Raw genomic sequence first — 144,179 nt, forward strand, 5'->3', positions numbered from 1 at the left:
TCATTGGTCTCGCGATTTTAGAGAATCCCTCGATGAAGCGTCGGTAGTATCCCGCCAATCCCAAGAAACTGCGGATTTCACTCGGCGTTTTTGGTGATTTCTAATTTTGCACAGCCTCAACCTTTGCGGGGTCTACTTGAATCCCATTTGCCGTCACGATATGACCAAGAAAGTTCACTCGAGTCAACCAAAATTCACACTTACTAAACTTGGCATAAAGCTTCTCCCTTCGTAACGTTTCCAACACAGTTTGCAGATGCCCTCCATGTTCCTCCTCGTTCTTCGAGTATACTAAAACATCGTCGATGAAGACTAACACGAACTTGTCGAGATACTCTTGGAAAACTCGGTTCATCAAGTCCATGAAGACAGCCGGGGCGTTGGTCAGCCCAAATGGCATCACAATGAATTCATAATGGCCATAACGAGTGTGAAAAGCAGTCTTAGGTACATCCTCTCGTCGGACCTTTAGTTGATGATATCCCGACCTCAAGTCCATTTTCGAAAATATGCCCGCTCCTCGAAGTTGGTCACACAAATCATCAATCCTCGACAGTGGGTACTTATTCTTCAAGGTCATCTTGTTGAGCTCACAATAGTCGATGCACATCCTCATCGTGCCATCCTTTTTTTCTTTACGAACAATACTGGCGCTCCCCACGGTGACACACTAGGCCGAATAAATCCCAAATCTAGTAGTTCTTGCAACTGAATCTTCAACTCTGCCAACTCTTTAGGGGCCATTCGGTATGGGGCATTCGATACTGGTGCAGACCCTGGTTTCAATTCAATAGTGAACTCTAATTGTCTGTCGGGTGGCGGTCCAAGCAAAGCTTCAGGAAAACACATCGGGAAAAATCTCGTACTACTGCCACGTCTTCCACTCTCTAATCCTTCTTTTCCTCTCCGTTCAAGTACACAAGATACACCAGACGCCCTTTCCTTATCATCGTGGTTGCTTGCAATGCGGAGATTATGGAGGTTTGTCGATTTAAAGAAATTCCATACAAGATAGTCGGCTCGTCGTCAGGGGCTCGAAAAGAAATTTGCCTCTCCTTGAAAATGTTGCATCAAGAACTCGGAATATGTATCAAGAACTCAAAGTTTAATCAAACAGTCTTAACTTGGATATGAACCGATTTCGAATTGTAACAATCGGTTATGATCATCCCCACGGAGCTTGAAAGAACATAAGATAGGTCATGAATATGGGATGGAATCGAATTAATGTCAATTCTCATAGTAGGCTACCACACAAGATAATTCAGTTGTTCGACCAAATTTGAAAGGTCAGCACATCAATGGGTAATGACTTAAAGGGTTGAGGAAAAAAAGATCAGTTGCATGAGGATTGAGAAATGTAGGCAGTTGTTACAAAGCTGTACTGATCATGGTTCAACAAAAATCATAATATAGAATGATAGAATCACATCAATGAGTTCATAGGTTTGTGAAAGGCAACCAAAGTCAAATGGGCTTTTCAAAAAAATCAAGTGGATTAAGTTTGTTAAGGCAAGGTACAAAATGTAGGCCTTAACTTCGTTTTGTAAAAAGAAAGGTTCTATTATGGAAAGAATACATATAGTGGAACTGAACCAAAAAGAATTTCACTCTATAAGAAAGAATGACACAGACATGGTGACAAAAATGAAAAGCCGAACAAAAGTTCAAAGAAGAATATCCCATAGAAAACATGTCTGCGAAACATGCCTATATTGAAGGACATGACTGCAAGCAGCCTTAGAATGAAGTTCAATAGCAAAGGCTCACAAAGTCAAAACATTGTTCGTATAAATAATAAGTCAAAGAAGACTACAATCAATCCAATTGTCCAAAGTTATGAAGGCAACACCACTTTCCAAGAATTGAAAGTGAGTTATGACTCAATGGAGGAAAAGAAATAATATGCATCACTTGCAAAGCACGGGTCAACCAAGGGGTTTACTGTTATCCAATACGTATCAAAAAGAACTTAGAATCCAAGTAAGCTAGCTACGGAGGTCACACTCTCTCATTCATCTTTCTGAGGCCGAACATGGTAACATCGTTCTACGAAACTGCGGATTCCAAGTTGAGATTCCTCGTGTCGTTACAACTAATAACAGTAGTCGAAAGCCATATCTTCATATATTCCTTGCACGTGATAATCGTCATTTTCTTAAAAAGTTGTAGTTATACTCGCGCTCTCAACATGCTATAACGGTCGTTTTCGCCGCATCGCCACTTTTGACCGAAGATCGGATTTATCTATTAGATCGCAGGTATGATCTCTACATCCGTTGTAGAATTACATCATTTTGCATCTCTTCTTGGGTCGAACATTTTCTCGTTTGGAACATCTCTTCAATTTGCACTTCTTCTTTTCTTAAACTCTTTATCATATGCTACGTCTTTTCGCATTCTCCTTGTTCTCGTCATTCAGGGAAAAAAATTTCTGAATTTGTAATCATTCGATAAAGTTCGAGTTCACACCACATATTTCCATTTGTCCTATCACTCGGAAAAGTGATATTGCAGTTGTCAACAACTAAATTCGATATCACTCAATCTAACATACTTCTTAGGCACTCTAAGTTCATAACACATTTCATCATCTCAAAGGTCAACGACTCAGTATAGCTGAAACGAGGTATTTTTTTATATCGCGTGTGCACAGAAATAGATCACTGCAAGCGCTTGGTCAAGACACCACGCTCCTTAAATCCACTAGAGCACAAGGTCTAGGAACTTAAGAGAACATAAAGTGCTTGGTCGTTGGACACACATCGACTCCCCTTCAAAAAAAATATAAATCCCTCAACCCGAATACTATGAATTAGTATAGGGAAGTGGGGTCGATCCCACAGAGATGGACTCGCAAAGTAGTGCTCAGAGACTTTGGACAGACAAATGGCTGCTGCCACGCAACAAAGGGTTGAGAATTTTAAACTAACTCTAGACCTAGGCAGAAAATGTAAATGCTAGACCTAGGACATGTTAAACTTGTAAATTCAGACTTCGTCAACAAGAAACATAACCACTTCCTAGACAGTGTAAACAACTACCTAATCTAGCTAAACAGAATATGACTGAAAGTGGGGACCATAATTCCAAAAATGGCAAGTACGGAAAGAACTGCAGATTAACAAACTCTGACGCTAGCTCGCAGCAAAATGCATCCTCTCAACCAAATTAAACTTGCAGATGAACAAACAGAGCAAAAAGCGAGATTCGAACAGAATATAGAGATTTGGTCGTCGTTATCTTGCTGCAACTCGGAAACACATCAGATCTGCGTACACTAGACGGAATGAAAGAAAAACACGTAAACTAAGCATGAAAATCAGATCGAAACTACTCATATTCACGTCAGAATACTTGATCCACTCCGGATCCAAGACATCCGAACCCAACAACCAACAAATCCAGCAAATCCAACCAAAATTCCTCCACAATCCAACTCCAATCTCCCAGATCTGACCATTAACCTACAATAACTCAGTAAACAGCTGCGAAACGCATCCAACTCAGACAATTTAAAAACTCCAAAATCTCAATAAGCGAAACGATCAAACCAGAAATCAACACAATCGCCATAACGGAAAATCAAACTTGCATTTAAACCAGAAACTATTCGGTGAAAACAGCGGACCGAGCTTCGAACAACGAAGCTCGGCAGAGTAAGCAAAATGCGGAAAGCGGAAAATAAATTGTTTCTTCGCTCCTAACAAGAGCGGTGTTACACCATATCGGAAGCTAAGATGAAACCCGAACGTGCGAACTGAGATCTCCTCAAAACTAGTATCAAGTGTGTGTGTGGGAAAGTGAACTAAGCAACAGGCTGTGGTGAGGTCTCCCCCGGGAAGATCCCTCCAGCTTGCATGCTTCTGCCTTTTATAGATGCGGACATAGCCCTTGAGTCTTCGTAGAAATCCCTATTCTACCCTTCAACTCTGGAGCTTCCTCCGTCGAGCAATTCTCTTCATAATCGTTCACTAAATCGCCAGTTCCTCGACCTTGTGATTTTTTGGTCTTCTTTCCTGGACCTGGCGAATTCCTTCACACACCTGGCTTAAAACGTGCGTTAGTCCTAGTAAAATCACGAATTAAATCCCTAGACCCATGCATGAAATTAGCCTTATCAATAGCACACACAACCCTTTCACATCCCAAAGCAACACACTATCACACTTCACATTTACATTCAAAACTTTTGAAACGAAAATTTCCTTTACACTTTCACACTTTTCCAAAAATAAAATTCAAAACTTACTTTCAATTTTAGAGTAAAAGTTTTGACTCAAAATCCAAAACATACTTGAACCCCCACTTTGACGTCCATAAAGCATTACTTAAAACATGATTCACATACCAATTAATTCAACATGCATAAACGTATATCGCCATACAAAACTACGTCATATTTCTCATTCACCTCCAGATCTAAATTTTTCCCAAAAGAGAAGAACTAACATGCTTTCGATATATCACTTACACACACATAACACATACTTAGGTCATCATGCCAATTTTCCTCATGTCCCACATACTCATACCATAACAATATCACATTCACACATACAATACGTGTTTAGATTATCTTGACAATCATACTAATATTCCACATAGTCATATCATCACAATTCATCTTTACGCATAACATTCCTTCACATGCGTACACTTGCCCATAACATCATCATCATATCATCATCAATTTCATGCATCGATCTCACATGCTTTCAACAACATTAAAACATACCTCACTTTCTTTGGTTGAGCGTGATGCCTCGGATGTTGAGCCTTCGTGACACCTTTAGTTTAAGGTTTACTATTCTAGACTTAAGGTGAAAGAAGACTCTCGGACCAGAGCGAAAGAACGAAGCTCTGATACCACTCTGTCACGACCGCCCATACTAGGGGTGTTACAAACGAGGCGATCGTGACCAAGGGACAAACATTAAGAATAGCATTTAAGGATAACAGTTCATAAGAAAGACTCAATTAGCTTAAAAGAATAATATTTTAGTTCAAAAATATAGCAGCGGAAATAAGGTTTCAAAGACAGTCAAGGATGACGCCTATGTATGAAGACACAACGCATCCAAATTCCCTATGCCGACTCAACATCCACCGCAACATCCCGCTCAACCTGCACATAAGGAAAGCACATGCAGGGCTGAGTACTTGTTGTACTCAATGGGCTCATGCCGAAAACATTTTAATAAAAACAGTCATGTCATCCATACCAGTGATCTCGAGTTTTATGTGTAGTTAAGAAATATCACGAGAACACAAAAATATTTCAAAGTCTGGCCAGACAATCAATCTCCCCACTTTCTCATCAACCATTCAATCACATTCTCTTTCCATAGTGCGACGAAAGTGTGGCCACACTATTCGCCCACGAGACCGGCCGACTAGCAAGGACGGCTCTCGATCCCACTTGTGTACACAGCCTGATAGGGTTTGCGGCCCTACTCAGACCCGAATTCACTTCATTCATTCATTACATCCATATAGCCTAACGGAGCAAGCTCAGACGAACTAGGCATCAGGCAACAATCTCATAAACAAAACATCATGGCATGACATAACACTTTAAACCACCCTTATTTCTCCATAATCATACTTTTGAAAGCGTAAAAGAGTTTAGTAAAAGAAAGCCCACCTCGTTTACAGTCTTTGCACTCTGCACAATCTGACATGAAAATCGGGTACCACCATGTTGCCTTCGACAACACTTCAAGTGCACGCAGAGTCATTGAGTCATTTGAATGATCACATTCTAGAAATTTGATTTTGCAAGAATAAGTTTTTATCATTAAATGGTCTCTTTTTAGAAATTTGATTTTGCAAGAATCAATTTTTATCATCACAAAGTGCTTGAGACTTGGAAATACTAGCAAACAAGGAATAAAATAGAATGTTGTACTTCGATTGCGGGAGAAAGGGCAAGGTTGGATGCTGCAATTATTTTCGGTGGTATCATCCGAATTGTGTGGATTTTGAAGGCTGCAATTACTTGGTTGGGCACAGTCGGCGTGAAGGTGGGTTTGGAGGAGAGGAAGAAGTTGATTTGCTTCATTTGCTCAATTTTCATTGTTTGTATCATTTTTTGCCATTATAGTGAGGTTTGAGGAAGTGGGTTTGTTAAGTAGATTGCAGTGCGTGAGTTTTGGGGCAAATTTTGATTTGCTTGAATGTAATTTGATTAGGTGTTTCTAAGTGGTAAGTATGAATTTGATGAAGTGTGAAGTTTGTAATGTTGTAGGTTGAATGAAAAATTGAATTTGAAATTTTTTGTTGAATATGAAATAAAAAATAAAAAATGGATGTTTCCGGACATCTACTCTGTCACGTACTCTGGGTTGAAATATGAGTAGGCTCTGCCAGGTACTACATCTGATATTTCTTTTAATACCCGATATGATATTATTTTTTGAATTACATCTGATATTATTATTTGGTAGTCAATTTGATATTATTTGTGTAGTTGATTTAGCCGTATACTACATCTAAAATTATTTAGACAAGATTCATTTGAGTAAAATTTCCAACGAGATCCATTTAAGTACCCACCCAATATAGTACTCCTTACTAGGTACCATCCAGTTTTTTTCTCAATTTGAATATTGAATACCCATTTCATACCCATCGATGAATACCCGTTTCCGTCGTCGTTAATTTCATAGTCAAGTCAAATTTAAAAATCAATTTTTTATTCAAATCACAACATCTGAAACTTGAAACTTCAAAAAATTCATACTTAGAACCATAATCAAAAACAAATTACGTTGATTTGAACACTTCAAATTTTCCCCCAACTTCACGCACTACAATTCTTCACCAAATTTTTTTCCCACACTACAATCTACTTGTGAAAACCTACTTCATCAAACTCACCATAATGGCTACAAACGAAACTAACAACAAAAACCCAGCAAATAACACCAAAATACAATCTTTCACTTTACTTCCACCTTCACAACGATTTTGAGAATCGCTCTTTGCCGGCACATACATTTTTCGTACTCAAATCGGAGCCACCTACAACCATTCCTTCCTCCTCCTCCTCCATCAGCCGAGTTTTTAACGGACAACGAAGACATGAAGACAAGTCTACGTCGCTCGGCGTTGCAGAGGGAAGCAAGAAGAAGAAGAATTACGTCGAGATTTTGCGGAGGGAAGCAGAGGAAGAAGAAGGGAAGTGAGATAGGAAAGAGAATTGTGTTTACCTCATATTTAAAAGAGAGGCAAGAGAGAGAAATGTAAAGTAACAATTAATGACACAGCCTGCACAAATCAAATAATGAGCTAAAACACTCAAAAGTATAATTATTGAAATGACCAAAATGCCCAAACCCTCAAAAGGGTATTTTCAACTCAAAAAAGGGCAGAAGGACCGAATTTGAAATAAACCTTAGTCCAGGGTTGTATGAGGATATTTTTAAAGTCCAGGAACTATGGGCGAGATAAATCCATAGTTCAGGGACTGTTTTTGTAGTTCACTCTATATTTAAATTCAAGAAAGTGACATTGCTGTGGCAGAGGAAATAATATCAGATTCAATATTAAAAAATAATATCGCCTGCAGTGCAAGTAGTTTGAAATAATATCACATTGTAAAAGTGAAATTGTGAATGGACGGAAGTGCCCATCTCACTTCTGGGAGAATTTTCGGGAGAAAAGGATGCAAAAGGACCGCTGATAAAATACACCCTTAGTCCAGGGACTACTGGAGATATTTTTAAAATTCAGGGGCTATTGACGAGATAAACCCATAGTCCAAGGACTGTGTTTGTAGTTCACTCTAAATATAATGATGATACATCTAGAAGCCATCCCTCCAGGATTGAATTTATTGGATGGCTTCGACGATTGCTATGGAATAGATAGTGGTGGAGGATCTGTACATAGCGAAAACGATGATGGTAGCGACAGAGCCACCAAGGGCTAAGGAATAGTATGATGGCTAAGACAACTGAGCGAAGAAGAAGGCAGTGGCTGAATAATAATTTTTAGAGTGAACTACATAAATAGCACCTGATCTTTCACTTTCGCACAAAAATGGTGCCTATCTTTGTTTTATATCAATTTTGGTAACTAAAAATCACATTTTGAGTATATGATACTAATTCACCCCAAAATACCCCATAAAAATCACATTTTCACATTTTCGCCATGTGGGGCGTTTTTGGGTATACACGAAAAGAAAACTTAAAATAATATACTCCCTTCGTCCCATAAAAATATGGGCATGAGTATGTCACGGGAATTAAGATAAAATTGGTAAAGTAAGAGAGATGAGGAGAATGGTATGATAAAGTAAGAGAGATAAGGAGAATGATAGTTAAAGTAGTGTTAGTGAGACCTATATTTTTAAATTGATATCATTTTCCAAAATTGGAATGCACACTTTTTGTGGAACGGACGAAAATGAAAAGTGCACATATTTTTATGGGACGGATGGAGTATATAATTATTATATATATTATTATTATGATGTTATAAAATATTTAATTTATTTTTTTAATATATATTTCAAATTATGACTCATACTTAATTATAGTTATAGTTTTAATTATACTTATTATTATTATTATTATAATATTATTATAATACTAATAACTTATAATTAATAAATAATTATAATGTAATTACTTAAAATATGAATGATATAATATTAAATTATTATAATATTAATAGTAATTATTTTATCTTTTTAATAACTAATTAATATAGTCTTAATAAAATTTAAAATTGCTAATTATATTTATAACTATATAAAATGATTGAATATTTTTAATTATATGTTTTAGTCCTAAAATGATATAAAAAAATTTTAGTTAAAAATATTCAATTTATTTAATTAGGTATTTTGTCCTTAATTTATATTATTAATGTAAATTAGGTGTATACATAAAGTACTAAAAAGGGAAGAAAAGGAAGAAAAAAGAAAGAAAAGGAAATAGAAACTAAGAAGAAAATGGAAAACAAAAATGACAGAAAAAAGAAATCACATGTTTAGTATTATTTAATTGAAATTTCCAAAGATATCATTTATGACTCAAAAATCACATGTTTGATATTTGAGTTATTTTTGCCATGAGGCACCAAAAACAATATAAAACAAAGATCATGTACCATTTTTGTGCGAAAGTGAAAGACAAAAAATTCATTTTTTTAAAAAAAATTCTGAACCAAATTCATAAAATACTCATATATTTAAGACAAAAAATGAGCATTAGTCTTTAATTATGAATTAACATACAAATTTGGTAAAAAATTACTCACTCCGTCCGCCATTAGGAGTTTCATTTGAGTTCGGTACAAGTTTTAAGAAATACTACTATGAAGGAAAGTGGGTGAAAAAAGTAATGGAATGTGAGACCAATTTTTATATATTAATTTTATACTATAATATTAATGAAATAAGTTAGTGGAATGTGAGGTTTACCTACCATTTATAGTAAAAGTGACGGGGATTCCTAATGTCGAACGGAATAAAATGGTAAATTGAGACTTTTAATAACGGACGGAGGGAGTAATTAATTAGCATTGACCATTATTTTCGTTTGATCGAGAATCAAAAATAAAAAAATTAAATGTTTTTGACCAATTTCGTAAAATTACCATATGTTTAGGAACAAAAATTGACAATTATGAGATGCAGTACAATTATGAGATGCTACTACAACATGTGTCAAAGAAAATGGTCACATGTGATGTTAGAGTGAGTACTTAAATGATAACTGAATGTTAGTAATGTTCCAGAGACTACTTGAAGTTGAACTTCGGTTTCTATATATGACTCTTCACTTGCTTTTGGGTTTTCATATTTTGATATCTCTAATAACAGAAGTTTAAATTTTCTGTAATATCAATGTCTTCTCGCATTTCTTCTAATCCACTGTCTGAAACTTCTAATACAGTTTCAAAATTGTATCACTCCAGCAACCACTGAGGTACTTCACATTTCTACTTGTAATAAAACTTAAGAGTTCATCTACAGCTCCCGTTTCTATTGGGAAATCACGAGCAACGATGACAGCTGAAAAAGATAACAAAAATATGTGAAAATACAGAGTCGTCATGCATCATACAACAATGCTCACTCGGGATTTCGAACAAAATTGTGCAGCAATAATTCACAATGTGACAGGCATTGCCATTCATTCTTCCTCACTAAAGATTGACATGATTTCATACAAGGTATTTGATTAGGATTATAGAAATCTGGACAGTCTTGGAATCTAAAAGATTTGCCCTATTCTCAACACAGAGCATATCATGTTATAATGGATACTAATAAGAAGAGCAAGACATATCAGATGAATTCAAACAGTAATAAGTTATGTGCATAACAACAGGAGTTGGCTTCAGATGTGAAGTTTAATAGTAGTATGTACTTCAAAATCATGCGCACATTTAGATGTATGACATTTGAAAGAGGACGTATGTACCTTAGTTCCAGCAACAATGGTGCCATCCAAAGGATGGGCAGCACATGCAGTAACACTTTCAGACAATGGTAAATGTCTGTTTTGCTTAAGGCGGATGCTTGCTTTTTCACCACTTTGCATATCCTCCCTACCAGCAACAACTTCCAGCTTAGAAAAAGTTCATATTCTCTGCTCTTAACCCTTGATAATAGCTTATAAAATGTTTCGTTTTCACAATATAAATACTAGCCTATATTTGTACAGTATCATATTCAGTTTGCCATCAAAATTATGGAATCACCTAAGCTGTATAAGTAAAGAATCAGTGCTATTACAAGTTCTTCGAAATAAACATAGATTTGTTGTACTAAAATGATATTATAGAATTGAATAACAAAATGACACCATTTTTTTATGCAAAATAGAACAAATCAAATAGTTGCTACTTGAGAGGCCTAGAATTTCCGGGCTCATTTAGATCCAACCTAAGCCACCTAGGGCTAAAAGCAGGAAAGCAAAGCCCCCTAAACCCAGAAAACATATTAAGGAATGAGATTTAACAAAGGTTCTTACTTGTAATCCACGTGACAAGGGGACGTAGAATCTGGATAGAAATCCAGAAGATAAAGGCCATCACTGGATAGTGATCCAACTGCATAGATCTGCACATGTCCAAAAAACTATAGCTCAAATTAATGATTACAACTGCTTGAATGATTGATAAGTGATGTCTAAATCTAAATCTTCCATAGAACGATTACATAGTTCCAACATTCTAATACAAAAACTCAATCATATCCTTAAAAAACATTATTAACCAACTACTTAAGGATCCTAAATTAGAATCAAAACATATGTTAGGTCACATATCCTTCTACTTAAAAAGGGCAAGAGTCCAAGGCGTTTTTAACCAATTTTGCTCTGGAACTTTCAGAGATATTGCAGACTGTGTATCCTGAAGTAAAATAATCCAAATGTACTCGTTGCATGACTTACCGAGTTGAAAGGAAGCCAACATGGCTTTCTCAAGTACGAAAGATTGGCGAAATCATTTGGCTCATCCCTAGTCCCTCAAGTTAAGATACATAGACATTAGTGAGGATTTTACGAGTTTCTGTTCGAAGGAAGTCAAATCCAGAGGACTTAGTGTACTCACAGCCATGGAGGTGGAGGGCAATGAATGTGGGTCACTTGAAGCCTGTTGGTGTCCAGGACACCCGACCTAGAAAAGAATTAGTGATAATCATTCTTAGCAAATTGTCAAAGCTTTACATGAAGGATGAAGGATCCCAAAGCAAATGAAATTCTCACAAACACAAACTATTCAAGATTTTTTAGAGAATTTCCATACAATCTAAAACTAGAAATTGCAAGTCTTGTTTTTCCTTCGAAATTCAACATACTGTTTTCTAATTCAAGTAAGTATGTTTGACAAGTGAAAAACAGAAAAGTATCGCTGCGTATTGTAAAAGCAGAATCCACTTGTTTCCAGAATTACCATCCATCATCAAGATGAAATGCTAGTTGGTAAGGGCAAGATGGATTGATGTCAATTGAGTGTATTTCCTTTGGAACAATGCTTGATTGAGCCTGCAGTCACATTAGACATGCAATCAAATTGAGTCAACAATATGGGAAGAAGAATAACTTTATTAAACCTTGAGAATTGAACTCATAAGAAAAATCAACTCATTAATTTTTTTCTTTATTTGTATTGAAACATGGACTGATCTAAAACAACAAAGAGTATGCTGTCTAACATCACTCCTTACATTTACACGGAAATTAGTTATAACAGAGTTGGACAAGATCCATAGTGATGTCTTTAATGGTCAGAAATCACAAATGCAAACAGCCTTTTTTTACACTACCAGGCAAAAAAAGAATCAAGCCTTATCAGTATTTTGTTAAAAAAGTACAAGATGCCACTTCTACACATCCAAACATTATTTAATCAAACTTATCAATTTTTATTTTTGAGGTATTCGTGTTTAGCATAATTGCACGTACTTCAAAAATTTTATCTAGATAGCCTACAGATTAGAACAGGTAAATTTGTACATGTTATAGACTAGAGATTCATATTAACAATCTCCCCCTTCTATCATCAATATCATACCAAAAGAGGATTGGGTATTAACTATAAAGCTTGCTTGCAAAAAAATAACTCTGAATATAAAATTGCATGTTATCTTCGCATTGTTCTAGAGTGAAAAGAAATACTTAAATAATCTAATTTGGTATTAAACAAATTGAGAAAGGATCAGCAAACTTCAGTAGAACAAACTGAGCCTGAACTCAATAAATTCCATCAGTCTCATTACCTTAAGAGGTGATATTTTTGCCAACTCAGGCGCCAACTTCACAGTTATCAAAGGAGAATGATATTCCTGCAAAGTCAGACTCATAACTAAGCAGAGAGGGTAAACATTGGTACAAGAAGTTGTTTAGTTCAAGAAGTTGTTTAGTACAAGAATAGCAAGAAATGTCCCCCTCATCAACCAGTCTGCCATTTGTGTTAGCTAAGTTTGCATTTCTCTTGGTTATAATAAATTGAAATAAATAACTTCTTTGAGCACAATAATTTTGATTTTGGTAGGTCAAGCTGCAATCTAGGTCCTAAACTCAAAATTTCCACAACTCACCTAAATTTTATTCATTTAATACAAACAGTATCAGGCGGAGCTTTTCTATAACTTTTAATTTATATAAACAAGAATTACTAAACAGTTTGGTAAGATAGACAATAATTTCATGTTGACTTTTCTTGTTTTATAATGATAGTCAGGATATTAGTATGACAGGGCATAACATTAATCAACACATATAATTATGTGATTCTCACAAATGTAGATTTAATACTGCATTTAACCATTTCAAATTAGAAAGTCCTATAAGATATATCATATATCATTGGGGGAGAAGACCAAAAGCATTATTACCTCTTTATGGTTTTTGAAAGTGGATAATGACCTCCCTCCACGTAGATCCCAGATAAATATACTTCCCTGCTTGCTAGCTCCAAAAACAATCTACTGATTCAACAGAAAAATGTAAGGCAGATGGCATATCACCATTGAGATGATGAGTGATGAAGAATGTTTCTTATCCATGTTTCAAGCAACAAAACTCAGATAAAATCCACCTCATTATCCCTGCTCAATTTGATGCTATTAAGCAAGCCAGTTGAATTTGTGGTGAGTTCCAAACATGGACGATCACTAACTCTTCTATCCCATATATTAATTACACCACTAGTATCCGAAGCAAGCAACCTGTTAATGATGATTTGGGGACCAAAAGGTATTAAGAAAATGCAAAGCGTGAATAATTAAGAAACCAATTTATTCACAGATCTTACAATAATAACTGGATATTAATGATGTTTAACTTAGAACTCGTACATGAAACCAAAAAAAATTTGCTGGCCCCAAAAAGGTCCCCTAAAGGCTAAAAAATATGGCACACATAAGAATTTTTTTTGGTCCTATATGAGCCACAAAATTAACACTTAATTGGAGACTATACCCATTATATAACAGCCACAAAGCAATTATTATCTACTTAGCAACTAAGTCTGAGGTCATCTACGAGTTGCATACATTTTAATATTTTATAAACAGGGTGGTGTCTAGGAAATATGATCAGACTTAAAATCTCAACCGTTCTCAGATTCTTTTTTATCCCCTATCATTCTTGGTAGTTGGTACTGAAGTTAAATAATCAACAACTTAATTATCAATCATGTCCTCTATTAGACCTAAACTTTTATCATAGAGAGGTGTATGCTCTATAAAATACGTTTCTAAAAAACTTTGACATTTTCATGGTTTTAATTATTCCAATACATATTTACTATAGTGAGATTTCAGTGTTTCTTGCAAACTATACTAGATTGTAATGCATAGAGAAGCGCCTATGATTTTTAAAAACGTGAAATCAAAGTCCAAACAAGATCGACTCTTCATAGACCTCGAATTGTCATCAGATGAAAAGGCAATGTCAGAAAAGCCTTTGTGGACATTTAACCCATGGACAGTGATATTGGGTCTCTTCCTCAGTACCTGCATAAGGAAATACAAGGTAAAGACATTCACTTGCAGAGGCAGGTTATATATCAACATGCAAAAAATTTATATACTACTATTAAAGAATAAAACTTGAAGTATGAAAGAGTTCAAATCTACTCTCAAAACGAAGAAAGAAGAAGTTCAAATCTGTTTATGCTTCATACAGCTGAGGGATACCAAGGCTACACATGTGCTGCACTTCTGGTTTCTCAAGCATATTAGCATAGTATCCTTAAACCCTCGGCTCTATATTTAATATCTTACTATTTATCTTCACATATTATTTAAAACACGTTAGTTCTTTTTTGTAAAATCACTCCTTGTCATGGACAGATGAACTCAACAAGTAACAAATGTATTCATAAGTTTTTTTTTTTAATTTTCTTAATGTGATGGGAAAACTCACAGCTACCACCTGTGGACATGTTCAAGCTCACACCCAATGAAGTTTTATGTTGAACTATTTTTTACAGTAATTCAAATTTTCTGTTTATGCATTTAATGGCAACTTCTATCACGCCTTCCAGGGAGAATAAAATGATTATTTTCCATTCAAAAAATGCTACTATATGGATTTTCACATAATAATGCTGAAACTGATACTTACTTCAACAGGTTCAGATGAGATGTACCCAATATCAAAAATATGAATCTCACTGCTTCTCATTGATGTACACGCAATCTGGTATGGCCAAAATATGATAAAGTAAGAGGGTGAAGAAATAACATAAAAAATTCAGGGGACAATTGAATGAAAAGATAGAACTTGTGCTACTGTACTCATACCTCTCACTACACTAATATTTAGGTTTCTCAAAAAGTTTAAACAACAAAAAAAAGGACAACATGCTTCAAATTTATTGGATTTTCTCAAACAAAAAATTGCATTGCTTATTTGACCAATGGAGATATGATATATGAAATAGAGAGAAAATGAAAAACAGAGTCAAAGAAAAGGTGTCTTCTCGAGACAAAACTTCACAAGAGAATGGAATGAAGAATCATTCAATGATTCAACAACTGCTAACCACAAAATAACAAGAATGTGGATTTTGCATCACTTCAGTAAGGAGGTAGGTATCGGCAAGGGTTCATATAATATGATACGGGAAATTATCAAGGAAATAGGTTTAAACTTGAAAGTTCACAACTAACAAGAAGGACAAAAAGAATATTCAGAACTACCTTTCCCATTGCAGAATGAAGAATTTTTTTTTACCTCATCTTGATTAGCAAGGTTCCACTTAACAACATCAATTTGTTGAGATGTAGAAATGTGCAGCAACTGCTTATCTTCATCTTCTTTCGAATCTGAAGGATGTATAAGACAAAAAGAACAAACAAAACAGAACAGCTCAATAAGGGATGTCTGTAGTTTATGTGGTTCAAAAAGGTACAAAACCAAACCGTATACCAAAAAGCAAGAGCTTACTAAAAGGGAATTACAATAATAAATATGAGTACTCTACAACAAACAGTCAAGTTCTTCTACAACATTCTACACTCATAAATAAAAAGCATCGCACAATTGCATTCCTAGTTGCCAATTATAGGAAGTTGCAACTTAGAACAACTCAAGTTTTACCGGCCTTCATTTCATGGCTAACATGATCCTTTCTGCTTGGTGTAAAAAACTAAAAAAAAATGTGAATTTTCCTTGAAGCTAAAAAAATCTAACATTTTTGCAACATAGTGATTTTGTTTGAGATCAAAGATGGAAAATTCTCAATTATCATCCTGATTGTGATAGTTTGCTCGAGAATAGAGGCCAAGGTACATAAAGCCATTAAGTATTTTTGTCCCCGGATATGTGTTATTCTATTGGTAGTATTTTCTATGTGCTCAGGCTGGTGCAACTCATACCTCATAGTTATTTATTAGAACCTAGAAGATGTGAGAAGTTACGTAGATTCACCCGTGATCATAACTAATTAAAAGAAGAAGTCAAAACCATTGGGCACCAAGTGGTCAGCAAAACTTTGAATAAAGACATTCACATACATAAATCTGACTAATAGGACTTTTACCTGGACTACGAATATTGTCAAAGTCATGAACAGTTAAGCAACCTGATTTTGTTACTGATGCCAAGTACACACCCTGACATAACATGGAAGCATTATTGATTAGTCCAATAATGGTAATAGAAAAACAACAAAATCTTCCATATAAACATAAACATTGGCACACTGTGCAATTTTATGCTTCAAAGCATCCACTTGCTACTGTGAGACAAGAATCCATCATGCAGAATAGAAGAGTGAAGTTAGCTCTGGAATCAAGCCCTTCACTGCTTCTTAAGCTTAACTCTGGAACAATAGAGTTTCATTTACATGTTCCAATAGAAGGATATATCATTAGATAAAAGTGGCATTGTCATGTAAAGTTGCTGCTAAAACCTAAAAGAGCATGCCAGCCAACATCAATGGTCGTGGCATGAGCGAACAATACAACTAACTAATTTATCCAGCAATTTTGTTTGGCTCGAGACCACGAAACTTCGCTTATGGAAAAAATTGACACTGTTAGTTGACAAGTCATATTGCAGTCAATGGAATGTTTTCCCGTTATGAAGTAGTATGACATTATATTTCTCTATGTTTAGTTACAATAAATGTTAAAAGCCTGTGAAACTGAAGCTTATTATCTTCTAAGTCAATAACAGAGAGATCATAGTTTATATGAAAAATACTATTTCATCATTCAGTAAGTTATTAATCAACAAACAAGCATCCCAAGCTCACCTTTGAGTCAAATTCAACTGATGAAATACCTTGCCTGAAAATGAATAAATAAATAAATAAAGTATATAGATTAACTAAAAACATATTTTCAGATGTTACAGGTAAGGAGAAGTCTTTATTTTTGCACGTCGACCTTGAACTCGAGTAATCTCCCAATCTGGCGTTCATAAACCAACAAACCTGTCCATTACAGATATCCATGGTCAATGTAACTTCATTTTTTACAATCATATCGAAACAAGACATAAAAATTAGTAAATGAGTTGAGAGAAATTCATACGTGGGTCTGGCAAGGCTCCCCATAGACATGATAATAATGAGGAAATGCTCCTTTCTTTTTTGTAATTGCCCCATCAATTGTTCACCCCCAAAAAAACGAGTTAATTCGAGCAGGTGCAACTGTATTAAAATTTGGGGGAAAAATAAGAAGCAGCAATAACCTTAGAATACGAATCAATTATAAGAGTAGAGATATAATGGCGATAATTGGGATCCGCTCTTCCGTTTAATTCCACGAGACTTCTCTTCCATGGGCACCTGAATTCCACCCACGGCTTCACGAATTAAAATTAAAATACCAGTAACAGTAATAGAAGAGATATTAAATGAGGTTGATGATCAATTTTGTTTGAGAAGGATTTACCGTTTCACCGACTTGGTTTTGTCGAAAAGCGTAGTTGCTGCAGGGTCTAAGAATTTCTCCATGAAATTGAGCACACAAGGTTTGATCTCTATTCTCTACCGACTGCTGTGACTCAGAAATTACTTTTCCCATTTCCCGCCCAAATTTGCTGTGCAGATTAGTGTTGGCTAATTTTCTATTTAACCTGTCGTTATTTAATTCTTTATAATTAAATAGTGTCCATGTATTTATTATATTGGTGTCCCAATTTCAACAATAACAGGAACTCTATCCCATAATAAAAGTCCTATTTTGTCATTTTAATCCGTCATACAATAAGAATCATATTTCATTTAGACCATAATTGGTAAGTAAACCTCATATTTCACCAACTTATTTCACTCATATTTTATTATAAAACTAATATATATAATTATAACTCATATTCCACTAACTTATTTTATCTACTTTTCTTTAAATTTCTTAAGAATTTGTGCCATAACTAAATAGGACTTCTATTGGACGAAGATAGTATTTCACAACAGGGACGGACCTAGTGCAGGCCAAGCCGCCGCTCCAGCGGGGGCTTGGCCGGCGCTGGACCAGTACCCAGTCATCGCTGCCCCAGAAATATTAGTGTGTGTCTGTGTCTCACTGTATGTGACTGTGTATATGGACGAGGAAGAAGAAAAAGAAAAGAGGAGAGGCGAATGGAAACATGTAGAACTTGCAAAAGTTAAACTACTTGGCAAAGGAGATCTATAGGCTACTCCATCCTATAACTAGGAGTCAAACAATTTTTTCTAACTAGAGTAGGAGTACTATTTTTTTTATAAATCCATTTACATTGCTGCTTATTGTTTACTTCAAAAATTCAACTAACAACAAATATACAAATATTTATTATAGTATCATGATTATAATTTATAATTTATTAGTATAAAATTTTATTGGCGATTTAACATAATTTTAGTAGATAAATAAAAGTAATAATGCTAAAAAATGCATTCTAAAAATTTATTTTTGTTTACCATCCAAATTAAATTTAAATATAATTTCCAATTTCCAATTTTCAGTTAAATATATGTGTTAATTTTTCAATTATTACATTACGAATTATTTAGGTACAGCCTAATTAAGACTTGATTTTATCTGTGCGATTTAGAATTGCATATTAAGAATTTCATTAGTGATTTACTATGAAATAGAATTTGCTTTCTTTATCTTGGAATTAGATAGCTATAAATTTGACCAAACTTTTGTGACTTTTTTTTTTGCTATTTGTTCTATTATTTATATGAATTTGAGAATGGAAATTTATTGAATTTTTGTTATCATATGATGTTACGCAAAAACTTTATATATAAAATTAAATATGTAAATTACTATTTATTATTTTAATTTCAGCACCGGCTATTTTGAATTTCTGGTTCCGTCTTTGTTTCACAATATCACTTGGAAATAAAAAATTATTAATTTAACTATAAACTACAATTAATAACTAAAAAAACCATAATTTGAAAACTCAAATCTCATTTTTTTCTCGAACTCAACGATAGATTGATAAATAAAAAAATGGAAATGTGAAAGGAGAAAGTGAGTTGTGAAAAAATGAGAAGAAAATATGGGCATTTATAGAGAAATAATATACATTAAATAAAAAAAATTAAAACATAAAATTGCACAGCGGCCGGCGATTTAGCCGTGTAGGGGGGTTTGTTAGGTGGTCGTATAAGGGAGAGGAGGTGCAATGCAACCCCGCCTGTGAATGCCCTTATAGTTTTCAAGGGACTCACACGCCTAGATGTAAACTCGTTTTGCCTACATGGAAATCGTAAAACAATGTATTGCCAATGTGCTCAATGTTTGCGACACTTTGTATTCGTGTAACTCGTCTCCTTCACTTGTCTCCATAAACTTTCTATTAAGGTGGCGAAGTTCACCATCACAAGAGGTGTTTTTGGCACTATATCAAATGCTGTCGTTTCATAGGTTCTCGTTGTTTGAACATGCTTAGAATTGCATGGGATGAATGTTCAAATTATGTGTCTTGTTTATGCTCATGTTAGTTTGGTTGAAAGAAATAAATTGGATGGTAATTGTACTTCAGTTGCTGTGAAGATGATGAGTTTGATTATAGAGTATAGACTATGGGAGGAGCATAACCGAAAGATTATTCGCAGAGATCTAGTTTGCAATGAGATATGTTAAAGCTTAATGTTTTTTGTTGTTGTTGTTGTGTTACAGGCTTCCGTCGACACTGTTTCTCAATTTTTCAGTTCAGAATCGTGTGACATTCATCTAAACCATGCTGACATATTGGAGGCAATATGGTCTTGGACAGGAATCAAACCTCAAAATAGACAGAAAGTAGCTGAGGTTAGATCGATAATATTGATTAAGCCATGTTGACAACGTATTAATTAATAGTTTTATATGCTTCTCTCACTTTTGGGTTCCTTGCGTCCTCAGTCTTCTGAAAGGAAGTCAAAATGGGTAGTTATCAGGCGGCAACTTCGACAGGTCTGCGAGCTCTTTCTATATGAATTTTCGCACAATCATTCTGTTCGATTTAGTAAGAGATTTTGGCTATGGCCTTGAAGCTATGTTTAATTTGTCACGGCATGTAATCAACTACAAAGAGTGAGTATTCATAACATTCGTTTTCAACCTCTAGTTTTTATTTGTTAGAGCAAGGATAGTAAAAATGTTGAAGAGGTGGTTGAAGAAGATTCAATCACTCCACCGCTTAATATTCTGATGCCTAAACCGACTGGAGAGAACGACATGGGGTAGTATTCAACCTCTAATTTTTATTTGTTACTATTAGTGATTAAAACACGTGCTCCCACGTCTGACATGGGCATCTAATTATGCCATCCCTGTTATATAATTGGAATCAACTAATATAGGAAAAACAAAATAATTGCTATATTTTTACGAGTTGTGGTAATCTCATGAACTACTATTTAGTTATTTCAACATTTCAAATTGGACAATAATTTCCTTATCTTATTAGAGTGACTATTTTCAATTATTAGCTGTTTTGATGTTTATTTAATACTAAGATTTTCTCATCATCCAAATTTTGTTTTAGACATTTAAACATTATACTTGTCGCTTTTTTTTTTCTCCACGTTAATAAATTCGATTTATTTTAGTAACAATTAGCACATGCGACTAAATCAGTAGTAGTAATGATGAAACATATTTATCTATTAATAAATGTGAGTAATTTTAGTTAAGAAATCCGAAAATCAGTTGGTTACAACGGTCAATAGAATTTGGAGGAGGACCCCTTCGTAATTTTCAACCATCATAGTTTCATTTTCATGGCTGGTGAAATGGCGATCATGATTCATAATCATCTACGTAACTTCCTTTCTACTGCTTTTCTCTCTGCCTTTCATCCGGTAACTTTCTTCCTTCTCCGTATTTCTCATTTCCCCCTTTTTCTTTTGCATAATGAGTTGTTGATTTAAATGTAATTTTGTTTAATGTCGATGAAATGGATTAATTTCTTCAATTTCTGATTTCTTCTAATTTGATATTCACACGAATGTTTTCAAAATTGTTCTGATTAACTGTTTTATTTATTTATTTATTGGAGATTGATGCATTGCTGATTGATCTAGGGTTTTTTTTATATGGCATATATTATGTTCGGTTGAGATTGTTGTTTGATTTTTGAATTAGGATGCGAATGAGCCTCGTGGTGGTGAATTTGGAAATATTCTACAATTGTGTGATTGCAAATAGATGATTTCATGAATTGGTCTTTGTTCAGAATTGATGCCAGTCTGCTTTTTTTTTGTTTCCATTTATATTGACGTGTTCATTGCATAGATCGATTACAGGTAATGGTTGGGAGAAAAGCTTTCGTTGTGGGATTCGATTAGCTACGGATTCTTGGTGTTCCTGGAGGTCATATTGTTGCCATGGCTGCTGGAATTTCTTCTCCTAGGAAGATAGAGATAAACGGATTTATGGATGTCTTGTCATCCGCTTCATGTGAATGGTTCTTGATGTTCTTGCTGTATGTTGATGCAGCATTTTGGTATCTGCTCCTAAAATTTGCGCGCTATTGTGAACTGGAAACACCTTGTCTGTTATGCTCGAGGCTTGATCATGGTTTGGAAAAAAAGAAACATGCATTGTGTTGGAGCTTATTGTGCAGTGAGCACAGAGAAGAAATATCTTCACTGGTGTCTTGTTCTGTCCATTCTAGATTTGCTACTGTTCATAGAATGTGTGACGAGTGTCTCACATCGATCGCTATGCAGAAAAAATCGAGTTCCCCTGTGAACATGACCTGTTCCTGCTGCAGCATCATGGTGAAGTCTAAATCTAACACTGGAAGATTGCTACAACTTGACCCCCTTGGTTTTGGGGCTTCTAGGGAAAACATTAGGCTGCCTCAGCCTCATACACCAACTTCGATTAATTTCAGTCATAGTGATAGCCTAAAGAGGATTAGAGAAAAGTACGCAGGCACGGTGGTGACAGATCAACCAGCTCAGGGAAATAGTGTTGATGCTGACACAAGGTCTGCTACTGTAGCGTATACGAAGCTAAAATTGTCCTCTGATTCTGAGTCTGAATTTGCACATTCAGAAGATGATGATGATGTTAACACTGATATTGATAAAAGCCTGCACGAACCACCATCTGATTCCGATGCTCTAAAGGGCCCAACGGGTCAAGGTTTTGATGTGAAATATATAGCTCTTGATCCACCTAGTATGATTAAAACAAGCGAGCACAAGAATGAGGACACGTTGTCATCTAATGCCAATACAGAGCATTTTGCGGATCTTGATAAGGAAGAAGTGTCTTATTGTAAACGCAGTTCATCTTTGACACGAAAGCTAACTTCTTCATGTGACAGTTTCTCACCACGAGATGGTGGTGTTGGTTATTTTACAGAGACATCTGAATACAGCATTTCTCTCCCTCACTTGCCACCCATCTCTGTACCATCTGAGGTAATTTCTGTATGCAGTGTTGCTCCATTGTCCAATGACACAACACCAGAAAAAGGTTAGCTCTTCGTCTCCTCCAACACCCTCTCTTCCTTTTTCCATAGGTCTACCGTCTATACAAATCATTCACACTGTCTGCAAAAAACAGGGCTTTCTATGACTATATATGTAAGTTCAATAGTTTGGCTATCATATGCTGACTTGTTTGATGACTTTGCAGCAGAAGACACTGGGGAATTCAGTGAGAATGAAGAACCATCTGAGGCGTGTCACGCAGAAGCTACTGTAAGGACTAATTCAGATGATACTCGTCTGTCAAAGAATAACGATACACATCATATTGATGCTTCAATTCGTGGTTATGAAACTCCGCAACTATTATCTAGGAGTGCTTTTGAACCAACTGATACCCGTGATTATGCTAAAATTGAAGATGCGGCTGCAGTATCCACTTCTGATGTGGGGTTATTGCAAGAAGAACCCAGCCATAGAGTAGTTCATCATAAACATGATGAATTTAGAATAACAGAAGATCCTTATTCTAAGGCAGTTCTGTTTCCAGCTTCATCACAAACTGAGGACTCCTCATATATATCTGTGGATGAAATCACTGTGAACGACACTGAAGGTGAAAGTGTTGTTAATCAACTACAACGACAGATTGAGCATGATCACAATTGCCTGAATTCTTTGTATGAGGAACTGGAAGAAGAAAGAAATGCTGCTTCTATTGCAGCAGAGGAAGCAATGGCCATGATTACAAGATTACAGGAGGAGAAGGCATCATTACGTATGGAAGCACTAAATTACCTAAGGATGATGGAGGAGCAAGCAACATATGATGCGCAGGCATTGGAAATGGCTACTGATCTTCTTGCTCAAAGGGAGAAGGAATTGCAGGACTTGGAATATGAGTTAGAATCTTACAGAAATAATTTCCTTGATGACCCAGATGAAGATGATATAGAAAAGACCTCAGATCTGGATACTCAAACTGCAGCCAATACAGAAACAAGTCCTGGGGCTTCTAGTAATTCCTAATCTGACAAAATCTTGAGAGCCTGTGGCAACTGCAAACCTAGGAGTGACTCGGTATCAAGCTTTGAAGATGATATATATGTATACTCTGGAAATGTTTGAAAGAAGTTGGAGGAGCTCCATCAAGCTCATTTTAGTTGAAACTTGAATGAAATGCCTCATGGCCCAAGTTCTAGAAATGCCAATATCAAATTTTACTCACAACCAACAAGAACAATTTATATCATGAGAATGAAGAGAATACCTCTGTTGTGCAACAATTTATTCTGTATCTTCTGCTAAAAAATTGCACTCCCAACTCTCGACAGAAAATTCATGTCGATGGCAATGACCAACCAGCCAGATCTTCATCTGTCGATAACAATGTAAGTATTACCTTTCGATATACTATTTGCTAAATTTATGCACATCCCCACTCCAATATTATTACTACAAAGAAAATGGGCCTGGCTCGAAGGTTTAATTCGTTTCTCTAAAACATATATTATCAGTTTGATTATGTTTTCTGATTCTGATTAATGAAAATATGTAGGTCATAGAGTACACAGAAAGTTCCTTATAGGCTATAACTACCATATAACTATTGCACCCTTTCTTCTGCAAGCTGCTTGCATGATGTAGGCATGTAACTGCATTTGTTTTGAAGGGCTAAACTTGTGGTTTTGACATTATGCTCTTTTGCAGTTATGCCAGAAATGGCTCCTTTGGCACACAGAGAGCTATCCACAACATCTGTCATGATCAATCAGAGGGGCCAAAATGGAGATGATCAAGATGTTCTGATCGGTAAGTGTCGTCCTAATGATGGATGTGATTACAAGAAGATTCAACGGGATCTACTTGAACCTCCACTTAATCTTCCCCAGAAGATCGAATCACGCTCCAGGGGTGGAACATGTATAGTCAATGTCATCTTCGTTTTTTTCTTTTAGTTGGAGATTCGACTGCAGAGGTACTCGTTCTCCTTTTAATTTTTTACAGTTTCAGGTTGATTCTATACTTTTGACAAACTTGTAGCGCGTAGCTGATCATGTAAACTGTGGATACGAGCTTGCAAGTCCGTTCACGGCTTAGTGCAGAATGTAGATTGCTTACCTTAAGTAAGTTTGCATTTGCATTAAGCAGTTTGTTTGAGAAATTGATTTAGGGTCCGTTTGTTACACGAAATTCGAATCGAATTGGAGTTGGAAATCAATGAATTTGAATTGGAAGAAATCAAAACTCAATTCCAAATCCATTGATTGTAAAATGAAGTAATTTATATTATATTGAATTTGAAAAAATTGTGCACACAATACAAACTGCACACACATACTGCACGCACAACACACACACACATTGCGCACGCAAACTCTCACACACACTGCACACACTACCCACATTGCGCACGGAAACTTCCTGCTGTGTAAGAAAGCAAACTGGCTTTTCTTGATTAATTCAAAAGGGAATCTGAGGGTTCTTCTCCTTTCTTGTTTTTTGTTTCGGAGAAATGGATATGAGTTTTTCGCAAACTAGAAAGAAATTACATATGACCCGATGAATTAATGGCGAGTTTCATTTGCTATATATGTATATGCTTATGCGAGGTGTTTCCTATCTGCACATTTAAATGGAATCTAATAATATTCATATGAAATCGCATCCAATGCATGAGAATGAGATAGTTTAGATCTTATATCAAACATTAATATAACAAAAACAGCTAGCATTGATTAATTTTAATTTTTAAAGGAAGTCCCAACTCTATCTTGCTGCAATGCAAATAATCAGCTTATGCAGAAATTTTTCAAAAATAATTAACTATGTGTAACTCATTGTGTATTGTGTGTGTTGGGTTAGGGCTCCCAAGTCCTAACATGTGGAAAAAAGATACATATGTATTAGCTCATTTATTACTTAAATAGGTCAAGGAGAATTTATAAATACCTATCGTGAGTGTAGGAGCTCTCCATATTGAGAGACGAGAGAGAAAAATATGTAGAAGGAAAGAAGAGAGAAAAGAGTATGTTCTCCAAGTTTGTGCACTGTGCAATCTCGGTTTTTGTCATGGTCGGAGGTTTAAACTTTGTCTGATCGACTTGAAATTTTAACTGGAGGTAGAAGAGTCGTGAATCTTCATTCTGACTGGAGGAAATTGAATTTGAACGGTTTAGATCTTCAGCTATGAATTTTTGGAACATACTTGCAATTTCTTGAGATATTTATTTCATCTGTTTTGAAGTTATGTTGATTAACTAGTGTCTTCATTGCATTCTTAAGGATTAGATATCATTATAAACTTTTTGGTTGTATTATCTCTTAGGTGATAGTGGATTTGGTAGATCGGTGAGTCTCGTGATTTTTATCTCTTCACATTGAAGAGTGTTTTCCACGTAAAATATTAGTGTTGATATTTTATATTATTGCTTCTCATTATCATATTATTGATTTGTCCACATTAGGTGCAATTATATTGTGTTCCTATCATATTCTTGCAATAGGGGAGGTCTGTTTATCCGATGCGCCTTAGAATTAGATCACTCCTCCCAATATTGTGTGTGTCAGAGAAGTGTGTGTATGTCGTGTGTATTGTGTGTTTGTGCATGTGTGTGCATTGTGCGTGTACATTGTGCATTGCGTGTATGCTCTGTGTGTATGTCGTGTGCATTGTGCGAGCCAGTGCATGTTATGTATGTGTGCAATGTGTGTGGCGATGGGTGTGTGCAGTGTTTGAATATGCACCGCTAAGTGTGTGTAATGTATTTGCTCTGTGTTGAGTACAAATTCATCCCACTGATGGGGTTTGGTGCCCCTTGCACAGTGGAAGACTTGTATATAACAAATAAATCAGATAATGATCTATTTGACCGATTATGCAAGTAATCAATTCACATGTTAAACAGATAATTGCATGCTAGAACGAAAATAATTCATGCTTAAAGAAAGTAAATCCCAAACATGAATACTACGGTTTAGAGTTACCGATTTGATTCTCCAAAGAATCGTCGATTGCTTGCGCCTTCTCCACGATGATCTTTAATACTAGACCACGGATCTTCTGAATGGTTCCCGAACTGTATCTCAATATCAGGGTGGACTGATCTTGTCAAAATATTAGGACTCGAATAAAGAAGACATCTTATGGAGGAGAGCTGAAAATCTCATGGGGAAGAAAAATAAGAAGGAAAATCGTCTCCTTCTGTAGAGAGAAAGGAACGAAATTTCTGTAGAGAAATTAATGATCATTTTGTCTCCTTTATTCTCCTATTTATATTAAGTTACATATTTGGCCCAGTCAGGGATCTATGGAAGGTTTTGGATATGGCCTCCTCCAATTAGCTTTTTTACTATTTAAATTGAACCCACAATTTAATATAAGCTTATATTGGAATATTACGATCAGCCACTATAGAAGTAATATTGCACTGCCCATCCAAATCCAAAATTATAAGTAATCCGGGCTTCCGTTTTGTTTGTCGTTTATTTCCCGCGCTTAAGATAGAAATGTCCATTAATTAATTAATGTTTGCTATGGACTTAATTAATTAACATCTTATTAATTCCAAGAGTGAATTTAGCAAGAAACACTTATTTATTATTCATGGAATAATTAAATTTCAACTAGCCACTTTCCGAATAATAAAACCTTGTTCGAGCTCCTCTTGAGGACATTATCAAGTCAGACTCACCAGGCGCGCGATTCAGCATAATAGCAATCCTAGCACCGCTAGATATTAATCACCACTACCCAATATATCAGGATTATTGGGTTGTGAAAAACCCGCACCATTTGATAAGTCAAAGTAGTGCATAATCAATACCGTATGCTCAATGCTAACGTATGTTGATTAAGAAATAGTTGTTTATCAAGACCTAGTCTTCCAGTAGATATCATGAAGACATGTCTTGCAGTTAGATCCATTCAGTGCTATACCACACCAATGTCATCTTATTTCAGTAAGAATTAGAAATATGCGGGCTGACATTGCAACCTTTCACGATAGGTAGTCTAAGCCTATTTGGGTTGTGAAATTCTTGTTTTTCTTTGTTCAGAAATGACCGTGTTACCTTAAAGTGGACGATGCCCACAACCGGTCTACTAAAACAAAGACTTAGACTTTGTTTGTTTCTTATACATTTAAATGTTTGTAAAACATCTTATAAATGCACAAGCAAACACAATGTAATAATATTAGTGATTCTATTCGTGCGAAACTGCTCAAATAATACTGAATCGGGTTAAAAGTGGATTGTAGAGTTTTTCGTATATAAGCAAGATTCTATTCGTGCTCGAAACATGCTTTTCAGTATACCAAACCTAACACCCACATCGGGAGTCTGAGGGGAGTTGGAAGGTGCATATAATTCATGTCCAACCCTAATAAGTTTGAGGCCTTTTGGGAGTGACCCAAAAAAAAAATACGTGTGGGCTTGACCCAAAGCGGATAATATCAAAAGTCTGTTGTAGTCAACAATCCGAACAAGTGGTATCAGAGCCAGGTCGAGTGGGGCCAGGATGACTCAAGTTCGAGTCGGGCCCGCAATGTCTCGACGTGTCGACTGCGTCTGTCTGTTCCCTATGTGATCTGGTTTGAGGTGGAGGTTTGTTGAGTACAAACTCATCTCACATTGGAAGTCAGGAGTTATATACACTTTCCAACTTTCGTCAGACTTCCAATATGAGATGAGTTTGTACTTAACAAATCTCCCCCTCAAACCAGATCACATTGGGAAAAGACAAACGCAGTTGACATATCGAGACATTACGGGCCCGACTCGAACTTGAGGTATCCTGGGCCCAACTCGATCTGGCTCTGACACCATTTATTTGGATTTTCGACTGCAACAGACGTTTGATATTGTCCGCTTTAGGTCAAGCCCGCACGAATATGTTTATGGGTCACTCCCGAAAGGCCTCCAACAGATTGGGGTTGGATATGAATTATATACATCCCTCAGACTCCCGTTGTGGAATGAGTTGAGTACAAACCCATCCAACATCAGGAGTCTGAGACTCTAAGGGAAGTTGGAAGACGTATATGATTCTGTTCAACCTTAATCTGTTTGAGGCCTTTTGGGAGTAACTCAAAAACAAATCCGTTGGGTTTGACCCAAAGCGGACAATATCAAACGTCTGTTGCAGTCGACGATCCGAACAAGTGGTGTCAGAGCCAGATCGAGTTGGGCCTAGGATGACTCAAGTTCAAGTCAGGCCCATAATGTCTCGATGGTTTGAGGGGGGAGGTTTGTTGAGTACAAACCCATCCCACATCGGGAGTATGAGGGAAGTTGTAAGGTGTATGTAATTACTGTCCAACCCCAATCTGTTTGAGGCCTTTTAGGAGTGATGTAAAAATAAATATGTGCGAGCTTGACCTAAAACGGACAATATCAAACGTCTGTTGCAGTCGACAATCGGAACACTATGAGTATGGAATGTGTGAAAGTATCTAATTTTATAATTATTGAGAATTTAATTATTTGTTTTAGATATAGAATATTTGTTTTAGATATAGAATTTAAATCGTAGAATTTAGAAATTTGAAATATTTTAATTCTTAATTCAAAGATTTTTTATACTAAATTTGGAATAGAAGGATCTAATTTTCAATTCTATACCATCAATTTCATGACAGCGAATAGATCATTAGATAAAACTTGATAATTCAATGCCATATAGGTTAATCAATAGAAACTATAGATAAACTATCAATGCCATACATATATGTGAATGCAATATATAAGTCCCATATATGTTACTTATACGTATGTCATATATAAGACCCATAAAGGAGTTTTATATTGCTAACTCCCTACTAAATTGCTAACTACAACTAAATGATATGCATTGCATAATTAAATCAAAGAACAAGATCATTCATCCACGAATATCAATACGATGCATAAAATATCAATTAAAGATATTAATGTCAATTAACAAAAAAAAGTTATTTGTAACCAACTTTTAAAAAATATCTCAAAACTTTAAATGATTATAACTATCTCAATTTATATTATTTTCTTACATAAAATATATCAAATTAAAGATAATTTTATAAAGATTCTAACGAGATCTCACTTACATATATTATGATGTCAAAAATTGATTATTTTTTGGAATTTTTTTATATTTTTTACGTCAGTTTAATGGAAATGTATGTATCAAAATATGTCAATATAATATATACAATGTTAATGCAAAATTGTGTTGACATATTCAAGGAATATCATTGATATTTTTTATATACTATATTGACATTTTATCCAAAACCCTAAATTTGATTATTCTTCTAATCTATTTAAATTTAAATAATAATAAAAGAAAATTACACATGACAATTTATAGACTACTAGATCTTTGAAAATCCTATGAACTTAAATTAATTGTAGTTAGTAATTAAAAATGAGTTAAATTAATTGTAGTTAGCAATTAAAGAATGAGTTAGCAATTCATCGTAGCCTACCCATATATATTACTCTGAGATATGAGAATGGAAGTTGCTGACTCTTTTGTTTTGGGTTAGGAGAGAATAAAAAGTGGGCAATGGGATTTAAGTAGAATGTGGAGGAAATGATATTTTGGGCCAAGTGAATTTATTTGGAGTAAATATAAAGTTGGCCAACCCTTTTTCTTGTGCATTCCTTCCATTTCTATGGACATTCATTTTTTCGTTTTCATCTATGCATTTTGCATTTAGGCACAATTACTCTTATTTTTCTCATTTTTCCCTTCTCCTCAATTATCTCCAACTCTAGAAACATGTAGTAGTATATAATTGCGGATAAATCACACTATAAAATGATTTAAAGCTTAAATCTTACAAAATTCAAGACAACAAATAAGCAATTCGTTACTTATGCATATTTAAACTTTTCAAAGCATCAAGTCAAGTGAACTCTAAATATGAAAAACTTATCATCATAAACAATTCACTCCCTAAACATGTGAAATCTCTAAGTTTTCTAAGTTAAAGCTCTATCAAAATTCTTCCTCGAGTTTATTAAAATAATAAAAAAAAACATGACCTGAATATTATGAAAAGGGTTTGCTACCAACTTATTAAAAGACACTATTGTTCACTAAAATGCTAACAAAAATAACTTCTACAAACAATGCTATACTTAGTTAGCTAAGTCATCCACGACCCAGTCTCAAATTTTCAGTCATAAATCGAAAGTCTATTATTCCTTTGTCATGGAAATATTTCAAATTTCAGCCACAAGACCAGTAATCCAGCCTTAAAGTTCCTGTCACAACTCTACTATTTTAAATCATTACTCCTATTGTTTCCAGTTTCCCATGTTTAGTTATGTTGTGATATTTCTAAGAGAAAATGAATAATAAAACATTCAAAAATTATGTAGTTAATTTTTTTAAAAATGCATACACTACTAAAAAACTTAATTTTTATAAAATAACAACAATTTAGGACTCTAAAGAAAACGTTCTTAAATTAAAGATAAATTAACTTAATCTTTTGCTTTTTTAGGATGCTTCTATAACTATTTGCTTCCTCTAATTTTAGTTGAGGCACCAACAATAAAGACGCTTTTTGAAGCTTTGGTGGTGTCTACAGAAATACAAATTAGCATCCTTAACGTATTTTCTTTATGGTAGTGTATAAAATAAATAAATAAACTAGTACTCCCTTTGTCCCAGTTAAGATGACCTCTTTCTTTTTCACACTTTATTTTGAAAAAATTACAATAAATAGTAAAGTGGAGAGAAATTAAAGTAAGGGAGAGAATAATATAGAGAATAGTCTCTCTACATTATTCTCTCTCTTACTTTACTTTCTCTCCATTTTAACCATTTATTATCATTTTTCCGAAACACGTGCGAAAAAAGGGTCATCTTAACTGCGACGAAGGGAGTATTATACGATTATATTTTCTTGACGGAATAAAGACAGTTAATCCTAATATTTTTGTCTTTTCATGCAAAACTTGGCCATATGAAATAATATGAAGCATTGCATTTGTCTCACCGAAGATGACCCACTTTTCTTTTTAGTTTGTCCCACTCAAGATGACTCATTACTAAAAATAGAAATACATTTGTCTTTACTTTATTCTTTTTATTACACACAAAATTAAACTACATAAAATTCCGTGTCAATGAGTCATCTTCCTTGAGATATAGGGAGTACATAGCAATATAGTTAGTTGATAAATTTTAGTTTTGAAGTACTCGCGTGTTTCTTTGAAGTGTGCACTATTACCACATTAATTAGTCACATCAATATTCATCTGATTAATTATCAGGTGACACTATCATGAATTGTCCCCCATAAATCAAAACATTCATATATCTAATGCTGAAATATCACCCAATAAAGAGTTTGATCGCTGCGTATAAAAGTGCTTATGTTTCAAGATAGTTGATGCATTTCTCTTTGAACAGATTTAAAAAGTTGATACTTCCTTCGTCTTACAAGAATATGCACTCTTTCCTTTTTAGTCCATTCCATAAGAATATGCATTTTCCAATTTTTGGAAACTCTTTTCACTCTAATGAGGTGGGACCAACCCATTCTCCACTAACGATACTTTAATTACTTTTTTTTCTCTATCTCTCTCTTACTTTCCCAATTTTGCCAAACCCAAAGTGCATATTCTTTGGGGACGGAAGGAGTATGATAAAAGTTAAAATGAAAAGAGTAAAGTAAGAAAGATGATAAAGTAAGAGATACGAAAAGCGAATAAAGAATAAAGTATGAGAGAATATAGACTATTTACTAAAATAAAAAGAAAATGACTCAATTATCTTGGGACGATCCAAAAAAGAATACGAAGGTAAAGAGTATACATCTTCTGTATTTTAACCTGAAAAAGAGTATACATCTTCTGTATTTTAACCTGAAAATTTGGCTATTATTTCGTCCCTTGATTTCCCATTCTCAGTAACAGCATCCGCTCAAGGCTCATCAATCTTGAATAAAACAAGCTAAAAGAATATTTCACATTTTTTATTTAATTGCGTTCACATTATTACAATTCTGACTTCCAATATCAAGGGTATTTGATCTCTCTCCTATGGTATCAACATTTATTAAAATCATATACAGTAGTACAATTAAAAAAAAGAATGCAAGAAGAAAAATTACATTTTAGTTGATTCTTGAACCCAACTAAAAAAAATTAAAAAAATCAGTTATAATTTGTTTGATGATGTGTTAGGTATTCGGTTTATTCAGCGACGCCAAAGCGAGGCATTTGCTTAGGGTAGGGGTCCGTGGGATGAGATTGTCCGGCAAAGTTCCGGTTGCTGATGGAGGCGGTGCATGGCTTTCCTCCGCTGCCGCGGACCCACGTGCATCCGCTAGGCGCAGGCGGCCCGGTGGGGCTGCCCCGTTGGAAGGAAGGCAGAAGGAGGCTTTGGCCACTCTTCATGATCCATTGCTCTTCCTCTTCATCAAGAATTCGTGTTGCTTGATATGGTTGTACCATGAGCAGAAAAGCTAGTACCGTGATGGCTAAGAATGTGAGAAATCTTGTACACCTCATCTTGATAGGAGAGAATATAAATTGTGGGTTTTGGAGATGGGATTATGTGATCAGTTTTGATATGTAGATGATATTTTTTAGTGTGTGGGATGTTTGTATTTATAGTGCATATATCAATTGAAAGTTTCCATGCACATAAGTTTGACCGTTGACCCTATATGTCTTTTCACAAGGAATAATTAAGGACTTGAATTGGTCGTTAGAGGGAAAGAAACGGCTTCTTTTATCTTTCAATGGTAAATAGTAGTACTACCTCCATCCCTCAAAAATTTATCTCATTTTTCCATTTTCATCCGTCCCCTAAAATTTATCTCATTTAACTTTTTTACCATTTTTTATAATGGACCCCATATTTCTCTAACTCATTCATACTCACATTTTATTATAAAACTAATATATAAAAGTAGGACCCACGATCCACTAACTTTTTTAACTCACTTTCCATTACATTTCTTAAAACTCGTGCCCGGTCAAAGTGGGACAAATTTTTGGGGACGGATGTAGTAATACATTACTCTCGATTTCATACAATAGATGTCACACTTTCCTTATTAATTTGTCCGACAAAAGATGGCTTATTTATTTTATTGGGAAAAATTCTCTATCACATTAATATAAATATATCATTTTATCTCTTCATTTAACACACAAAATAACATATGTTAAAATTTCATGCTATTATCTAAGTGTGTCTTCTATTATGGAACGGAGGGAGTACTAATGTTTGCCACGAAGTTGACAATTATATTTATGCTCTTCTTTCATTACTCGGTTAAAAGTTATAACAAGTCAACCAAATACTCCGTTTATAACAAGTCATTGTAACTTATATAAATTGTTGTTTGGTAGGTGGGTGCCAAGGGCGTTGATTGGGGACTTGGTGGAAAACCTCCATTCTCTTTGAAATCAACTAAACAATATCGAAATATGATGTGAATTCAACTGAGTTTGGGAAAAGTTAATTTCTACGATCTTAATAACAGATATACATCACAAAATAATTAAAGAAGTTTTAGAAAAAATTTGCATTTTGAATACTAAATTTATATATATATATATATATATATAGGGTTGTGATCAATTGAGATTTTTTAGCCTAATTGAGAATTGAGATGCATTATTAGCCATTCATTTTTATTAAATGAGTGGTCCAGAATTTACCACATGGAAAATATTTTTACATTAATTAATTGTGAAAGGGCAGAATGGTAATTTCATCATACATTTTATTTAATAAATATTTTTTTATTTTTTAAAAAAAAATTAAATTTTTTTTTCGATTTTTTATTTTTTTTATTATTTTTATTTTTTTGTCAACTACATATACAATTCAAGTCAACTACACTCATATAATGTCAACTACATATACAATTCATGTCAACTGCACATATATAATGCCAACTACATATACGATTCATATCACCTATACACATATAATGTCAACTATAACCTGTTGACATTTGATGTGCAGGCTATTGACATTTGATGTGCAGGGCTATTGACATTTGATGTGCAGGCTACACATCGTAGTTGACATCGCGTGAAAATTAAAAAAATTTAAATTTTTTTTTTAAAAAATTTTAAAAAAATAAAAAAATAAATTTAAAAAAATAAAAAAATAAATTTTTTTTTAGTTGTTGACATTTTAATACGAGTTGTTGACATTTGATATTCTGGCTATTGAAATGAAATGACGATAATACCCTTAGTTGATATAATCTACTTGTAGTTGACATTTCAAAATGAGTGGCTGAAAATGCATCTCAATTCTCAATTAAGCTAAAAAATCTCAACCTAACAAGACCCTATATATATATATATATAGGGAGATGATCAAAATAAGTATGTGTTTAAATCCAGAAATGCAGACCAAATCTCAGCCCTAGGATTAGATGATCTAATGGTCAATAATTAACCAAAAACACGGAAGGTCATAATTAAGCAATTTTAGGTCATATTATAATATTTGGATTTAATGTCATACTAAGATCGTTTTAGGTCATGCTTTGTTAGCATGACCTACAAATTACCTAATTATGACCTAAAAGTGCCCTAATTATGATATTGTTCTGCGTTTCTGTATTTAAATCCAGTTTTGCATAGATCAAAACCCTATATATATATATATATATATATATATACTTTAAAAGCATGATGGATAGTCCTTGGACTAAGGTGTAATCACACTCGTGGTACTTTTTCACTATTCACCACAATTTTGCATAAAAAATGCCACCAAGGCATGAAGGGTCTTTTTGGACTTTTATAGGTAGTAGATATGATATTTTCTCTCTATCTCTCTCTAGTATAGGGTAAAATATTTCCTTATAGTTTGATTGCTTGAAACGATATTTTTCAGGTCACTTTTTTAATACAAAAATTCTATGAAAATGATTAATTATATTAATTATAAAAATTAAAATTATAAAATTAATTATAGTCAAACTTAATTTGTATTATGATTCGATAATTTTTAATAATAAAAAGTAAAATTTAAAAATAATCAAATGACAATCAAAATTATACTACATTTTTAATTTTAATTTTATGACTCAATTATTTTTAAATTAATATTAAAATATAATTGAGTCAAATTAAAATTAAATTTATCTACAAGTTATTTTGATAATGAAATTTATAATTTTAATTTTTATAACTAATATACGTAAGAATTTCATAGAATTTTTTATTTTAATTTTTAATTTTTGAATTTTTAATAGAAAGAGAGAAAAATAGAATTTAACATAAAGTGATTGAAAAAATAAAGTGAAAAATATCATTTTAGAGACTTATTATGCAACAGAACAAAATTATATTCATCAAAAATTTCAATTACATATACTAAAATGTTAAAGATGGAAGAAAAATTATTTTTTGAGGAATATTAATAAATTAATATTCCAAGAAAATTACTGTAGTCATAATAAATTAATATACTAAAATGACACTTCATTTTTTATTTTATAAAAAATCTATATAGTAGTGATAAAATGTGATCATTTGAACTTTTTAGTATATTAATTAATTAATCTTATTTTTTAATAACATATAAAAATTTAATGAAAATATTAAAGGTGGGAGAATACTTTAATTTTATTTTCACTAAAAAATAATTTAATATGCATCAAAATATTTAATTAATGAAATAAAAGCATAAAAATGCGAAAAGTATTTTAGATGCATTTAGTTTCAATATTATATATAATTACATTTGTTAGCATATTTATAAATTAATTCCAATATTTAATATTTCAATAGTATACTATGAAAAAATAAAAATAAGAAAATAAAATGCATGTGCATCAAAAATTTCAATAAAAGAAATAAAGGTCAATAAATTAAGGAATTGTTATATAAGGTGTATTTAGTTTCCATATTATACTTGGTTAGTTTCCATATAAGGTGTGATGAAATATGATTCATTATTGTGCTGAAAATTTCGATTCATTTGTTGTGTTGATATTGTTCATTGTTACGTTGATTTATGTTGATGCTGATGCATTTTTAAAAATAATATAGGTCCCCCATCTTCTGTTATACATCATACTTGATTTGACTGAAAAATAAATTGAAAAAGCTAATGAAATTTGAAATCTACTTTATATAATTACTATTATCTCTCCTCAGTGTAACTCTATGCATATCAAGAAATATTATGTCACGTATGTCCATGAATCCCAACATCTTTTAGCGTATAATGTATTATTTATTTTATTTTATATAGTATTTAATTTGTTAGTTTTATAAATAACATAAAAATGATTGTTTGATTTGTTCTTTCATATTAATGTCGTTAGTTTTATAAATATCATAAAAATGATTGTTTGATTTGTTCTTTCATTTATTTCTGAAGTTGTGAAAGGAATTGATGTACTATCAAATTTTGATTTACATAGTAGTATTATTTATAAATTAATGATACTGATAATGATTAAGGTATTAGAAGAAAATTAAATGGATAAAAAAAATCATATGGTATACTAATAAGAACCAAGCATTTTATATGAGAGAGAGAGCTTAGAAAATAGAAATTAAAATAAAAGAAAATGGAACGAAAATAACAGAAAGCTGAGCAAAGTTCTCTCGTCACTGAGTTTACCCGCCAAAATCGGACACGGTTGACAGATGTCGTCGGATGAAGCATTCAACCCCTCTCCGGCAACGTAGCTTTCTCCTCTCCCCTCCACAAATCCACTCTCCCTCCTTGATACCAATGTCTCACCCAATTCCAACAATACCTATCCCACCATTGATCAACACATACTCATCATTCCTCTCTCACTTCCAACATTCCGGCGCACCTCCTCCCCACTCTCAGAAACCGCTTTCATAAATTCGGATCAGGATTTCACTTGTTCCTAATTGCGAATCTTAGGGTTTCGTATTTGATCCTTACTCAATGTACTCAAATTTTCTTCGTCTCTTGAGTTAAGATGGTATGTCGCATTTCATTTTCACATCTTTTACGAGAATTTGGTACCTAAAAATAGGGAAGGGATTATTTTCCCTATTATCATTGAATGTGTATCAAATAAGCTGTTTGTGTAGTCGATTTTAGTGTATCGAGGATTGGAAGCTATTGATCAAGCCAAACATGAAAAGCAACTAAAGTTTGCATATAATTTGGAATTTTGATTTTCTGAAGATCTTGTTAATTTCATATGCAGGGTACCCCGGTTAATATTACTGTCGGTTCTCATGTCTGGGCTGAAGAACCGGAAGTTGTTTGGATTGATGGGGTCGTCTCAAAGATAAATGGAACTGAAGTTGAAGTGGATGCATCTAATGGGAAGAAGGTAACTTGTTGTTTATTAAACACTCAACAGCCAAATCCAAAAAGTTATGCACTTACATTGTGGTAAGAGCCTAAGCAGAAAAGATAATTGAAACATGTGCACCTAAATGGAGTATATCATTTGTATGGTACGAGTTCTCTTTCTGAATCGTCATTTGTTTGCACTTTCAAATGATATTGAATCATCATATGATGAATTCTTACAGTTGAGGGACATAGAGGTGAATCATTTCATGTATATTAATCTGTCATTGTCAAGTGTTCTTGTTTGACTAGATCTTGGCAGTGCTTATTATTCATTAAGCTATTTTTATATTCATATTATCAGATTGTTTTGAAATTAGCAAACATTTATCCTAAAGATGAGGATGCACCTCCTGGTGGGGTTGATGACATGACCAGACTATCGTATCTGCATGAGCCCGGAGTGCTGCAGAACTTGGCATCAAGATTCCAACTCAATGAAATATATGTAAGATAATTTGCATGCGCCTCGTCTGTTGTGGCTCCATTTTAATCTTACTTCACACTCTTGGACTACGACAGACTTACACCGGAAGTATTCTTATTGCCCTCAATCCATTTCAAAGGCTTCCTCACATTTATGATGGCCACATGATGGATCAATACAAGGGGGCACCATTTGGGGAACTGAGTCCTCACGTATTTGCTATTGCTGATATGTCTTACAGGTGTGATAGACATTTCCCTTTCTTCCTTCTTTCTTCCATTCCTCGCGCCCCTTCATTCTTTCTTTTGGTTTGGCTTTTAGATCAGATATAATCCAAATATATTCTGAGGTCATCTATATTGAGTTAGGGCAATGATAAACGAGAAAAAAAGCAACTCGATTTTGGTGAGTGGTGAAAGTGGTGCTGGTAAGACAGAAACAACTAAGATGCTTATGCGATACCTCGCCTATTTGGGAGGCCGTAAAGGAACTGAAGGACGCACAGTTGAGCAACAAGTTCTTGAGGTAAAATATGTTGTGTTGTTCTATTATATCTGTGATCTTAAGAAGCATTGGGATAATTTGAGATTGATGTTCCATCCTCTGATATCCCAATTATTTTAGATCTCCAATTAAAAACAACTTTTTCCATGAGTAATTACCTATGTCCAGAACAATCTGAAGTTATCTGAATGGTTTAATGCAGTCAAATCCGGTGCTTGAAGCATTTGGAAATGCAAAAACTGTCAGAAACAACAATTCGAGGTATGACATTTGACCAAGTTGTATAGGAAGATGTTTGTATAAAAATGTGAAAATAGTAATCTCTACCACCTTGTGTGCTAATTAATTTTGATGGTGCAGTCGCTTCGGTAAATTTGTTGAGATTCAGTTTGATAAGCAAGGAAGAATATCAGGGGCAGCCATTAGAACATATCTTCTGGAGAGATCGCGGGTCTGCCAAATTTCAGATCCTGAACGCAATTATCATTGTTTCTACCTTCTTTGTGCTGCACCGAAGGAGGTAATCTAATATTATACATCTTTCATCTTATTTTGCAGACCAGCAAAAGTATATTTATTTTATTTAGCTGAGTTGTTCTACATCTTATCAGGATGTTGATAAATATAAGCTGGAACATCCAAAAACATATCACTATCTTAATCAGTCTAGCTGTATTGAACTTGTCGGTGTAAGTGATGCTCAGGATTTCTTGGCTACAAGGAGGGCCATGGATGTTGTTGGAATAAGTCAAACAGAGCAGGTGAAATCTTATTACTCATATTTATGTCTTTCAAGGTGTTTTATTATCTTTCTGAAAGGGCTTAAAATTTATCTTTCATTTTTCAGGATGCAATTTTTAGGGTGGTGGCATCTATTCTTCATCTTGGTAACGTTGAATTCACCAAGGGGAAGGAAGTTGATTCATCACTTCTGAAAGATGATAAATCAAAATTCCATCTTCAGACTGTGGCAGAGCTTCTAATGTAAGTTCTATCTTAAATTAGTAGTATCTGTTAGCAGTTATAGTCTTCTAATTTTTGAATTTCTTACCCTTATTAGGTGTGATCTTGCTTCACTGCAAGATGCATTGCTGAAGCGTGTGATGGTAACTCCAGAAGAAGTTATTAAGAGAAGTCTGGATCCTGAAGGTGCAAAAATGAGCAGGGATGGCTTCGCGAAGACGATGTATTCCCGCTTGTTTGACTGGTAAGGTGCCTCCTTTGACTTTCCTTTTTTTCATGGTTTAGTAACACTCTGCTTCTTTAAATATGCAGGTTGGTCGAAAAAATTAATAATTCAATTGGGCAAGATCCAAATTCCAATGTTCTAATTGGTGTTCTTGATATCTATGGTTTTGAAAGTTTCAAAGCTAACAGGTAAGCATTGATTGAACACTGCTAACCTGATGTTATGTTGAATGTCCGAACTAACTCGTAATCTTGTACTACCAGCTTTGAACAGTTTTGCATCAATTTTACCAATGAAAAGCTACAGCAGCATTTTAATCAGGTAGTCAACCGACACATTATTAGCTAATATGACTTGATGATGTTATATAGATAATAGCCGTCACTAAACTTCTACAAATTCCTTTATTCAGCATGTTTTCAAGATGGAGCAGGAAGAGTACACCAAAGAAGCGATCGACTGGAGCTATATAGAATTTGTTGATAATCAAGACGTCCTTGATCTTATCGAAAAGGTTTCTTAAAAAATTCAAAGATGCCTGATTTTTGCTAGGTTTAGTTCTAGGTCATGGTACTTGGCTTGTACAAATTTTAATAAAATCAAGTATCCACCTGAGAATCTCATCTTTTGATATATACTCTCTAATTAAGCTCCTAATTCGAGCATTAGCATTTATATTATTGTGTTTTTGAAGTAATAATTTCACAAAACCAGCTTTGACTGCTTTTGCAGAAACCTGGAGGGATCATTGCTCTTCTTGATGAGGCCTGGTATGGTCTTACATTTCTTACATATCCTTGAAAGAATTATCTTATACTTTTGTACTTATATCACCTTGTTCTTTTTCTCTTTTTACCCTTTCAGTATGTTTCCAAAGTCGACATATGAAACTTTTTCACAAAAGCTTTTCCAGACATTTAAATCCCACAAACGTTTCATCAAACCAAAGCTGTCCCGTACAGATTTTACAATTGCTCATTATGCTGGAGAGGTAACTTGGATGTGATTCTTGTCATGACGACTTTTCTGTAACATTTTGATTTTCTACTCAGAGGAATATGCCATCCTAATGTATGCGTCCAGGTTCTGTACCAATCTGAACTGTTCTTGGATAAAAACAAAGATTACGTCGTCCCTGAACATCAAGAGTTGCTGTGTGCTTCCAAATGCTCGTTTGTAGCAGGGCTATTTCCTCCCGTTCCTGAAGAAACAACCAAGTCTTCAAAAAATTCATCTAAGTTTTCATCTATAGGGTCTCGCTTTAAGGTAAATGTGGTCTTACTTGCTCGCCATTTCCAGCACATGTTTCCTTTACGATACCAAGCTCGTGAGATCCTTCTTTAAATAATTCAAAAGCTGATGTTTTTCTTGATTGGTACAGCTGCAACTCCAACAATTGATGGAGACACTGAATACTACGGAACCTCACTACATTAGATGTGTGAAGCCTAATAATGCACTCAAGCCTGGTATTTTTGAGAATAACAATATCATGCAGCAACTGCGTTGTGGTGTAAGTGCAGACAGATTGTACTTTAGATTCTTGAATAGTTGTTAGTTGATATTTTATTAAATCGAAATCCAATCTGTTGCCTGCCCCTTTTTCATGACAGGGTGTTTTAGAGGCAATTAGAATTAGTTGTGCGGGCTACCCTACTCGTAAGACATTTTATGAATTTCTTCATCGTTTTGGAATTCTCGCACCGGAGGCCTTGGAAGGAAAGTAAGTAGAATTTCCGTTGGAGCTTACTATACTGTAAAAGCTAATAGGAGTAATATCCTGAAGTAAAAATCCGCTATAATGTTGAACAGTACTGATGAAAAAACAGCATGCAAAAAGATTTTGGAGAAGATGAAGATGACTGGAGCACAGGTAATTTAATAGCTTCTCAAAAACTTCTCATTCTTGATTATGAAGTGTTCAATTTTCCTGCATATGACAAATATAGTACTCCATTACGTATGAGATTAAGGAAGTTTATTGATATTCAATTATCTTTCCATTTTGTAAATTGTCCTCTCTCTCTCTCTCTCTCTCTCTCTGAGGTTTATAGTTTTACTGGTTTATAGTTTTACTTTTGTTTGCATATAGATAGGGTATGTACTATTATGTCTTGTGATTGCAGACAGGAAAAACAAAGGTCTTCCTCAGAGCTGGTCAGATGGCTGATCTAGATACTCGGAGAGCACTCATACTTGGTAATGCAGCAAGGACAATACAGAGAAGAATTCGAACTTATACTTCCCGGAAGTACTTCATTGCTTTGTTTAGGGCGTCAGTTTCCATGCAAGCTCTTTGTAGAGGTTTGCTTATCATCTCTCTCCTAGTTATCATACTGTATTCATCTCTCAGTTGAAATACTTTAGCTTCCTGTTGCTTAGATATCGCCAGGTTTATTAACTCCATCTCTCTCAGGAAGACTTGCCTGCAAACAGTTTAACAACTTGAAGAGGGATGCAGCTAGTCTTAGAATCCAGACAAACTTGAGAGGACGCTTGACAAGAAAGAACTACTCAAGACTCAAGGAGTCAGTTGTTGTAGTGCAAACAGGAGTGCGAGCAATGGCTGCCCACCGCCAATTTAGATACAAGAACCAGGCCAAAGCATCAACTATCATACAGGTGACAGAGCGTTTCACTAAAAAAAGGTTTAAGGCTTATTGATGTCACACCATGACATGAAATAACATGTTCAGGCCCGATGGCGTTGTCATAGAGACCATTTATACTATAAAAGACTCATAAGGTCATCAGTCGTGGCCCAGTGCAGATGGAGGGGAAGGTGTTCTAGGAAAGAGCTTCGAAAATTGAAAATGGTATGGCATCATGAGCATCATATTAATATGCATTATTTTATAGGAACAAATCTTGGGGTTGGAGTAATCTTATCATGATATGCCATTACGGTTTAAAGTTTAGTACAGCATAACCTATACTATGTGTAGTATTAATTAACCGCACATAATTATTTAGTCATATGAGATTATTATATACTAGTACTACCTTTTCTTCAGAGACTGAGGAATCCTGATTCCTTATGGAAGATTTACAAAGTGTTTTTTCATCCTTCATATTTGCAGGCTGCTAAAGAAACTGGCGCTCTTAAAGAAGCCAAGGATAAGCTTGAAAAGCATGTGGAAGACCTCACACTGCGTCTTCAACTGGAGAAACGTCGGAGGGTAAATATGCTTCTTGCTAACTAATTTCTCATGGGTAAATGTGGAACTGTGCACCTCCATTTCATAATAAAAAATAACCAACCTGATTAAAGATGAGATATTAGGTTACTTGCTCTTGGCATATGTTAAATTGAAAACCTTATTCCAGACTGACATAGAAGAGGAGAAAGTCCAAGAAATAGCGAAGATGCAGCAGGCCATGGATGCCTTGCAAAGCAAATTGGACGTAGCAAATGCACATGTTCTCGAAGAACGTGATGCAGCTCATAAAGCAATTGTAGAAGCCACCACTGTTGTCCAAGAAACTCAAGTTCCTGTTGAGGATACAGCAAAGATTGAGGCTCTTACCGCAGAAATGGAGAAATTGAAGGTAATGACCATCAGTTGTGATTTAACTCTCTTGCATACATAGTCTTGTTGGAGTCGGTTATTGATATAATATTATGGTTCACAGGAGGAGTTACAAGCTGAAAAGGAACGAGCTGATGCAGCTGAAAAGAAGCATGATGAAACCCAGAATGCAGTTGAGGGAAAGAGTCAGAAGCTTGATGAAACTGAGAAAAGGGTATCACAGCTTCAGGATTCTATGAGCAGGTAGAGTATTTCTAGTCATTCTCCCTGATTACTACTTAAATCAATTTTGGAATTATGTGTTTTATTTTACTTTCACAGATGATACACGATGCATTGGCTACCATTTTTTTGAGTTACCAATTATATAATTGCATCACCGACAACATCATGAATAACATCAGACCATATCCTTATTTTCGGTTTTATTCCTAAATACATTTACCCATTTCTCACAACCCAAATGGATTTGTTTTTTATGTTTCTTCATATGATTTATCTTTGCCTTACACAGTTTAGCATTTGAGTTATTATAATTGATCTTAATTTGCCATTGCTTTAGGCTTGAAGAGAAGTTGAGCAATGTAGAATCAGAAAATAAGGTTCTTCGCCAGCAAGCCCTGACTATGGCGCAGAATAATAAAATGCTTTCAAGAAATTCAAGGTCAATTATGCAGGTAAATATATATATTAATCTATTCTGTCAAAAAATCCCACCAAATGAAGTATTTATACTAATCTATCTCTTCTTATTTTGCTTTATGAAACATTCAGAGGGCTGAAAGCACAAAACAAGGGGTAGTAAGTCATTTATGTTTAAGTTATACTTTGTCAGTTAAGCACAGAAGTTTCTAATGTTAGTGTAATTTAATATTGTAAAAGGATTACCATAGTCCTTCAATGATCTTAAGGGAACAACAAGAGGACGACAGGCCTCAAAAGTCACTTAACGAGAAGCAACAAGAGTATCAAGATCTGCTTATCCGTTGTATAGCTCAGAATTTGGGTTTTTCCAAAGGCAGACCTATTGCTGCCTGCATCATCTATAAATGTCTGAGGCAGTGGCATTCATTTGAGGTTGAACGGACGAGCATTTTCGACAGGATAATACAAACCATTGGCAATGCTATTGAGGTAATGATCATAACATCCAATTGGCACGTTGTGTAATGTTAGTTTCGTTAGCACTTTACGACTTTAAAGTGCCTTTGAACTGAAGACCCAAGACAACAACAATATCTTGGCGTATTGGCTGTCCAATGCATCGACCTTATTGTTGCTGCTGCAACGCACGCTGAAAGCTGGAGGAGCAGCTGGAGCAGCTCCGCAACATAGGCGATCTCCTTCAGCCACACTGTTTGGACGAATGACACAGGTACAACTTAATGCCATCCTGATTCTCAGATTAAGTCTATGAGCCTCTCCTAACTGTAGAAATGTTTTCCCAGAGTTTCCGCAGCACCCCACCAGGCGTTAATCTGTCATTACTGGGTGATGATGCAACGGGTTCCGTACGCCAAGTGGATGCCAAATACCCTGCATTGCTGTTTAAACAGCAGTTGACTGCTTATGTTGAGAAGATATACGGAATGATTCGCGACAATCTGAAGAAAGAGATTTCTCCACAACTTGGACTATGCATTCAGGTATTTCCATGTAACTTAATAAGAATTTTTATAGGAATTCAGTGTAGCTTATGCATAACACCGTCTGGTGGAGAATTATATTCATCGTGTTCGTATCATGATTGGTACAGGCTCCAAGAATATCGAGAGCAAATTTGATTAAAGGAGGATCACGTAATCAGGCAAATGCTGCTGCTCAGGAAATCTTGATTGCCCATTGGCAAGGAATTGTGAACAGCCTTGGGAATTTCCTAAACATACTGAAAACAAATCACGTAAGGAGACACTTTTTCATTCTATAGATTAATGGAAATTCTATTTTGTGTTCCTCATCATGTTGATCGTCATTTTATGATTATTGGTTCAGCAAATTCCTTTAATTAGGAAGTTCATGATACCTTTGAGTCATTCATTTGATGTGTATACTGGTATCAATTTTCTTCACTCTTTTACCATGTCAATTGTCATTCTACAACTATAAATATTAATCTGTTCAACCTGTTAACATGTGTGACTTTTATGTGCTCATGCTCATTTGGCTAGTTCCTACATACAATACATGTTTCCGATGCAAGTTTCAAGAAGATGTATGTACATTCAGATTATTGGGCATTTGACTAAACATTATTGTAAAAAAATCTTCAGGCACCTCCATTTTTGGTTCGGAAAGTGTTCACCCAAATATTCTCTTTCATCAATGTGCAGTTATTCAACAGGTGCACCACATTGCCTTTGTCTACTTTAGTATACATACTGTTCAAAATAATACCCTTGAAGTAATGTTGTTTCTTGCAGCCTTTTGCTGAGACGAGAATGCTGTTCGTTTAGTAATGGTGAATACGTCAAGGCTGGATTGGCTGAATTGGAGCACTGGTGTTACAAAGCAACTGATGAGGTATACAATTCTAGCAGATGAAAATATAGGCCTTTCTTCTTATCGTTCTAAATTCGCTGTGTATTCCAGTATTCTGGTACAGCGTGGGATGAGCTCAAGCATATACGACAGGCTATAGGATTCCTGGTATTCTCTCTCATCTACCTTTCTATCTAACTATCTATCTATCTCTCTGAATATGTAGTTTACAACTTTTCCTGAACTCAGTAGATAATATTTATATAGTAAAGTTTATATCTCTTTCTGTATGCCGTTTTGCACGTCGATGGTTAAGGACCAAATCATGTAAGCAACTGGAAATGAGGGGTAAAAATAGGTACATTGAGTGGCAGATTTTCTTAAAAATATTATCTGATAGTTATAAGAAGGAGATAAGGAAGCTCATTAGTTTGTGTAGCATGTGTATTTGGATGTATCAGTTTTAATTGGTTGATACATATCTAGAAAAAACTGTATGCCTTTGCTTCAAGAAGTTCTTTATATTTCAAATCCTTATAGTATTTTGGTCCCAATTAAGATTTTATTCATCCGTGATCACAGAAACATAAGATTAGTATTGTACTTTTAAAGCCTGGGACCTTTTAATGACAAATAAGTGTCTGCATGATTTTAGTCAAGACCCCTTCCTGTTTGGTTACATCTGATGTCACTCTGGTGTTTTTATGCACAAATCGAATAGTCTGAAAGTTAGTTATAGACATCGAATAGAACTGAGTGTATTAGTTACGATATCACAACGCTTTAATTCATATTTGACCAATTTATTCCCTAACATATATCTAACTGTTTTTGTTCAGGTCATACACCAGAAGCCAAAGAAGACTCTCGATGAAATAAGTCACGATCTTTGTCCTGTACGTCTAATTGTGTTTTCTCTTTACACAACTTATTTTCTGAAGTCAGAATTTCGTCTTAACAATTTCTGCATCTTTAATAGGTCCTTAGTATACAACAGCTGTACAGGATCAGCACGATGTACTGGGATGACAAATATGGCACACATAGCTTATCACCAGATGTAAGTTATTATTTTCTTCTTACCTGTGCTGCAGCAATGGCTATTATGTTGAGAAACATATTGGTTGATTGAGTTGATTTCTGCCTTTACTTGCTTTTTGTTGAAAGGTGGTATCGAGCATGAGGATACTAATGACTGAGGATTCAAACAATGCTGTTAGTAGTTCTTTCCTGCTGGATGATGATTCAAGGTTGGATATGAAAACTGTCCAAATTTAGGTTACTTTTTCAATCTTCTTCTTCGGTTAAATCTTAATTCGAATTTCTTGTATTGCAGCATTCCATTCTCTGTGGATGACATGTCAAAATCAATGGATACATTCGATATTTCAGACATTGAACCACCACCACTTATTCGTGAAAACTCTGGCTTCAGCTTTCTACTGCCTCAAACTAACTGATAGTAGTTGATTTTGTCTTCATATCCGTGCTGAAACATCCTTGCTTGGCGACGTCTCCAGATGGAAGATAGTAAGTGAACCGTGATTCTCGAGTACAATTTCCAAGTTAATGTCTCTCAATGGCTAATGAAACATGCATGCTCATTTTCTAATCTGAAACTTGGGTTAATGAATGTCCTCTTATGGTGACAGGAATATCTATTTCATTGTGCAACTTTGCTTGCTTCAATACATTGAACATGTCTGATTTTGAAGGAGAATATCGTGCTTGGATAATACGAGAGTGAAACCATAATGTTCGCTAACTTAGATGCTGCTGGTTGATCAGCAGAAGTATCAAGAATTAAGCACATTGTCTCAACCTGGTTTAATATCTATGAGGAATGAGCTCAATTTTGAAATTATTGGCTATATATGCCACTCTTTTTTCCTTAAGACATTCGATGATTTTATATGTTGATTGATGTAATAAGACCAAGTGTTGTTTTGTAAGCACATCCAATGACTGATTTGGCGGGAAACATAAAGTTTAAGTTGCAAAAAGACACGTTCTCTTTACTGAATTTTTGTCTTTTTGGTATATTAATTTTTAGTGAAACATTGGAATTCATATCAATTCTCCTTGATTGTTTAAAGACATAATTATTGCTCCTTCGTCTCAAAGTATATATAACGATGGGATTGTATGAATGGTACTTGGAATTTATTTAAGTTATATACTACAGTATTTATATATGTTATTGGATCACTCCATTGTACAATATATAAAAAAGATCCTCATCGGTTATAATTAGTTACATCGAGATATTAATGTTTTACCAATAGCAAAGCATTGTCTCAGCTCCTTTTAGTATTATCACTATTGCTGCCTTATATACCCTACAAAGGAATTAAATTAAAATAAAACTAATTCCTGACACATAGCAAAATTGTTACTCCCTCCGTCCAGTCACTCTTATTGTAAGCACATATTTTAAGAAATTTAAAGAATGGTGGATTGGAAAAGTTAGTGGAATATAAGACTTGCTTTTTTATATTGATTTTATAGTAAAATGTGAGTGAAGTGAGTTAGTGAAATGTGGGGCCTAATTACCATTTACGGTAAAAATAAAGTGTGACTCTTATTGTGGAAATGAGGGAGTATTATTAAATAACATTAAGTTATTTTTAATTAATTATTTTTAAAAATCAGATTTTAAAAATACGAATGTGATTTTGAATTTTTTTTGGTCATATTTTTTAAATGAACTAAAAACTGGCTAAAAATGATCTTTGTAAACAATCTAAAAATGAATTCTGTATTTTGTAATCTGAATTTTCTAGAATAAACTAAATACTAACCAAAAATGAACTTCGTATTATCTAAAATTGACAGTTCTGCATTAGGAGCTAGTGTTGCATACTCTCTCTGTTTCCTAAAAACAGAACCTCTTTCCATTTTGGTCCATTTTCTAAAATTAAAAAACTTTCCACTTTTTTCAAAAAGTTCTATATGAAGTGAAACCCATTTTCCAATAACATCTTTTTTTTCTATCCATCTCTTACTTAAACCAATTTTGAATTAAAACTCATACCATTTCAAAAGTTTCTATTTTTAATCATCCAAAGGAGTATATCACAACCCTTATATGATCGAGAAATAACTAATTTAACTAGGATTAAATTTCAACTACTATAAAATAAATGCTCCCTCAGTCTCATAGTCCCATCCTAAGTGAAGCATTTCCTTTTTTACATGGAATTTTATGTAGTGTTGTTTTGAAAGTTAAGTGAAGAGAGGATAAAGTAAGAGTGTGAAAACTAGAGAGAATGATGTTTCTATTAAGAAATATATCATTTATGGTGGGACATCCAAAAAGAAAAATATATCACTTAGAGTGGACTGAGGATAAAATTGAATAGATCGGCTTTATTTTAAACTATATCATTTTATAGTCATTTAGGTTATTACAGGGGTATAATTAGGTATTCTATAACCATTTCAAATTAAATTTAATAATTTTCAAATGTCAGACAATGCAGATAATTTCAAAAAGGAAAACATTGCATTTCAATTTTAAAAAGACCATTTTATCCTTGGAATGAACTATAAGGGTGCGTTCTGTTTGTCCAATAGTTTCAGATGTAGATAAGGTGTGAGCTAGATAAAAAAAAAAGTCACAAATTGGATTCTGGGCTATTTGATGCAGTTGTTTGGTTTGCACACGATATGAAGCACAATGATATATATCATTTGTTTGGGTTGTTGTAAATCAAATCCCACAATTTATGTTTTTCCCTTACTACCCTCAATGAAAGTAAAGGGTATTTTAGACATTTCAAACTATATTAATGCTTAATATGGCCAAAAAACAGCGAGCCTAAGCCCATTTGGTTGTGCGTTAATGATATATGCTAAACAGAACAGCTGATATGCACACATAAATAACTTAAACTGCCTCTATATGACAAACAGAACGCACCCTTAATATGACCTCCATCCAGGGACGGACCTAGCAAGGGCCAAGCCGCCGCTCCAGCGGGGGCTTGGCCGGTGCTGGTCCTCGTACTTCAACCATGGCAGCCCCGCTGCACTACATATATTTTTTACGTTTCTTCTTCAGAAGGAAGGTTGGTTGGGAATGAGGAAGGGGAAAGAGAAGAGAATTAATTATGATCCTTTAATTTACAGCTGTATGGGGTACACTATTAATTTTTATTTTATTTTTTCTGTGTCTAAAGTTATATTGGGAATAGTATTTATCGAGAGATTTTGAAATACATTAACATTATTAATACTCCTAGTTATGATTGTAATAGAATTTGAACTCTTTTTATTTTTGGAATAATAATGTAGGCTTATCTTCTTGCATTTATAGTCTGTTACTGAATTTATTTTAAAAAGATTATTTTGCATATCTTCATAATATCATAATTTATGTAATCTATTTTATTATTAAAATGTTAGTAGTCCTTTAAAAATTAGTTAAAATCTAGTTAATTTATTTGAAAATAATATATAAAATTAATATGAATTTTAATTTTTTATTAGAATACATATTTTTTCTTTTTATTAGTATTTTTTTCTTGTTTTAACAAAACACTATTGTTTTAAACACCATCCAAAAACGACAAACTGTATCTGGATGTGAGTATAAATTATATAAAAATAATTCAAATTTATTATTTAATATTCTGATTTTAAATATTACTACTATAAGACTAACAAAAAGTTATAAACTTTATAATCTGAACGAATATACTTTGCATTTAATTGATTATGTATTTGTGTCTTCATCCGTTCATAAATATGAAAAATAAATAAAGGGGGCAAGAATAATAAAATGCTCCATAATTTTAAATATTATATACATAGTATTTTTTATAATTTTAGCACCGGCTTATTCAAGTTTCTGGTTCCGTCCCTACCTCCATCTACACAACATTAAGAAATTTTAAAAATCAATCTTATCCTTTCATTCTAATTATGCATTAAAGGGGTGGTAAATCTATAGTGTTAGTATGCTACCCTATAACAAATGCAACTATTAGAACATTTCACCCCGAAATTACAGAGCCCATAACATATTTAATGTATTATAATAGCATGAAGAACATATACATGCAATATATCAGTAAAATGTATATGTAAATCGGTACAAGAAAGACGTGCATTTAATCATAAAAATATGGAGTAATTTTATGATATACTATAACTTCTTAATTAGTTTCAATGGACTATTATAACATTTTCTATTTATATTAACTAATAAATGCTTGATACCCTTAGATTAATAAAATCCAATAGATATTAGTATTACTTGTGTTGAATTATTTTGTATAGACTGCTAAAAAAAGTAATCGTACAACATGTTTTGGCATCATTTGAATGTTAGTAAGTTTATGAGCTGTTATTTAGTACTGAAAAATTACATTATTCAACTAGAACACGGATCGTCCACTTTTTACTATGTTTCAATTTTTTTTCATACACGTGTGATATAATTGCATTTGCTAAAAATAATGAGCAAATTAAATTAAAGTTGAACTGCAAATTTAGTAGTACAATTATAATAATGTCATGCAAAAGGTACAATACGGAGTATCAATCTTTAAAGTGAATTAATTAGGTAAACACTATACCAAAATCATTTATAAAGACAATTCTATGGTGCATCAATAACAAAATCATTCTTTTGAATGTGTCATGTCCATGCACCTCTCTCTACACACACACACTCTATACATATATAGTATATAGTCAATTCCATTGAAAATCTAGATGAGTTTCATTATGAGAGTTTGTGCAGTGATCTGCCAGAAATGATAGGACTAAATATGATTATTCCTTGAGGTTCTAAAAATCTTCTAGCAATCACATATACATAGTCAATGTGAAGGGTGGTAAAACACCCACTAGATTTCACCTCCATTTGGCAAAAAATAACCCCTAAAGCTCATTTCACTCATTTTTTAAGCAATCCCCATTTTTGGCAATAGACAATTTGCAGATGAACTACAACTATAGATACTACAAAACTTAAACCCCAAATCTTTATTACTCCATCTTCTTTCTTTTTTCATTTCCCCCTCTCTCCCTCTCAATTTCTCTCTTTCTCCTTTGCAATTTTCTTCATCCATGGAGAGATATTCCAAGTGGGTTTATGATCAAAGGTTGAGAGATGGAACCAATCTGAGTTTCGAGAGAGACCGAGCCTACGGTTTCTCGTGGCCTCAGAGGAACTATAGCTGCAGCTTTTGCAGCAAGGAGTTCAAATCTGCTCAAGCCCTTGGAGGCCACATGAATGTGCATAGGAGAGATAGGGCAAGAATGAGGCTTTCTCCAAACCCTAACCCTAACCCTAATTTGTTTTCGTCGTCGTCTCCGCTCTCCTCCACGGCTAAGTTCTTGCCTTGTGATGTGGAATTTGTTTCTATAATCAACTCAGCCTTTCCACCTCCACAAGAAGATGAGTTTGCGGCCATTGGCCGTTCCTCGCCGCCGCCGACGACGACACTTTGTAGAGAGGATCTTGGGAAATACAAGAATGGTGATGAGGCGATGCTTGACTTTGGAAGAGAAAATGATGTTATTAGATTGGATTTGAGCTTGGGTTTGATGCAAGATGCAAAGGAGGATCTATATTCGGATTCCGAATTGGATTTAGAGCTTCGACTTGGTTATTCCTAGAGATGGAAACATCTTCAAAAATGTAATTTGGTATGTCCAAATATGATTTTTCATTAATTTGGACTTTTAATTTACTACCTCTTTTTTCCTTCCTCTTATAATTCCGATTATTTCCACGGAAAAACGGAAAAAAGAAGTATAGATGTATAATTTGGAACTATTTTCACTCTTTAACTGAGGGAGAAGAAGACCAAAAAAAAAAGGAATTGCATCATATTTCTTTTCTTCTTTCTTATGTATGTATTAATTTCATTTGTTTTATGTAAATGTAATGACATACTCCCTCCGTCCCATGTTACTTGCACTGTTGTTTTTCGGCTCGTCACAAACTCCTTACACTATTTATAGTTTAAGTTAGAATTAATGCATTTAATTAATATGTTAATTTAAGTTAAGAGCTCCTTTATTAAGTGATGTCTCATTACACTTAAAATTCTAATTTAATTACACTAAAAAAATCAATCCCAAATTTACGGCTTAAAAATGAAAAGTGCGAGTAAAATGGGACGGAAGGAGTACTATATTTCTTTCATTTATGTCTCTTCTAACTTTATTTTCCTTCCTAAATCAAGAATACTCTGATATTCAATGTTCTTGTTTGCTAAATGTTTTATTTTTGCCATTATAACTTAGGTATAAACTAATTAATTCTATTTTCTATTAACCACACTGTCCCATTCATTTGAATTTTATTTAGCAACTTCAGAAATTAAATAACCCCATCATTTTGTCTCCATATATATGTGAGGCATGTTGTGTTACCAGATTTATCCAAAATGGGCCTAACCCTCCAAATTCTGATCACAAATCAAAATACTGAATCCAGATAAATAAAAAAATAAAAAAAATAATGCATTAATTACAGTAGGTGGTCTTTCCCAATTCCAAACTAAATTCTTTATTCAACAAAAGAAATCCCAGAGTTACTACCTACATAAAATTAAATCCTTTCAACAATAAAGAAGGAAAGAAATAGGGAATGTAAATGCATGAATTGGATGAGTAATATGAAAAAGAGTAGAGTGATGGGAATGGCACTGTAGTTTGTACCAGGAATGGGGGAGAGAGTACAAGCAGAGCAGGGCAGGGTACAAACATAATAAAAGATGGAAGGGGATATTGCATTTTCCAACATCTGGTCTTGTGCATGTTCCCAACAAATGCTTGGGTGTCAGCAGCAGCATCATCACCTTTCTCTTTTAAGAAACCAAACATTTTCTCCCCTCTCTAACCAAATTAACACCAATTCCTACCTATCACTTTCCCATCCCTTCAACCACACATTCCTGCCTTATTCATCAATTTTTAATCAACATATATGTTTTCATTATCAAATTAAAACCACACTCATGCCCTCTGAAACATATATTACTACAAAGTAATCCCTAATTCTCAAGATAATTCTATCGTATTCTTTTTAAAATGTTCCAAAGAATAGAGTTCAGTCATTTTTTTCTAACTAAAAAAATTATTTTTTCTCTTATTTTATTTTATCTTTATCTCTCTTAGCTGATGATGCCGAAAACCGCATTTTTTAGTTTTTCCGGTCTTATTTTGAATTTCATAGTTTTCATTTTATTTCCTTTCAGTACCTTGGATTTTCTAGTTTCTTATAAATAGCGGTTGTCTTTATTTTAAAATGCGGTTTAGATTAATTAAAACTATTTACGTTTTCAAGAAACTAGAATTTCTCTCATTACTCACCAGTTCAGTCATTTTTTGCATTTCCTCTGTCTTAAAATAGATGTCACACTTTCTTTATTAGTTTGTACCACAAAATATGTCGTATTTTCTTTTTTTAAGTTCTCTCTCACTTCAATATATAAAAATATATTTTCTCTCTCCACTTAACACACAAAATAACATCTCCTAAAATTTCGTGTGTGTCATCACCCAAGTGTGACATCTATTATGGGACGAATGGAATATGTTTTTGCATCAATACATTTTTTTTATTATCTCTCATACTTTATTTTCTTTACACTTAAATCTATAAACATTAATTTCTTAAATCATGTGCTTAGAGAGAAACGGCTCAAAACATTAATTTTCCTATAAACATAGGTCCCTGGGCCAAAACATGTACATTTAAGTATATATACTTAAATCATGTGCTTAAAGAGAAAATAATGAATTAAAAAAAGTTAAAGAAGAAAAAACAACACTATATAGGAAAATTTAAATAGACCCTGAAAAGTATATATACTTAAATGTACATGTTTTGACCCAGGGACCTATGTATCGTGACAGGCCCCTCAGAATTTGAATTAACAAAAAAATATTGACATAGTTGTATATATAATGAGTGCAGGTGTTGAGAAATATCATCTGTCGTGTATGTAAGAATCCCAATAGTTATAAAAAGAAACAACATTCACGGCAATAATAAAGATTACAAAGATAAAAACACCATATTGTATATGTGAAAATGTATTACTAAGAGTTAAAAAGAGTGAAGGGTTCCACCACAGGTGAAAAATAATAGACAAAAGTGGTAGTACTTGAAGGGGAGATGTAAAAGGGAGAGAGGGGTCTGTTTTTAGTGATAGGAAATAAGGTATGGAATAAAGAAGAGAGGTAGAGTTAGTTCAGTGTTGAGCAGTGGGTAGATGTCTCCACCATTTACTCTTTCTATCTTTCTCCTTTTCCATTCACTCATTTTTTACTACACTATTTTTACTCTTACACAAATTCATCTTCCATAAAATAGCATCCTACTCCTCTACCTCCTCTTTGTCGTGGTAGGGTGAATTTTGAACACTTAACTTATTCATTTGTGAAAATGCTAGCTAGGAGTAACAATCACATGTTGAATAATGTTTTACAACTTATTAATTATAGTACTACAATTTGGATAATGTATTTATATAAAGTTAATGTACTCCCTCCGTCCAGAAAAAATAGACAAAGTTGTAAATGACACGGGTTTTAATTTAATGCATAATTGGTAAAGTAAGAGAGATGGGGGAAAATGTGGAGGAAGTAGTACTGTTAGTGGACTGTGAGGTCCACATTTAGAATGATGTGTAGGGTTAGCATTGGTTTAAAGACTTGTTTTAATTTTGGTGGATGACCCAAAATGGTAAAACTTGTCTACTTTTTTTGTAGACGGAGGAAGTATTAAAGGTCGTAGTCAGATTAAATGTAGTAGACCAATCCGGTGGATGGCTGGGTTGGCTCTTGCAAACTCAACGAATTGCTCACTTTTCAAAAATGGTGATTCCGACTCCAAACTCGATATTTTCTCTTCTTAACCTCTTTTAAGTCATTTTTACTATCAAAACTCAATAAATTCGTTAAACAACCAATTTATAAGAATGTAGACAAAATCATACATAAATTTGAAACAAGCAAAGTTAAATCACTAATTCCCGATATAAAAATCAGTTATTATCAGTTTTATAAACATGGGAAATTTAAAAATTATGGCCAATACTTAAAAGATGATTGGAAAAGTAGCCAATGGAAACATGGGAAATTTAAAAATTATCGTGCCATACTGTCATTGGAAGTATATTTGAGATCAAAAGATTCAAGTTTTAGTTATATAATTTTTGTAAGAAGGAAAAATTAGTAAGATAATAAGGTTCTCGTTTTGGAAAACAAATGAATTAATGTAACTTGAGCTTTTAATTTGACCATTTTGAGCAAATTACTTGCTCTAATCATAATGTTATTGACCCACTTTCCAATCAAATTGGGCCTACTGTGTGTAGCCCGTTAAAATCTCGAGGAGGTCTGGCCCACCACGATAATGTTTAACAAAATGCCTGTAAACTTAGCTAAATTTGGTACACATAAAATAATAATAATAATAATAATAAAATAAAAAAAATTCGAGACATATGTAGTAAAAAATTAAAATATTTAACATGCGTGAAAAATAGTCCTTACAAGTAGTAAATAAAGTATACTCCCTCTGACTCAAAAAGTTTGACACATATTTCTATTTTCAATTATCTCACAAAATTTATCACATTTCACTTTTATTATTTTAATTAGTGAACTTCAAATTTCACTCACTCACTCTCACTCACATTTTATTGTTAAATTAATATATAAATTATAAGACATACGTTCCACTAGTTTTTTTAATCCAATTTTTATTAAGTACATTTCTTTAATATTCGTGTCGAGTTCCATGTCGAGTCACAATACGGCAAACTTTGCGGGACATAGAGAATAGATCCTGATTGCAAATATCAATAGGATCGGGATGCATAGATCAAATTTAAGTGATAATAACAGCAAAATATGGCAAATTAATAACATTTGGAATTCCTTTTTTATATACATAGACGTAGATATCAATTAACATTAAATTTAATTGGAAAAATAAAACAACAAATATGTTTACATAACTATGGAGCAAAGAATGAAAACAGTAGAATATAATAAAACATTAAATAAATTTAAACCTTTTTAGAGTGTCCACAATGGTGGCCCTCAAGGGCCACCAAAGTTGGCCCGGCCACCAAATGTGGCTCTTCTGGGCTCTCCACAGTGGTAAATAACAAGGGCCACGAAATGTGGCCCGCTCCAAAATAAAAATTAATTTGTTTGCTTTTTTTAATGATATTTTTTAAATTAACTACAATAAATTTTATTAGACTATAATTTATGATATTTATAATTTTAATTAAAATAAAAAAATTGGATTGTAAACAAAAAAAATTGCACAGTGGTGTTTGAATTGAATTGAAATAGATTGGAAAGAGTGGTGTTTGAATTGGGGTAGAAAAATGGAGGAAAAATGGTGTGTATTTATAAAAAAAAGAAGCAAAAAAAAAATATATTTTTCTGTGGCTGGGCCGCGGCTCTCAGCCCACTGCAGTGGTGGGCCGCGGCGCACACGGCTGAGCCGCGTGAGGGCCGCGGCCGCGGCTCCCTCTCGGCTCTCAGCTCCCAGCCGCCCGTCGTGGCTCTCTGCAGTGGGGGCCGCGCACCCGAGCCACGGGCCGCGGCTCCCCACTGTGGACACTCTTAAATTATATTTACTATACTTCACAATAAATGTATACATTTCATTCCATATTATTAATAAAACGATATATATTAGTTCACTCTATCACAATATGTTCAAGATATAACTCACTCACCATAGGATTGGAACCAACTAAAAACAAGTAAGCATGGGACGAATTTTTTAGGAAAAATTAAGATCTGTCATGTTGTTTTCTATCAATTGCAATCTTTTCTTCGTCGTAGCTAAGTAACGAGCCAACTGTGTCCCAACAAAATCACAAATATAAATTATTAATAAGACCATGTCAACTTTATCATATATAACAAATTTATTTACATAAGAAAGCACTAAATCATGTCCCACGTATCGACGCATATATTTTACCAAATAAAGTGGATCTTGACATAGCATGCATCACTATTATATTTGCTAACTTCCTCAAACACAATTTTTCTTCCCTCAACCAAGGAATCCTTGTTCGAGTAATACATAATTCAACCAGAAGCTCACTTTGAGAGATATAATCAATTAATGAATTTTGTACTTGTTTTTGCTATCTCGTGTTGGAATCTAAGTCTGATTAACGTTGTTTGACTAGTTATATACTTATATATGTGACATAATATTTAAGTTTGTTAAATTAAATAATATAGAATTGATCAATGTTTTGAGTAGATAATTGTGATATATTATTTTTTTAAATCGATTATTGGTGAAATGAGAAAGAATAGAGTAAAGTTGATCACAATAATACGAAGTTATGATATTAATTAATATGCATGTTAATTAATCACACATTGAAAAATAGTCTTGATTAAATTTTTATTTAAGAAGCTAAATTATACTAACATGTACTCCCTCCATCTCGGCTAAGATGATACATTTCTTAGCCGACACGAGATTGTAGGAGTTGTTGGTTAATGTAGTTAATTGCAGAGAGAAATATGGGTGTAAGTATTAAATGAAGAGAGAAATAGAGTTGAATGTTTAATAGTAGGAGAAAAAAAGTGATTTGGTGTATTAATTGGGGAGAAAATGTTACTAAAAATAGAAATGTGTCATCTTAGTTTAGACGAACTAAAAAGAAAAGTGTGTTGTCTTAGTTGGGACGGAGGGAGTAATAGTTAAAGTGCACAAGAGATAGATTGTAAAGCAACAAACACCACCCGCATGCCTCACTGAGGCTGGAGCCACACGCCAAAGTTGTGGGCCTTGGATCGTGACAATTGATATTTGGACTGTTCTTTAGGCTTGGTCGTTGGGCTTGGAGGCTTGAGCTTTATCCGAGCTTAACTTAATCTTTTTGGACCATTGAAAAGGATCAAATTAAAATAGTTCAATCTTCTTGCATTGGATACGTAGCCCAACACAAAGCATATATGGCATGATACGTAGTTATCCATGCATGCACATTGAAAGGGTTGTCCAGGTAGGTTCCTCGAACGAACAACGATGTGAGATGTGTTTAGATACGTCCATCTAGGTTCATGTGAGATGTGTTTAGATACGTCCATCTAGGTTCATGCTTGAAATGCGTCCACGCTAGAAGACTATCAGGGTGTATCTCGTCTTGCAGATAGAGGACTCTGTTGGAATCGTGACCGGTCAAAGGGTTTTGACCGTGTTGTTTATATGAAGGATACATTTAATTTGTGAAATTAAATGATATAGGATCAATCTACGTTCAGAGTAGATGATCGTGGTGTATTCATTTTCTCTAAACCGATTTCTGGTGAATGAGAAATAATTGATTAAAGGTGGTCACTAAAACGAAGGGTGTGTGTTGTCTTGCGGAAAGAGACTCCTTGACTCGACTTATCTTTACTGTTTATAGTTTCGATTAATATATGGTTCTATCATTCAAATATATAAATTCAATCTTTGTATTTATCAATCGTAGACTATCCTTGAAAATAAACACTCCTTAAGAATTAGGTATAAAATCCTTAGTGAAGGTTAATTGGTCGGGCGAGGCCGCGAGGGTGTATGTTATGACATAAATTCATAGGTTCCATTTTGAAAATTAATTGGTGATAGGAGGAATGACATTAGACTTATATAGTGGTTTCAATTTTCTGATCTGTTGGACCACTGATCCAAATTTAAAGCCCAAATATACTGTTAGGATAATCATTTTTGGGTTCCGGTCCAATTATGCTGCTAGATTTGTTAATTTTGGCCCACAATCAGTGACTTACTCTGATAAAATGATAGTAATTCATGGGCTCTACCCTAAAATCAATTGGTTATAAGAGGAATGATCCATTAGCCTTATATAGTAGTTTCAATTTTTTTTACACCAACATGGGATATATTGTTTTTTTAGTTATTTTTATTTTTACTTTACCAACAGCTTAGAGTCAGAATTGATTAGATTCAAGTTTCATTAATTTTTTAATGTCAAACATCATTTTTAATGGGAGGCGAATACGAATTTATATAGTCGAGTTAATAATGCTAGAATTTTTTTTTGTATAAAAGTAGGAATTGTTAGATTTTAGGACTAAACTCATTGCTATTCCATTCAAACTACACCATAACCCAACACGAGCTTGAATTTACGCCTAACTATAAACGCAACTCCACGAGCTATGTAAACTCTAAAATATTTGAACTAATCAGATAAATATTTTATTGAAAAAATAAAGTCTTAAGTAAAAATTAATAAGTGTACATTTAATTTAATGCCAGGTTCATCAGCTTACGGTGTGATGTATATAGCCTATTTTTTTATATAGAGTTAATTAAGTGATTTAAGCTTGTGTAGTGGGTGAAAGGGGCTTTTCAATAAACTGTTGCCATAATCTACCCGACAGCCATGATCAAATTAATTGGAATGATTTTGATGCATCTGAGATCATGCCTTACTTGATCATATTCATAATCTATATATTTGATATGTTTCTTGTTCTAATTTATTTAGCAAAAAAGCCGTCGCTTACGACTGCAATAATATACTCGTAGTCCTATGTACCTAGAAAAAAATATTTACACGATGATAAAGTTTATATATTAAAGTGAATAAGTGATGATGGTGATTGTGATGATTATGAAGAGGATGAATACAGAGACTAAAAAACTTATGCAAATTATAATTGAGGTTATTTAAGTTAAGCTACAAAGATTGAATCAAAATTCTTTTGTATTCATTAATTTAAAAAAAAATTAAAATTATAATCGATGATTTTGATAATATCATCACATTCCATTGAAAATATAACCATGTTAATTTTATAGGAGTACATAATTCAATAGGGAAGGGTTCCATCTATAAATTTTTTTAATATTAGAATTTTGAGAAGTGAAAATCATATCAGTTCTATGATACATTACATGACAAAATATATCAATTACAAAATATATCAATTATTAATATTGAGTCAAAAATTCATGAATCAACACACTGATATTGAATAAAAAATTGATATATTTTGTGGTGTCAACTGATATCAATATATTTGCGAACTAATTGAATACTCTCTCGTTTTGTAAAAAGGATAATAAATGGTTCAAGTGGAGAAATGGTAAAGTAAGAGAGAGAATAATGTGGAGAAGACAATGGTTAAAGTGGAGAAATGGTAAAGTAAGAGAGAGAATAATGTGGAGAAGACTTCTCCACATTATTCTCTCTCTTACTTTACCATTTCTCCACTTTAACCATTTATTACTCCTTCTGTCCCACAAGAATATGCACTCTTTCCTTTTTAGCACGTTCCACAAGAATATGCATTTTACAATTTTGGAAACCCTTCTCACTCTAATGAGGTGGGACTCATCCTCCACTAACAATACTTTAATTACTTTTCTCTCTACCTCTCTTTTTCTTTCCCAACTCTGCATTAAAACTCGTGCCGAACCCAAAGTGCATATTCTTTGGGGAAGGAGGGAGTATCATTTTTATAAAACGAGTGCGTAAAAGTAACCGGGACTGCTAAAGCGGGACGGAGGGAGTATAATACTGCATGTGTTCTGACTTTAAGAAAAGTTCTGTCATGGTCCATTTTCTAAATCAATATTTATTATTTGTAGCATTAAAATGATCTTATTTTGATGATAAAACAACATTTTCTTGGATTAATTTTGTCAAAATAAATTTGATGTTTCAATTTTGTCACCGATCCAATGGGAAATCATTCAATTTTGTTACGTATCAAAAGATGAAAGGTGTATACGAATACATAATAAGTTTATGTGAGTATATCCCTCATGTTTTATCCACACTTGGCGTTATATATATATAAATAAAATAAAATAAATAATACTGATGCAGACCAAATAAACAAATGATGCTAATATAAGATCTATAATTAGCATATAAAATTTTCTTTCTAAATATATATTTATTCGAACACAAAATCATGAAAGGTTACATACGTGCAAAACGTACATATAGTGTTTATTTTAAGTGAAGTTTTATATGATCCCCTACTTTTACAAAAGGCAATAATTCTACACTCCAATATGCTCGATGATCAAGTACCTAATTCTAATATAAACAAAGGGAAAAATAATATTGAGAGCATACCACAACAAAAAAGAAGGTAAGTACTAAATATGAAAATGGTGAGAGTTAATTTAAATTGTTTATATATGCACCGTAATTATCGCTATGACACGAACTTGGAAGATTGTATAACGACTTGAAAGATGGAAGAAAGCACACATACTATATATGTGACATGAATTTACATAAGTAGATAAATATTAAAGCATATAGTAAGGGGTTGTTCGGTTTGTATATCTTATGACTAAATATGTAGTGCGTTTGGCTCATGAGATTGAATCTCACAACTTTATGCTAGATGGATAATTATGTGATGATTAGTTATAGACACACCCCTTAAACTAAAATAATCTCACAATTCTCGTGATTATTTTGTCTAACAGCGGTTTGATATAGTAATAGTTTGATATAGTAATTATAATTGTGAACTCAACCTTTACAAAGCGTTGGAATACTAATACTAAAGAGAGAGATAGGAATGAATAGAAAATAAGATTGATTAATGAATGTAGTGAAGTAGATAGACGGCCGGCCTTATTATTCCCTTAAGAAAGAAGGGTCAAATGAAAACATTAGACCGTGTCTAACTTAAACCCTAATATTGTCTTATTCATTCAATCACCATTTTTTTCCTCTCTTATTTTCTTCCTACACACATATAAATATATATTCATCTACTCCATCCTCTTCTCCCCCTTTCTCTCAATCGATCTCGATCTTGATCACGATCAATATACATATAGATATACATATAGTCATATAGACACGATTATGGATAGGGAAGAATCGACAAATTCAAGCGAAGAAGTGTCGTTAGATGAAGAAAACAAGGATTTGGGCGTGGGGCGATCGTACGAGTGCGTGTTCTGCAAAAGGGGTTTCAACACTGCACAAGCCCTAGGTGGCCACATGAACATCCATAGAAAAGACAGGCTCAGAAACAAACCTAATTCCACCAAACAGCCTCCAAGATTCTTCCCATCATCCGCAAGCACTCCTCGTCCTTACTTCCCAGCTGCTGATTTAAGTAATTCAACCCTGTACGAGAGGAACCAGCAGCCAGCGGCCGACTGGAGGATGAGGATGAGCCTGGACTTCACACCGGCCATCGGTCATCGGGGCATGGAGCAGGACAAGGAGTTGGATTTGGAGCTTCGACTTGGCTATGATTCTTGATATAGTATGTACTAGCTAGGAATCTTGATGAGCTTTATCAAATAAAGGAATATTGTAATTTCGAGAGTCTCAAGATTTCTTCACATCCTCACTTTGGTAAGATCCTAATGTTTTTTTGTTTTTTTTTTATTTTATTATATCTATTCCAATTGGGTATATAACTAGGGTTTCGTATTACTTACTCTTTTATTTTTTAATATTTAGTAATTTTTTGTGTGTAGCTTGTTCTTGAAGCCGGCTACTGGCCTGGATCACTGTTGACTATAATTGCTCTTTGATTTATTTGAAGGAAATGAAACTAAATATCTAAATAATAGATTTTTTTTTGTGTGAAATTCTCAATTTTAAGACATGTATTTAGTACTAATGCTCTAGTTTTTTTAATTAATTTAGGTAAATAATCAACAATTTAGCATTAGATAGCTTCATTAGTAGTCTCAAAGAAGAATAGGGTCTCTATTTTTCTGAACTTTTGGTCATATCAATTTTCTTGAACATTTATAGGTAAACTTGATCCGATTAACTTTCTTTATCTTTCTTTGAACAAAGACAATTATGGTGCAATGTCTGTAAAAAGTAATTATGCAGATATTTGAGGAAATGGACATTAGGAAGGCCATCGACGCTGGCAATTCTACTGTCATGAATGATATACACTTTTTTTGTTCTTCATTTATTTCTTTTCTCATTTATTTTTTAAGTTAATAAATTATTATAAGTCTATACTTTTTCTAGTTGTGTTTTTATTCCACTATGTTAAAAGACTGTTAAAAAAATATAACCAATTTAGGGTAGTTTTTAAGCGTACGACGTACCATAATAATTTTGAGTCTTTGACCATGTTTTCACTATGAGTACATTCATCAGTGTAATATTTACCTCTTATGGTGTTGAATTGGTGTTTTGAATAATTACAAATTACGTAGTACTCCTGTATTATTTTGAAAGAATTAATACTTTATCTAAGCTTAAGTGTATATAAAGATAAGAATTTAATAGTATAACTAAGAATTTAGTGAATCCTAAGCCACATGCCACAATCCACATAGTTCAGCACAAGAATATATAAGAAAAATAAAGGAAAATTATCATTTACATCATAATATTGTGTGGATTAATTTCTCGTTAATTCAATAACTTTTGAAATTAATACTTAAAAATGACAATATTTCAAGATTTCTTGCAACTATATGTAGAATCTCCTACACCGGGTAGTGATAAAATACAAATTCTAAATATTGTACAAACTCCAAACTATGATTTAGACCGTTAAAAAAATCAACAGATGACAAAATAATAGCAACAGAAAATGTCAACAAAACATCAACCGTTGACACTGTGTTGACATTTTCTGTTGCTACTTTTGTCATTTGTTGACATTTTTTAACGGTGCAGATCATAGTTTGGAGTTTGCAATTGATTACATCCTCTCCTCCGCCTATCTCATGAGCCAGTCTGCCATCTCCTCTCATATAACTTGCATACATCTCCCAAAAGAAAAGAAAATAATCTCTAAATACTTCTCCAAAACTAGCGGATTTACATATACTAAATCTATGAATTTGCCATCTAAATCCTTTAACAGAGACCTTGAGCTTATGGTAGAAGATGAAAAAGATGGTGGAGGTGAAAGTGTCAATAAATATACCATGGATTTTCTTCTAAGCCCATAGGATTTGATAAACATGTAACAAAATTGAAATGTTTTTGTGAGAATTGAACCCCTATTGTTTTGATTATCAAAACATCAGAAATCTCGGCTGCCACATCACTATCATTTTCATCATCGATGGGATAATTGAGAAATATTGAATATTTATAATTTCAATTTTCAGTCTCTAAGTATATGGGATGGACTAGAAATCAATGCAAAGTTATTTTTATATAAATTGCAACTATTCCTTTAAATAATGTAATAATTCATACAAAGAAGCAATTTCATCTAGCACCAGTGGTCTAGTGGTAGAATAGTACCCTGCCACGGTACAGACCCGGGTTCGATTCCCGGCTGGTGCATATTTTGTTTAATTTTACTTTTCTTTCCCTTAGGGCGTGTTTGCCTCGTGATTTTTGTTTTTTTGTTTAATTTTATTAAATCAAAAGTTTACGTTTTCGATTTCTTAAATCTGAAAATAGTGTAATACTTTATTAATATTTGAAGTTGTAACAGTTAGTGGTTGTCGTTTTGGTGTTTGTAGGTTAGTGGAGATGGCAGAGTCGTTGGAGAAGTCCAGTCTTCTTCCATTTTTAAATTAATTCCATCTTCGAGGACATGAAAGTGACTCCTTTTTCACACTAAATTACTCCAATCATAAAGCAAATCGACAAACACACCCTCCAAACGGCAAACAACCTCATTCTCCTAATCATAAGCAAATCCTTATTTTCCTCTCCGCAACGCATCTTTTAACCGTCTCGGTCTCGTCTCGGAGAGACGAGAGGGATAAGAGACGGCGTTGCAGCCTTCCGTCCGAGTCTCGTCTCGCCTAGCGTCTCGTCCCGGAGGGACGGCTCGCACAACAGCTCGCCACGCGCCAGCACCACGTGGCGAGCGCTGGCGCTAGGCGTGACGCCCACTCGCGGGCCGGCGACTGAGCGTCGTCACGCTGAAGCAATATATCATTTTTTTTAAAAAATTCGATTTTAGTAAAAATAAAATAAAATAAAAAAATAAAAAACGGTAATATTACCGTTTTATTTTTTTTATTTTATTTCCTCCGGACATACATATTTAAGAGTTCGAGATACATTCGGCAAGCTAACCAGCCCTTCCCCAGCCCCTCGTGGTTCGTAGCCAGGCCGTCAACCAGCCCCTTGTGGTTCGTAGACAGGCCGCCAACCAGCTGGGCACCTCCGGCGGGTCTACGCCCATGAACAGCCGCCATCTGAGACGGCGCCACCCGAGACGGGTCTACGCCCGTGAACTGTCGCCACCCGAGACGGGTTCCAGGCCCATCAGCTTGTCAAGCCCCAAGGCAACCAGCCTTGTAAAGGCCCACAGGGGAAATTAATCCCAAAATGCGCCATCCAGGATTCGAACTCAAGACCTCCTGGATGGTGCGATATCCTTGCCACCCTCCTCAACCACTTGAGCTAGGGGGCTTGGATTAATATTACCGTTTTATTACCGTTGAAATTTTAGTTTTTTTCTTTTTTTATTCTATAAATACTTCTTTTTCATTCTCATTTATACAAACAAACACACATCTATTCTTCTCAAATCATCTCTCTTTCCTCTCTAATTTTCATCTCAAAACATTATTCTTCTCCCAAATTTAATCCATTCATGGATCCGTTTGAGCAAATGCGCCGAATAATGGAAGAATCGCTAGAATAAGATCGACATAGGGAGGAGGAGGAAGCCGCGGCTCCTCAACGTCGATCCCGGACTTACATCCATCGTAACAGGGAGGAAGCCGCCGCAAGGTTGGTATGCGATTACTTCTGTGAGAACCCGGTGTGGGGAGAGACCTACTTCCGTCGCCGTTTCCGCATGCGGAAACGGTTATTTCTGCATATCTCAAATACATTGGCAGCCCGGGAAGAGTTCTTCCAAGAAGGGTTCGACGCCGTTGGCCGTCCTAGTCACACGACGTTCCAGAAATGTACTGCAGCAATCCGTCAGCTTGCTACTGGACAAACAACGGATTTGTTCGACGAATACCTGCACATTGGGGAAAGCACTAGGAGAATGTATTTGATGAACTTCTGCAAAGGCGTCCGGGCAGACTTCACCGACGAATTTCTTCGGAAGCCAAGCCCCGCAGATTGTCAGTTTCTACTCCGACTTCACGAAGAAGAGCACGGATTCCCCGGGATGCTTGGCAGCGTCGATTGCATGCATTGGCAATGGAAGAATTGCCCTGTGGCGTGGAGGGAGTCATACACGAGCGGCCACAAAGGCACCCACCCCACCGTTATACTCGAGGCCGTTGCCGACTACCGGCTATGGATTTGGCATGGGTATTTCGGGGTCCCCGGATCGAACAACGACGTTAACGTGCTCAACCAATCCGACCTCTTCACCGAAGTTTTAAATGGTAAAGCGTCGGCCATCAACTTCATCGCTAACAACCGGCAGTATAAAATGGTGTACTATCTTGCCGACGACATCTACCGCCCACGCCCAACTCCAGGAGGATCTAATGGAGCACATTTGGGTAAAATTTGGCAATCAGTAGACGCACATGATCGCCATTAGACAACTATTTTTTATTTTTTTAAGATTTTATTCATGTGGTTTATTATTTTTTTAGAATTTTAAGTTGTAATCTTACTTTATTTAATGAAGTGTGTTTTTATTAATTGAATTTGTTTGAAATAAAAATAAAAAATGAAATTGAATGAATAGTTAAGGGATGAGATGGTTAAGAGATAGAGGGTTGCAGGTGTTGTCTCTTAGTTGTGAGATGGGATGAAAAGTACAGTGGAGCCCATGAATAGTGAAGAGATGAGACGGTTAAGAGACGGATAAGAGACATCATTGCGGATGGCCTTTTTTTTAATCTTGCACAACTTATTAAACAATTTTAACACAATATCATCGTCAATTAAATAGTTAAATTCTAAAATTGATGTGCATTGCCAGGGGTTCAAATGTCACACAGAAATGGAACATAAAATCTCAAAACTAATCGAATTAAAAGATAACTTGGGATTATAAATCTTATCTACTACTTCCATCTTTCAAACATAGAAAATTTCAAAATAGCACAAATTTTAACATATAATTGGTAAACTAAGATAGATTAAAAAAAAGTGATTTAAGTATTAATAGTAAGAATGAGTCTTACCAACATGAGACCGAAATCCAAATTCATATTCACATGATTTTGATGCCAAACGCTACTCAAGAGAGCAAAAGGTTTTAAAATACATCAGTGTTGTTTTAAAAGAACATCAATTACATTTTACAGCTGCGCCTAAAAAGTATTCCTTAATCCTAAGTAACACGAATAAGTAGCACAACCATGACGAATATGCACGTCATGGCAAAGATCAGCAGCCATGTAAAGCATGTCGTTTTCAGACTTTGCGAATAGACCTCCATTGCCCGAGTGTTTGCGTGTCCAGTGCTCGCCAAGCTCTGCTCAACCGCTTTCTCAGTTGAGTCGAGTACCTACACAGACAAGACCCCGGTAATTAGATGTCGAAGTGCAACACTGTTTCTAGTTTTCAGAAGCAATTGCAAGTGAAATTTCATGATCAAATAATACATTGAAAAGAATGATTACAGTTTGGTCTTAAAATAACACTGTGATGAAGTTTCGTGTAAACGAACATTTTTGGCCACAATCATGTAAATGATATTGGTCCCATGAACCAGCTCCAAACTGGTTTTTGTTAATGAACAATCAAAATCTCGCTCACCTTCTCGGTATTTTTTATGGACTGGTTCATCATAAGGCTACTCTCTTTGAGTTGTCGTGCCAAACCAACCATTTCATCTGTTAAATCTTCTTGTAGTTGTCTGTAGAGAAAAAATACAAAATCATAAACATGGAAGTCGAAAGGAAAAAGGATCATGTATTCAATTCAGACAGATCATAAAAAATCCTGATTATACCATCCATTCCAAGACATGATAACCAGGCAACCCTTTTGTATGAGATAAGTGGAGTACCAATTTACACTTGTGCCATAACACAGACCAATGGTTTTCTCTTATTTTCTTTTTTACTTTAGTCAGTTTAGTTTACATTATATTCTGCCAGAAAACTAAATGTGATAAAGTGCTATTGGCTTCTAAGCTTGTAATTTATCAAATATAAGCTCATTCAAGTGAAAAATACATGCAGTAGAATGATCACCAAGTGACTGGGTCAACATGAGTTTCTTTTTCAAGTTATTCCCTAGTAAAAAAACTATCATCAAGTAACTCAGAAATAGTGAAAATATGGTACCTGTGTTTCTCAATATGAGCATGTGCTGCAGCATCCAGTTTAACAGATTTTGCATTATTACTGTCTTCGGTGCTACTGGGGGATCTATCTCCCGATGGGGGTCTGTATCAACTCAAAGTCAGTTTGAAAAAATTTAGGTAATAAACGATGTAATAAGACACTATAACCATCTGTTTACATACAAAAATCTCCTTCTCAGCCCTCTGGGAGACTGAATACTTTCTCCGTCGGATGTGGTAGGGGATTCTCTGACCTTGGTTTCAAAGGAAGGCTCCTGATTAACTTGAGTACTGGACTGGAATTTGAAGGAAAAGGATCATTTTAGAGATGAGTGCTAATAGCTTGAAAGTTGAAACTTAATTAGAGTGATCAGTCAACACATGGAGAGCCTCTAAACTACTTTATTCAATGAGGCAAACATACAGCTAACACATAAGCAGAAAAGATTATTGCATTCTTAGCAACGTTGTAGGTACAGAAAATAGCCACAAAGAGAGCAGAATCACTAAGAAAGAGAGCCAAATTCAACTTTCTACTTGCCATGTTTTTGTTGGAAGTTAGCAACGTCAAAGTGGTAAACTATTGACAGTATTGAAGTGGCAAATTAATGGCAATCAAACTTCAAGAAACCATTTGTAAGAGGAATGCCATTGATTTAAGTATTTACTGTGTTCATTTCAGTGTCTTAACTAAAAGGGTTGAAACCGCAATGAAGAGGAATGCATCGTTTATTATCAATCCGGCCATCTTTGCACTTTAGATGCATCTTTACGGTAACTAAAAGTTCAAGAAACCATATGGAATGCAACACAGAACTATTAAGTAAACTTGTGTATTCAATAATAACTCAAACCCACCTCAGCAACATCTAACTTAGCTGCTACAGCTTCAATTTTCTCAGAATATTCATTCAACTGAGCTTTTGATACCCTGGAAAAAGTGGCACAATCAAATAGAAAGCATATAAGAGTTCCTGGATAGCATTTATAGATATTAATCAATTCAAGGTACAAAAGAAAAAGTAATACAAAGCTTACAAAAGAAATTGACTGCAAAGTTAACAAGGAAATGATTTTGAGAAAACCAACATGATTTATCAAATCATGTATGAGCTTTTATAAAAAAGAAGTATATTTAAACGGAGGAATTCATTTAAACTGTTAATACATCAGTGAATGGTTTGGACTTATTCAAATGATGGAAGCAAAGTAACCAAAAATACAATTTTAAAAGTTGCCTGTGAGGCATGGGGAGGCAAACTAGAAATCAATAGTTATAAATTATAGGTGTGAAAGGAAAAGCAAGAAGCTAGCACACAAAAGCATCAAAATTAAAATGTAATGCCGGGTAAGAAGTGATGCAGACCACCTTATTAATGTTTAGCAGTCTACGATGAGAAATGAGAATGAACTTTAGATGTAGTCCAACAGTGAATGGGTTATGTTCAACCTAACAGTCATAAATTAGTTGAAAGATTTGGCTTTGTTATGTCTAATAGAATTCAATCAATCAAGAGACCTTTATTCTCGAGTAGCTTGTTTGGCATGATGGGTTAAGTAAAAGAAACAGTTTCATGAAAGAACTCCACATATAACCTCCTTCATAAAGCATAATATGACACTGTTATAACTCATAACTCATAAGTAACCTATCAATCAAATAACACCATTTGATTCCCACATAACAAACTATGGCTGCTTATAAGTAACAAGGTAGGGCATCACATCAACACTAATGACGCTCTGTAGAAATGCTTCGTTGCAATTCCAACAAGTTCTTCATATTACTCATTTTGAACCAAAAGAGTAATCAGATACCAAAATGACCTTGTATCGAGTTCGCAAAATTGAAAGTCACATGCATGAATTAGACAAACCTTGGCAAACCTTCAGGAGTCCTCTCTTCAGCCAATTGCTCCAGTTGCTCTCTTAAAGTGCCCACATACTAAATATTATCATCACAAGCAAAAGAATGGCCTTCTTAGTTCTTACTTTCCAAAGAAAAACAAAAAAATCAAAAAAACAAATCCAAATCCAAATAACAATAACTCGGGTAAGCTGAAAATCACACAAGATGGTCAGAAGTAGCCTAAAGAATCAAAAACCATATTCTCACTAAATTTTCCCCAAATTAATAAACAAAAATTTAAACTATGCTTGAAAAAATGAACATAATGTAAAAATATATGATCGGAGAATTATAAAGACCAAGTGCATACATGTACAAGCTTTCCCTTATTCTGTTGTTGTGGTGCTGCTGCAAGTAACCTTCTCAAATTCACTTCAGTTTTGCTCAGGCCCATCACAGAATCCAAAGCATGTATAGTTCCAAGGCCAACTGAGATAAACAGCAGGATAATATTAGCTGATGACAAAAAGGTTATTAATAACTTCAGTAAGTAGATACAAAATTATTATGATAAATGGACATCCATCACAGATTAGTCTTTAACTTTAACATCAAATCATCAGTACACTCATACACTGGTAAAAAATCGAACCAGGAACAGAATATGTAATAATGTAAACATCAAATTCCACTAATTCAGATTTTGTTTATACATGATTTAGTCATGAGTTTTAAGAAATCAAATGAAATCCAAGAGTATAAGTTCGATTTTGATCAGGAATTTATTTTTCTTAAAAGTAACTAGCATCGAGCGAAATCAACTGCGGGTTGGGTGCCCTACCACAAAAAAAGAATTTGCCGACTAATTTTACCAGGAAAAAAAACACTAATGAACTAATCTGCACAAACATTCAATATCCTCTGTAGCCAAGAGATGGATTTGACTAATTTCAGGAGAGATAGATGGATCAGAAAATCAATCATTAAAAATAGCGAAGTACGTTTGCGATTGTAGATTGTGGAGTGTCATCGCGATCGAAGAAGGAAAGGAGTCTTACGATTCCCGCGGATCCAGCAACGGATGCGAGGTCGATTGATTAACCGTTACGATCTAAGCCGGTTCGCAATCTAAAGGTCCATTTCAAAATTCTAATGTTAATAGCATTGATGATTATTTGTCCTCAATCGTATCACCACAAAATTAATCGATCGATGCAATCCTAATTAGAGACTTACATACTGTATGGGCGGACTGCGGCGACGGCGGTGGAGCAAAGCGAGCGAAAGTTGAGAGAGAAGCAAAAAGTTCTTTTTCTAAGAGCATCCACGGTGGGACCGATGTTCTGGCGGATATCCCGACGGACTTCTAAAAAACCTCGTGCCACATCATAAGGACATCCTACTGCCTGTCACGTCATAAGGACATCTTATTGCACACTGACGGACATCCCGGCGGACATCCCACAATAATAAAAATTCATAAATTCACCAAATTAAACAATTTATGGAATTAAACAATTTACGAAAGTAAATAAAAAAATAAAAAATACATTTTATTAAATAAACATATATAAATAAAGTACATTTCAACAAAAAAAAAAAGTCTAAACAAATTATATTTTAAATATCAACAACTACCCATCTGCGTCCATATCTCTTCAATAAAATCGTTCTGGAATCGAATATGGGCTTGTCGTTTGCGCATGTCGGCAATTGCACAGACTCGATCGGCCTCTTCATGGGGTATCCCCATATGTACATTGGCGGTGGCCACGCCGTGGCTTGGACCGGCAGCATCAACAACATCATTGGCCAAATCAGTCGGTGCTGGACCTTCATCTTCGACAATCATGTTTTGCATGATAATACATGCGTACATGATATCAGCGATGCTGTCAATATACCACAACCGTGATGGACCCTTCACTGCCGCCCATCGAGCCTGGAGCACACCAAATGCCCGCTTCACATCCTTGCGCTGCCTCCTGACGACCCGCAAAATAGACCTTTTTTTCTTCTGTGGGGCATCTGATCATCTTCACAAAGACGGGCCACATAGGGTATATCCCATCCGCCAAATAATAGCCCATGTTGTGCTGGTTGCCGTTGGCGATGAAACTGACGGCCGGACCAACACCCATACACTGGTCGTTGAAAAGGGGCGATTACTAGAGGACATTGATGTCATTGTTCTACCCGGCTACTCCAAAATACGCATGTCAAATCCACAGCCGGTAGTCAGCTTTCAAGGATCATCGTGGGATTCTTGCCCTTGAAACCGGTTGTGTACACCCCATTCCAGGCGGCGGGGCAGTTCTTCTACTCCCAATGCATACAATCTATGCTGTCCAATATTCTCGGAAACCCATGCTGACTCCCGTGCATATCCATCAGAACCTGGCAATCTTCGGGGTTAGGCTTCCTAAGATACCTATTCTCGAATATCTCTCTAACGCCCTCACAAAAATACTTCAGACAATCGCGGGCAGTCGTCTCGCCGATGTGGGGGTACTCATCGAACATGTCGGCCGCACCTCTGTATGCCAACTGCCTGATTGCGGCAGTGCACTTCTGTATGGGCGTGTGGCCGGGTTTACCAACCGCATCCTCCCTCATCCTGAAATACTCGTATCGACGCTCTAAAGCGTCCACGATACGCAGAAATAGCAGACGATGCATCCTAAAACGTCGCCGGAACATGTTCTCCCCAAACCGCAGCTCCGGAGTGAATTAGTCCTCATACAACCAACGGTGTGCAGCAATGTGGTCCCGAAGTACTATAGTTCGACGATGGATGGGTCGAGGTACCGCCGGCTGCTGCTGCTGCTGCAAGGACGCTTGTATCGCGCGATTTATCTCCCTGGACGTAACGGCCCACAACTGTCCTCTAATTTGCCGACGTACGTCATCAGAAATTCCACGACTACCACCCGCACCACTACCACTACCACTACCACTCTGGAGTTCAACGAGCAGTATATATAAAGTTTATTTTAAAATGAAAAATCTGGACGTCCGTCGGGAACCCGCAATGGCGGACGTCGTTGGAATGTCGCGGAACTCCGGTATCCGCAGTGGACGTCCATATCCGTCCCTCCCGCGCCTAATGGCGGACGTCCGGCATGCCGGTCGGACATCCGTCGGGACGGCTGCCATTGTGGATGCTCTAACACTAGAAATCCGGAGAGGATCACATCAGCTAATCCATGATCTAATCACCAATGAGAAATAGACATGTGGAATTTATTTGTAAAATTAAATAAATGAATAATACATCTTATACTCCACCAATATTAATTAGACAGGTGGACACTCTTTAATAATGAATAAAAAGGATTAATACTAAAGCTTGAAATTTATTTATTTATTTCTTTTCCATCGAATCGACAAATTGATTTATCCACCGAGATTGTGAAGTACTCCACTATGACACATTGATTTAATTTATTTATTTATTTTCCATCGAATTGATTTATCCACCGCTTCGTGTTTATTATGTTTGTATATGTGCTTTCTATTTTTCTAAATTTACTCTTTTAGTTTTGCACATCCAATTTATAACTCCTTCCTTCTGTCCCTTCCGTCCCTAAGAGTGTCCACCATGGTACAGCACAAGGCCAAGGCCAAGGCCAAGTCACAAAAAAAAACTTGTTCACTCTAATAGTGGAAAAGCTCAAGTCACAAATTAATTATTTTTTTATTTTTACTTATATTTTAATTTAAATAGAATAAAAATTATCGAACTACAATAATTTTTAAAAATTTGCATAATTTAACAAAAAAAAATTAAAACCAAATCTTCGTTGTATTATATAAAGGGGAAAATTATACAACGAAAATTATTGACATCATACAAATAACACTGCGAACGCATATCACGCTGCGCCCCCTCCCCTACGATTCTAGACCTCTTCAACTAAATCAGCCTGCAGTATCGTATGTGATGTTTCCCTCCGCATATCGGTGAACCGTTGAATCAAGTATGCATCGGTACGTGGTACACCCATCTGCAGGGGGGTGGTGGCAATACCGTGACTTGTACTAGCACCCTTTTCCGGTGCCCAGCGCTCTGCAGCAAATCCTTCATCATCTATTATCATATTGTGCAATATGATACATGCATACATGATGTCAGCGACATCATTTTCGTGCCATTATCGTATCGGGCACCGTATAATGGCCCATCGCGATTAGAGGACACCAAAAGCTCGCTCAACATCCTTCCTAGCACCCTCTTGTTTTCGCGCGAAATAGGATTGCCTCGGCCCAACCGGTTGTCGGATCGTCTTGACAAACACGGGCAAGCGAGGGTATATCGCATCGGCCAAATAGTATGCCATGTTGTACTGCGTGCCGTTGCCACGAATCTGACTTCCGGACACTTACCCCGTCACTTGTCATTGAAGAGATGAGAGGACTGTAGAACGTTGATGTCGGAGTTCGACCCCAGCGACACCAAAATACGCATGCCAGATTCGCAAACGGTAGTCAGCAACGACTTTCAGGATCATCGTGGGGTGTTTCTCTTTGAATCCAGAAGTGAACTGCCCCTTCCAAGCCACCGGGCAGTTCTTCCACTCCTAGTGCATGCAATCGGTGTTGCCCAACATCCCTGGAAAATTGTGCACAGTCCCGTGTATATCTATCAATCTCTGGCATTCACCAGCATTTGGCTTCCGTAGATACTCTGAACCGAAGATATCCTTGATGCCCCTACAAAACTATCTCAGCGTCTGTAGGGTAGTCGTTTCACCCATCTGTAAGTATTCGTTTTACATGTCCGCGGGCCCGGTATAGGCAAGCTGCCTAATTGCAGCGGTACACTTCTGATATGTCGACAAACCCACTCGGCGGCAGGCATCACGTCGCAAGGTGAAATACCTGAACCGCTGCGCCAAAACGTCGCTATATGGATGAAGAGTCGTTGTGACATTTTAAATCGCCGACGGAAAATCTCTGGCGGATAACGGGGGTTATCGCCAAAGTAGTCTTTCATCAACCGCTGGTAGAAAAATGGGTGTATTCATAAAATATATGAAAAAAATAAAAAAATTGAAGTTGGGCGGGCACCGCGTCTCTCGGCTGCCACAATAGCGCCTGTGTGGCGCGCCCATGGGCTCCTCCCCCCACCCCGCCGCGGCTCCGTGTGGCCTCAGCAATAGGGAGCCGCGACTCCCGAGCAGGGGGTGGCTGCGTCGCGGCGGAGAGGGGAGGGGGGGCGCCCATGGGCGCACCACGAGACGGCCTGACTGAGGCTCTTGGGCGCGAGCCGCGAAGCTCTATTGTTGCTGGGGTTTAGTGCGCGGAAGACATGCATAAATAAATAAATCAGATCTACAGATCTGTTTGACTGATTATGGGATTAATTATTCACATGTTAAACAACCAATTGCATACAAGAACGCACATAAATCATGCTTAGAAAATAAAACCATAATTCATGATTTCCTACGGTTTAGAATTACCGAACAGATTCTCCAAAGAATCGACGATTGCTTGCGCCTTCTCCACGTGATGTTCTTCGTACTTAACCACGAACCTTCTAATCTGTATCCGGAACTCAGAATCTGACCTTTGGGTGGGCAAAGCTCGTCAGAAACAAAAGTACTTGATTAGAGAAGAAGACAAAAATTCAGTTATGGAGAGAACTGAAAAACACGTTCAATCTGGAGAGAGGAACGATTAAAAAAATGAATTAATTAATTTGTCTTCTATCTAATCTCCTTCAGTGCCATACCACACCAGTGTCGTTTATTTCCTAAGGTAAGGAAACATGCGGACTGACACTGCAACCTTTCACGATAGGTAGCCAAAGCCTATCTAGGTTGTGAAATTATGTTTCTCTTCTACAAAGGACCGACTGCGTCACCTTCTGTGAACGTCGTTCACGACCAGTCTATTATGTAGAAGAATTAGACTTGTTTGCTTCTTATACATTTAAATGTTTGAGAAATATCTTATAAATGTATAAGCAAACACCAATGCGATAAAATTACTTCTTCTCGCCTTGGGTTAAAAGTGGATTGTAGAGTTTATTGTATACAAGCAATTCTATCCGTGCAACATGCTCGAAATATGTTTTTCAGTATACCAATCGTAACAATCTCCCACTTATACTCAAAATCATGCTTTCGAGTATACCTACTGCCAAAACTCTCCCACTTATACTCTAAGCAGGTCTCGGACGATGATACATCGAACGACCATACTTTTCACTTCATGTGTAAAACATCTTGTCATATAGGCATTTTGTGAAAATTCTGCCAGGTTATTCTATGATGATATCTTAGTAACCATAATGTCTTGCTGCGCACTTATTCCTTAATTAATTTCATACTTCCTCTCGATGTGATTGCTTAGCTTCATCAGCTCGTGTTTCCCTCGAGTTAGACACATGGCTAGAGTAATCATAACAAAATATAATACTCATAGGCATACTCGGATTCACAGTCAAAGCTATTAAAAAATTACTGAGATGAACAACTACATTAGCAGTTTCCGATGAAACCACACTTATAATTTTCATGATAGAGTCTGTGATGTAATCACATTCCTTCATGACTTAGTTTTCAACTCCTAATGTTAACACATAGTCAGAGGATGACTCGATCATCAATCAATTATAAAATATGAGTGGATGTAACCTAAAAGACATAACATGGATGTCTGGTAAGTAGAGCATACCGTTTAGTCTTCTCCAAGTACTATAATATATTCTTTACCCAATCCAATGTCTTTGGCCATGGTTAAAATGATATTATGTTACTATGCCAACGACAAAGCTAATATCTAACTTATTACACAACATAGCATACACGAGACTTCCAATTATGGAACTTGTCTCATTCCTCTTGATCTCATTCAGTGTCGAAAAACACTTGACTAAAGACAAGATAATTTCATCTCGAAAAGTAAAACCTTTTCTTGGAATTTTCAATGCTAAAGTGTCTAAGTATTGGGCAGATGTAGGATTCTTTGAGAAAACATAACATTCTTTTTTCTAGCAATCTAAAGAGTTAGATGCTTAGAATGTAACTAGTTTATCTTAAATCCTTCATCCTTAAACTGGGTAGACGACCAGTTTCCTACGCTACCTAACCCTCTTAGTTGTTTATCAACTTTTATAGATGTTATCATCGTAGAGCACCAAGAATACCAAATATAATACACTTTCAACTTTCTTATACTTGTAGCAATGTAAGGGCACTAGTCAAATTCAAGAGATTTGACAACGTGGATGAAACACGTGTTATATGATTTAGATGTTTGCCTAAGACCATAAATGATCTACTTAAGCTTCCAAACCACCTGTTTCTTACCCTGTATTACATAACCATTAAGATGTTCCATGCAGATGGTCTCCTCAAGACTTCTACTTAAAGAAAATTGTCTTGATAATCATAGTACATACATCCTAATTTATGTAGGCTACATACACAATATGATATAGATCGACTTAGGTAGAATGGCATGCGAGAATATGATTCTCTCTTGGTATAACCGTTTAGCCATTATTTTTGCCTTTTAAGATCTACGTTTACACTTGCATATCCACTAGCTCCCACTGGCTGAAATAGTCTATGGGTAGTATTGCAAGTCTTGCAAACATTCTTGTCTATTTAAGATTGTTATTCAGAATCTATCATCTTATAAAAAATTATTATCTGAATGAGCCAACGCGTCCTTGTAGTTACAGGGATTAGGTTCAAGTCGATCTAAGACTGAGTCTTAAGACTCTTTTAGACCCATGAACTTATTATGTTCGCAAAGGACGCTCCAACTACGACACGACTATTACAATCTTAGGTACAAATGTTGATTTTCTTAGAGCATAAGTTTCTAATGGTATTACTTCTTGGTTAAGATGGAAAATAGATATTCTCATTATCTTGAGAATTATCATGCTTGTTAGGCTTGTTGTTCTTCTCATAATCTTCATCAAAGAATCTAGTATTCGTGTAAACAACCACCTATCTTGCCTTGAAGATTATAGAACATGTACATTTTCTATCATTTGAGATAACCTTAAAACATACCTCAATACACAACTCCAATTACTTAGATATATTTTCCAAATCATGTGTTGGAATAACTCCACACCTTGAGATGTGATGGACTAGACTTGCCTCTATTCCACAACTCGTGTGTTGTAGAAGGTACTGATGTTATGGTAGTTTCTTTAAGGTATAACTCGTTGTTTCCAACGTATATCCCATCAATGATAAGGTGTTATTGAGTAAAACTGTTCACTTATCGAACTTGTCTTCTAAAGACTTCGATTTCTTCTTATATTACTATCCCATTCTTTAGAAGAATGTTGGGAGTAATCAACTAGGATAACTCCCACTAGTGATCTTAACTCATTGCTCGTCCCCTATGGTGTAAACCACTAAGACTTGCTAGTCTTTCTATGTTGCATCCCTATAAGTATTCTGAATCTCTGAACCACCAAAGGATTCTAACTTATAGTGCATCAACCAGACTTACTTGACCTTCAAGCTATTTAACAAACATGTTGTTAAAATCTCGATAGCCACTTGAGTTAGACAAAATCAGTTCGAACAATTACTAAGTACTTTCTTGGTCTTATGTCTAAGTGCCATAAATACTTTATCATTCATTGTTTAAGAAGTTGAACTGTCGTGTAGAACTCAATCCTGTTACTGTTATATTGTTTAGATACTATGATGTATAATTTATTTTTCTATGGTACTACGATAGATATTCGAATCACATTTCTTAATAATGCACGCATTATAAAATTACATCGAACATCACTTAATCATAAACAAGTTTTGAAGCTGAAACTGAATTCTTTCTAAACCAAATTGTACCAATAAAACAAAATCTTACTCATCAAAACAAAACAATAAAGTGAGCATAAATAAATAGCTCTCACTGCAACAACTGTCCAACTGGATCTAGATCTCTCTTTTAGAAATTGCATTGTTATCTAAGTCGTTGTCCTTTATATAAGTGGTCAATCTGACTTACAATGCATCTTCTTTTTGCCTATTCACTAAATTTTTCTTGCACTTCTTGCTTTCAGCAGACATTGATGGCAATTCAACTCTTTCCCTCTTTCCATTGCTAGTCTTCTGTTTGATTGAACTAAGACATAGGAAAGATGCAGCATTAATGAATTCATCATCTATCATGTTATCTTCCTCCAGTAGTAATTAAGTGAATATAATGCTGAAGGTTTCCAACTTTTCAGTAACAACCTTCATATAATTACTTCCTATTACATTTGGCAATGAACCGAGTATAGAAACTATTTGAGTGACTGGATCAAAAGATTCCTCAAAACATTCTATCTCTTTATGATGTTCCAATAAAATCTGGACAATGTCCTCATTAGATATCTAGTTATCATCGGTGTAAACCAAGACTTGTCTTACTACTTAAAAAATAGTTCAACCTTCTTCCTCAAAAAATACTTGTCAAGTACATGCATAAAATGCATTCTCAAACTTTCTTTGTGGAATTTTGTCGAGGAAATGGAGGACATGAATTGGTGAGTACAAACTTTTAGTTTTCAACAATGAGAATCTTATCTATTTAACATTTCCAGTCTACACAATTTTGGCATTCGAGTTTGATTTCTTTAAGGTTCGCTGACATTATTAAGAATTTTGGCTGAGAAGAATAAAACTATTTATCACATAGTATGCTTGATACATAATTGCAAACAAGCACAAAACAATTTTTGTATCTCGCAACTGCCAAAATCAACATGAGTACACCTCTAGGGATGTCATACAAATTCAGATTCCAACAATTTTCTGGTCACAATATCGACGAATAGTCTAGAGACCACTAAGGTGGCATGGCCACCAAATATTGCCTAAACTTTTACCATAAATATTAGCATCTAGGAATTTCGTTTCTGTTTTGATAATCCTTCTAGGGAAGGTCGCACGCCACTAACAAAATTTCATAGCTATCTTATAAATATGTTTAAACATATGAACTTGCAATTTCGTAGGATTATGGCTCTCACTAGGATGGGTCGCGATAATATTAGAAACACGCGTCTAGTTTAAACAATTTATTATTAAGAAGTCTAATCTTATGAACTTGTTATTTCGTAGGATTATTGCTCCCACTAAGGTGGGTCGCGATAATATTAGAAATTGCTTTATATATAGATCAATTTATGGAGACCATATACAACGCACTGTTGTAATTATTGCTTAGTCATTTTAAACATGATTTTTGCATAATTATCACACAAGTAGATAAGACAGATAATCCACTTAAAACAGATTAACACCAAATAAATGAATAAGTTCATTTAATTTATGGTGATTAATCACACTAGATATTTATTTAAATTATTTAATAAACCTAGGGAGATTTAAAATAATTAATTCGTTATCTTATCCAAAATAGGAATTTCGGATTTGATAAGATTTATCTTGGATAATGGCTATCCAAAATCATTTAGGATTATCTAGATAGAGCGGAATCTATCTAAATCCTCTTAGGATTATTCTAGATTTTACAGGGATAAAATCAAATCCTAAAAGATAAGACTGATTTTAGATTATCATTATCAAAATCATACTCGGATATTTCAGGATAGAAACGAATCTATCCAAATCCATATGATAAAGATGAAATCCAATCACCCTAAGATTTAAGAAAATCTTAGATTATTTAGAATAAAAAACTAGAATATATCATTTCGGTTAGGATTTATTCTAGATAAAATTAATTTTATCAAAATTCAATTAGATAAGGATTATCATGTAATATCTTTATCTAAATATATCTAGGATATTTTTTCTAAATAGAAATAAATCTATTTATATCCATAAGATTAGGATAAACTAGAATTATATTAATTAATTCAACAAAGATTTAACTATATAGAACTAAATTTATCTTAAAATCCAAAAGATAATTACAATACTAGATTAATAATTATCCAAATCTTCTAAGATATATTTTAGATAGATATTAATCTATCAATATCTATAAGATATAGATAAACTTAATTATCGAAATCTACTAGGATATTTTCTAAATAGAATTAATTCTATAAATATCCACATGATAAAGATGAACATGGATTATAATTATCCAAATCTACTAAAATATGTTCTAGATAGATATAAATCTATCAATATTTATAAGATAAAGATGAACTTAATTAAAATTTATCTTAGTCTATCTAGGATTTATTCACATAGAATAAAATCTATATAAATCCATAAGACGGAAAAAAAATAATTATTATCCAAATTTGTTTAGGATTTATCTAGATATAATCAGATCTATCCAAATCTATAAAATAAGGATAAAGTCTAAATTTAATTAATTATTTATCTAGTCTATCTAGGATTTATTTACATAGAATTAATCTATATAAATCCATAAGACAAAAGAAAATAAATTAATTATTGTTATCCTAATTTATTTAGAATTTATCTAGATAGAATTTAATCTATCTAAATCCATAAAATAAGGATAAAAATTCTATTAATCTCTAATTTAATTAAAATTAAATTTTAGATAATACATTTAAGATATGCCAAATCTTATTTTAAATTATATCTTGAAAAAGATTCAAAACTAATTCCTAGGATTTGGGAAACCCTAACTAATTTTGAATGATTCTCCAAAATGAGTTCCTAGGGTTTAGAAACCCTAGCTAATTTGGAATGCTGCATCGCTACACTAGCCCGGGAAATGCCACCAACGGGCTACCACTCGCTGAAGGAAGCTGATCGGACCTTCTCATCTGCCAGGGCAGTTTGCGCAGCCCAAGTCGTGAGTTCACGCCTGCAGCCACTGCAGTCGCAGCTGCTGTGTTGCTGTCCGATCTCCTTCGTCGCTGATGCGTCGACGTTGTCGTCTCTGCAGTTGTCTGCGCTGCTATAGCGTCATCACCGTTGCTACTGCTGCGCCGTTGAGACAACTCAGCTTGGGCAGCTTTCTCTCCGGTCGCCGATGCTGCCGCAACGGACTGCCGCTGCATCTCTGCTGCACCGCTGTTTCTGCTGCCGCCAGCGTTGCTTCGTCGTCGTCACTTGAGCGACGTCGTCTCTGCAGCCGTCTTACCCGAACAGACGCGATCAATTCAATTGAACAGATCCGTGAAGATGAATTCACGTTACCAAATCACAATTGATGTAAGAGATTGAAACAATCTTTCCATGTAATCATTACGATAAAAAGTGAAATCAACTTTGATTACATATTTGGGAATTAATTATCCCAAATAACCGAACGCGTACACCACGGCGAATTGCAACTCTTCGTCATTCATTGTTCATTCAATTGTTCATTCAATCAAAATAAATACAACAAACACACCACGAATAAAATCATGCATTCAACCAATTCATAACATGAAACTAATCCACATAATCAGAGCAAAAAATTGGCTCTGATACCAATTTGCTGGGGTTTGGTGCCCCTTGCACAGCGGAAAACATGCATAAACAAATAAATCAGATCTACATATCTATTTGACTGGTTATGGGATTAATTATTTACATGTTAAACAACCAATTGCATACAAGAATGCACGTAAATCATGCTTAGGAAATAAAACCCTAATTCATAATTTCCTACAGTTTAGAATTACCGAACAGATTCTCCAAAGAATCGACGATTGCTTGCGCCTTTCCACGTGATGTTCTTCGTACTCAACCACGAATCTACTAATCTGTATCCCAAACTCAGAATCTGACCTTTGGGTGGGAAAAACTAGTGAGAAACAAAAGAACTTGATAAGAGAAGAAGACAAAAATTCAGTTATGGAGAGAACTGAAAAACACGTTCAATCTGGAGAGAGGAACGATTAAAAAAAATGAATTAATTAATTTGTCTTCTGTCTAATCTCATTTATATAAAGTTATGATGGGCTAGATTAGGGATCCATGGAGGTTGGACTTGGTCCAAACCTGTTGGACTTTTACTAATTAAATTGAGCATCAATTTAATACAAGTCCGACAGAATATTATTATCATCCACTATAGTATAATAATATTGACTGCTCGTCCAATCCCAAATTACGAGTAATCCGGGCTTCACCTCTTTAATTTATTATTTCCCGTGTTTAAGATATAAATATCCATTAATTAATATAAGTCTGCTATTTGACTTTAATTAATTAATATCTTTTTCCAAGAGTTGTCTAGTTTAGAATCATTATTTGTTATTTTGGAATAAATTCCAACCGGTCGGGTTTCTGAATAATAAAACATTTTTCGAACACCTCTTAATGATATTATCAAACTGGACTCACCCAACACATGATTCATTGCGATAACAATACTAGCACCTCTAGACATTGATCACCACTACCCAAGATATCAGGATTCTTGGATTGTAAAAAATCCGCACCATTTGATAAATCAAAGTAGTGCATAATTAATATCGTATGCTCAATGCTATGTCAACAATGATTAAGAAATAACAATCACCGAGACCTCGTCTTTCAGTAAATAGCAAGAAAGACTTATCTCAACTGTTAGATCCTTCAGTGCTATACCACACCAGTGTCGTTTATTTCCTAAGGTAAGGAAATATGCGGACTGACACTGCAACGTTCACGATAGGTAGCCAAATCCTATCTAGGTAGTGAAATTATGTTTCTCTTCTACAAAGGACCGACTGCGTCACCTTCTGTGAACGTCGTTCACGACCAGTCTACTATGCAGAAGAATTAGACTTGTTTGTTTCTAATACATTTAAATGTTTGAGAAACATCTTATAAATGTATAAGCAAACACCAATGCGATAAAATTACTTCTTCTCGCCTTGGGTTAAAAGTGGATTGTAGAGTTTATTGTATACAAGCATTTCTATCCGTGTAACATGCTCGAAATATGCTTTTCAGTATACCAATCCTAACAATTGTGGCGGCCGAGAGCCGCGGTTCTGCCCAAGTTTCGAATTTTTTTATTTTTTAAAAATATTTCTGAAAATTTTGTATAAATACCCCCGTTCCACACATTTTCACATCACTCACATTTTACACTCTATTTTTCATTGTATAATTTTCCCATTTCTATAATACAATGAAGAATTAGTTTTAATATTTTTTTATTAAATTATGCATTTTCTTTTAATTATTATAGTCCGATAATTTTTATTCTAGTTAAATTAAAATATAACCAAAAATGAAAAAAAAATAATTAATTTGTGGCTTGGGCTTGTCCACTATTTGGATGGACAAGTTTTTTGTGGCCTTGGCCAAGTTTTTGTGGTTTGAGCTTGGCCTTCGCCTTGGCCTTAACCACTGTGGGCACTCTAAATATGAACTCTTTCCTTTTTGTCTGTCTCAAAAAAATATGAACTTTTGAATTTTAGAAATTTTTTTCTCTCTATTGAGGTGAGACTCATTCTCCACTAACAATATTTAAAAAAAATCTATCTCTCTTTTACTTTATTAATTGTACATTAAAACTCGTGCCGAACCAAATGTTCATACTCTTTGGAGATAGAAGAAGTAGTATAATTGGAAACGATTTTGCTTCTAGTTTTCAGTTATCTTATGATAACGATTCGATGTTTATTAAGTTCGTATATGGATGTTCTCTATTTTTCGAAACTTACTCTTTTAGTATAGAACATCCAATTCATACTAAATAATTGGAAACGTTTTTGTCTCCATATTTTCAGTTATCTTATGATAACAATTCGATGTTCGTAAAACATGTTATGTTCGACGAGTTTAATGTATGTGCCAGAGTTTTTTATATTTAACTTCAAATTTTTTAAATGGATCTTCAAAATCCTTTTTACATCCACTTCCCACAATTATTGCATATATAAAAAGCATTTTTATTTTTCTAATTTTATTATATTAATATCTATAATAAAATTTTTATTATTTTCATCAAAACTCTACATTAGATTTGATTTTTTTTTTAAATCAAGAACACCCTTTGTGGGGGATTAAGCAGACCCCCAACCCGTAAATAAGATCAAAATGTAATGTTCCAAAAAAATGATCTTAGCCCAAAAGTAGATTACATTAGATTTGAAATTTCTCATTGATTCATTGTTACATTGTTATTAGTTCCTAATCTTATTAGTATAATGTAAATTACTCTTGTTAAAGTAAATGGAAGACCAAGATAAGAAAATTTTATTGAAGTGAGCCGTGCAACATTATTACATTCAGTCCTGAAAAACTAGGGTTTTTCTTCTTCCCCAAATAAAACAAACAAACAAACATCATCTAGAAGTGCTTGCCGGAGCGGTGAGCCGGAGAGAGCAAGAAGGTCTGGCTGCCGCGGTTGGTCTTGATGGACTGAGCCTCAGCGGGCGACATCTGGTAGGCGTTGGTTAGCACCTGCAGCGGCATTCCCCTGAGCGCGGATGTGTACCCGGCCATGTCGTTGCGCATGGGGTACCCGCTCGTCTTGAACGCCACCCACTCGAATCCCTCGTTCCCGGCCTGAGCGGTCGTCGTGTAGAACTGTGGCACGACGAACATGTCACCCTGGCTCACCCTGTCGTTCATCATCGTCTGTCCACTGTGGTCCACGATCTGAACCTTGGCCTCCCCCCTTGTCACGTACACGATCGTGTGCCCGTCCTTCGCCCAGTGGGGGCTCAGCATCGACTTCGGGAAGAGAGTGCCTTTCTCGGCGCTCATGTCGATGTAGCTGAGGATGGGGAGCTTGTGCATGTCGACGATTTTGAGTTTACCGGCCTCCCTTGAGTAGATGTCGGCGTCTCTTTGGTTTTCGATGTTGGTGCGGATCTTCATTGTGCAGAAGGTCTCCTCGAACCCGTTGTCGTTATGGGGGGATTCTCTGCGGCGGCTGTATGATTCTTCGTCGGGGCGGATGTATCGCATGCTCTCCCGAGCCATCACGCTCAGACCTCTCTCCTCCTCGGTTGACTGCATCCGCCTGATAAGGTCAGGGGAGACGTTGAACGCCTCGGCCATGAGCTCCGCGTCGAACGATTGGAATATGTTGTGGAATGTCTCCTCTCCCTTGCTTCCTTGTGGGGCTGATCCGGCCAAGTAGAACGACTGCATTATTTTATAATCATGTTAGAAAATATTTCAGTTTTAATAGGAGAGAGAGAAGTTTTTTTATGAATTAATTAATTACTCTGAATTTCTCGTCGAGCTGGTTGCTTTGGTGGTTGAGATCGTTGACGGAGATGGCGATCAAGTCTTCGCTGCCATCGTTGTGGCACCAGTGGACCGCACCAGGTGGGAGGGCGATGACGTCTCCGCGGCGAATGCGGTGGACCTTCTGGTGCAAGTCTCTCTTCTGGCCTTGCTGCTCGCTCTCAGAGGACACCTGTTCGCCACCGTGGGATTGGTACGTCTCGGCGCAGCCAGGGAAGATGACGCCGATGTATCCCTCACCTGATAAATTATCGTTACAAAAAATATATATATACATCAGTGTGAAAAGAGAACTGAAACCACTATATAAATTGGAATCTGATGGGCCAGCAAGCCAGTACCCTGCTGGATGTAAATGAGGCGGGGGTTGGGGTGGTAGTTGGGCAGGGAGAGGGCGTTGGGGCGGAGGGTGTTCCTCATGGTGGCGACGCCGGCGCATTGGAACTGGGACTCCATCTCGTCCCAGAGCTCGGTGAGGCCGCCCTCGGACTGGATCTGGTTGCGGGGCTGCACGGCCGAGATGCGCTGGATGCGGCATTGCTGGGGGCGGGTGAGCTGAATGCGCGGCCCGCTCATCCTTTCGTGCGGCGCATATCGATTCCCGAATGCGGCGGAGACAAGGAGGGAGAGGGAGAGAGCGAGGAGAAACTTGGATGCCATGGTTGGTTGGGAGAGAGAGGTGAGTTTTGGGAGGAATGTGGGTTGGATTTTATAAGGGAATTCTGGATTTTGCATGTTTGCAGTTGGAGACACATTGCTAGTTGATTTTTGGTGACGTGGTGAATTGCATGCTTTTGTTTTCAAACACATTTGAATGCTGCATAACACTTGGCCAACAATGTCTCACATTATTCCATTCCATGCCCTTTCAAGTAGAGTGCAGGATGCATAAGCTACTCAATTGAATTAGTACTTGTTTTTTGCGGATTTCACGTTGCATTATCATCTTAATGAATAAGCTTATGTTCATTTACAAATTCCACTTTCACAACAACGTTGTTTAATTCAAAGGTGATTATTTTATTCTGTACTTCCATGATTTAATTTATAGTAGCAGTGGGGGTGTTATATTGCTAACTTTTTAAGTTGCTAACTCTGCAAACTCATCAACGCGGTATATTAAAAATGTCAACGCTATGTGTTGAGATTTTAATATCACCGCGTTAACATTTTTAATACACCCCGTTGATGTGTTAGCAGAGTTATCAACTTAAGAAAGTTAGCAATTGATCACACCCTAGTAGTAGTATATTTTTACTTTAAATTTTGATATTTCAACATTTTGTTTTATATATTTGTGGAATTAATGTCTTTTAATTTTCTATTTCAAATTCAAAGTTTTTCTCTTCATTTCACTCTAGTTTTTTTACTCAAAACACCCAATAAGAAACCTATTGGCCTTAAAATAATTTTTAAGTGTGAATCCATTTGAGTAATTTCAACACTATATAACTGCTTCACAACTCAAAAGGTGGTTATAACCGCTATTTCCAACGGTCACTTCTTGGAACAGCTCTGGAAAGGAATTAATATTTCACCCTCCAACGTTCATCTATAGAAACTTTAGGTTTCATATTTTTATTTTAATTTCAACCGAATCATTTTATTAGTATTACATTTTAATATAATCAAAATTTTGAAATTAAACAGAATCCAAATTTCATTAGTCAATAACTTGTGAATTCAGGTACTAAGGCTGGCCACTCGATGATAACGCTCCGTCCCCAAAAGTAAAATCCCTTTTCCTTTTGGCCGTCTCCTAAAAATTGCAATATTCTATTTAAAGAATTTTTTTTTCACTCAAATGAGATGTGATCCATTTGCTACTAATATATTTTTTTTCTTTCTATCTCTATTTTATTTTACCAATTTTGCATTAAACTTATGCTATTTTAAAAGTTCTTATTTTTAGAAGATGGAGGGAGTATATTTTAATGGTCGCCAAATTCCCTTGCAATATTATTTTGAAATATAAGTCAAAAAGAGGGGAGTAGTGATATATTGCGAGAACAGAATGCATCAATTTATCAATTTAGCTTTTATTCATGGGAGAATCCGAGAATTGCAATGCACGTGGACTACTAATAAGAGATTAGTTACTTAATTCTGACAGCATTTATTAGTAAATTAGTCTTTATAAATTTGATTATTATTTTTCAAAGATAATGGATGGTAATGATTTTCAATGGAAAAATAATAAAAATAGAAATTTTCAAAATATTAAAAAACATTACCCCTCCATCATTTAAAAATATAAATACGAATTTTTTATTGCACAATTGATAAAATACGATATAAATAGAAAAAAAATGATTGAAGTATTACTCCCCGTTCCTTGTTAATAGAGGCATTTAAGCACGAAGATTCATAATAGTGTGTTAAGAGCATCCCCAACCATGCTCTTGCCAAAGAGCATGGATGTGGGCCCGACCACATATTTATTCATTTTTACTCCATGTTCTTCCCCAATAGCACAACACCCCATCCATGCTCTTCCGCAAGGACATGGTCAATGGTCCCACCATTCTATTATTCAATTTAAATAAAAACATTTCCATAATATTAAAATGCATTAAAAATATCCAAAATACTATTACTAATCACTAAAAAATTAAAAATTACATAATTAAAAGCTTAAAAATTAAAATTTTCATAATAAAGTCTATAAAATAAAAATTACATAATTTAAATCCTAAAAATTAAAAATTTCATAATTAAATTCATAAAAATTAAAAAACCCACTACTTGTTGCCGAATTTCGCCTAAATGTGTTTGAGTAAGTCATCTTGTAGCTCAGTGTGGGTTTTGGTATCGCGTATTGTATGTCTTGTTTGGATCCTCTCGCACACTGTCGTATACATACTTCGGCGTGGGGGAGACCTTGCGGTTGAGCTTTCGGCTTCATCCTCGTCGTTAAAGTTAGCCGCCATCGGTCTTTCGTCAGCTATAATCATGTTGTGCAAGATAATACACGAGTACATGATGTCAACAGTATTCTTAACGTACCACAGCCAAGACGGGGCCCTCACAATGTTGAATCGGCCTTGAAGGACCCCAAAAGCTCTTTCGACGTCTTTCTGAGCAGCCTTTTGACGCTGCGCATAAAGAACCTGTCTTGGGTCTTGCGGATTGTTGAGCGTCTTCACGAAAGTCGACCACCTTGGGTAGATACTATCGGCGAGATAGTAACTCATGTGGTATGGCTTTCCGTTGACGGTGAAGTCGATCACCAGTGTTACACCATTCAAAACATTATTGAAGAGTGGTGAAGAATAGAGCAAGTTCAAGTCGTTGGATCCGGCAACACAAAAATATGCATGTCAAATCCATAGGCGGTAGTCGGTGACCGCTTCAAGGATAAGCGTTGGGCCGCCACCTTTGTGGCCGCTCAAGTGTTGCCCCCTCCAAGCATTCGTGAAATTCTTCCACTTCCAATGCATGCAGTCAATGCTGCCAAGCATACCAGGAAATCCGTGGACTGTTTCATGAAAATGAAGCAACCGTTGACAATCTTCGCTGGTAGGTGCCCGAAGGAATTCCTCACCGAAAGTAGAACGAACGCCCTTGTAAAACTTTTTGAGGCATTCGATTCCAGTTGAGTCACCCACATGCAAATACTCAATGAAGAGATCAGCCGTTTGCCCAGTAGCAAGTTGTCGGATGGCACAAGTACACTTCTACAACGCCGAGACACTTTGCCGACCGGTTGCGTCTCTACGTGATTGAAAGTATTCAACACGAGCGGACAGTGTGTTGACAATACGCATAAACAACCGTTTTGACATGCGAAAACGGCACCGAAAGTAATCTTCCGGAAACCGCGGCTCATCACAAAAATAGTCGGCAACGAGCCTTTCGTGGGCTCCCTCCCGGTCACGAGGGATGTAGCGGCGATTTGATCTAGTTGGTCGAGGAGGAGGGGCGGGGGTAGCGGCGGTGACATAGGTTTCATAGGCGGCATGATATTGTTCATAGTATTCTTGTTCTTCGCGCTCCGCTTCCGCAATGATATCGCTGAAATCCATTTCTGAATTTAGAGATGGTATGAGTGAGAGCGGAAGATGTAGATGAGTTGTATTTTAGGAATCCGAATATATATATATTTTTAAATTTTTAATATTATTTTCGATTTAAAAAAAATAGAAATTATAACGGCTAAGCCGTTGGCCAATTGTGTGCAGCCACATCACCCTGCTCAGCGGCACGGACGTGCTCGATGTATCGGGCAGTGTCGTGCCATCGGCAAGAGTGCAGCGGTGGACAGCAGGGTGCCGCGCCGTTAGCACGGACGCGGTCCTTCAGCAAGAGCCCCGTTGGGGATGCTCTAAGTGAATGGTGAATAAAGTAAGATAAATCAATAGAGAATTAAGTAAGGGAGGTGTTATTTTTTTGCCAAAAATAGAAATTACTCAATTATCTTGGAACTTTCCAAAATAGAAAAATGACCCAATTAATAAGATCATAGTTTTAAGGAACGAATTAAAATGAAAATAGTTCATACTTAAAAATCAGAGGAATATAGTTTAATAATTTCATAAAATTTTGATTAGTTATACAAGTATTAAAATTTATAACCTAATTCTATAAAGTCAGTAATCATATTAGGCCAAATGTACATAATGATTTTTTAAGCAAATTTTACAATTTTGATAAACTTATTTCTTATATTATTCCTTATCTCATGATTTGAATTTGTCAATTTCAAATTTTTGTAATTGAAGCAAGAAAATAGACATATTTTTATGCAAGTTTCAATTCATAGGGCTCTTGATGATGTAGTAGAGCATGGAAAGAAGAGATTACAATAAATACTCGCGACACACGAATTTTATTATGTTACCGGAATGATGAGGATTGAGGACAATCGTGATAGAGGAAGCTGTTAAGAATTTGAAAAGAAATAATGTAAATAAGGCAAGAATCATGTTATTAGGGAGTGATTGATCCTGTAATTAGTGTGTGATTGATACCACCAAAAATAGGACATAGTATTACCATTTGTAAATTAGGGTAAACCTCTATATTAAGAGGATTACTACAAACGATAATACACAACAAAGAAATACAATTCTCCTACAATGTCTTCTTCCTCTTCTCTCTTGGATATCAAATTCAATATGGTAATGAGGGACTCAGAATATAATCTCATCATCCATACCAATCTCGACCCTTCAACCAAGAGGCAGAAACCTACATCATAAACAACAACGAACTATGTCAGATCAGGAAGAAAAGAAATAGAACCAAATCATGAATTTTGGCGATGATTTTGCATCCAATTCGCGGAGTTCATCCGGCAGAGTATGCAGACATCTCCAAATCCACCAAAATCAACGGCGCCCAATCCAGAAAATCCAGGCGAGATAGTTGTCACCACCAAACTATCGGAAGATAACTACCCGCTCTGGGAGAATCTCATGACACGAGCGATTGGTGGGAAGGGCTTATCCTCCCACATCTCTTGGGATTCAGTTCCTCCACCAAACACAGATCCATACCACGAAACATGGCAAAAACTGGATCATATAGTGTTTGGCGGATAATCAACCACTTGGAACCCGAACTCGTGAATGAGGTCTCGCAATATCCGACGGCGAGGGAGCTATGGGAGGGACTGGCCGTTACCTATGGAAGTGGAGGAGACTCATTACAAGTATACGACCTGCACGTGAAAGCAAGCACCATCAAACAAGGCGACATGACCTTGGAACAATTGTGGTTCCGTCTCCAAAATCTGTGGATGACAATTGACAGAAGGAGGCCCAACCGAATAAAGTGTGCGGAGGATATCGCACTCCGTAATGAAGAGATACAAGAGGAAAGAGTGTACCAGTTCCTAATGGCCCTGAATGAAAGCCACGAAGCAACATGGAAAGACATCCTAAAACGGGACCCTCTTCCGTCGGTGAAGAACGCCTACGCCATCGTCCGAAGGGAGGCAACGAATGAAAGCTTGCTTAAACCTGCACCCACCGGCACTGACAATGGTGGAATCGCGGCGGGATTGGCGATTCGCGGCGGCGGCGGACGAGGCGGGCAGACTCCGCACCGTGGAGAGGATCGTCGTTTCGAAAAGGATAAGAACAAGCTCGTGTGCTCTCACTGTGGAGGACGGAAACACACCAAGGACCAGTGCTTCCATCTCGTCGGATACCATGATTGGTGGGACGAGATGAAGAAGCGACGGGCTGCTCGAAATTGGGCGAACAAGGGGAACAGAGGACAACCAGCAGCAGGGGAACGAGATCGAGCTACCAGCGCTGTGAATGCAGCGGGAAGCATCGGAGCCACCTCCGCCGCTGCTGGTCGATATGAGGCAATCGGAATTGGGACTGCAGCGGCGCCTTCTGGAGAAGAAATGGCATCGGCAAGGGTTGGGAAAGGTAATGAGGGGTTTAATTTTAAATTAAACCCCTCACTTCCACCTTTATTATATTCCAGTCCCTCCAGTTCCGTAGAATATGAAAATATACCCCATTCTCTTTTTATGCTGTCCTCAAACACTCCTAAATTAAATATTGACCCCATTTACTCTCATATTGTTGGAAAAAGAACCCCAGACTCTAGAAAATTGGAATTTGAACCTCAAATTGATTGCAAAAATAGGTTTCAAGTTCTAGAAAATTTATCTGCAGCCTGTAGTATGTCTGAATCTTCATATAAGGTTAATGATTGGATTTTTGACTGTGGGGCTACTGGCACTATGTCATTTGATGAATCTGATTTTATTGGGATGTCCTAACCTCATAAAGAATATATCCAGACTGCCAATGGGGAATTGCTTACTGTCAAGGGAACTGGAACCATTAATATTTCACCCGCTCTAAAAATCTCAAATTGTCTATATGTCCCAACCTTGTCCCATAAGTTACTATTTGTCAGTCATGTCACGAAAGAACTGAATTGCACCTTACTAATGCAACCATCTTTTTGCATGTTACAGGATACTCAGACGGGGACGATTGTTGGGCGTGGCACTGAGCGACGTGGTCTCTACTATGTGGATGAGGTAGCTCAATAGAGTATTGTGTTGCTGACTGACGGATCTGCGGACAGACAGGCTTTGCTATGACATCGTCGATTAGGACACCCATCGCTAGGTTATCTTAAAGTTTTATTCCCTTGTTTTGATAAAATTACTCGTATGGATTGTGATACTTGTTTTTTGGCTAAGAGTCATCGACATTCTTTTAAAGCTAATAATACCCGTGTGGACCAAGTTTTTTCCCTTATTCATTCTGATGTGTGGGGGGCAACACCTATTACTGGCGGTCAAGGGCTTAAATATTTTGTGCTTTTTATCGATGATTTTTCACGCATGATATGTATATATTTTATGAAATCTAAGTCAGAAGTCTTTGATAAATTTGTCCTTTTCTATACCTTTGTTCAAACCCAGTATAGGAAAATCATACAAATCCTTAGGTCTAATAATGGGGGGGTATGTCAATACCCAAATGCAACATTCTTTGCAAAAAATGGCCTTGTACACCAAACCACTTGCCCTCACACACCTGAACAAAACGGGGTAGCAGAACGAAAGAATAGGAAACTCCTTGAAATGACCAGAGCCCATCTTATAAAATCCAAAGTTCCAAAGTCTTTTTGGCCTGAAGCCCTAGCCACTTTTGTCTATACCCTGAATTGCCTACCCACTAAAGGCCTCGAAAACAAATCCCTCATACAAGTCCTATCTACCTAAACACAGATACCTCTCTCACTCACTCTTGAGCCAAGTGTTTTTGGATTCTCTACCTTTATTCATATACCAAAACACGAAAGATTCAAATTTTCCCCTTGTGCTGTAAAAGGAGTCTTCCTAGGATATGCCCAACAACAAAGGTTATCGATGCTACGACCCCAAAGCCAAACTCATGTTTATCACAATGAACTGTGATTTCATTGAAAATGAGTACTTCTATTACCAACTTAGCAGTCAGGGGGAGGGAAATCAAAAAGAAACTTCAATTGACCCGCTAAGTTTGTTCCCGAACCTAATCACCAGTCCTATACCAAGTCTTGTTCCTGAAGTGGATCCAACAGAGAAGGTTGGCTTTACCAATTGAGCAGGCCTCAAACACACCGGCAAAGACCACTGCGCTCAGTGACGAGGCCCAAATATCTCTGACTGATTATCCTGAGGTAAGGAATTCTGATCCTAGTGAATTCCCTGTTATTGAGACTGACCTTGAGCATAGAGGAGAAACTATCCAAGAGGAGCCAGAAACCTCCGGACAACCTATCCTGCCTCCATGATGCAATAGAGGAATGCCCCCGAAGAAATACTCCCCAGATTGGAAGGGAAGAAAGCTCGCTACCCTATTGCCTACTGCATGATTGTCCAGATGACTGAAATGACACAAGCATTTGAAGCTTCCCTTTATGAGGATGAAATACCAAACACGGTCGAAGAAGCGATGAAGCACAAGCATTGGAGGGAAGCCATGAAGAAGGAGATGGGTGCACTTCTTAAAAATAATACATGGGAGAAATGTGTACTACCAGAGGGAAAATGATCAGTTGGATGCAGATGGATCTTCACTATAAAAAGGCGGGCAGATGGATCAATTGAGAGATATAAGGAAATACTGGTAGCAAAAGGTTATACTCAGACATATGGGGTGGATTACATTGAGACCTTTTCACTAGTAGCCAAGATGAGCACAATGAGGATCCTATTATCTGTTGCAGCGAATCAGAATTGGCCTTTACATCAGCTTGACGTCACTAATGCCTTCCTACATAGAGAACTGAAGAAAAATGAAGAGGTATATATGGAGGTTCCCCCGGGCTATTCACGTGAATTTGGACCAGGAGAAGTATGTCGTCTAAAGAAGACACTATACGGTCTAAAACAGTCATCCAGGGTGTGGTTTAGAAGGTTAAGTCAGGCGATGCAGACATATGGATACCGATAAAGCAACTTTGATCATACTCTCTTCCTCAAAGAGAAAGGTGATAGCATAACATGTCTTCTGATATATGTGGATGATATGATAATTATAGGAAATGACACGGTTGAAATTGAGAAGTTGCGAGAAAATCTTTTCCAATAATTTGAGATGAAAGATCTAGGAGATTTGAAGTACTTTCTGGGAAAAGAAGTCATGCGATCAGAAAAGGGGATATTCTTGAGACAGAAGAAGTACGTCCTCGACTTGCTAACAGAGACAGGACTACTAGAATGCAAGCCAGTAGAGACACTAATGGTACAAAACCATGGTTTGAAAATAGAAGAAGGAGCCAAACCAGCAGACAAAGAACGATATCAACGCTTGGTTGGAAAACTGATCTACCTAGTCCATACAAGGCCAGATATCGCATATGCAGTTGGAGTGGTAAGCCAGTTTATGCACAATCCGCAGGAAAAGCACATGAATGCTGCGATGAGGATAGTAAGATATCTCAAAGGGACAGATGGCTACAGAGTTTTACTGAAAGGTGAAGGGCATTTAGAAGTGTCTGGATACACCGACGCTGACTGGGCAAGCAATCCTATCGATCGAAAGTCAACAGCTGGGTACTTCATGTTCATAGGGGACAATCTTGTTACTTGGAGGAGTAAAAAGCAGATGTGGTTGCACTTTCCAGTGTTGAAGCTGAATTCCGGGGGGCAAATAGTGGAATAACTGAAATTCTATGGATACGGAGACTTCTTACAGAAATTGGTTTTCCACCTACACAGAAGAGTCAACTATTTTGTGACAACAAGGCAGCAATCAGCATAGCCGAAAATCCAGTCCAGCACGACCGGAAGAAGCATGTGGAGATTGATCGACACTTCATCAAAGAAAAGATTGAGAAATGAATTATTGAGTTGCCCTTTCTCAAAGGTGTTTGAAGAAGTATTAAGCAAGCTAAGCATCAGAAATGTCGTCACTTAGCTTGAGGAGGAGTGTTAGAATATGAAAAGAAATAACGTAAGTAACGCAAGAATCATGTTATTAGGGAGTGATTGATCCTGTAATTAGTGTGTGATTGATACCACCAAAAATAGGAGATAGTATTACCATTTGTAAATTTGGGTAAACCTCTATATTAAGAGGATTACTCCAAACGATAATACACAACAAAGAAATACAATTCTCCTACAATGTCTTCTTCCTGTTCTCTCTTGAATATCAAATTCAATAAGCAACAGTAAAAATCCCATCAGAATCAGAACCCGATAACAACACTTTCTACTTTTAGTGTGTCTAACCTCACGAGTTTCATTTTCTGAATCCGTGACTATGTAAAGTGGGAGTAAAAGCTTGAGAGGCCATTCGGCTAGGTTCACTAAATAGTAAGCAGCCAAAATTTGATTATTTAAAAAGAAACATTAATTTAATCTTTGGATAAGAAGTGGTATTGATAGTATTTATGTGCTACGGTGCAATAGGAGATGGCGTGGGGGTGAAAATATATGTAATGTAAGTAGAAAGTGAGTAATTATATTAATTTTCTAATAAATTGTGGGACATATATAGAAGTATAAAATTGGCGCAAAACTCGACTGGATACAGCCCCCTTTCTAAATAAAGAAAGTCATCTTCATCTCTCTCTCTCTTCCCATCTCCTCCCTCCTCCAACTCCGGACTTCGTCGTCGCAACGCCACAGCGCCTCCGCTGGTTCTTCTGCAACATCTGAACTCCAACTTGCAAAAACGCATATTTATGTGAGCTCTAATTTCTGATCTATCTCTTCAAACTCAATTCAATTCTCACTACACGCATCAATTTCAAATCATTTTGCTTCTCATTTCCTGATTCAGTTCACGCTACAACCTCAAACTTGTAGTATCTTCTATTGCTTCTGCTTTCCGAATCCGATTGACATTACAAGCTCAGCTTTGAATTATAGTATTGTTTATGATTTACGATTTCAATTCACAGTGCAGGCTCAAATCTAAATATAGCGTCTTTTATTCTGTATTGTTGTGCCAAATATAAAAGACATTCATGTTGAGGGTTTAGATATTCTTCCGTATGTGCTATATTGATATGGATTAGATTATTGAAAAATGTTGCTGTAGCTTTTCAACAGTTAGGCAAAATGTTTTGATGATTTACTGAAATAGAGTTAATACTAGTATAAAATAAGTGTATTTTAAATTCTATCACTTTTAAATAGATCACCAAATAAAACTTGAACTTTTCTATAAATCTGTGTTTAGTATTTGTGTGTAGTTATTAGTCCAAATGTTTATAATATTTCTTCGGTATATGCTTTTATGTTCTAGGAACAGTCTTTTCCTAGTATAACGCTGATTGGAGACTTTATCTTGCTTATATCCATTCTGTGCTTTCTTTTTGTTGCTTCAGTTGCATTGAGAGAGGTCTAATAAGGTATCAGTAGCTCTTGCAAAATGGAGTATTGTAACTGCTTTGAGTCACCATGGCCAGCTGATGAATTGCTGATGAAGTATCAGTATATATCAGATTTCTTCATCGCATTGGCGTATTTCTCAATCCCTTTGGAGATAATATATTTTGTCAAGAAATCTGCTGTATTTCCTTATAGATGGGTTCTCGTGCAGTTTGGTGCTTTTATTGTTCTTTGTGGAGCAACACACCTGATAAATTTGTGGACATTTACTATGCATACGAGGACTGTGGCAGTTGTGATGACTACAGCCAAAGTTTTGACAGCTGTTGTGTCTTGTGCAACAGCACTTATGCTAGTACATATCATCCCTGATCTATTAAGTGTCAAAACAAGGGAACTATTTTTGAAAAATAAGGCTGCAGAACTAGACAGAGAAATGGGCTTGATCCGTACACAGGAAGAAACTGGTAGGCATGTAAGGATGCTAACTCATGAAATCAGAAGCACTCTTGATAGGCATACCATACTGAAGACTACTCTTGTTGAGCTTGGAAGAACATTGGGTTTGGAAGAGTGTGCATTATGGATGCCGACACGGACTGGACTAGAGCTCAATCTTTCCTACACTCTCCGCCACCAAAACCCGGTTGGTTTGTCCGTGCCCATACAACTACCTGTAATCAATCAAGTATTCAATACTAGCCGTGCTGTAAAAATCTCTCCAAGCTCCCCTGTTGCCCGGCTTCGACCTGCTGGACAATACATGCCAGGAGAGGTGGTAGCTGTGCGCGTCCCTCTCTTGCATCTGTCCAATTTTCAGATCCATGATTGGCCTGAATTGTCAACTAAAAGATATGCTTTGATGGTTTTAATGCTCCCTTCAAACAGTGCTAGGCTGTGGCATGTGCATGAGTTGGAGCTTGTTGAGGTGGTAGCAGATCAGGTTCGATTTTGCCTAGTCTCTTCCTTTTTACGTGTTGATTGCTGACCTTGTAACTGTATCTGTTAAAAGTGTATATTGCGCATATGCCTTTTAATTAGGAATTCTGCAAAGCTAATCTTAGAGAATGCAGGTGGAGACTTGCTATTTAATGTTTTTATTAAGAGGGTTTAAAAACTCTTCTAGTAGCTGGTCATTTGGATTTTTTTATGTAGTTCTCCTTTTCTTGTTAAGGATGATAATGGTTATAATCTCTCTAGTGTCCTAAAAAGGTTAACTTGCGGGTCCAGTTATATTTATAGTGTCTAGAGCTCATATATAATCTTAGTTAAAGTCACCAGAACAGTGATGAAGGATGTTCTTAGAATAAATCAGAGTCATGCTGACATGGTTAAGCAGATAGCAAAGGTGTGATGGTATACTAGTCTGCTTGGGGCCCAAATTCTTTCATCACTTCTTGACTTGGGTTTTAAACTTGTTAGTGTCTATCAATTCAGAAGTTCGTCTTGAGATAATTTATGATTGATTTCACTATGTTTTGACTTCTCCATGTATCAGGTTGCTGTTGCTCTCTCCCATGCTGCAATTTTAGAAGAATCAATGAGGGCGAGGGATCTTCTTATGGAACAGAATGTTGCTCTAGATCTGGCAAGAAGAGAAGCAGAGACGGCTGTGCGTGCTCGTAATGATTTCTTGGCCGTCATGAATCATGAGATGAGAACTCCTATTCATGCAACAATTGCTTTGTCTTCCTTACTACAAGAAACTGAGCTGTCGCCTGAGCAACGTCTAATGGTTGAAACAATCCTGAAGAGTAGTAACCTGTTGGCTACCCTCATTAATGATGTATTGGATCTTTCGAGGCTTGAAGATGGTAGCCTTCAACTTGAGATAGAAACTTTCAATCTTCATTCACTTTTCAGGGAGGTTGGAGCACTCATCTTTTTGTTTTTATTTCCAGATGGGGAAGAAATTGTAATTTTTTTTCATGCGTATTCTAGGCTTACTGAGGTATCTAATTCTTGTTGTAGGTACTTTATTTGATAAAACCTATTGCAGCTGTGAAGAAGTTATATGTTATGTTGAATTTGTCCCCTGATTTGATTGAACATGCTGTTGGTGATGAAAAAAGACTGATGCAAGTTCTACTGAATGTTGTTGGGAATGCTATTAAGTTCACAAAAGAGGGAGGCATCTCGGTATCAGCTTTTGTTGCGAAGCCCGACTCTCTAAGAGATCCTCGAGCCCCTGATTTTTTGCCTACACATAGTGATAATCACTTCTATTTGCGTGTAGAGGTTTGTTTCCAATTGCCAATGGAAGTAAATTCTCAAGAAATTAGCTTTGTTGATTCTTATGAGTTTCTAGTAACTTCTTGCCCTATTTTTTAGGTAAAAGATACTGGTTCAGGAATTAACCCACAAGAGATTCCTAAGCTATTCATGAAATTTTTGCAGAGCCAACCACTTGCTACCAAAAATTCTGGTGGTAGTGGCCTTGGCCTAGCAATTTGTAAGAGGTAGGATCTTATTTCATAATTCTTCTGCAACATTATTTATTTTCAATCCAATCCTTGGAACTTTGTCGCATTCTCTGCCTTTGCATTTACCTTCAAATATGGTTTTTATGCGAACAGATTTGTAAATCTCATGGAGGGGCACATTTGGATTGAGAGTGAAGGTCTTGGCCGGGGTTCTACTGTGATCTTCATTGTTAAACTTGGAATTCCTGCTCGCTTAAATGAGTCCAAGCTTCCATTTTTGCACAAAGGCCCTGGAAATCAAGTAAAGTTAATTTTTTCCGGGCTTAAAGTTGTTGTGATGGATGATAACAGGTTAGTAATACATGCACCCTTTAAATACTTGTCCTTTTGCTTATCATTGCTTTTTTGTTCTTGCGTCGGTTTTGTCTCTTATGCTAACTGTTATTCCTTGACGGTTGCCAGTAAAACTTATTAGGTGATTTGGTTTGGGATGTTGTTATGATCATAATTGGTACCTGAATCGAGATAGTTCTTCCTCTTAAGATAATATTAACCCGTATTAGTTTGGTTAAGCTTCGTGCTGATTTTCAATCTTCTGAAAAAAAGTGTTATGTGGAGTAGAAACATGGTCTTATATTCACTGGTTTACATACCATGTTGCCATAATAGTGCCACTTGTGGTTGGACCAAACCACACTTTGTCAATTGGATTTAATATAAAACAGATCAGTTTTAGTTATACTCTGTAACACCTATTCGCCTTGTTGGAAATAACAGATACAATCGCGAAAAAGCAATAAAGAACAGATGATTGGTTATCCACTTTGTCTATAAGGCTACGCCTGAAGGCGCTGCCAAATCAAAGATATTTCTCTAGAGAATATCTTATGAGATATGATGCACTCTACAATATCACCATTTTTGTCTAAACTGATGCATTTCTAAGTTTACAAGTATTTAATTGCGATGTTCCTCTCCATGTTATTGACTTTAACGTCGTACATTGAATAAACAGTGTTGGTCGTACGGTAACCAAGGGACTCCTTGTGCACCTAGGATGTGATGTGTTGGCTGTTTCTTCCGGAGATGAGTGTGTTAGAGCTGTAAGCTATGAACACAAGGCTGTTTTCCTCGACGTGAGCATGGCAGCTGTTGATAGTTTTGAAGTTGCTGTACGGATCAGGGAGAAGTTCTCTAAACGTTCAGATGGACCTTTTATCGTTGCACTTACTGGAAATACTGACAGAATGATAAAAGAGAACTGTCGAAAGGTTGGCATGGACGGAGTCATACTGAAGCCCGTGTCGGTAGATAAAATGAGAAGTGTTCTGTCTGATTTCTTAGAACACGGGTATCTTGTCGAATCTCAATAACGTTGGGAGTGGAAGTGCTCAGCTACCAAGTTCTTGCGCTTCTTGATGGATGGTTGCAGTGTCCGAATGGAGGCGCCGGTGATTGATATACGGCAAGAATGATGATCACGACGGAGTTGTGAAGATGACTTCTTCTGAGGTAATCTTAAGTTGCCTGCTTATAGATGATGAGCTTAATTTATTTTTTTTCCACTTAGTTTCAACTGTCAAGTTATGTGCATTTTATTGATATGTAGTATAGTCAATCTGAGATAAATTTATTATAGTAAAAAAGTTATTAATCTGTTTTTCCAAGTTGAATGGCTTCTGTAATTACAGTATCATACACTAATTGACAATAAAATTATTCAGTGGTACAATTAGAATAATAAGAATTTTGAGTTTTGTATGTTATGTTAATATTATAACAGTTAAAATAAAGAAACTCATTTTATAATTGAGGTGTTGTTAAGCCAATGATGAAGAGATCTTAATTAGTAGTAATACATTTTCGATCTAGTGACCATTTTTAGCTAGTTTTTTTTAACAAAATTTCTAGATATATCATAAATTTGGCTAAAATTTCTTGTACGTATTAATGTATAATTTTTTGGTATCATCATCTTTGCATAGATTTATAGAAATGATACGTTACATAGCTTATGTGATCACCTTATATGAACATCATCTTCATTTGTTGCACGTTTAGCGTTATTTGTTTTGCTTTATATAATTGGTTTGATTATAATACATTAAAAAGTTAAATTGAGATTTTAAATTTTACAAAATTCATGAAAATGTAGCTCGATTTGTCATTTTTTCTATAACTTCAATAAATATATAAATAAAAAAAATGAACAAATGGAATTTTGATTTTATGATTTTTGTAAAATTTAAAACATCGGTGACGTTTTTTAATAGTACTCCTATATTAGATCAAGCTAAATATACAAAATAAAACAAAATAAAAAATGATAAATGTGCATCAAAGTGGTGGTCATGTAAGGTGCTTATATTACTGTACTATGTAGCTTGCCATTTCTCATAAACCTATAATTACATCAAAACTTCATGTTAAAAATTAACCACTCAATATTTTTTTGAATAAAGATAACCAATATACTTACTACTCAATGCTAAGAATTATGATTAAAATTCATTGAACATAAAGTAATTATGTAACTGTACCCATCTTATTGAATAAAAGGTTATATAAACACAAATATAATACTCCATCTTATAATATGACATTTTTATGGATAAAAGTTACAATTATTGCAAAAGATAAATGTTTTATACCTCTATCATGTTCAAAAAGAAACATTAATTTTTTAAAACTTAGAATGGTTTCTTAGCAATAGGAAACTGGCCAAATGATTTATTCCATTCATACAAGTAGAGATTGAATTTCCAATATCATGTTTACTTAATTCCAGTGTCAAACCACTATGTCAACTATATTAGTTTTTTTATTCCACATTTTAGTTATTCCAAATTGTAATTATTCTCTTTAAACTATTTGGCAACCACTATGGATCATAAATACATTTTATATGATATGGACATGAAAGATATTCTGGTAATGTATACTGTGACAGTAACAAGAAATTAATAACTGTCAATATCTGACATTTATTAAGCCCAACTACGTGTCATCATGTGTATTGGACAAAGTGGATTTCCAATTCTCATATACTATTTCCTTCTTAATTAATAATATCATTGCCAAAAAGATATATTTGGATGTGTTTAAAACGTGAATTCAGAACTCATGCAACAGCATTATCGTGAACTCATCATTTGTTTTCTCATTCATATTTACATTTGTTAAATGTAAAGTTAGAGACAATGATGGTTATCGGTAGCACTACTACTATTACTTTATAATTATATATTTCAAATTAAATGATTACTTGAAAGTTGAAATCTACATAGTAATGCAATAAAATAATTGCAATTTTTTTTTATGTCAAAAGGGTTAAAACTTTCAAAGAAGGTGAGCAGCAGGAGTACAAGAGACGCAACAATATTTTGCAATTAAAAAAAATCATATATAAACACTTTGTACTCGATAACAGTTTAATAAAGATTAAAGATGAGAACAAGAATCTGAAAAGTAAATGTTGAAACAAAAAAGAAGAAATTAACACTCAAACATCAATAAATTATTAAAGCGAAAAGAATACTTTTAAATGAAAGCGTGATTAATCAGTATTAATGAAAATCATGATGATAACGTGTAGCAAAATCGGTCTGAACATTTTTCTGTAGTGGCTAATATATGAAGCATTTATTTTCTAAGCAAGCAAAATATAAGGGTGCTATATGTATGTTGAACGATCTTTTTTCTAATTATAACTTTTCAAGTTTACTACGCTGATTCAGATTTAAGACCAAATTCTTATAGGTTCAACAAGTAGGAGGAATTAAAATTAGAGAAAAAATACAAAAGGACCAATAAATTAGGTTAAAAATTAATAGGAATTGAAATTAAAACAAAACAAGAAGAGAATACCGATAAAAATTTGGTTTAGAAGTAATAAGAGGGACTCAAATTAGAGAAATAAATGACGAAAATGATTGCAAAAGATTAATTTAAAAAAGAAGAAGAAAATGTTTAAACAGTAAAGATGATCCACTTTTTTCCAATTCATCCTGACAGGATGACTTCTAACTTATTTAGGCAATAATTAAAATATTCAATGACATTTTTGTCTATCTTATTTTAATCATCTTTCCTATTTTAATATATCCAACAAATTTATTTTATCTTACTTTATTCATTTTTCCTACTTTAAAATTTATAAGAACATTTTTCTCTGTACTTAAACTCTTTAAAATAAGAGTGCATGAAATCCGGCCATCCCATGAAGGAATTATCTTCTTGGGGACAGAGGTGTATACCCAAATTTGTTCAGCTTTATCATGCATAACAAATGAATATTTTTTATTAGTACTCCCCCGTCCCCTATTAATTGTCCACTTTTACCATTTTCATCCATCCTCTTTTAATTTTCCACTTTCATTTATTACCATAAATGGTAAGTAGGTCATACATTCCACTAACTCATTTCATTCACATTTTATTAAGTATAAAACTAATATACAAAGTGGAACCTATATTCCACTAACTTTTTAAACTCACTTTTACTTTACATTTCTCAAGACCCGTGGCGTAACCAAAGTAGACAATTTTAATAGGGGACGGAGGGAGTATTTAAATTACAAGAATTATTTATATGGTCAATTATTGACATTTATCATTTTATACAGAAAAATGTTACTTCATCCCAAAAAATATCCGTGTTTGTTATTTTGGATCGTTCTTTAAAATAAGTCGATTTTTCTTTTTATTAAGGCAGGTGTCATTATCAGTTAACAATATTTTAATAATCCTATTTTAATAAAATTTTGCATTTAAATTTATGCATTTTTATCTCTCTACAATTTTACCAATTTAGCATTAAGTACCATTTTTAAATTTTGTATTTTTATGATACGTAGGGAATATTGTAGATACATTGTAATGACTGGGCATAGGCACTAATGATGTGTTAGATTCTCAATCTTGCAAACGAAATAAGTAAATTATATAGGTACTTATTAAATTTTGTAATCAATGGGCAGTTGGGCCCAGGCGCTAGTGAAGTGTTAGATTGTCAATACAAATGAATTAAGAAAATTAATTGTTTTGGATGCAGACACAGACACACAGTTAGTGTTGCCCACGGTTCCAAAACCGGCGGTTCCGGTTTGTAGGGAGACGGAACCGGAACCGGACCGTGAGGCTATTTCACGGTTCCGGTTTCGGCTGCGGTTCGAAAACCGGCTGTTCCGGTTCCGGTTCGGAACCGTCGGTTTACACGGTTCCGGTTCGAAAACCGGCGGTTTCACGGTTCAGTTTTTTTTTTTTTTGTAATTTGAAATTTGGACCTATACAATAAATTGGAACAAGACAATGAATAATTTAAATTGAAATAAGACGAATAAGGTGAAAATGATATCAATTTTATTGAATTTGAGTTGTAACGGACAACGATACATTACAATTTACAATACATATACAAGTATACAACATACAACAATGTAATATAATTTACAAGTGTCGTCGGAACGTAAATAAAAAAAACATGAAATGGGGGGAAAAAGGAAAAAAATTGAAAAGGGCTTGAGCTCAACTTAAACTTTCAAAGTTAAACTTTTCAAATTTAAGTTGAGTTGCCTACGTATCCACAATTTTGTTGAGGAATCAAAGCCCACGTAGTTCTCTTACCTTGCTTACCTTTTTGGTCGGCCGTGTTCGCCATTCACCGCCCCTCCCCCCCTCATTGCTATTGTTGAGCGCTCTCGCTTCCGACCTCGTCATCGCCATCGGTGGAAAAGTCTTCACCATCACTCTCTATACGGAAGTCGAAATCCGGCTCTTGTGCTCTCTTGTCCGTCTTTGCCCAATCATCAAGTAACATAGTGGCTTCCATGTTTTTGGCGGAGAGATTGCTCATTTTGTCGTCTAGAACACAACCGCCGACACTAAAAGCTTGCTCAACGGCGACGGTGGAAACGGAAACGGCAAAAATCTCCTTAGCCATTATCGAGAGTATCGAAAACTCTTTGTCATGTGTTCCCCACCAATTAAGGACGTCAATTTGTTGAGTAGGAGGACCTGCATCTTGAAAAATAGAACGCGATTCCAAATATATACTAACACACTAGTAGGTCTAGTCCTATTGGTTGTAGTACCGTATAGATCTTGCAATTGTGATACTACGTCTGGATTAATCATGACATTGCTAAAGTTCCCGCCACCAAAATCAAATGTAGAAGGACTAGGAGGAGCACGTACTTGGTGAGTGGTGTTATACCGCATTTCATATTCCGCGTAGAGAGCACGAAGTGCACTATCTAACCTTAGTTTGATTTCATCAACATTCGGAAGACTTATTTCGAAGCATTCTCCTCTTGTCAAGCCCATTTCGCGAAGTTGAGAAAAATACAAATCGTGCAAACAACCATAGTACATGTATAAAATTTTATGAACGCCATGCAACTTCCACTTTGGATCCAAGCATTTTGCAATCAAAAACACATTTGGAATACGGGCAAAATATTTTAACCATTTTTCAACCATATAAAACAAAATAGCCTTCAACTCTATGAATTGAGTATTTTTCACACATGTCTTAAAACCAATTGCCACATACTTGCAATGCTCTAAAACGTGCACAGAAGTAGGATAATAAACACCAGATAACTCAACAGTGGCATTTTTTAAAGCTCGGAATAATCGAAACAAATCCATGTTGTGGTCCCAACAAGCGGGTATCAAAATCAAATCAGAAGAAACATGAGGGCAAGTTCTAAAAAAATCACATAAATATTCAATGTGGTTCAAGGTCGACTCCAACATATCGTACGTCAAGTTCCAACGAGTTGAAACATCCAAACGAAAATTGGTGTACCTGCACTGCTTGCTATGACAATATTTCTTCCAAACTCTACCAATAGGAACTTTGTTATAAATCAACTTAACAGCAGTTCTAATAGGATCAACATACTTTTGCCACAAATCGATCGCATCTTGAACACACAAATTCAAAATATGGGCAATACATCGCACATGAAAATATTTACCATCAATAACAGGAGAACATGCACTGATTAGTTCATCTATACTAGCAGTGTTAGCGCTTGCATTATCAAAACCAATGGAAAAAATTTTATTGATCAATTGAAATTCATTCAAAACTTGAATGATCAATTGAGCAATTGCTTGTGCAGTGTGTGGTGCGGGAAATTCTCGAAATGCAATCAAACGTTTGTTTAAGTCCAACTGTGATCAACGAAATGCACAGTGATACCCATATACGAATTTTTACAAAAACAATCAGTCCACACATCAGAGCAAATCGAAACTTTATGACCCAAGTTAACAATAAACGAACCTAATTGCACCTTCTTTTCCATGCATTGTCTAACAACAGCTCGAGTCATAGAAGTTCGACTCAATTTTTTTGCAGCGATATTATAAACTTGTCGCGTACTCAACTCCAACGCATCGTTATCAAAAGCATTGAACGGAAAATGTTTCATCACAGCAAATCTAGACATCACATTAAGAGCATTTTTGTGATCATATTTTAAAAGAGTATTGCTATACATACTTCATGTTTGGGATGAACCCGTCCCACTCCCGGTCCCGACTCAACGTTAAAAGTTGAGTTGAGTTTGGGTTGGAGCGATACCAAACCTGACCGGATGTGCTTTCTCCATGTGACGGGTAAATGTACCATATCCTCCACCCTTTCAGAATGTGTATACGTTTTCGCAATAGTTGCAATACACATTATAAGTGTCCGGATCGGTACTATCTTGTACCTTCTTGAAATGTTTCACCATGATGTTTGAGGTTAAAGACCTTTCAATTGGTTTAGAAGGTTGAGGAGGGTGTCCACGACCACGACCACGACGACTCCTTGGTGGGGGTACTCTTTCGCCTCTTCCTCCTTCTCCCCCTCCTCCTCGTCATCATCAAGATTCACAGGGGTTGAAATTTGTTAAGAATAGGCACCACGACCGGGAGCACCACTACCGGTACCAACATAAGCATCGCCTTGGGATTGAGAGCGAGAGAGAGCAATAGCATTGGCCATATCTTGCTCTTCTCGAATCTACAAAATAATATTTGTATTGTAAATATCAAATAGAATTATGAACAATAATGTAATGTAATTCATAATTAATTATATTAGTAGATAATAATTATTAACCTGTCACGCATCCATGTTCCTTTGGAGAAATCTGATCAATAACGGGTCTTCGACTTGGCCTCTTGGACTTTCCCTTTCCCTTATCAACACGACCTTCTCGGGTGAAGACATCTTGATAGTAACAAATTATATAGTTGATAACTAGAAATATGGAATAATATATATATTTTTTATTTTAGCAATTGAGAAAGAAAGACAACTTATAGAACTACGGAAACAAGTATAAGTGTATAACAATGCATAATAAGAGTAGCACTTGAATAATTCAAATGTAAGCACAATAGCACAAATAAGAAATGGGAGACAAAGAGAGAGAATTAGGAGATTGAAGAAAGAAACTCTTATTAACACAAGAGTGGGGTGAATGTAAGTGAGAATAGAGGGGGATATTTATAGATAAAAATGGGGGAAATGGATGAATTTGAATTCAAAATCAAAATTAAAAAAAATTGAATTTCGGAAAACCGGCAGTTTTGCCGGAACCGCCGGTTTGGTCAACAAACCGGCTGCAAAAGCTGCGACGTGTCAGCCTCGTGTTTCGGTTCGAGGAAATTGCCACGGTTCCAGTTCGGAACCGGAACCGACGGTTCCGATTCGGCGGTTAACCGCTGGAACCGGAACCGATGGGCATCTCTACACACAGTTATATCTTGTTTTAATTGTCATATATACAAATGTAATGTATCTACAACTCATTTAATTACTTTTCCATCCTATAAAAGATAGGAGTATTCTCATAGTCCCCCTACCCCTATTAGGTAGTACTACTACTAGTCTACTATCCACTTTAATCGTTTCCTCGTATCTCTTACTAAGAGCATCCACAGTGGGACGGATGTCCCGACGGACATCGCGACTGACTTTCCAAAAACACCTCCTACCACATCATAAGGACCTCCCACTGCACTGCCACGTCATAAGGACATCCCACTGCACAATGCCGGACATCCCCAAGGACATCCACAATAATAAAAATTCACAAATTCACCAAATTAAACAATTTACGGAATTAAAATTTTGACACGAATACGGAGAAAATGCAGTCACTTTATTTAAAACAAAAAACATACATAATTATTTTATAAAAATACATAGTTAAAAAAACCTCAAGCTTCGCGCCACTCTCGGGCAGGGGTGCCATCCCCAAATCGCGTCTCATAGTATCGATGACATCCTTCAACATAATCTTGTATAAGGGATCAGTCATTGCATGCCACTTGTCCATGGTGTCGAGCATGCTCTGCGTTAGCTGCACACGGGCGAGATTGTTGAGCTCGAGAGTGACCAGGGACGGAGAATCCGATTGGACCTCGTGGGACTCGCTGGCGCTTCTCCTGGCCATCCGCATTGCGGTCTCTTTCCCAACCGGGTGACGGCGGCGAGAAGACGATTGAGGGGTCGGGAACTTTGCCTCGGCGTCAGGGAGTTCGTGGGAACCGGCACTGCTGCTGTACTCCCCGGAGGCGTTGATCTTCGTCCGCTTCGGCCAGCCAGCTTCAACACCCGAACTAAACTTGGCGGAAGTCTGCACCACAAGATAGACCTCCCAATATTTGAATTCCCCGAAACCCAATTCACTATCGGGGTACTACTGGTGAGACAGAAACTTCACATCATCGGTGGACATGCCGTTGGTTGTCGTGCAGAGGTTGTTTTGGTAGATGCCGACAAATCTGTTGAGCGGCCTCCTCAGTCGCTCCCACTGTTTCCGGCATTGCTCTCCATCGTGAGGCTTCCCACCTGGCAGTTTAATTGGAGGTAGCTTTGGCTAATGCGCCACCACATCCTGTCAATATGCTGGTTAGCCCCGATGTAGGGATCCTCGACTACACCGACCCAGGCCTTCTCCAGCGCGACGCACTCTCCTATGCTCCAGATGGTCCTCTTTCTCCCGCCAGCTTCCTCCCCCACCCTCGTTCCCCGCACGTGAGGATGAGGCAGTGCCCTTGCCCTTCCCTCTCCCTTGCTTCCGCGTCCTCCCTGCCGCCGTTTGCATCTCAGTGGGAGACTCCCTGACTGGAGATAGTCCCAACTCCTCAAGAGAGAAAATCTCGATGCCGGTGAACTGAGTCTCTAGAGGAGTACTCTAGGGGGGAATCACTCGACAATAAATCCAAGTAGGGGCAATAGACATTGTCCCCAGGTGATCGGCGGACCCTCTGCCTGCTCCCCCACAGCGGCAGGCATGCCCTACATCATCTTGGGCATCATCCCTGTCATTTGGGGTTGGGGCATCATCGGCGTCATTCCGGGCATCATCTCGGATATCGGTGCACTTCCGTCAGCGTTTTCCCTAACTCTAACGGGAAACGTCGGCATTTGTGACTTGCTCGTGGCGGGGGAATCACTATCGTGGTGCTCCATTTATCTTCAAAAGAAATGAAAGTATAGAGAGAAAAACTTGTTAAAACAAGTGGTGCAAATGAAATGAAGTTCAACGAGCCGTATATATAGAGTTTTAAAAAAATAAAAATCAGGACGTTTGTCGGGATCCCACAATGGTGGACGTCCCGACAGACGTCCGTCGGAAATCCGCGGAAATCCGGTGTCCGCAAGCGACGTCCGCTTCCGTCGGTCGCTCGTCTAATGGCGGACGTCTGGCATGCCGGTGCGACGTCCGCCAGGACGCCCGCCGCTGCGGATGCTCTAAATGTCCATTTTTGCATTTATTATAATAATTTTTATATTCTACTAACTTATTTCGCTAATGTTTTATTATAAAATAAATATATAAAACTGAGATTCATATTTCACTAACTTTCTTATACATTTCTTAAAACTTGTTACGAATATAAAATAGACATTTAACGAGGGACGGAGAAAGTATTATGGAGTACTAAATTATGAGAAGACAATAGATTTTATAAATATTTGTTTAGCGTGTTAAATGAAAATAAAATATATATTTGAATGTATTATACCCCTCTGTCCCACTTTAAGAGTCTCATTTGAGTTTGACACGAATTTTAAGAAATGTAAAAGAAAGTTGGTAAAAAAAGATAGTGGAATGTGAGTTCTACTTTTATAGTTTTATACTCTCTTCGTTCCATAAAAATATGAGCACTTTCTATTTTTGTCTGTCCCACAAAAATATGTGCATTTTATTTTTGGAAAGTTATATCAATTTAATAATGTAGGTCACACTATCCACTAACACTACTTTAACTATTATTCTCGTTCTCTCTCTTACTTTACCAATTTTATCTTAATTTTCGTGTCATACCCATTGCCCATATTTTTATGGGACGGAGGGCGTAATAAAATGTGAATAGAAAAAAATTAGTGGAATATCTAAAAATGATAAACCGGGACTGCTAAAGTGGGACGGAGGGAGTATATTACATGAGAGAAAAGAGTATTTAAAGTAATAATGGAAAAAAGAGAAAAGGTACTATATTAATGATGATTTACTATTTATAAAAATGGAAATGAAACATTATTATGGAAAAAGAGAAAAAAGTACAATATTAGTGATGCTTTACTGTTTATAAAAATGGAAATGAAACATTATTAAGAGGATAAACTAAAGAAAAAAGTGAGATATTTTTGTAAGACTCTGACAGTATTATTTTATTGGATTAATCTATACAATTCAAAAATTAATATGTGATTCTCATTCAAGATTCAAGATGAAGCACCATGAAAATGGATTTTTAAAAAGAAAAGTTTAAACTAATCAAAATTGAGGTAATTCTACAATGTCATCAGCCCTACTAAACAAGTTGTGCCAAAAATCCATGCTTTCAGCTTCATCCAGACAAACAGATTCCGACAACGGAACTGAAGAATCGCTATTTCCAGACAACAAATCACTAGTAGCACTCCAATCATCACCGGAAAAAACCTCAGACCAGAAGCTCTCGTCCATCTCCGGCAGATTCTCCGACGACACTTCACCAGACGAATGCATCGGCGAGCTCTCCTCCGATGACGAAGTCTCGTTCGCGTACGTCCGGGCTTCGGGCTCGGGCCGAGATCTCTGGCTAAGCCTTTTCTTCAAGTGTGTGTGCCATATGTTTTTGATTTCGTTGTCTGTACGGCCTGGTAATCTAGATGCAATCACAGACCACCTGCATCAAAATAAAATACTTTTTTTATCATGCTTTGTTTATTTATTTTTTACCAAACATGTCCTTTAATAAAATAAAATAAAATTAAATTAAATCAAGACGAGACATATATAGGGAGTAATAAAATACAAACCTATTTCCCAATTCTTGATGCAATTTGATGATGATTGCTTCCTCTTCATGAGTGAAATTTCCTCTCTTAATATCGGGGCGCAAATAATTCATCCACCTCAGCCGGCAACTCTTCCCACACCTCAGAAGCCCTGTTTGTAAAATATTACAAATAAGCTTAAAAACTAAAGATAGAACTATTGTTACAGATCAAATAAGAGAATTCATAAAAAAAAAACTAATTAGAATGAATCCATTTAGTTTATAAATGCTCAAATAAAAAGAACTCATCCAAAAAAATGTTTAAACCAATCCACGACGGTTGCTATGACAACTGATGTGGAACATTGAGTCAGTAACACATACCGGCCAGTTTGGGTAGGGCCCGCCAATTGGCGTGGCCGTTGTGGTTGATGAAGTTGATGAGGACGAGATCTTCTTCGGCAGTCCAAGGGCCCTTCTTCAGCCCCATTTTCTCACAGCAAGGAACCCTCCCCATTCCTTCAATTCAACCTCCTAATTTCTTCTTCTTTTTCCTTCAAAAATTTTGTTGTCAACTTGGATTTGAAGAGAATAAATGATTCTATGTGATTTATATTAGTGGCATAATGATGTGACGAATCAATATTTTAATAAATTAATAATAATGAAACAAAAATGCATGCACGAGGTGTGGGGTTTCGAGGAAGGAGAGTGAAGATTGAATTGAATTAAACGTGGATTAAATTGACCTGCCGCTTTGTGGATATTTTCCAGATTGAATTTTCTATCCTCAAAATAATAAAATATAATTACCACTTGAGGAGTGAAACTATAGATTATTACTCCTTCACTTCGGTTAGATGTAAATCCAATTTTGCAAAGTCAATTACCAATTAATTCTATTGTAATTAGCCAGTTCACATGGAAAATGGAATCACAATTGAATATTTGGTAGAATATCCAGTAGACCAGTGCCCTTGGAAAAATACTCCACCCCATGTTATTGTGTAATTTTATGAATTAATGGCAGTTTCAGTTTTGGCCAAAAATAATTTATATATGTAGAAAATAATTACTACTAATTCAGAGACACAAATGAAGCACGATGAGTTTAAATGTAAATAAATGTGGCAAACTTAAAATTGATAAAATACATACTCCTAGTCTTTAATATTAAGAGGCTAGCTACTAGATTAATGTATAAATAATTATTTAAATTTATTAATTTTTTCTTGATACATTTAATTTTAAAAAAATTCTCTAAATTTTAATATATTCATACATAGTTTTTTATAAATTCAGTTTTGAAAACATTAACCGATCCCATGATACGATTATACAAATTATAATTAGAATATGAATATATTAAATGATACTCATACTCCTAGCTTTTATAAATATATTAAAACGACATAGAAACATGATTGGGTATAATAGCGATTTCAACTTTCATAATATTCTCTTCATCCAAAAAATTTAATCTCATCTTTTCATTTTCATCTATCTATCAAAATTAAAATTAGTCTCATATTAAACATAGAAAATTACTCCCACTTTATAACTTACAAGCAATTTCAATCATACTTGGTACTATATTTTTATTTTTTTTATACGTGGGAATTTAATATAAATGCGAGCCATGTATAAATAAATAATAAAATAAAAATATGACATTAATCATGTTCAATTCAAAAGATTTAATGTCGACTTAAACCACTGAGAATACTATAATGATTAAAATTAATAAAAATGAGAGCCATTATTTATGTCTGTCCGAAGTCAAAAAATCAGCAAGTGGACACGAAATGATATACTGCATTGAACTATTCAGCAGTACACTTATTTTGAATACTTATGCATATAATACAACGAGAAATGACAAAAGAGAAAAGTCAAAAGAAGATGCTAAATTTTAATTTGGTCTAACTTAAAAAACGATATAATAGTTGGAAAATATAATAAATGTAATTTCCCTAGCATTTTCACACTATTAAGTATCAACCAAAAATGACCTATTATATTATATATGGAGTGAATAATGATTTTTATATCCGGTGAATGCAAATTGCTTTTTATCGTAATTCATGAAAATAAACAAGAGATAATGTTTTATGTTTAATTTGATGTTTAAATTTAATACTGAAAATAATAAATTTATTTCTTCATTTACTAATATTTGGGAAATAATATATAAAATTAGTTATTTAATTAATTTATTTTAATTTTTATAATGTTACATAAGTATATCTTATTATTTAAATTAAAAAAATGTACTAATACTATTTCATATGAAACTTTAGTTTTATTTAACATATTCTTACTATAAATATATTTCTATTATCTAACATTATATACTCTCTTTTGTTCCTTAAAAATAAGAACTATTTTTATTTTAGTTCGTCCCTTAAAATTATGTTATTTCTATTTAGGACACAAATTTTCTCTCAAGATCCATTTCTCAATAACAATACTTCAATAAAATCAGAACAGGCGCGGTGGCGCTGCTGCGGCGAGGACGCAGAGGGAGCTAGTGCTGGGCGTCGCTGCTTCACCGATTCTCAACTTACTGATTTCTAATTTTGGGGAAAATGGAGAAATGAATTGGGAAAGAACAGTAAGGGTGATTTGGGAGAGATCCGATGGTGGGGAGTATTTAATTGGGCTCTTGACTCGGGCCATATTTAATTTAAGTTGGGCTGAGGGAATTGAAGAGGAATAAGAAGATGGGCTGACAGATTATTTGATTTGGGCCTAGAGAAGAGAATAAACGGGAAGAGTATATTGGGCTGAAGTCTTGGGTTGCAGAAATATTTGAAGATAGTGCCGGACAGAATTAATTGACGAAAGAGCTTGGACTGAAATTAATTTGGTCTTATTCAAGAATTCTAATTAAGTTATTGGGGCTATGATTAATTAGGGGCATGCATTCTAATTCTAATTAAAAGGTTAAGAATTTTCTTAAGTCTTGTTAGTAATTTGTGTTGTTTTCAAAAAGGTTATCTTCGCGAGTTAAGGGCAGAGTGAGGGGAATTCAAGTTAAGGAGTTTTAAGCAACGAGGTGGGCTTTCAGTTTACTATAAAGTTTTTATGAGAAGTAATTTCGTGTGTTTCTATTTAAGATGTGATGTTAAGTGCGAGCTCTCTATTTGATGTGCAGTTTTACGAAAAGTGTTGCTTGATGTTATTATATGATGTTATGTGTTGCCTTATTGGTGCTTATGAGGTATAGCCTTTGTTGATATTTGAGTTCGGCTTTGACCGATAGAAATGAGTTTTGATCCAAATATGTTTACGAGAAAAAAGGGAAGTTTTGAAGGTTATGTTTTTGGATTTTGTATTCATCTTTTGATAAAAGAAAAATGAGTTTATGTTTCAAAAATGTTTTATGAGAAAAATAAAGTTGCAAAGGTTATGTCAAGCCATGTTTTGTTTTGAACTTTGCTTATCTGATTGACTAGTAAGGGCGATGTCCCTACTAAACCAGGAGTTTCAGTTTTGTGAATTCAGATTTGTAAGTGGGATGAGCCCATACATTCTAGTTCACCAGGAGTTAGTGAATTCGAGTTTGTAAGTGGGATAAGCCCATACATTCCGGTTCACCAGGAGTTTCGTGAATTCTGTTTACTAGGAGTTTAGTGGGCTTATGTTCCCAAGGAGTTAGTCAGATACGACATATGTTCCAGGAAAATGGATCAACAAATCGCTTTTGACAAAGGAAAAGAAAATGTTTTAGTGTTCTCGGATCTTTTAAGTAAAACCCTGAGTTCACTCAAAGAGTGGCTTGACATAAACTAGTTTTCAGTAAAATATATTTCGGCTCGTGTCCACTGAGTACACCAAGTACTCAGTCTTGCATATGTTTTAAAAATGTGCAGGTTGAGCAGTGATGACAACGGGCGGTGTTGAGCACAGACGATGAAGAATCTTCGATAGAATAGTACTTGGATGCGACGTGTCTCCATACACGATGTCATCTGCTCTTGACTCTTCCGCTGCAATGTAAAAGTCGAGTTTACACTCTTTGTATCATGCACTCTAATATATATTATTCGAGTTATTTCAGTTCAAGTTTAGTTGTGCCACAGTTTTCCCCTTTCTTCCGCGCTTCTTTCATCCTCCCATGGTGCAATCAACCGGACTTTCTATCCTTAGAAAGTGCGGTCGTGACACTCTTAACGGCCAAATTGAAGGGGTTGGCAGCGGAAGCGTGCGTTCAATATCCGATCACATGAATTTGATCCATTTAGCAGATTATTTAGACAAATTCTATTCGCGCAATTTTCACATGTATCATGCTCATAACTTGAATTAAAACATGCTTTACCATATAAAATCCCTAAAACATGCTTACTACGGAATTAGCCAATTTACCTCGTTGATTCAATCAAGAATCGATGATGGCTCGCTCCGTCTCCACGTGAAGATCTTCAATACAAGACCTCAGATCTTCTGACTGGTGTCCCGGACTATACGCCGATATTTGTATGGGCAAATCTCACCAACGTATTAGGACTTGAATAACGAAGACAGAACTCAGCTCACGGAGGAAGGCAATTTTCGATTTCTCTCTCTCAAAGGAGTGGACGAAAATTTGTGAGTGGAAAAAGGTGTATTTTCTGTCTCCTTTATTCTCCTATTTATACAAGTCACATATTGGGCCCAGTCAGGGATCTAAGGAAGAATTTGGATCAGGCCTCACCCAATTAGCTTTTTATTAATTAAATTGAACCCACAATTTAATATAAGCTTATATTGGAATATTACAAGCAGTCACTATAGAAGTAATATTGCACTGCCTTTCCAAATCCGAAATTACAAGTATTCCGGGTTTCCTTTATTCGCGTTCAATTTATTTCCCGTGCTTAAGATAGAAACATCCATTAATTAATTATTGTCTGCTATGGACTTAATTAATTAACATATTTTATTCTCCAAGAGTGGACTTAGCAAGAAACTCTTATTTATTATTCATAGAGTAATTAAACTCTAACTAGCTAGGTTCCGAATAATAAAACCTTGTTTCGAACTCCTCTTGTGGATGTTATCAAACGAGACTCTCCTCGCGCACGTTTCAACATAATAGCAATCATTGCACCTCTAGATAATGATCACCACTACCCAATATACCTGGATCGTTGGGTTACGAAAAACCCGCACCTTTGGTAAGTCAAAGTAGTGGATACTCAATATCGTATGCTCAATGCTAACGTACATTGATTAAGAAATTAATTATCAAGACCTCGTCTTTCAGTAGATAGCATAAAGACTCGTCTTGCTGTTAGATCCATTCAGTGCTATACCACACCAACGTCATCTTATTTCAATAAGGCTTAGAAATAATCGGACTGACATTGCAACCTTTCGCGATAGGTAGTCTAGGCCTATCTAGGTTGTGAAATTCTTATTTTTCTTTATTTAGAACTGACCGTGTTACCTTAAATTGGACGACGCCCACAATCGGTCTACTAAAACAAAGACTTAGACTTTGTTACGTTTGCTTATACATTTAAATATGCAATAAACAACCATTAAATGTAAAACATAACAACATTATGACAAAAATAATCTATTGCATTTATTGGAAAATAACCATTAGAGTTTTACAGTATGCAATCACTCGAAAGGTGATTTCTAGTATACAAAACCCTAACAATCTCCCACTTATACTCAAAACAGCTTTCGAGTATACAAAATGGTAGTGCACACGTCTAAATTTCTCCCACTTATACTGAAAGCGAGTTGAGGTCTTGAATGAGTCGAACTCCCATCCCTTCAACGTGGCAGTCGAACGGTTTCACCGCCAAAGCCTTTGTAAAAGGATCTGCCAGGTTGTTCTCTGACGCAATCTTGACCACTTTTATGTCTCCTCTTTGCACTATATTTCTAATGATATGATACTTTCGCTCTATGTGTTTGCTCGCTTTGTGAGCTCTTGGTTCTTTCGAGTTTGCCACAGCACCAGAATTGTCACAATAAATGGTGATGCTCTTGGGCAGATTCGAAACCACACCTAAATCCACAAGGAAGTTCTTGAACCATACAGCCTCTTTTGCAGCCTCCGAAGCGGCCACATACTCGGCTTCCATGGTCGAGTCCGCGATGCATTTCTCCTTCACACTTTTCTAAATTACGGCTCCACCTCCTAAGGTGAACACATATCCTGAAGTAGATTTTCTCGAGTCCTGATCAGCTTGATAGTCTGAGTCAGTATATTCCAAAGGACAGAGCTCGGCTGCATTGTAAACTAGAGCATAGTCCTTAGTCCATTTAAGGTACTTGAGTACGTTCTTTACGGCTGTCCAATGTCCTTGGCCCGGATTTGACTGATATCTTGCCACCATGCCAACAGCAAAGCAAATATCAGGTCTAGTACAAAGCATAGCATACATGAGACTTCCAACTGCCGAAGCGTATGGAATCCTTCTCATTTCCTGTATCTCAGACGACGTTTTAGGGCACATTTCTTGAGATAAATGGATGCCATGTCTAAAAGGTAAGAAACCTTTCTTGGCATCCTGCATGCTAAAACGACTAAGTACTGTTTCGATGTAAGATTCTTGAGATAAGCACAACATCTTCTTCTCTCGATTCCAAAGAACCTTGATCCCGAGGATGTGTCCCGCGTCTCCCATATCCTTCATCTCGAATTGGTTTGATAACCATGTTCGAACTGATGACAACATCTTTTTATTGTTTCCAATTAGAAGAATGTCATCTACATATAAAACTAAGAACACTACATTCTCCTTATCAACTTTCTTATACACGCAGCTTTCACTTGGGCACTTTTCGAATCCAAACTTGCAAACAGTTTGATCGAAACATTGGTTCCACGATCTAGATGCTTGCTTGAGGCGATAAATGGCCTTCTTAAGCTTCCAAACCATGTGTTCTTTGCCCTTTATGGCATATCCTTCGGGTTGTTCCATGTAGATGGTCTCCTCAAGACTGCCGTTTAGAAACGCAGTTTTAACGTCCATTTGCCATACATCCCAATCCATATAAGCTGCAATAGACAACAGTATCCGGATCGATTTGAGCATGGCCACTAGGGAGAAGGTCTCATCATAATCGATGCCTTCCTTTTGGGTATACCCCTTGGCCACTAGTCTTGCTTTGAAGACTTTAACTCGTCCATCGGGTCCACGTTTACGTTTATATATCCACTTGCTCCCAATGGCAGTACAACCTTCGGGTAGGATGGACAAATCGTAGACGTCTTTGTCTATCATAGATTGTAGTTCTGAATCCATTGCTTTCACCCATTCGCAATGATCGACATCTGCATGCGCCTCCGCAAAGTTCCAGGGATCTAATACATGGCTGTCCGAGGAGTGATCCATAGATTCTCCCAAACCAATGTATCTGTCGGGCTCTTGCGAGACCCTCCCACTGCGGCGCGGCACTACAATATTTTGAGTAGAAGTTGAAGTTTCGGGAATTGTTTGTACACTTGGTACTTGTTCTTGGTTAATGGAACTTGTGACAGAAGTTAGCTCATCAAGAGCCACTTCACTGCTGGGTTTATGATTCATTACATAGTCTTCCTCTAAGAATATCGCGTGAGTCCTCACAATGACTTTCTTGTCTCGGAGGCTAAAGAATTCATAGCCTTTCGTCCCTCTAGGGTACCCTATAAACAAACATACCTCCGTCCTTGATCCTAGCTTAGTTGGATCATTTTCCAATACATGAGTCGGGCATCCCCAAACCTTGAGATGTGCTAGATTGGGCTTACGCCCAGTCCACAACTCATATGGAGTTTTGGGTACGGATTTTGATGGTAAATTGTCTAAAATGTGACTTGCAGAAAGCAAGGCATGTCCCCAAAACGAAATAGGTAACCGTGCAAAACTCATCATCGAACGGACCATGTTTAACAAGGTCCTATTCCTTCTTTCAGCCACGCCGTTCTGCTGGGGCGTGCCCGGCGCAGTCCAAAAATTTGGCACTGAGGTATTTGCCTCCACGATCAGATCGTAGGCATTTGATATTCTTTCCATGATACTTTTCCACAAGAGTCTTAAAGTCTTTAAACTTGTCAAAAGACTCTGACTTGTGACGCATCAAATAGACATATCCAATTTTCGAGAAGTCATCAATAAATGTGATGAAGTATCGAAAACCACCTCTTGCCTCAGTAGACATTGGTCCACATACATCGGAATGAACGAGCTCAAGTACTTCCTTGGCCCTATTGCCCTTAGCCTTAAAAGGCCTCTTGGTCATCTTGCCTTCTAAGCATGACTCACACTTATGAAAAGGTTCCTCCTCTAGACCTTTGATAAGATCTTGTTGAACAAGAGAATGGATCCTCCTTTCATTGGCATGAACAAGTCTAAGGTGCCACAAGTACGTTTCGTTCATTGAACTTGAAGGTTCCTTTCGTTTCTTTGAAATTTTCGATGTTGTATTGAGTTCTGATTTGCGATTATTAAACTGGGTAGAAGTGATTGTGTACAAATTATTTTCCATGATACCACGACAGATATAAGAACCATCTTTCTTAATAACGCAGTTGTCATTAAAAGAAATCGAATATCCATCATAAACCAATTTAGAAACTGAAATTAAATTTCTTCTAAAAGAATGTATCAACAAAACATTCTTCAAAATTAAAAATCTATCACTATTAAAACGCAAATAAATGTCTCCCACTGCAACGGCTACCACTTTGGTAGCGTCGCCCAGCTGGACTTCGATCTCGCGATCATGTAGCCGTCTTGTCACCTGCATTAAGTCAGGATCAAAACAAATATGATCAGTGGCTCCTGTGTCAATAACCCAAGTGCAGATTGATGTCGAAGTCAAACAAGACTCGACTACTAGAGCTTGGTGCATACCTGTAGCCTTGCCCCATTTAGGACAGTCTGGCTTCCAATGCCCCTTCTCTCCACACTTGAAACACTTCCCCGTGGGCTTCTTGTTAGCCCTCTTCTTCTTCTTTCCCTTAGCTATCTTGGCCGGTCCTGAGTTCGGTGCCTGCCTTTTTCCTTTGCTAGGCTTTAAGCCAGAGGAACGAGGCACCGAAATCATCATGGCCGCCTTAGCCTGGACCATAAGGTCCTCTGCCGACTGAAGTTCAGTCAACAGCTCTGCCAAGGTGTAATTCCTTTTGTTTATCTCGAAGTTGAGCTTGAACTGTTGGAAGCTAGGGGGAAGACTTTGAAGGATGATAGTCACCTGGGACTCGGGATCGATGGTCCCTCCCAAGACCTCAATTTGGTTGAGGTGGCCCATCATCTCGAGGACGTGATCCCTCACAGATGAGCCTTCCTTCATTGTCTTCGACATGATACTCCGAAAGGCTTGAGATTTAGCCGTTCGATTATGAGTACCAAAAAGATTTTTGAGATCCTGCATAATCTCGACGGCTGTTTCCATGGCTGAATGCTGATGCTTGAGTACCGAAGACATAGAAGCCAACATGTAGCACTTAGCCATCTCATTCGCCTTATGCCACCATCAGTGTGCATCTCTGACTCCTGCCGCAGCGTTAGCCGGCGGCACTGGAGGTCGCGGGGTGGTGAGCACAAAGATGTACTCATCTGCTGTGAGAACGATGTCCAAATTTTGTTTCCATCCTATGTAATTTTGGCCCTCGAGTTTATTTTCTTTGAGAATTGCGGAAAGAGGATTAAACGATATATTGACGATTTGATTTGCACTGCAAAACAGAGTATTTTACTATTGTCATAAACTTATGTAAGAAGTTTGATTAGATTAACCATAAAACTTTTCAAAATCTTACAACTGTAAAATTAAAATTTTGTACCCTCCAGAGGAAGTCAATACGCATTAAAATCTTACAATTTTACTGGTTACAACACCGACGAATAGTCCAGAGACCACAGAGAGGCATGGCCGCTTAATGTTGCCTAAGCAAGACCATCTCTTTAGCATTACAGAGTCTCATTTCTACAACACACTCCCATAACAATGCTCATGTGCTGCTAACAAGATCAAGCTATCTCATAAATCCTGTGTGAACTTCTGAATCTCGCAGTTTCTTAGGATTATTGTCCCCACAGAGCAGGTGGCGATAATATTGGAAACTACATTCTAGTTCATACTATTTATATTTGAGAAGTCTGCCCTCATGAACTTGCTATTTTCTTAGGATTATTGTCCCCACAGAGCAGGTGGCGATAATATTAGAAAAAGGCTTCATAAATTGCAGACCAATTGATGGAGACCATATACAAACGTTGAGTTCGTAATTATAGCTTAGATATTTTGGGTTATGGTTTTACTTTAATTATCCTTAGCCTTGAGGCAGTTTAAGGCTTAATTAAATTCTGTTGGTATTTAATCTACTGGATAATTAAATCTTTAGATTAATGTTGTTATCTTCCTATAGGAAATTGTTGATCTAGAATTTTATTCTTATTCATGTCTACTATAAGGTATATCTAAAATAAACAAATTATTTAATCCTTAATAAGACATGAAAAATAAATTCAAATTATTTCCTTGTTCAAGATTAGAAAGAGATATTTTATTATTTAATGTATTCATACATATCTATCCTTATTAGGATCTTAGATATATAAATTTTAGGAAACTATTAAATTATTATCATCCATATCATCTAGAAATAAAATAATCATTTTTTATTTCCATAGATATAGATAATAATAAAAATATTCCTTAAATCTAGATAAATATTAGGAAACTATTAAATTATTCTCATCTATATCATCTAGGAATAAAATAATATTATTTATTTCCATAGATATAGATAATAATAAAAATATTCCTAAAATCTAGACAAATCTTCCAAAAAGATTTTATTTCCATTAAATAATAATATTTTAATGATATTTTTAATAAAATAGTCAAATAATCATTAAAATAATCCTTCATCGTTATCTCATCGCACGAGGTTCGCACGAACGATGAACGACGAATATCCGACGAGTTCGTCGTCGGATCACGACGCATGAAGCGTCTCGGCCAACAGCGCATGAGTGCGCACATGCTCTCGGCCGCCTGGCTAGACCACCGACTCGTCGGTGTCTCGGCAGCTCTCAGCCAGCGAGACGCGCACAGGCGCCTCAGCTCTCAGCCAGCCGCTAAGTCCGTCTCGGTGTCGTGGCTCGTCGGGTCCCGCGACTCTCGGCCAGCAGCACGCACGACTGCGGCGCTGCTCTCGGCCAGTTGCTATCGCTCGTCTCGTCCCTCCCGAGCCTGGATTCTCCTCTCGTCTCGACACACGTCGCGCCTTATGGCGCACACGTCTCGGCCACGACTGGAGCTTCGTCTCGGGAAGCCTTCCGCCTAGGGTTGGCCTGGTGTCTCGCAGTGTCTCGGTGGTTCTCGGACGAACCACCACTCCGCGCCAGTCACCGCCACGTAGACCTCGACCCAGGTTCCGTCTGGTGCGTGTGGTCTCGGCCGGAGGCGCGTACGAGCCCCCACTCGTCTGCGTGTCACCCCGTGATCACGGCTCCCGGCTCCCACTGTCTCGACATCCTTACCTCGATCGCACGTGGTGCGTTCGAGCAATTCAAGTTCTTTGATTCGATAGTTCTTGAGTTCATCATGCATAAAATTAAACAAAAACACCAAGAACATGCTTCGCAATCAAATAACACATGCATACATGAATTTCCCAAAATTAAAATCCAAATAATCAGAGCCAAAGACTGACTCTGATACCAATTGAAGGGGTTGGCAGCGGAAGCGTGCGTTCAATATCCGATCACATGAATTTGATCTATTTAGCAGATTATTTAGACAAATTCTATTCGTGCAATTTTCACATGTATCATGCTCATAACTTGAATTAAAACATGCTTTACCATATAAAATCCCTAAAACATGCTTACTACGGAATTAGCCAATTTACCTCGTTGATTCAATCAAGAATCGATGATGGCTCGCTCCGTCTCCACGTGAAGATCTTCAATACAAGACCTCAGATCTTCTGACTGGTGTCCCGGACTATAAGCCGATATTTGTATGGGCAAATCTCACCAACGTATTAGGACTTGAATAACGAAGACAGAACTCAGCTCACGAAGGAAGGCAATTTTCGATTTCTCTCTCTCAAAGGAGTGGACGAAAATTTGTGAGTGGAAAAAGGTATATTTTCTGTCTCCTTTATTCTCCTATTTATATAAGTCACATATTGGGCCCAGTCAGGGATCTAAGGAAGAATTTGGATCAGGCCTCACCCAATTAGCTTTTTATTAATTAAATTGAACCCACAATTTAATATAAGCTTATATTGGAATATTACAAGCAGCCACTATAGAAGTAATATTGCACTGCCTTTCCAAATCCGAAATTACAAGTATTCCGGGTTTCCTTTATTCGCGTTCAATTTATTTCCCGTGCTTAAGATAGAAACATCAATTAATTAATTATTGTCTGCTATGGACTTAATTAATTAACATATTTTATTCTCCAAGAGTGGACTTAGCAAGAAACTCTTATTTATTATTCATAGAGTAATTAAACTCCAACTAGCTAGGTTCCGAATAATAAAACCTTGTTTCGAGCTCCTCTTGTGGATGTTATCAAACGAGACTCTCCTCGCGCACGTTTCAACATAATAGCAATCATAGCCAATCTAGAAAATGATCACCACTACCCAATATACCTGGATCGTTGGGTTATGAAAAACCCGCACCTTTGGTAAGTCAAAGTAGTGGATACTCAATATCGTATGCTCAATGCTAACGTACATTGATTAAGAAATTAATTATCAAGACCTCGTCTTTCAGTAGATAGCATAAAGACTCGTCTTGCTGTTAGATCCATTCAGTGCTATACCACACCAACGTCATCTTATTTCAATAAGGCTTAGAAATAATCGGACTGACATTGCAACTTTTCGCGATAGGTAGTCTAGGCATATCTAGGTTGTGAAATTCTTATTTTTCTTTGTTTAGAACTGACCGTGTTACCTTAAATTGGACGACGCCCACAACCGGTCTACTAAAACAAAGACTTAGACTTTGTTACGTTTGCTTATACATTTAAATATGCAATAAACAACCATTAAATGTAAAACATAACAACATTATGAAAAAAATAATATGTTGCATTTATTGGAAAATAACCATTAGAGTTTTACAGTATGCAATCACTCGAAAGGTGATTTCTAGTATACAAAACCCTAACACAAATATCGATCAAAATAACTCACATCCTATCTCTAAATTCATGTAAAATTCAAGCTTGTCACTAACTATCGTGAAAGGTTGCAGAGTATGTCTGAAAGTTTTCTTGTGTTAGGAGACTAACGATATTGGTGTGATATAATACTAAATGAATCTAATAGTGAGATAAATCTTTTTTTGTCTATTTTGTAAATGACAAGGTCTTGGTGATTATTGTTTCTAAATAATTACATATAATATTGAGTAAACAACATTAACTATGCACTGCTTTGATTTATTAAAAGGTGTGAGTTTGTCGTTATCCGAGACTCGTAAAAGTATGTGAAATTTACTTTCGTAGTATAGTGTTCTGCATTTTTATGAAAAAGTTGCCAGATATTTTTCCATACATAATACTTCCTCTGTCCCACAATAAGAGTCACACTTCATTTTTACCATAAATGGTAAATAAGTCTCAAATTCCACTAACTCACTTCACTCACATTTTATTGTAAAATCAACATAAAAAAAAGTTGGTATCATATTCCACTAACTTTTCTAACCCACTATTCTTTACATTTCTTAAAACTCATGCCACAATAAGAGTGACTCCTATTATGGGACGGAGGGAGTATATATTTCATCCGCATGCGATATAATATTTCAATATGTATTGTACATTCTAAATTAGAAAATCTATATATTTTTTCAATTCAGGTAATTGGATCACATATTTGCCTAAATCGGGAATATTTTGTTGTAAAATTAATATAGCAAATAAAAATTAGACTTATACTAAATTTATTTTTTTATCCATTTTCATATTATTATACTCCTTTCACTCCATAAAATTAAAGACACATTCTTTTTTTGTTTGTCCCATAAAAATATCTCATTTTTGTTTATGAAAAGTTCTCTCAAACTCATTGCTCATATACATCAATTTATTTATAACTTATACTATTAAAACCAATCATTAAACACTAATCATAATGCAAGTCCTACTATCCACAAACACTATTTTAACTATCATTCTCATTATGTCTCATACTTTACCAATTATACATTAATTCTCGTATCGTTCCAACTATTCTTATGACATTTGGGATGTAGGAAGTATTACGAATTGGGAGAGTGATACGTTTATTATTTATATATCTTTCATATCTTGCATTATTATTTAGTTGCATTATTTAGTTAGATATTTAGGGAGTGCATATCTTTTTCATATCTTTTGTCTTGCTCATTAAGTTAATATCCACTAATAGTGGACATTGTTATTCATTTCATTAAATTCAAGAAATATCAAATTATCTTATTTTCCCAATTTTATTGTCTTCTGGGCTGACGGGCTTGGTAGGGATGGTGTTGTGGGTGGAGTCGCCCATCCTGTGGATATGAATATGATGGCTGGTGATCTAACTCTCTGATCGGATGGTGCGGGGGTTGATATACGGGCTGCTCAAGTTCGTCCATCGCGTCCAATCTCATGTTTAATCTATTGCAGAAAGTCGTCATCCGGTCACATAGGGAAACGATATCCTCGGTGGTGTAACGAGCCATGAGTATGACAATGAAAGCACCAATTGTTAAGGGTGTTCTCCCCTAACAAGGTTTCGACGTCGACGAGAGATCGACGATGGAAGGATAAAGGTGGAAGTCACGGGCTTTCCCCGGGATCAGCTCTAAAACTAGGGTTTGCGAGAAAATTAAGAAGACGATAAAAATAGGAAAATTATGATATTTCTTGATTGAATGAAATGAATAACAATGTCCACTATTTATAATAGTGGATATTAACTTAATAAGCAACACAAAAGATATGAAAAAGATATGCACTCCCTAAATATCTAACTAAATAATGCAACTAAATAATAATGCAAGATATGAAAGATATATAAATAATAAACGTATCAGAGAGGCTATAGGAGGGTACCATATTGCGTAAGATTGTTTCATCTTTGAAATGACTTCAAAATTCAAATTCAACTTTATATTCCGAATCATATTGTAATATTTGACTTCAATTTATATTCAAAATCATATTGAAATAAAGATTCATTTTGTCACTGCAGAAATATTTAAAAGTCATATTTCAATGGTAGTTCCAAAATCTTTTCCAATAATTGTCTTGACTTTTAAGCCGCAAAATGTTTTGGCCTGCCGTATAAGAAGACAATCTTGGGAGAATATGTTGCTCCAAAACCAATATCATTTATTTTCTTCCCAACTTTTAGTACTCAATTTCAATCACCACAATAATATTTTTTATTTTTTAGTATGACTATTCAAAAGTTAGATGAACAGCACGATTTATACAAGTATTCTTGTATTCACAGCATGAAACCAAACGAGTGATATTAAATCTGGCTAGTTGTGTGAGGAATGTAATTTTTAATCAAATCAGTGTTATATTTTTCGAGACAAATGAAATAAAATAAACTATAAACAGAAATTTTTTTAAAGGACTCTCTCTCGCCGTAAATCTCCTTCTTTTTGCCTTTTATGTCAAAAGCCATTCACTAGTAGACCTTGATATCAAACTATATGCGATTAAAATTTTCAACGTAATCAAAGCAACGATGCAGATCTAAAATTAATATGTTTTCCTAATATTAATAGTAGGAATGTAATCGAATACCGTATGCGTGGGTGATGTTCAATTTTCTAGATAAAATAGTACTACGATATAATCTAGGATTGGGTTGTGAGATTATTTTAATCACAAAGGGTTAACTATGACTAATAATTATTTCATGATTATCCATTTAGAATTGAGTCGTGGAATTGAATCTCATGTACAAAACACACTTATTTAATCTCGGGTTACAATCTTTCAAACCGAACACCCCCGTAATAAACTGAGTTCAGATAATAATAATAATAATAATAATAATAATAATAATAATAATAATAATAATAATAATAATAATAATAATAAATTTCAGCAGCTAATAAGAGTTCAATCTTGAATTTACTACTACCAGATTAGAAAGGTGAGTGACCAATTTAATTGGCCGGACCTACCATAATACTATGAGTAACTAATATTAGTCCACCAAATTAATATTATACGTAAAATAAAATTAATGATCATGCATGAATCTGGAAAAGCAGCCCACCTCAATTACACAAGTGGCCATTCAACACTTTTAAGTCCACTAAACTTTAACTCAGTACTTTTAATAGTATAATAAGACTTATTTTGTTAAGTTTATTCTGAGTGTGTAATAATTAATTAGCTTCTTACATGTTACAAAATGTTTCTGAGAGTTGATTTAATTAGCGTGAAGAATGATTGAATTTCAAACATTTGGCACATGCTTAAATCACGAGTTAAAAATTCAAACTATGATTTTAGCCGAGTATTATCAAATACAGATTGGATTTCTCGAATTTGAACCTCAGTTAACAAAAAATACGAGATCCGTAAACTTAAATTAATATAAATGAACTTTCTAAAAATGGGTTATTGGTCCCTATAATCATGAATTTTTCGGCTTGATTATAGTTTTCCCAGGAACGTTGGTTTAGTTCTCGTATTTCAGACAGAATTTTAAACTTTACGTTCTACTCCCTTCGTCCCTAATAATTCGTCGCCATTTAACCCGGCACGAGTTTTAAGAAATGTAATAGAAAGTGGGTGAGTCCTACTTTTATATATTAGTTTTATAATAAATTGTGAGTGTGAATGAATTAGTGGAATGTAGGGTCCACTGCCAAAAATGGTAAAAGTGAAAGGAGAAAATTTTTTAGGGACGGACGAAAAAGGAAATATGTGACAAATTTTCAAGAATGGAGGGAGTATGTTTTATTTTTGATGGCGGGTCAATCACAATATCCAACTAATGCATGTGGTTTTTTACCCTACTTAGCACAACTATATCAATGCGGCTTTCTACGTCGTTTTTTATTCTACTTTCCTTGAACTTAAAAGATGATCTAAAATATTATAATAATCATAATTTTTTAATTACAATGATTCATTTTGTGACAATAACATACTACTCCATCTGTCTCGGTTAAGATGACACATTTCTTGGCCGTCACGGTATTTTAGGAGTTATTGGTTAATGTGTATAATTGGAGAGAGAAATGGTGAGTGTAAGTATTAAAATAGGGAGAAATAAAATTGAATGTTTTAAAATGAGTGAGAAAGAGTGGTTGGATGTATTGATTGAAGAGAGAAAGTTTCCGGAAAAAGAAATGTGTTATTTTATTTAGAACAAATTAAAAGGGAAAACATGTCATCTTAAGCGTGACGGAAGGAATATTATATAAAGTACAGATCCTTTATATATGGGTTATTGGGTATGTAAATAGCATATGAATATATAGAGAGAAGAGATTGATTATTTTATTCTAGTTTTCCATCGTCATAAACTAAAGCAATTGGACACATGAGAGTGCTTTTTAAAGCGTGCTATTTGAGATAATGATGAACTATAAGATAGAAACCAAAAGATAAAAGCTAGATCTTGTTCTTGTTTATCATATCTAATTCTGGCAATTAAAAAAAAATAGTCGAGGCATTTTTATATTCCCATTTTAACATTTTCTATGTTTATAAAGATACGAATCCAAGAGGTATATGTGACTTGATAGTGGGCAAAAAGTCATCATTCTTTTTTTTTGGTTTGGTCATATGTGTACCAAACCCGTTTTTAGCAGTATCCGGCTAATCCTGCTCGTTCGAGCTTGCAGATAAAGGCCGAAATCTTCCAGCGGGTTGCTTCACTTAATTCGTGTCATTCTGTGATATATGCTACGAATAAATTTATGTAACAAAGATAAAATGAATGAACAAACAAAGAATATTAAAATACTTATTCATGTACATAAATTGGATTAAAAAATCATGTATCCAAGTGTAATTCCCCTGTGCAATTTTATTGTAATAATATTATAAATAAAAAGGTGCCGAGTCGAAATCTAAATTTTTGGTATGACTTGAATAAAGAGCTCCACCTTTTTATTTTGTATTTTTAAACATGCACCCTTTTAACCTTATTGATCTTTTATTGATGTGGTAGTGGATGCAAAGTTGCACCTATTGACAACCTCTTGGATTCGTTTACCATTAATTTATTTTTCATTTTTTTACATTAATACTATGAGACTTATTTATAATAAGAGTTGTGACTTTTCTTTGAATATATAGTAAAAATGGAGTGACATTTTCTGGTCAAATATTAATAAAAAAGTCAACTCTCAATTTATCATACTATGATAATTGTGTGAGAGTTAGTCTAATGGTAGTGTAGGCCATTTCTCGATTTATGCGTGTCATCCTTGCGCAGGGGCCATGCTAATCTTCTCTGTATCGTTCCAATTTTATCGGATGTCCCCGAAGGGACCTAAGAGCATCCACAACCGTGCTCTTGCCAGCGGCACGGTTGTGGGCCCGGCGGTACTATTCATGCATGTTCTCTGGCAAGAGCACAACACCCACAATTGTGCTCTTCCGCAAGGCGAGCACAATTAATTTAAAATTCAATTAAACAATAACATTTCCATAATATTAAAATTCATTTAAAAACCACAATAAATATTACAAATGACAAATAAAATTAAACATTACATAATTAAAATCCTAAAAATAAAAAATTACATAATTAAAATCCTAAAAATTAAAAATTACATAATTAAAATCCTAAAAATTAAAAAAAACCACTACTCGTTGCCGAATTTCGCCCACATGTGGTTGATTAGGTCTTCTTGTAGTTGATTGTGGATTCGAGTATCGCGCATTGTGTGTCTTGTCTCGATCCTCTGGCCAACCGTCGTATGCTCGCCTCGGCGTGGGGGAGACCTCGCTGTTGAGCTTCCGGCTTCGTCCTCGTCGTAGAAGCTAGCCGCCCTCGGCCCTTCGTCAGCTATAATCATGTTGTGTAATATAATACACGTGAACATGATGTCGGCGATATTATTCACGTACCACAGCCGAGCCGGGGCCTTCACAATGTTGAATCGAGCTTGAAGGACCCCGAAGGCTCTTTCGACGTCCTTCCGCGCTGACTCTTGACGCTGCGCAAAAAGAACCCGTCTCGGGTCGTGCGGGTTGTGGAGCGTCTTCACGAACGTCGACCACCTTGGGTAGATACCATCGGCGATATAGTAACCCATGCGGTATGTATTTCCGTTGATGGTGAAGTCGATTGCCGGTGCTACACCATTCATCACATCATTGAAGAGTGGTGAAGAATAGAGCACGTTCAAGTCGTTGTTGGATCCGGCAACGCCGAAATATGCATGCCAAATCCATAGGCGATAGTCGGTGACCGCCTCAAGGATAAGTGTTGGGCCGCCGCCTTTGTGACCGCTTAAGTGTTGCCCCCTCCAAGCAGTCGGGCAATTCTTCCACCTCCAATGCATGCAGTCAATGCTGCCAAGCATTCCGGGAAAGCCATGGACTGATTCGTGAAGACGAAGCAACCGTTGGCAATCATCGGTGGTGGGTGCCCGAAGGAATTCATCCCCAAAAGCAGAACGAACGCCCTCGCAAAAATTCTTTAAACAAAGGATTCCAGTGGACTCACCGATATGCAAATACTCGTCGAAGATGTCGGTCGTTTGCCCAGTAGCGAGTTGTCGGATGGCACACGTACACTTCTGCAACGCCGTGATACTTTGCCGGCAGACTGCATCTACACCTGTTTGAAAGTATTCAACACGTGCGGACAATGTGTTGACAATTCGCATGAACAAGCGCTTTGACATGCGAAAACGGCGCCTGAAGTAACCTGCCGGAAACCGCGGATGGTCGGCAAAATAGTTCAGCAACGAGCCTTTCGTGGGCTCCCTCCCGGTCACGATGGATGTAGCGGCGATTTGATCTAGTGCGTTGAGGAGGATGAGCGGGGGTATTCGCCGCGACATATGCTTCGTAAGCGGCACGATGTTGTTCGTAGTATTCTTGTTCTTCGCGCTCCGCTTCCGCCATGAGATGAGTGAAATCCATTTGATGTTTTGAGTGAATGTTGAATGTGTTGATAGTTTGTATAAGAATTATGAATGAGAGATGAATGAGAGATGAATTGATGTGATAAATGAGTGATGAATGTGTGTATTTATAGATGATTTTGGGAAAAAAAAATAAAAAAAAATAAAAAAAATCAGAAAAATGGGAAAAAAACGGCCATATTTTTGGGATTTGGAAAATATTTTTTTTTATTTTTTAGCATTATTTATAATTAAATACCGATTTTTAAAAAAAAAATAAAAAATGTTTAAACACAACGGCTATGCCGTTGACGAATGGGAGCGCGCCACGTGTGCGTCCGCTGGCACGGACGTGCTCGATACATCGAGCAGCGCCGTGCCAGCGGCACGAGCGCAGCGGCGGCGAATGGCGTCCGTGCCAGCGGCGCGGACGGCGGTGGCGACGGACGCCACCGCTGCGCATGCTCTAATGGTAGTGTAGGCCAAATGTCTTGGATTGAAGTTCATCGTGACACGACCTTTAAATTTATTCCATAAAAAATGATAATAGTATACCTTTATAGGGGAGCATTAGGGGGCATCCTTAATTAGAGTGCTAACACACATCCAATCACGTGCTGCCACGTGGCACGAAAAATGCAATATACATTTGTCAAGCTGTATATGCCTTTCCGTAGATTGCATTTTAGTTATAGGCAAATTGCATTTTATATTGTTGAGTTTTGCATGTCAACATAAATTGTTTACAATGCAAAATAAATTACATATAAATGCAATCCGTCTATATATAAAATGCAAATAAACAACTATATCTAAAATGCAAAACTCAACAATAAAAAATGCAATTTGCATTTAACAAAAATGCAATCTTCCGAAATTCATCTATAACTTCTACAAATGTATATTGCATTTTTGTGCCACGTGGCATCACATGATTGGATGTACATTAGCAGTTTAAAATAAGTTAGCATATTAGTATATCTCTACTTTATAAACTCTAAGGTAATATAGATAACTAACATACACTCCCTTCGTCGCATAAAAAGTCTTCTTTTTTCATTTTAGTCTGTCCCACAAAATTAGTCCATTTCTATTCTTCTCTTTTATAAAGTGGATCCTCATTCTCTACTGACATTTCTTCAATTACTTTTTTCTTTCTACATCACTCTTACTTTATCAATTTCACATTAAAACTCGTACCGTCCCAAAGTCCTTATTTTTATAAGATGGGGGAGTATATATTTAAATGAAGAAAATAAAACACCAAAATAAAGAAAGCAGATACTCAGATGAGCTAATTTTAGAAATAATTGTGTTTTAAACAAGAGAATCCATACAACCTCACAAAGCAACAAAAAAAAAAATAGAGCACAATTAGCATATCAGACTAGAAAGCAAAACGACATCCATTCCCATCAAGAAAGCGATCAGTATGCCAACCTCTGGCTTGCAGCTGAAAGAGAAAAGGAGCAAACACAACGCTCATTCTCTCATAAGCCTCCATCAGCGCCTTCTCGGTAGGCTCGTTGGTCTTCTTCTCAATATCAGCGGCGTATGCAGCAACGAGCCATCCCCTCAGAGCATCTTCACCACTCGCACTGCGCTCCAATATCATGTCCGTCCATCTGGATCTGCGCTGTAGAATAAATCTCTCGTTACCAAATTTTTCCCTCACCTCGTGTAGCTCTGAGGGCTTGATGGTGTCGTGCAGAGGCCTTCCCACCCTAACACTCCCCGCCTCCTCTATGAGCCGGCCTGGGAACAAGAGGTCTTCTTGATACCTGAGATCGGCTGGGCTCGATATTTTGCCACTCTGGTGTAACATGACCAAATCATTTCATTACAGGGGATAGAGAGAATCACAAACCAAATAACACCGAACGAGGTTAGAACCTTCAAGAATTCGGCTACAATCATTGCAGTTCTCTGCGGGTTTAGAGTGTTGACAGGAGTTGCTCGCATCTCTTCTCTAACACAATAAATGTGAAAAGCAGATAGGAGAGGTCCAACCACCAGCTGCAAGACGCTGAGCTTCGTCAGAATCTCAATAATGAATTAAAGAAGTATCATCTACTATCAATATCTTAGAAAAGGAACAAATAACGAATGGATTGAGGAATCATTCCTAGATAGCTGAAAAGCATATATTCAGTTTTCAACTTAAATTCGTCATGACAAACGCTAAATCAAGGGGTCATTCATATCAGAAATTTGCATCCAATGCCCACAAGGAAAATACAAATTAAATGACAACAAAATATATTGAACATCTACATGATGGGTTATAGTGAGAGGAAAATGAGACCCTATATCTCAATCCATATTCCATGTGATTGAACTAGTCTTCAATCTACACTAGCATCTAGAAAAACAAAAGATGTAAACTGCCGAAATATACCAGTATCTAAGTAGGGGTTATGGAGGTGATATTCTAAGTTTCTAACAAATATCAATAATAAGGTACCCATTTTTTCAAGAGAAAACAGTAATAGGATATTTGATACACCATTTAGATTGAATACCAACTCTTCCTTAATTAACATGATACTATATCTTAAAGTTTAAACTTTAAAGTATATTAACTAATAAATCCTGCTTCAAAGAAGCGTCTTGAAACATGTCATATGCTTAGCACTTTAATCTATTAAACACTCATAGAAATTTCAACACACCACATAAATGAGGCAGATATTTTTATTTTTCGTGGAACTTTCTTTTAAGTGAGATGGGATGAGAATGAAGTTACTTAGGTGTGTAAAAGTTACTCAATAGTGCATTGCCCTGCTAAAAAAGATTAAAAACTAAATAAATAATAACTAGTACCTTGCCCTGCGTAGACGAGCAAACAGTAGATGCTAACTGAATACCGGCTCCAATTCCGAGAACATTAAACAGTGTAGAAATAGCTTCACCTTTTGCGAAAAGGTCACTGAGATTTCCCTCTTTAGCAAATGAAGAATATATGGGCAACCTCGTTGCTCTTGCTGCAACAACTGCCATTCCCTGCACAGTGAAGAGTCATCTTCCATGTACGCAACAATATGACGCAAGTACAAATGCAAATAGGAAACCAACCTTAGCAAAATTACCAAGCCCGGCCATTTCAAGAAATAACTGCGGACATAAAGGGGAAATTATTTCGAGACCAGTGCCAAAGTCGTACAGAACATCAGCTGCATGAAGGAATATTTAATCCTCTGAACAAAGTTATGTGGATGGATAACTTCACTGATAATTAAAACAATCGGAGACTATGAAACAAATCCAGTATCACAAACCCAATATCCTCCAACATTTAGGCTCGGAGTCCATTCTTGCACCCAAATTGCTGCATATGAGCTTTCCCACATGCTGCATCCCATCCTTCAATATCTGCATCAAATAACATAATATATTGATTCACAACACAACAAATTCAGTAACTACTTGATAAGTTTTCCAAACAATAATCCTTACCCAACTAACAGCTGTAGCCTGAGCGGGTGTAGGTCGCAAGCCTGCAGCAAATAGCAGAGACTGAAAGGGAGTGAGTAACTGAGAAACATTCTTTTCGCAGTGGTGTTTTCATCTACTTTAGATTAAGATCACTAATTAGTACCACATGATTTGTTATGAACTAAGTGAAAAAATAGCAAGAAAACCTGAGTCGATAATACAGACAGTGTTGCGCTGGAGAAGTGTTGCAAGGCACGAAACTGTGTATATCTAAGATAGCCTTCATTCACACTGTAGGTGTAAGAAGTAATATGAACACATAAATGAAATTGATGTTAGACCAGACTTGTTTGTCTGTTAAACTATGTGTAAAAAGGGCTGATTAATGCGACTTACCTATACGGATAACCTGATGGAAAGAATTTATTAAGAAAGGATTCGACCACCCTACGGGAGGCCGGTCTCATGTCTTCAACCATCTTTACCTGAATAACAATTACTATAAGGTTCAACAGTATCACAAAGGAAACCAAATCTCTAGTCTCTTTTGCGCGAAAGTTTCGGTGATATTAGCAATATGTATGGAATATTATTCATTCAGAGAAATATATATCTGAAAACCATACAACCTTTCACATAAAGGACGCCGGAAGGAAAAAAAACACAAACACACACACACACACACAAACAAACAAACCAATGCTCCTATTAGATTTATGGCATTTCACCATTCTTATCAGCATTCACTCGAACAGATGGTATGTCGCAGCCTCTCAGCTATCAGGCGGCTATATGTAGGAGAGTGATTGCTGATTACGTAATGAGGGGCATTTAAAAGGTGAGACCAAATATCTACAATCACATTCAAAATAATTACTAAAAAAATCTCATATGGCAAAACAACACATCCCACCAGCAGAATTTCACCACAGAACCACAACATTTCCTTCCTTTTTACAACTTTTACTCCAATTAACCCCAATTGGAAACCCTAGAAAAATCATAGTTATCAATCAAACAAGAGAATGAGCAGGAAATTTGCACGTAAGATTAAGTTCTGAACACTTATAACTAGCGCCCCAATGCCATTAACCCAAAACAACATAAACCAGAGCAACCATACATCGAATTAATCAATCAGGAAAAAGAAAAAAATAGACAAGAGAAGAGAAGTATGAGCACAGCAGCTGTTTGAAAGAAGGCTTCAGAGGAGAAGAAAGAGAGTAAGTAGGTAAAAGAAAGTGGGCTGACAGAAAATTGGCCATCGGGTTCGAATTGGAAGCGGTGGGACACTGAATCGGAAGTCTCTATCCACCACACGGGCGGCGGCGGCAGCTCACTTGATTTCTTCCTTTGCATCTTCAATATTTCCTGAAGAAGCCACCAAAAATGAGCGAATTAATAATCCATTTTCGTGTATATATAAGAATGTTAGGTCGTAGTAATAGAGAACGGAATGGTAAGGCATTACCAAGAAATTCATGGATAAGACTTGAAGAGTTTTGCCGGCAAATACTTCAAGTTTTGGAAGCTCGACATTAATAACGGCTCCTATATTTCTAGAATAGGTGACAGGTATGAGGAAAATTAGCCACTGTACCCTTTAATTTTAATTTAAATTTAAAATTTATACTAGAAATAGTACTTACATTTGTTTTTATTAATATTGCTTTTTTGGAATTTTGTTATACTCACTCTGCCGTCCTTTATAGTCTCATTTTGACACATATTTTTAAAATGATTTGACTTTATAAAAAAATGAGAAAATGAGTTCACGGACCTCACTTTTATATAATGTATTAGTTTTATAACAGAATATGAATATAATGAGTTAGGTGAATGGTGAATCCTCTTATCTAAAATTAAAAATATATATATATATGTATATATAGAGTCGTGATCATATGATAACCCCTAAATATCGTAATAACCCTATAACCAAATCTGAACCACACATATTTGTAATCATGCGGTTGAGATTCGAACTTAGATTTACTTCATAAAAAAAAGCGCGGGGTAAAACTGTCATTTCCCTCATTTAATTTCTGAATTTCGCCAAATATCACGTAAAATGATAAAATGATATGTTTATTGCATAGAATGATAGTTTTGCCGGATAGAATGATACTCTGAGTTGATAAAATGATAGGTTTATTGCATAGAATGATAGTTTTGCCGGATAGAATGATACTCTGAGTTGATAAAATGATACTTTTGACTAACTGATAAAATGATAAAATGATAGGTTTATTGCATAGAATGATAGTTTTGCCGGATAGAATGATACTCTGAGTTGATAAAATGATACTTTTGACTAACTGATAAAATGATAAAATGATAAAATGATATATGTTAGGTTTATTGCATAGAATGATAGTTTTTCCGGATAGAATGATACTCTGAGTTGATAAAATGATACTTTTAGCTTATAAATGTTAGGTTTACTGCATAAAATGATAGTTTTGCCGGATAGAATGATACTTTCAGCCGATAGAATGATAGTTTTGCCGGGTAGAATGATATTTTCAGCCGATAGAATGATATGTATTTTTGGTGTATAAAATGACATTTTTGTTTAATAAAATGATACTTTTACCTGATAAAATGATAATCTAAGCGGATAAAATGACAGTAACCTTATAAAAATGATACTCTGAGTTGATAAAATGATACGTTTACTGCTTTGTAGGTTTGTATATTATGTATTGTGCCGATTATATTAGGTTTATTGCATAGAATGATAGTTTTGCCGGATAGAATGATACTCTGAGTTGATAAAATGATACTTTTGACTGACTGATAAAATGATAAAATGATATATGTTAGGTTTATTGCATAGAATGATAGTTTTGCCGGATAGAATGATACTCTGAGTTAATAAAATGATACTTTTGACTAACTGATAAAATGATAAAATGAGCGAAATTTGGATACGTAAATTTTATCATGAGTGAAATGACATATTTACCCCCGCGCTTTTTTTTATGAAGTAAACCTAAGTTTGAATCTAGACCACGTGATTTTAAAAATGTGTGGTCCAGATTTAGTTATAGGGTTATTACGAAAATTGGGGTTATCATTATAATGCACCCCTATATATATATAGTATGATTTTAAATTCTGAGTATTTTAAAATAATAAAATGGGACATTATTTCATAGATAAAGAGAGTAAAATTATTTCACTAAAAATGACTATTCTATTAATTGATTTTAAATTCTGAGTATTTTAAAATAATAAAATGGGACATTATTTATAGATAAAGAGAGTAAAATTATTTCACTAAAAATGACTATTCTATTAATTTAATGTTGTCCAGCCCAATGATTAATCGAGTCAAATCAAATCATGCAAAATATGATAACTGATGTCTCGCGCCCCTTCCGCCTTGCAAGATATGATCTCTGCACAAAAGAAACTACTTCTTTCGTCCCACGATAAAGAGTCACATTTAATATGAACATGAGTTTTTATGTAAAATATAATGAATTAAAAAAGTTAATGGAATATTATAGTCATTTTTTATGTAAAATATAATGAATTAAAAAAGTTAATGGAATATTATAGTCATTTTTTTATATTGATTTTATAATAGAATATTAGTGAAGTGAGTTAGTAGAATGTGATACCTATTTACCATTTATTGTAAAAGTGAAATGTGACTCTTATTGTGGTATTGGGGGAGTACGAATTACTGGCATTATGTTGAAAATATTGTGGGAGAGCAAACCATATCTCACATCGGAGAATGAACAAGAGTTGCAAGAGCATAAGGGCTACTCCAATTCCATTAGTATGGGGCCTTTTGGGGAGTACCCCAAGAGCAAAATCGTGAGGGTTTTACCCAAAACGGACAATATCATACTAATGTGGAGTTCGGGTGTGCACCACCGGGGACCCAACAAACACAAAAGCTAAAAATTTAACTAATACTCCCTCCGTCCCCAAAGAATATGTACTTTGGGGACGGCACATGTTTTAATGTAAAATTGGTAAAGTAAGAGAGATGTAGAGAGAAAAGGTAATAGTTAGTGGAGAATGGGTCCAACCTTATTAGAGAGAAAAAACTTTCTAAAATTAGAAAGTGCATATTCTTGTGAGACGAACTAAAAAGGAAATAATGCATATTTTTGTGGGACGAAAGGAGTACTAAACTACCTATAAAACTAAGAAATGTAAAAAGAAAAACACACAAAGTCCTAACAACTGACGTCTTCCCCAACACAGTGCCAAAAACTTGCTGTGATCTTTACGGGGTAAATTTAGTTCATAAAACAAGTTATAAATCCTTACAAATACCACTTCTGCAAATATACAGACGTGCAATATAGTACAAAAAGTGTTGAAGCCACATAAAGGATATTAATTGCTAAAACTAATTTAAACTACTAAAAACGGTAAATTTGTGGTTTTATAAGTTTAGACAAACGACTCGAGCAAAATGATCAAGAAAGTAAACCTGAGATAACTCAAATAAAGGGAAAGAACTATTCCTAATTTGGTTTAGGTTGCTTTTTCACATGACTCATATTTCATAGTTGCCTTTCCCTTGCTTTTAGGAACCGTACCGATTTTACACTCACTCGTAGTTAATCACTGATCGAGGAATTATACACCCTTGATAAGCTGATCATGTCTCCTCGGCTCAACTCACTGACCTATCACTCCTATAAGACACATAGTACACTTTAGATTAGCTTCTATCACAGTTCAACACAAATGATCCACCCCCGGTTTATCCCATTATCAGTTTTATTGGTACTATCCCAAATGTCCCTCCTTTGTTTGCTTCTTATTCTAAGTTAAAGAGAAATTAGAATTAATGCAACTCCCAAATTAAGTTCTCTTGCTAAACTCTCAACACAGATAAAAATAATCACCAATGATAAGAACTATTAAGTAAATAAAATTATAAAAATTCAATTAAAGGATTTCATGTTTAACAACCCTACTACAAATTAAGGTTATCTCAAGTTCTAGCCGCCCATAATGGTCACAATAAAAAGGAAATAAGCTAAAGATACCATGTGGGATAAGGTTTGGGAGGATGAAGTTTCAATCTTGTTCTCCTTCTTCAAGGTGTGGCTTCCAAGCTCAATTCTCTCTCCAAAATGTGTTCCAGCTGCCCAAAAATCAGTTTAGGATACGTGCCCTGACTATTTAAATAGTCAGGGCTTGAAAAACAGGCCCGTACACATTTTGCTTGATCAGACGTGTTTGGCTCGGAAAACATTCGATCCGTACATTTTTTTCTGACTTGTGACACTCCCAAATCACTCGGTCAGGCGTTTCTATTTCAAATACGTCTGGGCCGTGCTTTTTTTTCACTGCAATGTGTGGTCTTCGTAAAACAACTACTCCTATATCTTCTTCTACACTTCGATTGAGGCGTGCGAGATATCCACGCGAAACTCTTTAGGAGATGAAAACAATGGTAGCCTTGTAGAAGCATTTGAAATTAATCTTGGCAGGCTGATTACTATTTAGATTCAAACTTTTTTTCCCGTTATTTGCCCTCTTTCAGAGCTCGGTCTTTCGCTTTATATATATCACAATGAGTCACTTTTTTAACCTAAAAAATGTGTTAAAATATTATAATAAAGGATTGCAATTTGTTTCACATCAAGGGGCATTTCAAAATATTGTAACAGAGATTTACAGTAGTCAGAGACTCAAAACCCATATCTCCATACATAATTGAGAAGAAAGGAAAACACTTCCAATCGATAATTCTTCTCCACAATGCACGGGATTCCGCGCAAAGCCCCAACTCAGGAAGAGCTAGATGACTCCTCTCTCAAAGCCGCCAAACTTCGTGATCTCCAATCTCAGCTCCTCCACTTCCACCACAACAAAATGTTTGCGATTTCCCCTTTTCCATCAGATTGTACTATTAATTGGATCTTGATCGATTTCTCCTCGTGTTTAATTTTCCCTGCAGATACACGGAAGAAGCGATACAAATTAGTGCCAAGCTGTTGGAATCTAATCCCGAGCATTACACCGCTTGGAACTACCGGAAGCTTGCGGTTCAGCACCTTCTCAATCGACACCACGAGAATCAACTTGATTCCCAGTCGCCTCAATCGATTCTTGATGATGAATTGATACTTGTAAGTTTGTGCTTGCTTTTCATCCATTGATTTCTCTTGATTGCGTGAGTTGGATGTTATATAACTGATGGAGCTGTGATTCAGTTTGAATTTAGATCCAAAGTGTTTAAATTTGAAATTTTGCATCTCTTTTGAAGTAGGATTTGGTTAAATGATTGATGGATTTGTTAGAGCTTGAATTTTCATCTAGGTAGAGAATGCATTGAAGACAAACTTTAAGGCTTATGGGGCGTGGCATCATCGCAAATGGGTCCTAAGTAAGGGTCATTCATCCTCGGATAGGGAGTTGCGGCTTCTGGGGAAGTTTCAGAAACTGGACTCCCGAAATTTCCACGCGTGGAATTACAGGAGGTGAAGTCCTGGAAATTTGGTGTTCCTTTGGGTAATATAGTGGTTTGGACCCACTAATGTGGTTCTTTGGCGCTGCCTTTTCCAGGTTTATAACAGAACTAAAGAAGATTCCGGATGAAGATGAACTTCAATACACCACGGATATGATTTATGATAATTTTAGTAATTATTCTGCCTGGCATAACCGAAGGTATGCTAGTTTGTTTCTTGAAATTTTTATTCACTTTAAATGATCGTTTATCAGGCATGCTTTAGCTTCTATGCCTTGGGAAGTCTTATTTTTCACTGAACATTTATAGTCATCAAATGACCATCTATCATCATTGTAAAATTGAATGTATTTTTTCTGAAGTAAAAAATATGTATGGTAGTTTAATATTTTGCTCATATTCCATTGATATCTCGTCATGCTATCTTAGTTTGCACACCTCCATTTCTTTTGGACTTGATAAGTAGTGTCCACAACGGATGCATGAGAGATAGTACCAGCACTTTGGTTAGGTATGGCGCAGTTTCGCTATTGAATATTTTCTGTCTGCATGAAATAGGTTTAATCAACTTATTTGAAATGTGGAGTTTGGTCACAGTAATTTATATAAAATTTACATTGTGATCACAGTAATTTATATAAAATTTACATTGTGAGAAGCTCATGAAAGATACTAATGTTCGAATGTTATAGAGCTACAAAGGTTGGTTTTTGTATCACAAATGTCATGTAACAGATGTTAAGTACTGTTAATGTCAATTTTAATAACCTCTTCATA

The 144,179-nt window shown here is 35.8% G+C and overlaps 11 protein-coding genes and 2 non-coding genes across 18 annotated transcripts in view; 7 read left to right on the forward strand and 6 right to left on the reverse strand.

The window, feature by feature from the left end:
* Positions 1–9,678: 9,678 nt before the first annotated feature.
* Positions 9,679–18,028, reverse strand: LOC121764810. Of its 2 annotated transcripts, XM_042160837.1 has the most exons (18): positions 17,879–18,028; positions 17,676–17,772; positions 17,516–17,569; positions 17,369–17,415; positions 17,236–17,269; positions 16,519–16,591; positions 15,711–15,802; positions 15,099–15,173; positions 14,394–14,485; positions 13,567–13,696; positions 13,364–13,453; positions 12,746–12,811; positions 11,920–12,011; positions 11,578–11,643; positions 11,418–11,484; positions 10,995–11,083; positions 10,443–10,569; positions 9,679–10,030 (listed from the first exon to the last, which is right to left on the reverse strand). In XM_042160837.1, exons 1-18 carry the CDS (start codon positions 17,938–17,940, stop codon positions 10,001–10,003), a joined length of 1,383 nt encoding a protein of 460 aa, XP_042016771.1. In that variant the 5' UTR covers positions 17,941–18,028; the 3' UTR covers positions 9,679–10,000. The 2 variants fall into 2 exon arrangements, with proteins under 2 accessions (XP_042016771.1, XP_042016770.1); XM_042160836.1 differs by having other exon boundaries at positions 17,236–17,415.
* A 3,111-nt stretch (positions 18,029–21,139) lies between these two features.
* On the forward strand, positions 21,140–25,015 carry LOC121766122 (myosin-binding protein 1-like). 3 transcript variants are annotated; one of them, XM_042162465.1, is made up of 4 exons: positions 21,140–21,270; positions 21,704–22,897; positions 23,060–24,242; positions 24,562–25,015. In XM_042162465.1, exons 2-3 carry the CDS (start codon positions 21,796–21,798, stop codon positions 23,878–23,880), a joined length of 1,923 nt encoding a protein of 640 aa, XP_042018399.1. In that variant the 5' UTR covers positions 21,140–21,270; positions 21,704–21,795; the 3' UTR covers positions 23,881–24,242; positions 24,562–25,015. The 3 variants fall into 3 exon arrangements, with proteins under 3 accessions (XP_042018399.1, XP_042018400.1, XP_042018401.1); XM_042162466.1 differs by having other exon boundaries at positions 21,239–21,270; positions 21,715–22,897; XM_042162467.1 differs by lacking the exon at positions 21,140–21,270 and having other exon boundaries at positions 21,309–22,897; positions 23,063–24,242.
* Positions 25,016–37,442: 12,427 nt separating this feature from the next.
* LOC121765175 (myosin-11-like) lies at positions 37,443–48,333 on the forward strand. The gene is made up of 39 exons (XM_042161221.1): positions 37,443–37,799; positions 38,031–38,159; positions 38,487–38,630; positions 38,705–38,850; positions 38,978–39,134; positions 39,316–39,374; positions 39,474–39,633; positions 39,725–39,874; positions 39,961–40,097; positions 40,174–40,320; positions 40,389–40,490; positions 40,566–40,623; positions 40,715–40,816; positions 41,035–41,072; positions 41,167–41,293; positions 41,386–41,568; positions 41,684–41,815; positions 41,916–42,025; positions 42,115–42,175; positions 42,429–42,606; positions 42,719–42,924; positions 42,999–43,118; positions 43,383–43,481; positions 43,630–43,851; positions 43,936–44,075; positions 44,395–44,509; positions 44,607–44,633; positions 44,715–44,966; positions 45,052–45,207; positions 45,281–45,478; positions 45,589–45,732; positions 46,103–46,173; positions 46,253–46,352; positions 46,422–46,478; positions 47,150–47,206; positions 47,290–47,370; positions 47,478–47,560; positions 47,647–47,840; positions 47,963–48,333. The coding sequence occupies exons 1-38, from the start codon at positions 37,797–37,799 to the stop codon at positions 47,768–47,770; spliced, it is 4,575 nt and encodes a 1,524-aa protein (XP_042017155.1). The 5' UTR covers positions 37,443–37,796; the 3' UTR covers positions 47,771–47,840; positions 47,963–48,333.
* A 4,055-nt stretch (positions 48,334–52,388) lies between these two features.
* LOC121764112 (transcriptional regulator SUPERMAN-like) lies at positions 52,389–52,940 on the forward strand. The gene has a single exon (XM_042160184.1). The coding sequence runs from the start codon at positions 52,389–52,391 to the stop codon at positions 52,938–52,940; it is 552 nt and encodes a 183-aa protein (XP_042016118.1).
* A 10,017-nt stretch (positions 52,941–62,957) lies between these two features.
* Positions 62,958–63,659, forward strand: LOC121764951 (zinc finger protein 10-like). The gene has a single exon (XM_042160984.1). It carries the CDS (start codon positions 63,182–63,184, stop codon positions 63,584–63,586), a length of 405 nt encoding a protein of 134 aa, XP_042016918.1. The 5' UTR covers positions 62,958–63,181; the 3' UTR covers positions 63,587–63,659.
* A 1,872-nt stretch (positions 63,660–65,531) lies between these two features.
* On the forward strand, positions 65,532–65,602 carry TRNAG-GCC. Its single transcript has one exon. It is a non-coding gene; the product is annotated as a tRNA-Gly (tRNA).
* A 2,728-nt stretch (positions 65,603–68,330) lies between these two features.
* Positions 68,331–72,726, reverse strand: LOC121763261. Of its 3 annotated transcripts, XM_042159238.1 has the most exons (9): positions 72,574–72,615; positions 72,396–72,465; positions 71,708–71,826; positions 71,366–71,433; positions 70,347–70,419; positions 69,672–69,784; positions 69,490–69,591; positions 68,957–69,056; positions 68,331–68,705 (listed from the first exon to the last, which is right to left on the reverse strand). In XM_042159238.1, the coding sequence occupies exons 3-9, from the start codon at positions 71,789–71,791 to the stop codon at positions 68,529–68,531; spliced, it is 717 nt and encodes a 238-aa protein (XP_042015172.1). In that variant the 5' UTR covers positions 71,792–71,826; positions 72,396–72,465; positions 72,574–72,615; the 3' UTR covers positions 68,331–68,528. The 3 variants fall into 3 exon arrangements, with proteins under 3 accessions (XP_042015172.1, XP_042015171.1, XP_042015173.1); XM_042159237.1 differs by lacking the exon at positions 72,396–72,465 and having other exon boundaries at positions 72,574–72,726; XM_042159239.1 differs by lacking the exon at positions 72,574–72,615 and having other exon boundaries at positions 72,339–72,458.
* Positions 72,727–86,540: 13,814 nt separating this feature from the next.
* On the reverse strand, positions 86,541–88,109 carry LOC121764113 (11S globulin seed storage protein 2-like). Its single transcript, XM_042160185.1, has 3 exons — positions 87,791–88,109; positions 87,427–87,689; positions 86,541–87,344 (listed from the first exon to the last, which is right to left on the reverse strand). Exons 1-3 carry the CDS (start codon positions 88,107–88,109, stop codon positions 86,541–86,543), a joined length of 1,386 nt encoding a protein of 461 aa, XP_042016119.1.
* A 9,848-nt stretch (positions 88,110–97,957) lies between these two features.
* LOC121765937 (ethylene receptor 1-like) lies at positions 97,958–102,834 on the forward strand. Its single transcript, XM_042162235.1, has 7 exons — positions 97,958–98,107; positions 98,754–99,700; positions 100,256–100,624; positions 100,729–100,995; positions 101,089–101,216; positions 101,334–101,531; positions 102,196–102,834. The coding sequence occupies exons 2-7, from the start codon at positions 98,798–98,800 to the stop codon at positions 102,551–102,553; spliced, it is 2,223 nt and encodes a 740-aa protein (XP_042018169.1). The 5' UTR covers positions 97,958–98,107; positions 98,754–98,797; the 3' UTR covers positions 102,554–102,834.
* Positions 102,835–112,949: 10,115 nt separating this feature from the next.
* LOC121763361 (transcription factor MYB14-like) lies at positions 112,950–114,140 on the reverse strand. The gene is made up of 3 exons (XM_042159363.1): positions 113,847–114,140; positions 113,503–113,632; positions 112,950–113,369 (listed from the first exon to the last, which is right to left on the reverse strand). The coding sequence occupies exons 1-3, from the start codon at positions 113,977–113,979 to the stop codon at positions 112,976–112,978; spliced, it is 657 nt and encodes a 218-aa protein (XP_042015297.1). The 5' UTR covers positions 113,980–114,140; the 3' UTR covers positions 112,950–112,975.
* A 17,685-nt stretch (positions 114,141–131,825) lies between these two features.
* LOC121766204 lies at positions 131,826–131,928 on the reverse strand. The gene has a single exon (XR_006042939.1). It is a non-coding gene; the product is annotated as a U6 spliceosomal RNA (small nuclear RNA).
* A 2,854-nt stretch (positions 131,929–134,782) lies between these two features.
* On the reverse strand, positions 134,783–138,530 carry LOC121763352 (protein root UVB sensitive 2, chloroplastic-like). The gene is made up of 10 exons (XM_042159356.1): positions 138,420–138,530; positions 138,200–138,319; positions 137,345–137,433; positions 137,155–137,239; positions 136,970–137,029; positions 136,792–136,885; positions 136,589–136,686; positions 136,337–136,516; positions 135,407–135,529; positions 134,783–135,326 (listed from the first exon to the last, which is right to left on the reverse strand). The coding sequence occupies exons 1-10, from the start codon at positions 138,429–138,431 to the stop codon at positions 134,901–134,903; spliced, it is 1,287 nt and encodes a 428-aa protein (XP_042015290.1). The 5' UTR covers positions 138,432–138,530; the 3' UTR covers positions 134,783–134,900.
* Positions 138,531–142,573: 4,043 nt separating this feature from the next.
* LOC121763458 (geranylgeranyl transferase type-2 subunit alpha 1-like) overlaps positions 142,574–144,179 on the forward strand; it is a 4,514-nt gene continuing 2,908 nt past the window's right edge. Inside the window, exons 1-4 of the mRNA XM_042159479.1 lie at positions 142,574–142,806; positions 142,890–143,061; positions 143,252–143,412; positions 143,498–143,602. Of these exons, the coding sequence (XP_042015413.1) occupies positions 142,691–142,806; positions 142,890–143,061; positions 143,252–143,412; positions 143,498–143,602 (554 nt within the window). The 5' untranslated portion in view covers positions 142,574–142,690. The remainder of the gene's footprint in view (positions 142,807–142,889; positions 143,062–143,251; positions 143,413–143,497; positions 143,603–144,179) is intronic.

The sequence above is a fragment of the Salvia splendens genome, chromosome 14 (assembly GCF_004379255.2).
Source record: "Salvia splendens isolate huo1 chromosome 14, SspV2, whole genome shotgun sequence".
Lineage (NCBI taxonomy): Eukaryota > Viridiplantae > Streptophyta > Magnoliopsida > Lamiales > Lamiaceae > Salvia > Salvia splendens.

Excerpts from the sequence above, each read along its gene's own strand:
- LOC121764951 (XM_042160984.1), top strand. The coding sequence starts at position 63,182 with ATGGATAGGGAAGAATCGACAAATTCAAGCGAAGAAGTGTCGTTAGAT.
- LOC121764113 (XM_042160185.1), bottom strand. The coding sequence starts at position 88,109 with ATGGCATCCAAGTTTCTCCTCGCTCTCTCCCTCTCCCTCCTTGTCTCC. Across the intron at positions 87,690-87,790 it reads CCTCATTTACATCCAGCAGG|GTGAGGGATACATCGGCGTC; the intron begins GTACTGGCTTGC and ends ATAATTTATCAG. Across the intron at positions 87,345-87,426 it reads AGCTCGACGAGAAATTCAGA|TCGTTCTACTTGGCCGGATC; the intron begins GTAATTAATTAA and ends AAAATAATGCAG.
- LOC121763352 (XM_042159356.1), bottom strand. Across the intron at positions 137,434-138,199 it reads AACCCGATGGCCAATTTTCT|GTAAAGATGGTTGAAGACAT; the intron begins GTCAGCCCACTT and ends ATTGTTATTCAG. Across the intron at positions 137,030-137,154 it reads TGTCTGTATTATCGACTCAG|TCTCTGCTATTTGCTGCAGG; the intron begins GTTTTCTTGCTA and ends ACTCCCTTTCAG.
- LOC121764810 (XM_042160836.1), bottom strand. The coding sequence starts at position 17,940 with ATGGAGAAATTCTTAGACCCTGCAGCAACTACGCTTTTCGACAAAACC. Across the intron at positions 17,570-17,675 it reads TAATTGATTCGTATTCTAAG|AAAGGAGCATTTCCTCATTA; the intron begins GTTATTGCTGCT and ends ATTACAAAAAAG. Across the intron at positions 15,803-16,518 it reads TGACAATATTCGTAGTCCAG|ATTCGAAAGAAGATGAAGAT; the intron begins GTAAAAGTCCTA and ends TACATCCTTCAG.
- LOC121763361 (XM_042159363.1), bottom strand. The coding sequence starts at position 113,979 with ATGGGGAGGGTTCCTTGCTGTGAGAAAATGGGGCTGAAGAAGGGCCCT. Across the intron at positions 113,633-113,846 it reads GGCCCTACCCAAACTGGCCG|GGCTTCTGAGGTGTGGGAAG; the intron begins GTATGTGTTACT and ends TTTTACAAACAG. Across the intron at positions 113,370-113,502 it reads CATCAAGAATTGGGAAATAG|GTGGTCTGTGATTGCATCTA; the intron begins GTTTGTATTTTA and ends ATTTTGATGCAG.
- LOC121765937 (XM_042162235.1), top strand. The coding sequence starts at position 98,798 with ATGGAGTATTGTAACTGCTTTGAGTCACCATGGCCAGCTGATGAATTG. Across the intron at positions 100,996-101,088 it reads ACTTCTATTTGCGTGTAGAG|GTAAAAGATACTGGTTCAGG; the intron begins GTTTGTTTCCAA and ends CCTATTTTTTAG. Across the intron at positions 101,217-101,333 it reads GGCCTAGCAATTTGTAAGAG|ATTTGTAAATCTCATGGAGG; the intron begins GTAGGATCTTAT and ends TTATGCGAACAG.
- LOC121763261 (XM_042159237.1), bottom strand. The coding sequence starts at position 72,661 with ATGCTCTTAGAAAAAGAACTTTTTGCTTCTCTCTCAACTTTCGCTCGC. Across the intron at positions 69,785-70,346 it reads CTAAGTTAGATGTTGCTGAG|TCCAGTACTCAAGTTAATCA; the intron begins GTGGGTTTGAGT and ends TTCAAATTCCAG. Across the intron at positions 68,706-68,956 it reads CCATAAAAAATACCGAGAAG|GTACTCGACTCAACTGAGAA; the intron begins GTGAGCGAGATT and ends TTGTCTGTGTAG.
- LOC121765175 (XM_042161221.1), top strand. Across the intron at positions 44,634-44,714 it reads AAAGCACAAAACAAGGGGTA|GATTACCATAGTCCTTCAAT; the intron begins GTAAGTCATTTA and ends ATATTGTAAAAG. Across the intron at positions 45,479-45,588 it reads AACTTGGACTATGCATTCAG|GCTCCAAGAATATCGAGAGC; the intron begins GTATTTCCATGT and ends TGATTGGTACAG.
- LOC121766122 (XM_042162465.1), top strand. The coding sequence starts at position 21,796 with ATGGCTGCTGGAATTTCTTCTCCTAGGAAGATAGAGATAAACGGATTT. Across the intron at positions 22,898-23,059 it reads TGACACAACACCAGAAAAAG|CAGAAGACACTGGGGAATTC; the intron begins GTTAGCTCTTCG and ends ATGACTTTGCAG.
- LOC121764112 (XM_042160184.1), top strand. The coding sequence starts at position 52,389 with ATGGAGAGATATTCCAAGTGGGTTTATGATCAAAGGTTGAGAGATGGA.